Genomic DNA, 144179 nt, shown 5'->3' on the forward strand with positions numbered 1-144179 from the left:
ATGAGAGCCATTATCTCCAAATGGGAGAAACTTAGCACAGTAGTGAACCTTCCCAGAAGCGGTCAACCTTGCAAAATCCCACCAAGAGCAAAATGATGTCATCCAGGAATCACAAGAGAGCCAAGGACAACATCGAAGGAACTACAGGCCTCTCACACATCAATAGAGGTCACTGTTCATGACTTCACTATCAGAAAGACACTGGGCAAAAATGGCATCCATGGAAGAGTGACAGTGAAAACCACTGCTAACCCAGAACAACAAAGCTCATCTGAATTTTGCAAAATCACACCTTGATGATCCTCAAACCTTTTGGGAAAGTCTTCTGTGGACTGAAGAGTCAAAAGTGGAACTGTTTGGAAGACAGGGGTCTCATTACATCTGGCATAAACCAAAAACTGAATTTCACAGAAAATATCATAACTATGGTCAAGCATGGTGGTGGCAATGTGATGGTGTGGGGATTCTTTGCTGCTTCAGGGCCTGTGCAACTTCCAACAATTGAGGGAAATATGAATTCTGCTCTCTATCAGCAAATCTTCAAGGAGAAGGTCTGGTCTTCAGTCTGTAAATTGAAACTCAAGGGCAACTGGATCACACAGCAAGACAGTGATCCAAAGCATAGGAGTAAGTCCACCTTTGACTAAAGTAAAACTAAAGTTTTGGAGTAGTCTAATCAAAAGTTCTGACTTAAACCCAATTGACATGCTGTGGCAGGACCTTAAATGGGCAGTTCATGCTAGAAAACCAGTGTAGCTGAACTAAAGCAATTCTGCAAAAAAGTGGACCAAAATTCAACCACAGCACTGTGAGATTCATCTCCAATTATCGGAAGCATTTGGTTTGAGTTATTGCTGCTAAAGGTGGCACAACCAGATTTTAAATTTAAGGGGGGCAATTAGTTTTCCACATGGGTGATAGGTGTTGGATAACTTCTTACTTCAATAAAATTCAGGAGTGTATTCTGTGCTTACTCACATTGCCTTTGCTTTGTTGTATTTTGTCTGAAGATCTTAAACTATCTAGTATGAGCTATACACAACAAAAGAAATAAGACAAGGGGGCAAATACTTTCACAGCACTACTATCAATAACTACTTATCCTAAAGCACAGGGGAGCCCTGTTTAAGATAAGTCCTTCATTTCCATTACAATCATTCCCTAATTTTAGATTTTATGCATTATTGAAGACAAGAGGTTAAGGAATATTTTCAGGAACCTTATTACCGCACACGCACATTTTCTGAACCGCTTGTCCCACACGGGGTTGCGGGGAACCGGTGCCTACCTGGCAACACAGGGCGTAGGGCCGGAGGGGGAGGGGACACACCCAGGACGGGACGCCAGTCCGTCACAAGGCACCCCAAGCGGGACTCGAACCCCAGACCCACTGGAGAGCAGGACTGTGGTCCAACCCACCGCACCTTATTACCAGTTCCTTCTAAAGTCAAATAAGTACCCACAAATCCCATATTGAGACATTCAGAATACACAAGAGAAGATGTTTTAATGGCTTTACACAAAGACCCAGTCCAACCAGCCACAGAGAAAAGACATCCAACATATACCTCCATGACTCAGGACCAAGCAGCTTAACTCCCTTTCTCAACCACCACAACTGCGAAGGATAACACAGGTATTTCACTGAGGTTGTCAAGTAGGCACCTCCCTTCATCAGTGTTTCATTAAATTAGGCCTACAACACCTCAGGAAGGCTCAATAGCAAAGTCTGACATCCTTCTCACACATTAGAAGCACTTCATCCTCAACAAATACCGCAACACCACAAACTCAACTACCCCCAGTTAATCCACACCCCCATGAATACCTTCAAATGCACCACCTTCACAAACTCTACCTCTCCCTGATTACTCCATACATGCTAACAAAATGTGCAAGGGTACCACTCCACAAACTTAATCCAATCTAATTAACAAGGCCACACCTCCTTACTTACCACCAGCTGCCTCCCATTACTAGCCACCTGCCACAAATTTTACCAGCCACGACACACCTCCCTCCAAGCTGTAACCCCAACTACCCTGCTCTCTTCCCAACCATACCTCCTGACTCCTCTTGTCAGCAATCACAGACAGGTCCTTCACTGCCGCCTCTAATGAATGGTCTCTACCATCAAATTCCCTCAACAGCAATGTAACTGATTTAGCCACAGACTCGCTAACACCTACCTCTACTAGTCTCACATGAGCCCTCCACCCATGGTCTCTTGCCTCTGCCACCAGATCTGCATACTTAATTTACACTCGTATGCCTCCCCAGTAGCATCCTTGATCAGCATTGTTAACTCTACAAAGTACACAATCCACTCACACTCCGAATATAACATTGTGTCTGGACCCAGTGAAGTAACTATAATGACCTGTGGCTCCTGGAGCTGTTTGCCCACATCAACCAGCAGCTTCCAGTCCTGTGCATTACCCCACCTACCAAGACACATCTGTTCTTGCAGTGTTGTGCTCTCCCGCCCGCAAAAATCAAATTGAGAATAACAACAAAATAAAATCTGTTATAGGTTGCAGCACAGCAAGTTTGGCCAGTGCCTGCTGTGTGGCGGGTATGGGGTTTGAGCACTGCTTGGGGTGCCTTGCAGCAGGCTGGCATCCTGTCCTGGGTGTGTCTCCTCCCCCTTCAGCCTTGCACCCTGTGTTGCCGGGTTTACGTTTCATTCATTTATTTATTTAGCAGACGCTTTTCTCCAAAGCAACCTCCAATGAACTCTATGTAGTGTTATCAGCCTACACACCTTATTCACCAAGGTAGCTTACACTGCTAGATACACTACTTGCAATGGGTCCATTCATACATCAGTGGAACACACTCTCTCTGTCACTCACACCTGAACCTGAAGCTGAACAGCATGTCTTTGGACTGAGGAAACCGGAGCACCTGGAGGAAACCCACGTAGACACGGGGAGAACATGCAAACTCCACACAGACTGAGCGGGGATCTGTTTCTGTTTTCAAACCCCGACTAAAGGCTTACACGTTCACTCAGGCATTCCACCTCGAAATCTAATTCCACCTGCCTTGGTTGTTTTTTATAATCACCTTTATAAAAATGCATATTAAATTTACTTAAGTAAAAAATTACTAACTCGGTTCTAGCTTCTTGTTGAGCACTACCTCGCTACATAAGACCTGAGGAGGCCAGCCAGTGGTGACAGACGAATCCCTTGCTGACAAAGGATGATGTCCAGTTATACTTGCATTAACATTTATTGATTTAGCAGACGCTTTTGTCCAAAGCGACGTACATCTCAGCAAAAGTACAATTTATGCATTACATTGAGAGAAGGAGACATAACTGCAGGCATGAAAGTCTCAAGCAAACCTAGTTTATTACCTACCACTTGCTACACCGAGGTTCATCGTTCAAGTAGGTGCATAAGACATAGACAAATCCTGATACCCACACCAATTTTTTTTTTTTTTATCAAATATTATAAGAAACACAATTGAGCAGTACAATACCAGAGTAATGGCTGAATAAAGGTTGTATCTGGGGATGCTTCTGGAGTTACGATGAGTGAACGGTTACACCATGATGATCTGAAGAGATCTTGGGCAAAGTGGATCTGGAAAAGGTGGGTTTTCAGACCCTTCTTGAAAACAGACAGAGTTTCCGCAGTTCACAGTGACAGGGGAAGGTCATTCCACCACAACGGACCCAGAACCGAGAACCTCCAAGCTTTGCCTTTTGTGCGCGGGACCACCAAGCGAGCAGAAGTAGACGAGCAGGGGTGTAGCGGTTGATCAAGACCTGTAAATAGCTGGGAGCAGTTCTATTGATGCATTTGTAGACAATAACCAGGGTCTTGAATTTGATTCGGGCAGCTATAGGAAGCCAGTGAAGAGAAGTGAATAGAGGAGATACATGAGAATGCTTTGGCAAATCAAACACAACTTATGCAGCAGCATTCTGTATAAGCTGCAGAGGTTTGATGGCATTAGCAGGAAGGCCACACAGGAGAGAGTTGCAGTAGTCCAGATGGGAAGTCACCATGGCCTGGACAAGTAGTTGGGCGGAGTCAGTAGTAAGTTAGGGACAGATCCTATAAATATTATGCAGGATGTATCTGCAGGACCGGGTTGTGGCTTCAATATGTTGAGAGAATGACAGACTCGCATCAATCGTAACTCCCAGACTCTTAGCAAAGGAGCTAGGCGAAATAAGTGAGTTGTCCAGTTTGATCGAGAGGTCGTGACAGGAGGACAGGCCATGACGATCGAGATGTTCCATGACGAGCTGGGGATCCAAGATGCCATTTACCAACATTATCATTATTACTTGTTACACACTGGCTTACAAATTGTTACTTTCTAGAATGCCCAGGAGGGGTGGGCAACCACTGGCCCGTGGACCCCCGGAGGCTTTTTCGCCCTCAACCTTCAGTTGGGAGTTTTTGTTCCTTTCCCCGGTGACCAGTAGGTATACTTATAGCTCTATAATAAGTTCTTCATTATGGTAGCCATTAGTCGACTGTCTTCTTTGTTTGTATCTGTTTTTCTTGCCTTATGCCTGTGTTAAAGCGCTCTGTGTCACTGCGTGAGAAGAACAAAAATAAATTGAATTGAATCGAACCCATGTCCTCTCGCACCAGCTAGGCGCAGTGAGACAGAAGCGCTACTCGCTATGCCAACGTGCCACACATGTCGTGTCAGGTGACTGCCACATATTCAAATTTTAGTCTTACACAATTTTTGCATGTCTAAAATTTTATGTACACAGAAACACGATACTTATGCAATATGACTTCTGCATTCAATTGTCCTGTCTATATGAATACTGCACTGAACAGCGGAGTACTGTATCTGGGAGGAGCACAGTGCAGCAGCAGCAGCTGCGCAAAGCCTGAGGTGAGGAACACTACCACAAATAGCAGCGCAGTTGAGACTGTGCAGCGGAGCTGGCTGCTCCCTCTATAGCTAAGGACCTCCAGTAAGTAAGTGTGCTTGAAAATTGTTGTCCTTTTCAATTTAAAGCTAAGACAATTCTATCGCATTTCGAAACAGCTATAATGAGTTTTGTGTTTCGCGATACTATGTGTGTAACAGACCTGGTTGTTGTCTCCAGTCCAGATATCCAACTTGACTGAAAAACTAGGTTAGGCTATGCGCTATGGTAAACTGACCTCAGTCTGAGTATGGTTATATATTTAATTTAGTTACTAAAGTATAGCTTCTCCTATGTGTATGTACGTACATCATATTTATGTCACACAACGGTTCTGGAATTTTCGCTAGATCGTTTTGACGCTTTTCTTCTGTGTGTTGGTTTGCAGAGTATACTCCGCCCGGAGCCCGCTTTGCTTATGTGGGGTTTTAACCACCACAGTTCTGCTGCAAGATGGTTTAAATGGAGGATATTTCCTTTAAATATCAATCTCGGAACGACTTAATTTTACTGTTTTTTTTTTTTTTTTTTTTTTAGAAAATTGTCTTCGAAAACTGCGCCTGCGCACAGCACTGGGCGTGGCGCGTGACTTAAGCAGCAGAAATGTGCGTGGGTGCCTGACGCAGCGAGCAAAGCGGAGAGTCGCGCGTTGAACAGAACTGGATTTGCGCGAAAACGTTATCAACATATTTATTTATGAGAAGCTACATTTATTAAAATAAAAATTGATCAAATGCATTAGCATAGAAAAACTTTAAAGTGATCCAAAAAAAAGTTACACACTCTCAAGGGGAGAATACATGGAAGTTGGCACCAGTTGGGTGTATTTTTTGATGCCCTGAGTCATCAGGAAAGGGTGGGTCTTGGTTCAGTAAATTAGCAAAGGTGGTATGATGTGTGGTAAGAGTCAGTATTAACATGCAGGAAAACATTTTTCACATTTCCCCAAATCCCCCCCCCCCCACCCCACATTTTAAGCACTGAGCCAACTTAACTTCACTTTAGATCCAACCCAAATAGAAGCCTTGTATAGTCCATCTGCAGAATGGACAACAGCTGGAAAAAAAAATGCAGAGCAAGCATGAACAATAAACATATATAATACTAAAGAATTATACGACACCTGTATGGATAGCAAAGATTGGTCTTAACCTCACTCTTATCATATGAACCTTTTTCATCTCAGCAAGGACTTAATGATTAATTCATTAATCAGAGGCTTAAGATTGTTCAGTGTATCATTCCATTAGCCATCCTAGCGGTAGATCCTCCATAGTACTTTTAAGATAAAATAACTTAAACTTCACTTTCTAATTCTGTCTCCCTTGTAGATTCCTTCATCGTCTTTTCAACACCTCTCAACATGCTTCTGGCCAAGAAACTAATTGGTGGCCTCATAGATGTCGTAAGGTAGGTATGTGGGAGATGCATACCACACATCAGATTTCAATGCAGATTTGTACCTTATTTAGCTTTGGTTGTTGTACAGAATAACTGTTTACCTATTTACATGGTAGGTTATTCTTACTGGAGCAATGAAGGGTGAGTACTTTGCTCAGGGTAACTGTAGAAGTTATAATGAAGGACTTTAAGGTTACAAAACAATGCCTCTAACATGTGCTGCCTGGTACCCCAGAAGATTCCTAATACCTTTAAGATATCACTGCCTGTTTCTGTCAGTCACTGTTTTGAGAAATGCATTTTAATGCATTGGTAGGAGTATATTTATAAAGAGCTGTAAAGCAAATGTGAAATTCATTGTCAGATCTGACCAGAGGGTTTAGCCTTAACTATACGGAGTGAACGCATCCATGCATTTAACAGTGCAGTGCAGTGCAGTGCAGTACAGTACAGGATCACTGACATTTCAGCAAGACTTCTGATCACCTGGGGCAGCCAAGTAGCACAGCAGTTAGGAAAAAGGAATGGAATCTTAGAGCCCACTAATCTGAGTTCCATTCCTCCCACTGCAATAGTACTTTTTGAGCAATTTACTTAATCTGAGTAGCTCCAGTATAATACCATTCTGTAAGTATTGGCATAATCTGTAAATTGATTTAGACAAATGTGCTAGTTCAGCAAAAGTAATTTCAGTATTTTCCTTTAATATCTATTAATTATTAATGTAAATTTTTTGTAATGAGATTTTTCTACTGAACTGCAGAACATTTGAAATTGGACTGAATAATCTTTTACCTTTTTTCTTTTTTAAAGCTCAAGTGTCCATATATATTTTCTCCATATTTGTGTGTGCATATTTATTCATATGTCTAGAAATGATTTTAGCTGAATTTAAATTCAGCTAGTTTAAGTTGCACTTCCAAATGTAGTTTTTGTTCAGAGCTGGACATGTTTCTGTTTAAATCGGGATAGTTTTTGCGAACACTTTGCTGAACTGGACAATATTCTGCTGTAGTTAAATGGTTTAGTTATGTGTACATATCTCTGCATGTGACTTTATCTCCATCTCATTTTCACAGCACGATTGACATCAATCAGTTTGTGCCTTCAGACCCTGTGAGCTTTTCCTTTTTTTTTTTTTTATTTTTTTTTTAATAATGTGTTTTGTCTATGGCAGAGGATTTTTTTTTTTTTGATTAATGCAAGTTCAAATTAGGGTAGCAGATATTGCCTTCTGCTCATAGTGTATGGATTAATGTAACTTAACCATTTTAATAATCACTTTGTGTTGTTGTCTTTCTGTTTCCCAGATGATTATTTTCCTTATAATAGTTTTATGAAAATGTGAAGTTATGCTCTTTTATTATGAAAAAGGACAGTCCTGAAGATTTACTTTTTGAGAGCAAGTGTTAACACTTGTACCAAGTTCTTCAAGTCAAAAAATCTTTGGATTGTATTTACTTAGAACTTTTTCCGTAATAGACCAGGAGAAGTTGCCACTGAAGTGTTCTTGATTGCATAGGGGTGAAAAAAAGGAAATAGAATATTTTAGATTTTCATCCTTATTCAGAAGTCATAGCTATATATAAAATTTTGGAATCATTCATGAATTTAGTTGTATATTTTCTTTAATTTTTAACACAGTTGATTATTGACATATAATGTAATATAAGCTGGTCTGTGTGGCACAGCCTCCACCTCGTAGGCCACTGGCGTATGCAGAGCAGAATGAGACTGAAGAGGAAAGGCAGTTCCGAAGAGTCTTCCAACAGCTTGCTGGTGATGTAAGTATCTCCATCCTTTCATTGCACCACTGATGAATAATTTATCCATACCTTCATTGCCTCTATTATTGTCATGTTGTAATTGGTACAGAACTTTACAAATATTATAATTGCATCCTTCAAGATGACAAACTGCTGATTGAAATTCCAAGTTTATAAACTACTAGCTGAAAAATATTATTGCAGCATTCATGCTGACTGCAGAAATGCGTATTGATGCCAGGGTAAATGAGAAAGAAGTGCAGTTTATTTACATGGTTCTCTGGTGCTCAGTGAAAGAGGTGGGATCAGGAAGGTTCTGGTGTGCAGGGTCAATGTGCTAACGCAATCTTCTGTGAAGCTTAGGTGTTAGTTTTGTTTTTCCCTGTCTTTGGTTGCATTCTTGTTTTGTATTTCTTTTTCTCTCTCTCTTGCTCTTCCTCATCATTGTTACCTATTAAGCTTAAATGGGATAGGTTATTGAGTACAGGTTTGCCCATCCTCCTTCCTCACTTCCCCGTGCTTTACTGATTGGGCCTGCCACAATTATCCTTCATAGTTTCCCTGTCAATAGAGGTAATATATCAGTGATCTTGTTAACAGCAATTTATATGGAATTAAAACTCCATGCAACTTTTTGTTACTCTACTTGATAAGTGCAAATTTTATATTTTCTTAAGATGCTATGAAAGCTATGTAATCATACAGTAAACAGTAGGTCCATGAATTACGAGCATTTTAGTAATAAGATGTTTGCCATTACAAACTTTTGTTAATAGTATGTAGCTTGTAAATTGAAATCATCCGCCACAGCTTCACTCAATGTGTTAAGTTTTTCAAAATAGCGGAGAAGGTCTAAATAAAGCCAACAGAAGGGGATCAAGCTGTAGGTGACTCTATATCTACCAGTTTTACTGTCTGTGAAGCGCAGCTGCTTCTTCATCCTCCACCTCCCCATAATACTACCAGCTCTGAGTTGATGCACAGTTGTTTTCTGCACTTCAAAGTAAATGACATACAACTCAGTTTTTAAAATTTCTCAGAATTATTTTTTTTCACATTATTGTACTTCTGTTGGTTATTTGAGAATTCTGTATGATGTGAAGGATGTAAAAAGGAATCGTGAAGCTGCAGATGAGCCAAAACTCTAGCTCTGGGCACAGTTCTATATTCAGCTTTTTTTTTTTTTTTTTTACATTGTGTCATTAATACCTGTGCCTAGGGAGTCTACGCTCCATCTGTTTTCACCTAGTGGGACTTGATTCTCCTGATACTAGTATAAATACCTGTTATCTTGACTTTTCGGTCCGTAAGTTCACCAAACTCTGGGTGAAACGTGCAACCATACCAAATGATTGAGTACCCTACTGAAATAGGTTGACAATTTTTGCATGAAACCCTGTGTTGTGCTGCTGTACACATGCATATTTTCAGTCTTGAGTGCACTGAGTGTAATGAAGTACAATTTGTCATGATGATCTACCATCTGGTGCTGTAGAACCCATTTTACTGCATCACAGAATTTCCATAGTTCACTTTCAGGTTCCATATAAATGACATACACTACACACACATATAATTAAAAAAAACCTCGACATGCATACATCTCTTCCAGTGGTGAGAGATAAGGAGGCAGGGACTAAAATTTTGGTTTTTTTGGTGGATTTCCACTTTTTCCTCTGCCACTTGGGTTGTTTTTGAGATCAACTTACATCCGTGAAAATAATTTAGGGGCTTGTGTGTGTATATAATATATATTTACGTGGATAGTCAGAACTGGCTAAAAGCATGTGAAAACATCTAAGCTGCCTGCGTTTGACAACCGAGTAACACATGGATAAACGCATCACTTTTACAGAGATCAGTGTGTGTGTGTGATGTCATGAGATCCAAGACAGCCAAATGCTTGAATATTCCACGTTCTGTAACTGATTAGTCTGACAAGCATGGTAGTGACCCGGACTTTAAACGGCAGCCATAAGCCAGTTCGTGCTTGCCATTCTCTTTCCTCCAAAAATGGCTGCAGGAATTTTCGATTGCAAAGATGATGTGTAAGTGGAAGAAATCGATTAAACGGTAAAAAGCTTATTCTGTTGGGATTGGTTCGCTCGAGTAGTACCAAACAAAATAGGAGATGACAGTAGAAGTGTGGACTGCATCCTGGGAGAGTGCGTTCCCAGGATTGACGTGCCGATGAAAGTCCTTTGTAACTTTTGCAAAAACACAGTTGGGCTTCTTGTAGCGTGAAGGCATTGGGCAGTCACGTGGCCAACAGTAAACACTGTAAGACATCAAAAGCAAAATGACAAACTACACTTTGCCTGGTGCAACAGCAAGTCAGTCTATGAATGGAATCCAGACTGGCGATAACTAAACAAATTCTCAGTGGACAACACTTAAGTTGCCAGAAATAGCCCCAGATTGCATCTCAGGGCTTCTGAGATTCAAAATGTTCTTTGGGGACCATGCCCTCAGGTCTCTTTAGCACTGCTGCAACTTTTAGCTTTTTTCATTTGTTTGCACTTTTATCCCTGGGAAGGGAACTGAATGGGAATACTTCGGCAGGTCAAAGACAAGTCAGCTACTAGAGAGGCTTGATAGAGGAGGCTGAAAGACCACACAGGAAAGAGTTACAGTAATAGAAGCAAGATATCACTAAGACCGGAAGGTGTGTAGAGTTTGTTGTGAGATAGGATAGTAAGAATAAGATAACATGGATGAGTTTTATTGTGTATTTCTTAATGATGCTGGATTTATTTTGTTTGCTAAAGGACATGGAAGTGAGCCCCTGTGAGCTGCAGAAGATTCTGAACTCAATCCTCAAAAAACGTGAGATTTTTTTTTTTAAATTGTTCTTTTTATGAAATCAGTTTTTAGAATTTACAGTGTAAATCTCAGTATCACATAGGTTTAAAGACTTTAAAAAAGTGTTCCAAGTACCATTACACAAAAAACTTACTGTAACGCAGTAAGATAAGTAATTTGAATATTGCTGACAGTAATTTTAGAACAATGCAATTATTTAGATTTTTCAAGAATGAGACACCAGAAGATGGTTGGTTTATTAACAGTATGTTAATAGGAGCAACAATTAAATGTAAACGGTTGGTACAGTGGCTATCCTTTTGTTTTATTCCAGATGCTGATTTGAAGACAGATGGCTTCAGCACTGAGTCCTGCAGGAGCATGGTGGCAGTCATGGATGTATCCTTTGCAGATACCTAGTAGGGTGCTGAGGTTCAGGAAGGGGTGGACTGTAGGGTGGAGGGGTGAACAACATTATGGGTTTTTAATCTGACCAAAAAAAAAAAATTCCATGATATTTTTTTTTTCCCCCCTTAACCACAATTTTTAGTCTGACAGCACAGGTAAACTAGGCTTCCATGAATTCAAACATCTATGGAACAACATCAAGAAATGGCAGGTAAGATGGAAATAGTAATGTCACAAATTACTAATGTCTGTATTTACCAGTCAGATAATTTACATATGATGTAATTCCTTCACCATCTAGGTAATAATGAACATAAAGGAAGAAATTTTGAATTATTATGTGATTTGGAGAAGGAAAAAATCTGAAATGCAAATGCAAAATGGAAAAGAATATTATTTGAATGTATCCTTTTCCCAGGGGATATACAAGCATTATGATCAAGACAGATCTGGAGTTATAGGTGCAGATGAGCTGCCTGCTGCCTTCAGAGCTGCAGGTTAGAACAAGAGCTTTGTTTTATAACTTTGTTGTGAAGGTCCTTGTGAACATACTGAACTTCCCATAGCAAAGAGATCATTTTTGACTTCATTATAAAAGTTACAGGTTGTTATTCTCCATATTTATATATTCTTCCAATAGAAATTATACACTGCCTGCCCAAAAAAAAAGTCACCACCTGGATTTAACTAAGCGAATAGGTAAGAGCCTTCCATTGGATTATTACTGCAGTGATTAATATGTTTCAGCTGGCAACAAGTTAATTATTGGCCTGCATCAAGCAAAGAAAACAATTAAGGAGATTGCTGAAACTATGAAAATTGGGTTAAGATCTGTCCAACGTATTATTAAAACCTGGAAGGATAGTGGTGAACCATCATCTTCGAGAAAGAAATGTGGTTGGGGAAAAAAAATCTTGAACGATAGTGATCAGAGATCACTTAAATGTTTGGTGAAATCAAATCGTAAAAAAACAGAACTCACGGCTATGTTTAATAGTTAAAGTAAGAGCATTTCCACACACACAATGCGAAGAGAACTCGAGGGATTGGGACTAAATAGCTGTGTAGCCTTAAGAAACCACTTATCTGTGAGGCTAATCGGGGAAAAAAAGAAAGGCTTCAATTTGCTAGGGAGCATAAAGATTGGACTCTGGAGCAATGGAGGAAGGTCATGTGGTCCCTTGAGTCCAGATTTACTCTGTTCCAGAGTGATGAGGGCATCAGGGTAAGAAGAGAGGAGGATGAAGTGATGTACCCATCATGCCTAGTGCCTACCATACAAGCCTCTGGGGGCAGTGTTATGATCTGGGGTTGCTTCAGTTGGTCAGGTGTAGGTTCAGCAATGTTATGTGCCCAAAAAATGGGGTCAGCTGACTACCTGAATATACTGAATGACCAGGTTTTTTGGTCAATGGATTTTTTTCTTCCCTTATGGCACGGGCATATTTCAAGATGACAATGCCAGGATTCGTTGGGCTCAAATTGTGAAAGAGTGCTTCAGGGAGCATGAGACATCATTTTCACACATGGATTGGCCACCACAGAGTCTAGACCTTAACCCCATTGAGAATCATTGGGATGTGCTGGAGAAGACTTCACGCAGCGATCCGACTCTCCCGTCATCAATACAAGATTTTGGCGAGAAATTAACGCAGCTCTGGACGGAAATAAATGTTGTGACTTTTTGCATAAGCTTATCGAAATGATGCCACAGCAAATGCTGTAATCAAAGTAAAAGGCGGTCCAACAAAATATTAGTGTGTGACTTTTTTTTTTTTTTTTGGCCGGGTGGTGTATGTTGCATGTTTCAGTGAAATATGTGATTTTAAATTAAATCCAAAAACACTGATACTTAAACTTTTTGCATCAGGATAATTAGCAGCTACATATAAAAAGATTTGTGTACAAAATTTAAAGAAGTCTTAAAAAGCCATGGAAACTGCCAAAAAGTTAAAAACATGGTAAATTTCACTTTAAATTACCTGGGTCATTGTTTTCATGATGTTATAAGAAACATATTTTTATGAATCTGTTCAGTTAAACATTTCCTGAGAAAATGACCTCTGGTCGGATTCTCAAATCTAACATGTTCTTAATTCTCTGTGTAGGTTTCCCTTTGAATGATGAGCTGTTCCGGATGCTAATTCGTAGATACAGTGATGAAAATGGTAACATGGATTTTGACAACTATGTTGGCTGCCTCGTGAGGCTGGATGCCATGTGTCGTGAGTCCTTCCTCTTTTTCAGTTTAAAAAATCTCAGATTGTGTGTATTCTTGAGTTAAGGTCAATATGTACAATTTGTCTTCAACCCAGGTGCCTTCAAAACTCTTGACAAGGACAACAATGGAACTATTAAGGTCAACATTCAAGAGGTAAAAAAAAAAAAAGGGTTGCATATAGTTGAATATGCTTGAATGTGATTTTAGGGCAATACACTTTGTAGGGATAGTTTTGGTTTTAATCTTGTCTTTCAGACATCACATTACTTGTTATGGTATTTTTAAGTGTTAGACTCCTGAAGATAGAGGATCACACCTATGTTTCTACACATTATACATTCATAAAATTATCTTGTGCGTAAACATGTTTATTATAGAAAAGTTTTTAAAATAGTTGAACGAAAGATAAGCTTAGCTACATACTATTCCAGTATGGCCATATTTCATACTATTTAATTTTAATGCCCTTTAAATTGGTCATATGTCAGGACCTTTGTGGTTTTTTTTTTTTTTTTTTTTTTTTTGATGGCCATAGATTGTAATCCATAACAGTAAAAAATCTTTATTAGTGTCTGTAGAGAGGAGATTGGCATGTGTATGTAACAGTAATTTTATGAGTAATAACAAGTTAACATTTTCTTTACAGTGGCTGCAATTGACCATGTATTCCTAAGGAGAAATGTAAGAAGGTGATATACCTGGAGGATGCCCTAGTGAAACATTTCATCATCTTGTCATAGTTATATACTCTTTAGTATATTTGCTTTGTTCCATAGTCTCCTGCATTTGTTTTGTAATGAAGGACACAAGATGCAGACCTTGTTTTATGCAGTATTTCTTAAAATATCTATGTCACAAAAGTCTGAAGTCTTTTTTTTAAAAAATGTTTAGTACTTAGAGTGGAATCATTATTTATAGAACTAACATGGCAACTGTTTCAAATACCTTCTAACTTTTCATATAGTTTTCCTCCTTATGAAACAGTTTTTAACTAATTTAACTTTCTGTTGAAATATCTCTGCTATATGATACTTTGGAGGGCTGCACTGTATGCATCTCTTCAACAAAGGAAAATGGTCAAATAATGCTTTACAGTTTAATTTCTATTTAATAAAACTATGCATTCATCTCTAATGAATAAGGTGGATGATACATACACCCTGCGGTCCACAAATTCTTGGAAAACAAGAATTGCAAAGTATTTGATCATATGAAACATAGAAGCTGTATCAAGCTAATTAGAGGGGAGCATGCATCAAATATGCAAAAATGGGCTTGCTTATTTTTCAGTGACTGGTGTACATTGCAGTAAAAATATTTTTTGATTTTGCACGCTTGTCACAAGTATTCCTCCAATAAAAAAGAGCCTTGTTTTAAGCATTTCTCTTGATTGTTATTTGTAAAGGAAAAAGCCAAATTATATCTCTGTAGATCAAAATATACACACACACACACACACACACACACACACACACACACACACACACACACACACACACACATTTTCTGAACCGCTAGTCCCATACGGGGTCGCAGGGAACCGGAGCCTACCCGGCAACTCAGGGCGTAAGGCCGGAGGGGGAGGGGACACACCCAGGACGGGATGCCAGTCTGCCGTGAGGCACCCCAAGCGGGACTCGAGCCCCAGGCCCACCGGAGAGCAGGACCTGGTCCAACCCACTGCGCCACCGCGCCCTCCGATCAAAATATATTTATATTTTTAAAAAAAAAAAAAAAAAAATCTCACTCCCACATGAGGTGCTGTGTGTGTCTTCCTCAAGCTTGGGTCCTCTACTACAGGCCTTGGAGTTTGAGGGTTCTGTGTAGTATCTTAACTGTTCCTAGGACTGCAGTCTTCTGGACAGAGACTTCAGACATTGTTCCCAGAATCTGCTTGAGCCACTCCCAGTTTGGGGGTCACACAGCCCCAAGTGCTCTTGTTAACACTGGGACCGCTCTGGACTTTACCTTCCCCATCCATTCCAATCCTTCCTTGGTACTTCTCAATCTTCTCGTGCTCCTTCTTTCTCATGTTGCTGTCATCTGGGATTGCCACATCTATCACAATTGCCCTCTTCTCCTTGTCAACCACCACTATGTCTGGTTGGTTGGCCAGCAACTGCTTGTCAGTCTGGAACGTGAAGTCCCACGGGACCTTAGCTCTGCTGTTTCCAACCATTTTGACTTTGGGGACCTCCAGTCCGTATTCTTCACAGATGTTCTTGCGCACTATCCCAGCCACTTGGTTATGCCTCTCAGTGTATGCTGTCCCAGCTTGTGTCTTATACCCTGCTACTATGTGCTGGACTGTTTCAGGGGCATCTTTGCATAGCCTGCACCTTGGGTTCTGTCTGCTGTGGGGACAGCTGGCAGTGTAGTGGTTAGAGCAACTGCCTTTGGACCCAAAGGTTGCAGGTTTGAGCATCACCTCCAGCTGTAGTACCCTTGAGCAAGGTACTTACCCTGAATTGTTCCAGTAAAATTAACCTGGCTGTATAAATGGGTAAATAATTTTAACGTTGTAAGTGGCTTTGGAGAAAAGCATCAGCTAAATGAATAAATGTAAATGTAGACCCTGGCCTCTATGGATCTGGTACTTAGAGCCTGTTCTTGTGCTACCTAGGGATGAGTTCCTTCACCAGAGATTTAGACACTGCCTGAGCATCTGGGTATTGCCCAGGAAATGCCTCCACCTGTTGTGAGAAAAGGTTAACGCTCGCTAAATGTTGTATCCCTTAGGAGGTGTGAATTCAATAAAATCCATTTGCAAATGATCAAAAGGTCCTTGTGGCAATGGCGTCACAGACGAATCCGCGGCTGAACCTTTCCCGACATTGAACTTCAGGCATACCATACATCTGACAGTAAGTCGATGCAGAGGTGGTAATACCCGGTGCAGACCGATACTGTGTCACCACTGCTATCATTCCATCTTTGGAAACGTGGGCCACTCCATGAACCACTTTAGCCACACCTGGAAAAGCACTTTTGAGTAAGAAAGGTTTGTTAGTGGTTTTATCTCAGTACACCTCTTCAGAGTCTATCCATGCAGCTGCTTGCTTCCAGGCAGCTTTTTCTTGGTCATTGGCACCTGTCAAGAGAAGCAAGGTCATACGTTTTCTGCTCATTTTCAGTTAAAAGCATCAAAGGAGTTATGGGCACATTGTCACATAACGGGGCAGTTTTGACTCAAAAGTCAGCCATGGCATTACCGTTGCTCACAAGATCATCTCTCCTTGTATGGGCCTGACCTTTCAGTACTGGGTCATACTTTTCTCCTTCCCCAGCACACAAGCTCTAGTCAGTGCATACAATACAGCAACTAGTGTGGACCAGCCTGAAGGAAGGTGTGCCCCTTCTATCAATCCACCTTCTGCTGGAACAACTGCATTGGAAGTAGACAGGCTACTGTCTTCCTTTCAAAGTAAACAACCATCCACAAACGTTTCCTCAGTCGCACAGTGGCTCATCTGTCAAATCCGCTCTGGGTTTGCTTACCACTTCCATCATTTTCACGCAGCAATGAAGTTCACCATCCGTCTCAGCAGGCAGCAGAGTGGTAGTTAGCTAGTGTAAGGAGCATATCTGTTAATGAATAAATTTAGCAGGAGTTGGTTGTGATATCCTAGCTTGTGTAAGAATCACATGAATTGTATGAGGAGCCCAAATGGTCAGGGGGTGCATTTGGAAAATGTTAGCACTTGACAATACGGCTTCGGTGGTAGCAACTGCAGCCTGGAGAGGCTGTTAGTGCTGCTGCAACAGAATCCAATTTTTTCGAATCCTGGAAGAGGATCACTGAAATGGTCCTCACACGTGCTGTTAATGATGTTCTCATCTCCTATGATGCTAGCCATATCTGTTATGTTACTGGAGTTGAGAGCTGCATTTGATACTGTAGACCATAGTATCCTACTGAGTAGACTTTAAAACCTGGTTGGACTAAGGGGTACTGTTCTGAAGTGGTTTGATGCATATTTAGCTAACTGTAAACAATTTGGGGGGGCGCGGTGGCGCAGTAGGTTGGACCGGGTCCTGCTCTTCAGTGGGTCTGCGGTTCGAGTCCCGCTTGGGGTGCCTTGCGACGGACTGGCGTCCCGTCCTGGGTGTGTCCCCTCCCCCTCCGGCCTTATGCCCTGTGTTACCGGGTAGGCTCCGGTTCCCCGTGACCCCCTATGGGACAAGCGGTTCTGAAAGTGTGTGTGTGTAAACAATTTGTTTTGAAATCTCATGACTGCACCCCCTCCTTCTCAACTACGGTTTGATATGGTGTGCCACAGGGCTCTGTGTTAGGTTCATTATTGTTCTCACTTTATATGTTACCATTGGGTGATATTATTTGCAAACATAATGTAATGTAAGGTACCACTCATATGCCGATGACACAGCTATATGAGTTGTTTAAACCTAATGACCCATCACATGTGGTGTCTTTAGCTAATTGTGGGTGGTATGGTGGCACAGTGAGTAGTGCTGCTGTCTCACAGTACCTGGGTGGCACAAGAGAATGTGGGTTCAATCCCTGCTCACTCTGTGTAGAGTTTGCATGTTCTCCTTGTGTCTGTGTGGGTTTCCTCCCACAGTCCAAAGACATGCTGTTCAGGTTCACCCATAGTGTATGAATGTCACAAAGAGAGTGTGTTTCACTGATGTATGGATGAGTGACCCATTGTAAGTAGTGTATCTAGCAGTGTAAGTCACCTTGGTAAATAAGGTGTGTGTGCTAGTAACACTACAAAGTATCCATTGTAAGTTGCTTTGGTGAATAAGTGTAGTTGTTTTATGAATATAAAGCTATGAATGAGTTTTTTTTCTCTTAATGCCAGTGAAATGGAGGTATTTGTGGTAGGTGGTGATACCAAAATTCTTGACACAGTCATACCAATCTTCACCATAAATTGTATAAGCTTCAAGCGTACAGATTGTGTGAAGGATTTGGGTGTCTTATTGGATGGAAATGTATGTCTCATATCAATGTATTGACTAGGTTGTTCTTCCTTCAGTTGAGAAACAGCTAAATTAAGGCAATTCCTATGTAGACAAGATGCTGAGAAACTGGTTCATGCTTTGGTTTCAAGTAGGCTGGAGTACTTTATTGCTCATTATTGGGTTGTCCATACCAGACTGTATCCAGGCTACAGTTGGTACAAAATGCTGCTGCGAGAATTGTCACTAAAACTAGGAAGTATGACCATACAGTATTACACAGGTACTGAAATTGCTGCATTGGCTCCCGGTTACACTTAGACTTGATTTTAAAATCCTACTTCTGACCTATAAGGCATGCTATTGCTCCAGCTTACCTTTGTGCGACTGATTCTTACATTCCAAGATGATATCTTTGTTCATTGGATGCGGGTTACCTTAAAGTTCCCGTGATCAATAAGACCTCAGTAGAAGGTTGCACCTTTAGTTATAGAGCACTTAAACTGTGGAATAGTCTACCAGTTACTGTCAGAAATGCCCCATCTGTCTCAGTCTTTAAATGCAGACTAAAGACTTTCATGTTCACTCGGGCATATCACTAACAAATGTAATTCCACTTGGCAGTGTTTCTGTTTTTTCCACCTCTGTATTAAAATGTATTAAACTGTCTAATTTCTTTAAGTTATAAATTACTAACAATTTCTTGTTGAGCATTGCTTCCCTGCACTAAAACCTGAGGGGGCCAGCTGGCCGTCACACCCCATGCTGACTACAGATGATGACCAACCACCATGATGGATGAGACTTACCTTGGTGAACTGGGAAATCAAGTTATCATACAGCAACAATGCTAGTATATATTAGTTGTAAACTGACTTAGAAGTCTTATTTAATCTAGAATGCCCAAGAGAGGTTCGCAGGCGCTAACACTTGGATCCCCAGAGGTTTTTTTTGTTTGTTTGTTCCTTTCCTCCGTGGCCAATAGACATACTTATAACCTTAAAAAATGCATTGATAATGTATTATATGCTAGTCTGTAGTCAACTGTCTTTTTTTCTTTGCCTTTTTTCAAGTGCCCTGTGTCACTGCGTGAGAAAAGCACTCTATAAAAATAAATTGAATTGAATTGAATAAGCTGTGGAAGGGCAAGCTTGTCTACAATGTTCTACCAAGCCCACCCAACTTTTCCCGCTGATGAAGGTAGAGACACCAGCATATCCTCTTTGCCAAGAGAAAGGCACACTGGAGCATATTGTAATGACCCACGTTACTGTGTTTAGGTGGGAAACCTGTTCAATGTAAAAAGTTGCCTTGTGGGGAAAAATGTGGAATGTAAGTGTGCAACTACTGGGGGCACTTCTGGGGAAAATGATGGGGTGATTGTCTACCAGTGTGTTGGGAGAGACCCTGGGGGTGCTAAGCAGGCTGGAAAGGCTGGCTTGAGGCGCAGGTCCTGGAGGAAACGGGGTCCTCAGACCGAGAGTATTATTTCCCTGTGTGCTGGTGTTCTAATAAAACATCTGAGATGAACGCTGCCTCTGCGTCCTTCTTTGCCCCATCCAAACCCACAGCGCTGCGAGGCACAATACCTTGAGCGGCTGCAAGAAGACCCTGAGCAAGGGATGCTACTGTTGGAAGCACAACTAAGTGCTGAGAGCAATAGCAGACGACATCTGCAGGGGAATGAACCAAAGCAAGTGCCTCTGCCCAACAAAAACTAAACTAGGTACCTTCATAAGAGCTGGAGAGAAACCACCAGGAGCCAAATCCCCCTACACAGGCCTGTTAGCCGCAGTACATGATTGGGAACTTAAGGTTGACCTGGACAGGCTCAAGTTCCCACAAGATATTGCAGTGAAAATGCTAAGACCAGATCTGATTTTGCTCTCCCAATCCTCCGAACAGATCATCCTCCTGGAACTGACTATACCCTGAGAAGATATCGGAAGCCAACAAGAGGAAGAGATCAAAGTACACAGAGCTTGTGGAGCAGTGATTAAACATTACATTTATTTAGCAGATGCTTTTCTCCAAAGTGACTTACAATGGATACTATATAGTATTACCAGCCCACACACTTCATTCACCAAGGTGACTTACACTGCTAGATACACTACATACAATGGGTTACTCATCCAGACATCAGTGGAACACACTCTCTGTCACTCACACACTATCAGTAAACCTGAACAGCATGTCTGTGGGAGGAAACCAGAGCACCCAGAGAAAGCCCATGCAGACACAGGGAGAACATGCAAACTCCACACAGACTGAGCAGGGATTGAACCCACATTCTCTCACACCTCTCAGGCGCCATGAGACAGCAGCGCTACGTGCTGTGCCACCGTGCCGCGAAAATGGCTGGAGGGCAAAGTGCAAATCCATTGAAGCTGGCTACAGAGGGTTTGCAGGTAAGTCCTCCGCAGGATGTTTACCTCTCTGGGCATCAGTGGTATAGATCAACCCCGTCTGGGTTGCCTGAGAAAGGGTGTCTGATGTTGAAAGACCCGAAACACTTGAAGACCCCAGGTTACGTCACTGATGACATGTCCAGGTGCATCGCAAGATGTGTCAAAAGAATAGATAGTACACTGACAACTGACTTGTGGTAAGTTTGTGAAACTTATGGAAGTTCATACAAAGCCATAGCACATGTCAAGTCACCAAGACTGAATGAAGAGACAGAAATCTGATATAATTATGATCTGAATTTTTAGAGTATGGTTTTTGGGTGAGGGGTGGGGGGTGTGGTGGCGCAGCAGGTTTGGCTGGGTCCTGCTCTGTGGTGGCTCTGGGGTTTGAGTCCTACTGGGGGTGCCTTACAATGGACTGGCGTCCCATCCGGAGCGCGTCCCTTGTGCCCTGAGTTGCCGGGTCAGGCTCTAGTTCGCCACAACCCCACTCAAGACAAGCGGTTGTGGACGTAGACATTGTGTGGTTTCTTGTGTGCATGTCAGATACATTATATTGATAGAAATGGAGAGCTAGGAATTAAGTGCTGCTGTTCTCTATGTTTCTTTAGCTGCTTCTTAGTGTTCTCTCCTCTCAGTATCCAATAAAATAGGCTCATTATGGAGCGCACAGGGCTGTACGTGAAACTTTTTAAATGACTAATTAAGCAGGTCAAACAGACTTTTGACAACTTTTGTTCAGTTGCAACTAGTTTAGATGATTTAAAAAATGCCTTGTGTAAGTGCCTTACACAAACATGTCTCCTAAAGAAAATATGAATTGGCATGTTATAATGCTAAATGATTTAAGACAACCTGAACAACTCACTCATTTCGCCTAGCTCCTTCACTAAGGGTCTGCGAGTTACGATTGATGCGAGTCTGTCATTCTCTCAACATATTGAAGCCACAACCCGGTCCTGCAGATACATCCTGCATAATATTCGTAGGATCCGTCCCTACCTCACAACTGACTCCGCCCAACTACTTGTCCAGGCCATGGTGACTTCCCGTCTGGACTACTGCAACTCTCTCCTGTGTGGCCCTCCTGCTAATGCCATCAAACCTCTGCAGCTTCAACAGAATGCTGCTGCACGGGTTGTGTTTGATTTACCAAAGCATTCCCACGTATCTCCTCTTCTCATTTCTAGCACTAGCTTCCTATGGCTGCCCGAATCAAATTCAAGACCCTGGTTATTGTCTAAAAATGCATCAATAGAACTGCTCCCAGCTATTTACAGGTCTTGATCAACCGCTACACCCCTGCTCGTCTACTTCTGCTCGCTTGGTGGTCCCGCGCATAAAAAGGTAAAACACGGAGGTTCTCGGTTCTGGCTCTATTGTAGTGGAACGACCTTCCCCTCTCACTCAGCACTGCGGAAACCCTGTCTGCATTCAAGAAGGGTCTGAAAACCCACCTTTTCCAGATCCACTTCACCCAAGATCTCTCCAGCTCATTTACGGTGTAACTGTTCACGCATTGTAACTCCATAAGCATGCCCAGATACAACCTTTATTCAGCCACTACTCTGGCATTGTACTTGCTTATTTGTGTATCTTATAATATTTAAAAAAAAAAATGGTGGGAGGGTATCGAGATTTGTCTATCTTGTGTTTTATGCACCTACTCGAATGATAAACCTCGGTGCAGCAAATGGTAGGTAATAAATTAGGTTTGCTTGAGACTTTCATGCCTGCAGCTGTGTCTCCTTCTCTTAATGTAATGGATAAATTGTACTTTTGCTGAGATGTATGTCGCTTTGGACAAAAGCATCTGCTAAATGAATAAATGTAAATGTAAATGTAAATGTAAGAGGGGTGCGGTGGCACAGTGGGTTGGACCGGGTCCTCCTCTCTGGTGGGTCTGCGGTTTGAGTCCCGCTTGGGGTGCCTTGAGACGGACTGGCGTCCTGTTCTGGGTGTGTCCCCTCGCCCTCCGGCCTTACACCCTGTGTTGCCGGGTAGGCTCCAGTTCCCCGTGACCCCATGTGGGACAAGTGGTCCAGAATGTGTGTGTGTGTGTGTGTGTATGTATATAAATATAAGATTTTCTTATAATTTGGGAAATTAATTCTTGCAGGAAGGGAACTTACTTGAACAGGAGTAGTCTTTAGGCCCATGACTTTTTCCAGAAAATTGTACAGTAATCAATTGTGAAAGGACTTTTCAGGAGTGCACTGAGGATAGATACTTACTAACATTAGCATTAGTACTGCAACATGATGTAAACATTTGTAGCAGTGTTATACAGCATATAAAATACCAACTTGCTGTATGATGGCAGCCTGTTGACCAATAACACAGCATTACCCATTTAAATATTAAACTGTCAAAATACAGGATATTACTCCAAAAATTTCAACTTTTTTGTAATGTGTATAAGTAACTTTTATATACAAATAGAGACAGTATAATAAGTATATGGATAAATATTTAGGTATTTATCATAGATGCAAATACACACAGTGTCTGAAACTACTTGTCACAAGCAGGTTTGTGGCAAACCGGAGCCTAACCCAGCAACACAGGGTACAGAGCTGGAGGGGACACACCCAGGACAGGACGCCAGTCTGTTGCAAAGCACCTCAAGTAGGACTTGAACCCCAGCCCCACTGGAGAGCATGACCTTACCAAACCTGCTGCACCTCTGCACTGCCACAGCCTGCCTTTAGATGCAAATAAAGGTGTGCAAATATGCACATATTTACTATGTACACAAGTGTGCATGTGCCTTACATTTACATTTGTTCATTTAACCAACGCTTTCCTTTAAAACGACATAAATCTCACAGAAAATACAATTTGTGCATTACATTAGGAGGAATGTGCATATGGTGCAAGAAACTAACTGTTGTTTTTCATTTATTGTTTATATTGTTACAGGGCAGCTGGCAGCGTAGCGGTTAGGAATCATTTGGCATAACTCCTGCCACTGCTGTATTGCCTTAGAGCAATGTGTTTACACTGAACGTTTCCAGTATATAGAGTTTATAAATTCTAAACAGCTGTAAAATTTCTAGGATAAAAGTGCCAGGTAAAAAGAAAATGAATCGTAACCTTTTTTTGGGTTACTACAGTGGTTACAGCCATTCAATTTCTCCAGCAAATTTTACCCAGCTGTATAAATGGGTAGATAATTGTAAGTAGCTGAGTATACAGACTGGACCACAGTCCTCCTCTCCGGGGGGTCTGGGGTTCGAGTCCCGCTTGGGGTGCCTTGCAACGGACTGGCGTCCCGTCCTGTGTGTGTCCCCTCCCCCTCCGGCCTTACGCCGTGTTACCGGGTTAGGCTCCGGTTCCCCGTGACCCTGTATGGGACAAGCGGTTCTGAAAATGTGTGTGTGTGTGTGTGTGAGTATACAGACCTGGCATTGTAAATTGCCTTGGTGAAATCGGATATATAAACAGCGTTTAATAATAATACTTAGCAACCCTGCAATGGACTGGTGTCCTGTCCAGGTTATACCCCCCTCAGCCTTGTACCCAAATCTTCCAGGATAAGCACCAGTTTACCATGACCCTGGTCAGGACAAATGGTTATTGAAATCACTTACTACAACCACTTGGGATGGGTGAATAATATCTAGCAGAACGTGGACTTTTATTTTACAGACACACACACACTTTCTGAACCGCTTGTCCCATATGGGGTCACAGGGAACCGGAGCCTACCCGGCAACTCAGGGCGTAAGGCCAGAGGGGGAGGGGACACACCCAGGACGGGACACCAGTCCGTCACAAGGCACCCCAAGCAGGACTCGAACCCCAGACCCACCAGAGAGGATGACCCAGTCCAACCCACTGAGCCACCGCACCCCCACTTTTATTTTAATTCATCTTATTTTATGTATGTATGTATGTATGTATGTATGTATGTATGTATGTATGTATGTATGTATGTATGTATGTATGTATGTATGTACAGGCTATACAGAGATACTACTGCCATTAACTGTTATGATAAATAATGGGTAACTGAGTCAAGCTTTCATGTTTTCCCTCTGACAGGCAAAATACATGATGCCTCATTACTGTAAATATTACTGCCCTTTTATTATGTGGAATACAGTACCCCGTATTCTGCTGGTTGCGGTGTGGGGAATCAGAGGATCCCATATTACAGGTAATACACCATCTCATCTTTTTGCTGGCTGTGGTGCACTGTGATGCTATAGCACAAGGAAGAGAGAGGAAATGTAAAGAAGATCTAGAGCCCACTGCAGATGTTTGATCCTTCCTAACCAAAGGTTTAGTTTTTTTTTCAATTTTCTTTACATTACTTCTTGCTACAGGCCTCCAATCTGTGCACAGTGTGCCTGTGTTTGTCAGTGTATGAGATCCCTGGGCCCTCCTTCATGCCATTAGGGAGTCAGTTAGCCCATGCTGAGGAAGAGGAGCCCCGAGCTGGAGATGGAGGACAGAGATGCCCTGCTGGACACAGATGTTGCTGGTGAACAGCTCAGTGTAAACAGCTATGGGACTCTGCGCAATGGAAGGTTCATTCCACCCTCCTGTGTGAGTACCCGGGGTAATCCTCGAACCCCTTTGACTCTGATGATTGCTCCACTGATTGATCAGTTTGTTTGCAAGCCCTTTGTGTATTTCCTCCTCGAACCCTGAACACGGTGTCTCGATTCCAGTACTGTCACATCTACTTTCACATTTGAAAGAGGATGTAGATGGCCATCTGTGGTCCACTGATCCGCTACCTGGATGACTGGTCTTCCTTGATCTATCTGATTGCAGTTTACATTTTCAAAAACTCTTCTAGGACCCACCCTTTTCTTTCACTGATACTTATTTTCAATTGTCTTTACCATGCCCTTTATATTCCTTCTTTGTTCTTTTTGGTTGCCATGGCAAAAGGTAATTTTGAAACCTTTTTAAGGAGAATCAGTGGCACTGAAGAAAATAAAAGCTTTATTAACAGTGTTTGGTAACAATTCTTCAATGTGTTTTCAGTTGACTGCTACCTGTGAAGGTGAAGTTGAGGACCTGGCATATGTCACCTACAACAAGTGCGGTCCCCAACCCCCAGAATCTCAAGGCAACTACTTTCGGGATGGAAAAACCAAAATAGGTGACACCCTTCATTCCAGAAAGAGAAACAGTAATGCAGAATGATCAATTCTATCAAATGTGGTCTCGAGGTAAAGGCAGTGACTCTCATACTGTAAGGGATTCAGAAATGCAATTTTGGTTTTTATGAATTTGCAGGGCTGTATAAGATTGTAATCTTGTTTCGAGAACTGGTGAGCCCACTGTGGCCTGTGTGCTATGGTTCTCACGACAGACTTTGTGTTGGTGTGGGAGGTGCGATCACGGAGGAAGAGAAGGTCTCAAGCCAGGAACCAGGGTGAGAGGGATGGGGATGCCGAGGGCGAGCCTGAGGAGAGCAGCAGATCAGAACGGCGAAGGGCCCAGCTGACCAAATGGAGGGATAAGTTCATACGCAACCTGCAGAATGCCAAGCTTCTCTTGGAAAAGGCCAGCCAATATCCACATCCTGTGGAATGTGTCTACTTTATTTATTCCTTATTCCTAGATGTTTGATCTTTTTTCTTGTCTGCTTACACACAGTACAGACAATATTTTTATTCGAGAGACATTGTCACAAAAAGGTCTCTTCTTGTCTACCACTAGGAAGAGACTGTGAGTGAAAAGAAAACCATCCACTACCTGAAACTTAGCGCTCCTTGGGATCTGCTGGTTTACTATGCTGAAGAACTCTGTCTCAGAGCACCCTTACAGGTCAGGGCGGCTAGCACACTGAGTTAAAAATTACCTATTCAAGGAAAGGTTAATAATCAAATGATCATGCTGTTAATTAGGTGGTGAGCGGTACAGCGAGCAGTACTGCTGTCTCACAGTACCTGGGTGGTAGAAGAGATTTGGGTTCAATCCCCACTCAGTCTGTGTGGAGTTTGCATGTTCTCCCCATGTCTGCATGGGTTTCCTGTGGCAGGTAGTCCAAAGACATGCTTCAGATGGATTAGTGACTAAGTCATCCATAGTGTGAGTGACAGAGAGTGTATGTTTCACTGATGTATGGAAGAGTCGCCCATTGTATGTAGTGTATCTATGAGTGTTAGTCACCTTGGTGGATAAGGTGTGGGCTTTTAACACTACACAGAGCTCATTGGAAGTTGCTTTGAAGAAAGCAACATCTACTTAATATAATAACGTACACATAATTGCTGTATTTATTTCAGCAAAATCCATGTTACTGATGTTTGCTACCGAAAGAAAAAAAAGCGCAAGAACATAAAACGCTTAAATACATTGCCTGTTGTAGCTGAATTTTTAAGTTTTTAGTTCTAGTTGTAAATGTGAAATTTTAGTATGTCTAATACATCTTTCATTCAGGCCCAGCCAAATCCAAATCTTAATACTTCAGACCAGGTCCTCAAAAAATTCTGCCTTCCAAACTTCATGGCAGAGGTGGTACCGAACAAACCTGTGAACTACTACACCTGTGCCTTCCGCAAATCCAAGATGGACAAGTGAGTCAGTCTTTCCCTCTCTGGACTCATACGCCATGGTAAAAATACCAACCAGCCACTCGGAAAATGTTCTGTGTCTACCCAGGTTCCTAGGCTCTGAAAACCGTGAGACCTATTTTAGTAACACACAGCGACACCGTGTTGTGAGTAATGTTTTTTGTGCATCTGTGTTCTGTCCATGCTCCTCTCTGTCCCCACTGTGTGTGTTTCTGTGTTCTGTATTGTATTCTGATGGATTTTCTGTCTTTCATTGGTCTCCAAGTTTGTTATTGCATTTCTGAGCTACTTAATATCGTGCCATCTGGCAGCACAAACATTACTCATCCATTGCAGGTGTACGAGATCCTGTGCAGAACAGCCTATGGTAAGAAGAAGTGGGCAGAAGTGGGAGTGGAACGACTGCTAAATGAAGGGGCATTCACAGCAGCATTCCCTCTTCATGAGGTCAGTGGAGTACCACCTTCTTCTGTATAATAGCCATCCTGTGATGTTTGCAATGAAATCTATTTCAGACTTCTCACTCAGTTCTAACCGTCCTATTTCCAGGGCCCTTTAGAGAGTACAGCGCATGAGGGGCTGCCTGAACAGCTGAATCAGCGGCAGGTTCTCTTCCATTACTGGGCCCGCTGGTCCAGGTGGTACAAGTACCAGCCTCTGGACCACATCCGCGAGTACTTTGGGGAAAAGATTGCCATTTACTTTGCATGGCTGGGTATGTCATAAGTTGCTGTGTATTCACTTTTGTATAGCACAGTTCTGAATAGGTCTGACTTGGAGACATTTGTTTATTTTTATGATATTAAGATATAACATTTACGTTTTACATGTATTCATTTAGCAGATGCTTTTCTCCAAAGTGATGTATTTCTACATCTTTGTTTTTTTCTCTAGAGGTGTAATACATCATTGTCCTTGATGGATAGATCTGCTGTGATGGAAAACAAATTTTTCAGAAATCTCACACACACACACACACACACACACACACACACACACTTTCTGACCCGCTTGTCCCATACGGGGTCGCAGGGAACCGGAGCCTAACCCAGCAACACAGGGCGTAAGGGGACACACCCAGGACGGGACGCTAGTCTGTCGCAAGGCACCCCAAGCGGGACTTGAAACCCAGACCCACCGGAGAGCAGGACCCGGTCCAACCCACTGCGCCACCACGCCCCCCCATTTTCAGAAATCTGTCTAAGTTTAATCATACTGTATTTTGTATATTGTATGTTGAGAGGGAGACTGACTAATTTCTCCTTCCTCTTTATACATCTGCAGGTTTCTACACGGTTTGGCTTCTTCCAGCTGCGGTAGTTGGAACGCTTGTGTTTGTATCAGGAATCATGTCGATGCAGACCAACTCCCCAGCGTGAGTCTTGCTTCCTGTGCAAATCAGTATTTTGAAATGGTGCTTTATATATATGATGCTTCAGTTGTCTGGGGATATTTGTCAGTTTTTGGTATTATAGTTCCACGTGTCTCTGTAAGATGCTGCCTTGTACTGAATGTTTTGCTTCTGTTTCCATGCCAACCGGAAACTGCACCAAGGCATTTCAAAGGTCCATGAAATATAGTGGTGGTGGTGGTAGTGGCACTGGTGGCTGGGGGGTTCACTGAATTCTATAGCACAGTGGAGATGTGCAGAATATAAAGATAGAGGTAGAAAGATAATGAGGAGAAACAATAAATTGTTTATTTGTACTGCCCTTCATAGAGCCATTAAGGCAATTTTCTTTCCTCAGAAGATTTGAGTTATTGATTTTCACATAAAAGCTTAAATGGTTCTGCTCTGTTCTACTGTAAGGTTTATAAAGCTTGAATAGATAGTCATCATCAGAAGTTATGATACTTCTGAATATTTTGAGATAAATCATGTTGTTTCAATGTCTCAATTATGTAATACAAGCTTAGGAGAGGAAGCCACATACAATAGCTTAATGAACTCTGCGAATATACAGTATATGATCATTAATACATTTGAGATCATGGGTTCGCCAGGAGTTGCTGATCTCAGATGTCATAAATGTGAAGTCCAACTCGCCTCCCTCACCCATTTTACTTTAATGTTTTTTGAATTAATGAATATTTTTCTCCAAAGGGACTTCAAATATACACTATCAGCCCACACTTTGTTAACCCAAGGTCACTTACACTGCTAGATACACTACTTATGAGTCACTCATCCATACACCAGTGAACCACACTTCCTGTTTATCACTCACACATTACAGGTGATTTTTAGAGTCACCAATCCACATGAACATGCCTGCCCTCAACCACAATTATTGTTTTATTTTGCCCTTTGGACAATGGATGAAAGCTCCCGCATTTGGGTCCAACCTCCTGTTTCCTGCCCTTGTGTCTGCGACAAAAATACACAAAATTCTAAAAGTTGGTATTAAATACCAACAAATTATTATAATCAGTGATGTTACAATTATTATAACATCATACTAAAGTCTAAAATTATACTAAAATCAACATTAAAACTTTAGTATGTCCAACAAGCGTATTTGCATTCTGTGGATACATACATTTCAGTCTAAGTGTTCAAATAACCTGTGATGGGAGTCAAAATATCAGGTTTACAAATGAATTCAGCGTTCACAAGGTGCTGTTTAAAAACATATGTATTAGCAGTTGTCTCTTCCTTTAAAAAGGCCTGAATCTCTTCTCTAAGTGTGCAAAAGTGTTTCATAGTCCATGAGAGCCACTTTACCACCATACGCTTGAACACAAATGCAAATTTCCACACAACACTTCAAACTCACCAAAAGAAGCAGTGCATTTTCGGTCTCTGTCAGCTTTATTGCCACCTTGAATGATCTTAACAATTTTTATATAGTTGCAAAATATTCTCTGTGCAATCTGGATATGCAAAATACCAGCCAGTGCAACGTGCATGTCTTTTGTTAACACGCATGTTTACTGGGAAGCACTAGACTATGCCTAATTTATCCATGTACAGATACTCCTGCACTATGGTTCGATTTACAATTTTTGAAGTTACGATGGTATGATAGCGATACACTTTCGGTAGAATCGGTACTTCGAATCTTTGGTTTTGATCTGTTCCCCCGCTTGCGATATGCGGTACGATACTCTCTCTTGATGTTGGTTGATGGCAGCGAGCTGCAGCATCCACTTAACCATGCTCACAGTCTCTCTAGCAATCACGCCAACGAATGTAAACAACTGAAAGTGTAAACAACCAATACTGTGTTGAAAACTTATTTTTATTTTGTGTTTTTGCATCCCATCATGTCTACTAAATGCCCATGTGTGTCTCATGCTTAAATTTGCCCACCTGTAGGATATGGTAAATGTTCTGAGCACATTTAAGGGAGACTAAGCTAGGCTATGATGTTTGGTGGGCGCGGTACTCTATTCTTTTTCAACTTACAATTTTTCCACTTACGATGGGTTTATCGGAACATAACCCCATCGTTAGTCAAGGAGCATTTGTATTTATCTACTAATTTATTCTTTTTCTTCCTTGTCTGTCACACACATGTGTGTTTGCCTTTCCTGTGTAATATGTCATTTCCCTTGAAGGACAGAGCTGCTTTGATGCAAAAAAAAATTTAAGAAGTCTGACGAAGTTCAGTTGTGTTGTAAAGACCCACATTACTGAAGAGTGTCACGTTTGAGCGGTGAAAGATATTTATTGTAAACAGTTGTAATAATAGTAATTTTGAAAAAATGTGAAATAGTTGTTAAACCACTATGGGTGCTGACAAGGATTATAAAGGGGTGAGTGTCTTTTGGGGAGTCTGATTAAGGTAGAACAGGCTGGAAAAGCTGGCTTGAGGTGCAGGTCCTTCAGGAAAAGAGGGCTGCGGACCAGGGGCATTATTTCCATTGATTTGTGCCAATATATCTTGCTATGTGCTGGGGTTCCAATAGGTGTTCGTAATAAACGGTATCCGTACATCCTTCTTTACCCCATCCAGACCCCAACGCGTGATAAAGTATTGTACCCTATAAAATCATATTACATGTATAACTGTGCTCATTATCTCATGAAGCTTTAAATACCAGCAACAGAGAGCTTCCTGGTGTATTGTACTGTGAAAATGGATACTCAGCTCCCTTTGCAGCAAAATAGCTACAAATCCACCTGTCATTTCTTCGGCACTTTCGACAGCAATGCTGGACCATTTTTTAAATCCACTGTATTTTTTTACAGCTGAGTTTAATGTGTTGTAAATGTCCATAGGCTTAGTTCCATAGTCTATATAGCAAAGTGACACCATCTTCGGTAACTCTTCATACACCATAAAAGAGTAATCAATTTTTGTGATGAAACTAAGGAGCTTACTGGAGATGTCTGTGTCCTGATCCAGAGCATACAAAAAATATTGGCAATGATTGAAAAGTTGTCAACTTTGCTTGAATGTGCTCACCCATTTCAGAAATTCTCTTGCCTACCTTCTGACAAGACAATGGAACAGTTTCAGAGCTCTTTTTCATCTTTTCATCACCAAGAGTGTGGACTATTCCTATCATACAGTGCTTAACATTCTCTTCATCCGTTAATGGCTTCTTACTTTTGGCTTGTTACAAGCTGACAACATATGACGGAATCACACTAGGGTTTGTGTGGCCAAAGGTTTGAACAGAGTGTCTTTCTCCTTGAGCTTTCTGCTTCAGTATTATATATTCTCTTTACACTGTTAGTACTTGCAACATACAACACATTGAGACTTATCTTCATTTTTTGTAACAAAATAATTGTCGTCCAACCTTCTTTGGAAAGCCCAGTTCTCCTCATCTATTTTATACTTCCCACTCATTATTATTGCTATGCTATGTACTTGGACTAGTTTAAGCTTACATTTTACAGTTAAGTTTACAACTTAACATCATTGGTTTTTAGCGAAATGGCAAACCACAACGTTATATCATGCAAGATGTAGATTCTAAAAAGTTAGGCTAAAATTTAAATGGACATTAACTAGAAATTTGAACCGGAGCAAGATTCACAATAATTTACAATTACTATGGAAATTTTCATAAAGTTGTCTATGAGGGAATGGTCAGTCAAAAACTGACAGGCAGGATGTGATCCATAGGCAGGCAGGATGTGATCCATAGTTCGCCAGTTGGACATCCCTAATTGAAACCATTTTTTGAATCCACAGGGAGGAGATCTGCAACAGTGGAGGGGAATATCTAATGTGCCCCCTCTGCAACACCTGTAATACATGGAATCTGTCAGATATCTGTCTCATGGCAAAGGTGAGCAAATAATTGCTCTATGCAGTCTGAATCATTCCAATTTAATGTCCCCACTGAGAAGAAGAAAAACGAACTGAAAAAACATATTTGACAGTTTTTCTATACTCCATCAAATAGACAAACGTCTTAAATAGTGTAAAAACAATTTTAGTCCTCATTCTATGTCCAGTACTTCCACTGATGTTAGAGTTTCACACTGTCACCATCTTGTGTAGATGGGCTACCTGTTCGACCACCCTGGCACGGTTTTCTTCAGCGTCTTCATGTCCTTGTGGGCTGTCACCTTTCTGGAATACTGGAAGCGCAAGAATGCCATGCTGGCTTACCACTGGGATTGCAGGGACTTCCATGAGGAGGAGGTGAAGTATTTATGTTTGATTTTCATACAAATGCTTCTCCATTAGTTTTAAGATGTATAATTTTTCCTTTTCTGTATATTTTCATGTAAAGGATCAGCTGTTGGTTCTGTATGCATCTGTATGAAACTTTATGCAAAATCAAAAATTTTTTTTAAGACATGCATGTATTTACATTTGCAATTATTCATTTTGTGAATGGTTTTCTCCAAAGTAATGTACAACTGCAAACAAAAATGAAGAGCAGGAGAAAAGATTTAGATTCACACATCAATCGAAACACAATCTGTTTGTCTGATAGTGGATACTAGGACATTTGATGGCACGCATAATTTCAGTGGGAATCAGATAAAATGATGATGATGATCATCAAAGACTGTGTGACTGAACTTCATGTAACTGTTAGGAGATCACAAGAGAGCTGTGTCCAAAATAATTACATTTTACAATTCTCTTTGAATGCTAGAAGGGTTTCAGCAGTTGTTAGGGAGAGCAAGAGCCCATTCCACTACTGAGCACTTACAGATTTCAGGTTATGGACAAATAGTTGGGGGGGATGAGTTGAATGGGATCATTGAGTGGCCAGAGGTGAAGAAGTGCAGCACTGTAAGGAATGATGAAACACACACATACACACACACACACACACACACACACACACACACACACACACACACACACATTTTTAAAACCACTTGTCCCATACAGGGTCGCAGGGAACCAGAGCCTACCCAGCAACACAGGGTGTAAGGCCAGAGGGGGAGGGGACACACCCAGGACGGGACACCAGTCCGTCGCAAGGCACTCTAAGCGGGACTCAAACCCCAGACCCACCGGAGAGCAGGATCCGGTCCAACCCACTGCACCACTGTACCACTGCACCCCCAGGCATGATAAAGCAGAATATAAGGATTGGTTCTGATCCTTTGGCCATTTTGTAGACCATAACCAGAGTTTTAAACTAGATAAGGGCAGCTACAGAAAGCCAGTGGAGATTGACGTGGAATGGAGATACATGGGAATGGCATGTAAGCAAAACACAACTTGAGTGATGACATTTTGGGTCAGCTGTAGACCCTTCCTGGGAGAGTCCAGAAGACCAGACAGTGGAGAGTTGCAATAAACCATGCAAGATTTCACCATAGTCTGGACCAAGAGTGGGTGGGATGAAAAAAGAGGATACACCAGATTATTGTTGCAGTGGAAGCATTGAAGTTGTCAGTGGTAGCAGTGATGCTTCATTCATCTGAAAATTTTTGGCACATATTGTCATGTCATGTACCATCAACTCGGGTTCGAGTCTTGGTGACTTGATAGACCAATGAATTAAAAAGGGCTCGGTTTTGTGCTAGTCTGATGAGATCCTTGAGCGTCCGCCCTGTCATCATTGTAATCGCATCGATCCATCTCATTGGTGGTCTTCCTCTGCGCCTTGTACCCTCGATCTTTCCAGTCATGACATCCTTCTCCAGTGATCTTTCCCTTCGAACTGTATGACCGAAATATGACAAACACATATTCATCAGTTGCGCTTCAAGTGGCATTTTTGATTTGATTTCCTCCATGATTGACTTGTTGGTTCGTCTCGCTGTCCATGGTACACGCAGAATTCTCCTCCAACACCACATTTCAAATGAATCAATTTTTCTTTGGTCATGTTTATGGATAGTCCATCTTTCACAACCATACTTGACAACTGAGAATACGAGAGTCTGAGCTAGCCTTATCTTTGTCTGCAGTCTGATGTCCTTGTTTTTGAAGATTCTGTCTAGCGACTTCATGGTCGACTTGCCCAATGCCAAAAGACATAATATTTCCTGAGTGCTGGTCGAATCAGTGTTCACAAGTGCTCCCAAAAGATTCATACTAGAAACGATCTCAATTTCTCCTCTATCAAGCTCGAATTTATCAATGTTATCAGTTGACATGATCTTGGTTTTCTTCATGTTCAGTTCTAATCTCATCCTTCGACTTTCTTCTCTGAGTTTCTTCACATATTACAGAATGGAAAACTATTTGGGCAGCAGTACTCATGTAGTAGTGGTGGCCTCTCTTAGTGGATTGCAGACTGATACCCTTGTCTTTGCACTCCAGAACTTCCAACCAAGGCATTGTTTATGTTGTGGAACTCTTATGTAAGGTGCTTACCCTGAATTCCCTCAGTAAAACTGCCCAGTTGTATGAATGCATAAATAATTGTAAGTCGCTTTGGAGAAAAGTGTCCGCTCAACTTATAAATAAAAAAAGGTGGTGGAAAGAAACAAACTAACTGCACTTAAGAATCATGTGTCACCCTTTTATGCGGTCGTCCCCTTATCCGCTGCAGGTGATCCTCGTTGCACCGAGGAGGGCGTGACAGTAACATAATTCTGGTGCAACTGCAGCAGGCCCTCTTGATACAGTAAAATTCATTCTGCTTAAAATAGACAGGAGGCATACATTAACTTTACTTCACCTGCACGTTTCCCTCCGACACACCTTTTCAATATGAGCTCTCAATAAGCAGACACATTGTATTCCCTCTGTCTAAACAGGAGCGCCCTCGGCCGGAGTTTGCAGCTATGGCCCCTACAATGGAGCACAACCCAGTGACAGGCGTGAAGGAACCCTACTTCCCAAAGCGAGCAAGGCTGTCCCGCATGCTGACAGGATCCATGGTCATCGTGGTGATGGTGGGGCTCTGATGTGAGGTGGGGCTTGGAGTTGGGAGAAGAGGTGGTGCAGGAGGCAGTGTCAAGAAGAGGGTAGGGTGTGTAGGCAGTGTGCGGTTTTAAAAAACTGATCAGGTATCAAAATAAGAAGGTAAACATTTTTCACCTCCTTGCAAACCTTTTGTACCTGTGATCCAGAGATCACCAGCGTACATTACTGGCCACCACTTAACTTTCATTATCCCTGGGAACCCTACTCATGATGAGCATAGGGAGCTATACCCCAAGTCCACTCAGCTGGATCAGGATAACTGAACTCAGTTAACAGATTCCCAGCACTATAAAAGGAGTAAAAGACAAAAATATAGTTGCAGATTCTTGATTAGCTCTCTACTGAGTTTGCCTGAGATCCCATAGCAATTCTTGTTCCTTGATTATTCCCCTGGTTTCAAACTGCCATTCATAGTGTGTTTATGTTCCAGTTCTGAGCTCTAGTCCTGTTTGTATCAGTCCTTGTGAGAACATGTAGTTTTTCTCATTGTCCTGTGTTCCTCGTAGCACACAGACACTTCATTCCTTACTTTGCACCATATACTTACACGCTTGAGAATATTACCCTTTTCATCCGTATTGAGATATTACATTAATACATGTCCGTGTTACCATACAAGTCAATAACCTGCTGGCTTCATTGCTTAATCCATCTACTTCTTGTAGGTCTAGATGTTTCTACATTCAGTATTTAGCAGTGGAAAAAGGTTAAGCATTAACAGGCTGAGAGTTAGCAAAATAGTCAGGAGAGTGTAAAACACTCAATAGCTGTAGTAAGAATACCCTACTGTAAAAACCAGATGCTCTCCACTTAACCCACTTTTTCAGCCTGTATTGAGTGGGGTAAATGTGTTATGCAAGCCTTAGTAAGAGTGCCTACAGTGTATAGGTCTCTTATACTTCAAAAAATACTCACAGGAAGGAATTCTAGCCAGAGCCTAACCCAGCAACACAAGGCTTGAGGGACACACCCAGGGGGGGACGCCAGTCCATCGCAGGGCACCCCAAGTGGGACTTGAAGCCATGACCCACCAGAGAGCAGGCACAGGCCAAACCCACTGTGCCACCACACCCTCCAGACTTAAATACACACACACACATTTTCAGAACCGCTTGTCCCATACGGGGTCACGGGGAACCGGAGCCTAACCCGGTAACACAGGGCGTAAGGCCGGAGGGGGAGGGGACACACCCAGGACGGGACGCCAGTCCGTCGCAAGGCACCCCAAGCGGGACTCGAACCCCAGACCCACCAGAGAGCAGGACTGTGATTCAACCCACTGCACCACTGCACCCCCAGACTTAAATATATTTCTGCAAATATTAAAGTACAGTTAAAAACTATTTGCAGACAAGAACAAATGAAAAATATAAAACAATTAATGTCACATGTGCTCCTTGTCAGTCAGCATTTAGTAACACCTCCTTAGGTAAAAATTATAGAAGGATTCAAGATATTATCCAACTTGTTTGGAAGCATTATACTGCATCCATTGGAACAATAACTCATTGGGTAGATTAGATTTACTCTTGCTACTAGTATTCTCGCATTCTTCTTTACTGCCTCCTCCTCTCAGGTGTTCCCCTGCAAGCACCACTACGTACTCAATCACAAGACCCACTGTTATAGCTTGACCAACGTCCAGCTGAACACATGCTTGCAATGTGTAAACACTGCAAGTGTCACTCTTTGTGAAGTGTTGCTATGACCCGTCTCTCTTTTCCGTTTCATCCAGCTTTGTGTGGTGATGATATTCCTGGTGACGGTCATCATGTATCGAATCATAGTCAGCGGGATGATAAACCACAAAGAGGCAGCTGTGCTGCGGACTCAGGTGGGGTGTGTGAGCCATCCTGCAAACTAATATAGGGTGTGTGAGCTGCATCTAACAACCCCCAAATGTCTGGTTCACTTCCTGTTATAACTGCAAAGCTACATCATGGCTGCATAATGTAGCGTAGTTAAAGACATAGACTTAAAACCTGGTTTTGTACCCTGTATTGGGTACTTTAGCCGCTTTAGAAAAGTGTCAACTGAGTTGTAATTGAATAAATGACAACCAGTGATCATTACTAAGTTCCTCAAGTTGAGTCCTCTTTTTTTTTTTTTGTTATTAGCGTGTTCTCTTCCCTGATCTTATTTCATGTGTGTCCTTTTGTGTGTGTGGGCCACTCAGGCAGGCAACATTGCCAACATTTCCAGCAGCATGGTGAACCTGGTTCTAATCCTGTTGATGGGGCAAGTTTACGCTGCCCTGGCAGAACAGCTGACCAAGTGGGGTAAGAAATCCAGCATCAGCAACATTAAGGAACATAGTACTTGTGGCTAAATACTGTGATAAATATACTAGGCTAGGGGGTATATAACCCAAGTAAGATTGGGACCGTCATATACTCATCGTCACAAAATGCAAAGGAGCTTCACAATGGAGCGTCACATCTCCATTATGATATAATATTTTGCCAAATGCATCAAACCTGTAACCAAGCCAAGGAATTAGGAAGTTAATATACTTCATAACATTTCATTACAACAAGGGAAAGAGATTCATACAACAGACACACTGAAGCAACTGACAGTTCATAGAAACTATGTAGTCTTTATTGGAATAATTGCAGGCATTTACAGCAATTCAAACCTACTTCATGTTATATAACGTACAGAATCATCACCGTATGACAGATATGACTAGGTATTCAAACTGAGTTTTTCACAGTGCATGAAATTCTGTTCTGAAGCTCACCTTTAACTTTTTTTTTTTTTAAACTTTACAGAGATGCACAGGACCCAGACACAGTATGAAGATGCCTTCACTTTTAAAGTGTTCGTTTTTCAGTTTGTGAACTTCTACTCCTCTCCTTTCTATGTGGCCTTCTTCAAAGGCAGGTGAGCCAAATGTCATGTGCTGTTTATGGCTTCAAAGGTGTGCATAGTGTGCTGAGTAGTGTAAAGTGTCACAATATTTAGCCACCTGTAAGCTGAATTAGTCCAATATAATGAACCTGTGGTTGCATGGTATTCATGTACAAGCCATAGTGGTCACTCAAGGATAGTCCAACTGAACTTCTATCTAGCAAAAAGTGTCAGTTGACAAGTCAATATTTTGTAGGACTCGTAGCTGAAAAGTAGCTATTTTTATTATTTATTAATTTATTTGGATATGTATCGTGTCTATTTCAGAGTGAAAGCAAATGGAAAATGCTGGAAGTACTCTAATGAGTCTGTGTACTAGTTTATGTATAAATGCTATTTTTTTTAATTTAGTAATTTTTTCTTATTTTAAGATTTGTTGGATATCCAGGACACTACGGCACCTTATTTGGGATGAGAAATGAGGATGTGAGTTCAGCTTTCAGTTCAATTCAATTTATTTTTATAGAGCGCTCTTCTCATGCAGTGACACAGCTTACATACTAAAACAACTGTTGATTGGACAGCTGTTGTACTTTGACTAAACTGTTTGTGGTTTTCAGTGTGGGCCTGGTGGGTGCCTCATTGAACTGGCTCAGCAATTGTTCATCATCATGGTGGGGAAACAGCTCATCAGCAACGCTCAGGAGTTCCTTATCCCGTATGCTGAGCTTCTTCAAAACTTAGCATTTTTGTGAACTAAATATTACAAATAGAAAATGACATACTGATTAACTCTTCAAGTTATAATCTTTCATATTTACATTTATTTAGCAGACACTTTTCTCCAAAGGCAACTTCCAATGAGCTCTGTGTAGTGTTATCAGCCCACACCTTATTCACAGCAGTGACTTACACTGCTAGATACACTACTTACAATGGGTCACTCATCCATACATCAGTGGAACACACTCTCTGTCACTCACACACTCTGGGGGAACCTGAACAACACACCTTTGGACTGCAGAAGGAAACCCACACAGACACAGGGAGAACATGCAAACTCCACACAGGCTGAGCAGGGATCAAACTCTCACACACACACACACTTTCTGAAACACTTGTCCCATACGGGGTCGTGGGGAACCGGAGCCTACCCGGCAACACAGGGCGTAAGGCCGGAGGGGAAGGGGACACACCCAGGACGGGACACCAGTCCGTCGCAAGGCACCCCAAGCGGGACTTAAACCCCTGACCCACCGGAGAGCAGGACTGTGGTCCAACCCATTGCGCCACCGCACCCCTCTATATCTTAGTATCATAAAAATAAACAAATGGTATGTGATGCACTGACAGGCAAAGCAGCATGGGATTGAGCAAAATAGTATGCATGTGTTTAAAGCCCATCTCTACAGAGTGGGTAGCATAGTGGTTAGTGCTAGGTTGTAGGTTCAAATCCCCCTTCCAGCTGTAATGCCCTTAATGAAGGTGCTTATCCTAAAATACTGTGGTAAAAATTACCCAGCTCTATGAATGGATAAACAGTTGTAGGTTGCTTTGGAGAAAAGCAGAAATTAAATGAATAAATATGTAATGTATTTTAAGTGGGGGTGTGGTGGCGCAGTGGGTTGGACCGCAGTCCTGCTCTCCGGTGGGTCTGGGGTTCGAGTCCTGCTTGGGGTGCCTTGCGATGGACTGGCGTCCCGTCCTGGGTGTGTCCCCTTCCCCCTCCGGCCTTATGCCCTGTGGTGCCGGGTAGGCTCCCGTGACCCCGTGAGGGACAAGTGGTTCTGAAAGTGTGTGTGTGTGTGTGTGTGTGTGTGTGTGTGTGTGTGTGTGTGTGTGTATTTTAAGCACTAGGGGATAGAAGGAAATTCTCTGTAATGAAACTCTGACAAATAGTGTGGTAAATCCATGGCTAAAATAGAAAAAAATAATGTAATGTTTACTGTAACTGTTTACTTTGTTGAAAATGACATAATGAAATGTCTGGATACTCCACTATGACATTTTTAAAATATTTAGTATTTTTTAAAAATTTTAGCCACCTATTTCCAGCTCACAACACCAACTTTATTTCCTTTACCCTTCTTAGAAAGATAAAGGCATGGCAACAGAGAAGACAACTGGCAGGGGTGAGAGGCACACAAATATCCCAAGAGCCCCGGCGCTGGGAAGAGGACTATGAGCTGATTAAGTGCGAGGGACTTTTTGACGAATATCTGGAGATGGGTGAGTGAGTGGGTGTAGTGATGGAGACGAGCCTGATACAAAACTGTAGAACAGCAGGCAAGGCTTAATTATTCATACAGTGGTAAAGATCTGAATTAAGAGTTAGGAAGATGTGATTCTGTACATTCCAATACAGCATGTCAGATATTTTAGATAATATGTTAGACAGGATATTAGAGCCACTAAACCAGATGAACCTAGAGTCCTAGAGAAAGGAGTACCAGCAGGATTACAAGCATTCTTGACACTTTTATGACCTTAGACTTAAATGGTTTCAGTCAAAATAAATCAGGGGATTCATTAAGACAAAATAACAAAATCCTTCTGGAGTTACTTCTCCAGGAGTTGAATACTACTATGAGGTGCTGTTATGAGTCTTGTTGAGTTAAATGATCTTATTAAGTAAAATGATGAATTGAAGTGAGTTAAATGATTATAAAACTTGAGTTTTATGCAGCTACTCGTGTGATGGACATTGGTTCATATGGTGGAAAGTAACAAACTACTGCACTTAAGAATCACATGCCTGCATCTATGTCTCTTTTTCTGCTAATGTGATGAACATATTGTATTTTCTATGAGATGTACGTCGCCCTGAAGAAAAGCGTCTGCTGAATGAATACATGTAAATGTAAATGTGCTATGGCTCCTTGTTATTGCCCTAACCTTTTTCAATTATATATGTGTGTGTGTGTTCAGTGCTAGTACTCCCTTTAATGGTACTAGAGTAGGTCCTGAGACCCATAATAAATTCAGGATGGGCACACTTTCCATGCTGATGATTCATGGAATATTTTCTGTTGACAGTACTTCAATTTGGTTTCATCACCATCTTTGTGGCGGCCTTTCCCTTGGCCCCTCTTTTTGCCTTGCTCAACAACTGGGTGGAGGTGCGACTGGATGCCCACAAATTTGTTTGCGAATATCGACGTCCAGTGGCTGAACGTGCACAGAACATTGGCGTCTGGTTCAACATCTTGGAGGGCTTGTCTCATCTGTCTGTTATCGTCAATGTGAGTCCTTGGTGTGCTTCCATCAGCTCATTCTCACCCCCAATGGGTGGTCATCCAGATATTTCCCACAGTAGAGAATGGTACACATGAAACATATGCTGTTGTGGTCACATGACTTGATGAAAATAAATTTTCTGTAAATGAGAAGCATTGCATTTCGGCTTGTCAACTGTTTAGGCCTGTCTGTCATTTTCTCCACCAGGCTTTCCTGATTGCCTTCACCTCTGACTTCCTGCCCCGACTACTCTACCAGTACAAGTATGACAATGAACTTAGAGGTTATGTCAACTTCTCCCTTGCCTATGCACCTCCCAGCTACACTCCTTCAGACTACATGTCTGTGAAGGACGCTCATTCCAGCAACTCCACATGCAGGTCAGTTCAGTGACAATGCTATGGCTCACAGGCCAAGCAGACACTTCACCATGCTTCTAGTGAAGACTTGGCCTTTGTTAGCAGATGAGTTAAAATCTACATTCAACATATTACTCAGCTTTTTTTTACCTAAATTGTGCATTTGTTGCAGGTATAAAGCTTTTAGAGACAGCAATGGAAAATATACATTGTTTTATTGGGAGCTTCTTGCTGTCCGACTGAGCTTCATTATTGCTTTTGAGGTAATTAACATTGTATTTATTCTTTGCTAACCCCCTTTTACAGTTTGTGTTCTAATTTGGAAAGAATTTTAATAGACTTAAGTCCTTTTTTTAGACCCTGTGAAGCAGAACTATTAAATAAATCCTGAAGGTGCTTGTACACAAGAGCACTGTACTACAGAAACATACTTGCATTATTGATTGAACCCATTTAACTAATTTTTTAACTGACCACAACCTTAGCTGAATGATACCATTCCAGACCACACCTGCAGTTCCTGTTTTCCTCTTATCAGCTTTCCACTGTGTTAATTCTTTTATCCCATTTTGGTATCTGTCTCATGGATTGTCAGCACGTGGTGTTTTTTGTCCTGCGTGCCATTGACTGGATGGTCCCAGATGTGCCAGAGTCACTAGAGCTGCAAGTGAAGCGTGAGCACTACTTAGCCAAGCAGGCACTGGCGGATAACCAGGAAGCCCTGTTGGTGAGTTGATAGTCAATAATGACACCATCACTGGCTGCCCATCAAACATGCTAAGCTTCACTCAACTGCCAGCTGGACTCCTGTGGAAATTCTCTCCATCATCATTAACATGATCAAACGTCTGGTTTGATAACCTACAAATCCCTCCTTTTATCATGCTCATGGCATAGTTATTTATTCTGTGGATTCAGGGTCAGTTCAGAATCAGCGCTGATAGTAACTTCAGTACAGAAACTATAAGTAAACACGCTTGATCCTTGAAGTAGAATTTTTATGCTCCCAGCCCATGTTCCTGCAAGACTTCTAGGATACAGTTGTTGCAGGTTTTGGAGTGGATGCGATCACTTGGGCAGAATACCAAAACAAAAATGGGACCGTGGCCTCTTCAGGGAGAAAATTAAAAAAAAAAAAAAAAGAAATAAACACAAACCAGCAAAACAAGGGAATTGCAAATAAGGACCCATAGCCCCCAACTGGAGGCCTTTTCTAGGGACCTCTCCTGCTCCTTTCCCACATCCCCCTGACTCAGTCTTTAGCAGCCTCAATCTTTTCCTTATCCTTGCATATTTACAGTTAGCTTGTCAAGTGCAACAAAGGAGAGATGTGAGTTTTGGATCTATAACATACCGATATACCAATATTGCAAAATTATACAGCTCCATAGTACTCTCCACACTTGGCTGATTCCACTATATCCTGGTGTACCATGTGGCCATGTATAAGCCCATTGTATAACAACAAACAGCGACCATTAGGATAGTGAAGAACTGGACATCAGAGTCTGACATGACTCTGAGAGGCTGTTATGAGGCTGGATTCCCAGACTGGAAATTGCTTTGTGAACCACATGGAGAAGGTATAATGAATTAATTGAATGTGTTAAGAGTTACACATGTTTATTTGTGGACATCATCATACCCACCAAGACTGTCACATGCTTCCCTAGTAACAACCCCTGAGTAACAAGCAACCTGAAGGCTTTTCTTAAACAGAGCAAGAGCCTACAGGGCAGGTGATAGTGAGGAAACCAGTTAAATTGGTTTTTCTACAGGTTTGACAAGAGGCCCTCTGCTCCCCTCCCTACCCCTGCCCCCTCTTCAGTGTTCTGCACCTCAGTACTATAGCCCTCTTAGCTTTCATCTGCCCTTTTCCTTAAAACTACCACTGTGCCACTCAGGATAATTTTCTTTTGCTGACCAAATGAAAAAAGAATTCATGATGATAGAGGATAGCTTTAGAGTGTGAAAAAAGTCTGAAGATTTTGATATTCAGGTGTTCACCAAGCTTGGCATTCACACTACAAACGTTTCATCACCAGTTGAGGTGACATCATCAGTGCTTAATGCTTCTGAGAATTGTTTATGATTTGAATGGAAGCGCAAAGTTTATTCAGCGAAGAGGACCCGATGTACAGTACATTGAGAACAGAAGTGGGTAGTGAGGAGATGAGAACGTTAAGACATTGGGTGGAACTTCGGAGAACCAACCAAAAAGCACAAACAAGGTAGGGGTTGATGTGGTCATGGGTCAGAGGCATGTTTGAGGTCATGAAGCCGAGGTTGTGGTTGAAGAGCAAGATGGGAAAATGCTAGGAGAGGCGCATTGTCGCAATGAGATTCTGCAAGAATTTGTAGTTGGAACTCACTCTTGTAAAGACTGGTTTAATATAACACATGTGTGTTGAATGCAGCTAGGTGTGGCTGGAGTGGTACCCTCTGTGGTCATCCCGAGTAGTACCCCAGGGGTTGTGACAATAATTCAGACATTTACATTATAACTATATGCACTGATTTGGATTAAAATGTCAAACAAATAAAGATAAATTAAAAGTGGGTACTTTAGGAAAGGGGGCGCAGTGGGTTTGGCCTGTGCCTGCTGTGTGGCGGTTCTGGGGTTTGAGTTCTGCTTGGGGTGCCTTTTGATGGACTGGCATCCTGCCCTGGATGTGTCCCCTCCCCCTGCAGCCCTGTGTTGCCGGGTTAGGCTCCAGTTTGCCGCAACCCTGCCCAGGACAAGCGGCTGTAGACATTGTGTGTACTATGTCATCTTTGTGTTACTTGTAGGTATTACAAGTACATCATGGTGCAGATGAATAAAACTCTAAATCTGAAAGTGCAGGTCCTGAAATTCATGTAGAGATCCAAATTTGAAGATTAGCACAATAATTTTTGGATGGCATGCCCCCTCCAGGTAAGGGGAGAGAATTTGCCCCAGGTGCAGGAGTTCAAATATCTTGGGGTCTTGTTCACGAGTGAGGGAAGAAGGGAGCGTGAGATCAGTCGCAGACTGGGAGCAGCGGCAGCAATAATGCGGTCGCTGTACTGGACTGTAGTGGTGAAGGGGGAGCTGAGCCATAAGGCTCAGCTCTCCATTTACCGGTTGATCTACGTCCCTACCCTCACCTATGGTCATGAACTTTGGGTAATGACCGAAAGAATAAGATCGCGGATACAAGCGGCCGAAATGAGTTTTCTCCGCAGGGTGCTGGGACTCACTCTCCGTGACAGGGTGAGGAGTTCGGACATCTGGGAGGAACTCAGAGTAGAGCCGCTACTCCTTCACATTGAGAGGAGCCAGTTGAGGTGGTTCGGGCATCTGATAAGGATGCCCCCTGGGCGCCTCCCTTTGGCGGTATATCGGGCATGGCCAAGTGGGACGAGGCCCCGAGGTCAGCCCAGGACCTGCTGGAGGGATTATATCTCACAGTTGGCCTGGGAACGGCTGGGGATCCCCCAGTCTGAGCTGGAGGAAGTTGCGGGGGACAGGGGCAGCTGGGCCTCTCTGCTCTCTCCGCTGCCACTGCGACCCTATTAGGACAGGCAGGATGGAAGATGGAGCAAAATAATTTTCTTTATAGAAAGAAAGCTAGTGGGATTAATGTGTTGTAATGCATGACTGAAGTAATTCCAGGTTTGATACTAATTTTCCCATTGCTTCATTTGTACCATCTACATATTTTACTATTATATTATTTTCTGTAAAAAATATAACAATAAAATATATAGATGGTACAAATGAAGCAATGGGAAAATTACTATTAAACCTAGATATATTTTACTATTATATTATTTTCTGTGAGAGGGCGTGGTGATGCAGCGGGCTTTGCCGGGTCCTGCTCTCTGGTGAGCCTGGGGCTCGAGTCCTGCTTGGGGTGCCTTGCGTCCCATCCTGGGTGTGTCCCCTCCAGCCTTGCGCCCTGTGTCACTCTAGATACAATCATTAGTGGAGTCAATAAAGTGGAAATTCCAGGAATGACAACATTAAAAGCATTTTTATTTGAATTTATTTAAATGCATTGAAAGGTAATTTTTAACTAATATGGCTGAAAATTTTATCTTCTTTTCTTACAACCTCATTGTGTTCATAAGATTAAAAGGAACATCCTTAGTGATTTCTATATTAATGAACAGACATGCAACACGTTTTATGGTTTCCAGCTAATATTCACCCTGTTTCTTCCTGCCTTTCTTCCTTGCCTTCGCACAAACTCTGTATACCATAAACCTCACCCTTCGACCCGTTTCTAAAGCAAGCGACACGTCTGGTGGCCACATGAACTGTGTCTGGACACCTGACTGGTTCTACTTGGAGGAGATGGACAGACAGGAGGAATCCAGTATTCATCAGTCTGCCTGACTGCATGTGTTTATATCTGAGTATGCATGCCTTCACTTATTATGCAAGATTAGTACAGCCTTCCCTCACTTAACATCATTAATTCTAACGGCTGGAAATCTGAAAATTTAATAAAAAACATTAAGCGGAGAAAAAAAATTTACATAGTTTTCAATGGAAAAAAAAAAAAAAAAAAAATGCACTACCATGACCCCCACCCACTACCAACAATTTTCTACAAGTCTAGTAACACATAGTAAAATGCCTGTTAATGAATTAAAACCATAGTTTTAGGATGTTAAAATGCTTTAGACATTCATTTCTGCTCACCAAAAACAAAAAGAGACGATGCAGCATGAACATTTACTATATGGCATGCGAAAATAAAGAATGAAAAAATGGGAAGGGGAAGGAGAGGAACACGGAAAAGACGTCAAAAATGTTCAATGACCTACAAAAAACTTCCTAACACTAATGGTATTCACCAAACATAGTGAATTCTACAATATTGAAGGAAGAAGACGGGGTGGACAAGGTTGGGAATCAGTCATGTCATTATGAGATGGAGGCGTAAAAGACTCATAGCCCTGTACTTTAGCAGAATTGTGGATAACAGCACACCACAACTTGTCTCTCCATCCACTGAAGCAGGTATTTTTCAAGTGTTTCCATTACATGATACCTTTCCTTGTAACTTTTGCTTGTTTTGCTAGGCTAAATGTGTCACTACGTGAGAAGAGCGCTTTATAAAAAAAAGTTGCTTCCTAACTTCATTCACCAAAATGGTGTGCACTGTTCTTATGGACATGTTCAGCAATGCCACTACATCTTTTGCACATTTCTCTAAACGTTCCATTTGAAACTGAATTTTGGCACCGGATTCCAAGCACCAACTATTCCAGTACCTTTTAGTATTTGATGTATACATTCTATTATGTTTTGGTACTTTCTACAAAGTTATGGTGCCTTCTAGAATCTTTCATTGGCTGTAAAGCACCAAACTAAAACTCACACTCCACAAGAACTAGTGGTATTTTTTGTAACCGGTAATGGAAGTTCTGATTCATTTGTATTTATTTTGTCAAGTTTGCTGTTTAAATTTTAACATTATAATTAATAAATAATTTAACAAATTATAATCAACACAAAAATCAACATAACTAAGAACTTCAAACATTTCTGTTATTTGTTATATGCAGAAATAATTAATTCTGTTTTGTCCTGAACTATAATTGATTTTCTACTTTGCTTTCCTTCCTTCTGAAAGTTTTTGTGGCATTTTCTCTACTTTCTTGGGGCTCGTTTTGCCACAGTACAACAAATACCACCAGAAAACAATGGAAGAAGACAAGAAAACACTTTAGGAGCAGTTGTGTGACACATGAATAGTGTGTAATGGGTAATGTGTACCCAACATGGTGACATAATGGTGCACAATTCACGAGTATAAACAGTGCTTGTTGATGTCACTGTCTTGCTGATGACATTATAGTGACAAAATGGGATGTTATATGAGAAAGTAATATTAAAAACCAAGGCACTGCAATAAATTTTAACTAAACAGATGTTAAGTGAGGGAAAACTGTATATAGATCTTAGATATAAAAATACCAAATATACACTCAGATTCATGAGTATTTTGGTATATAGAAACAAAACTTACTGCCTTACTATATATTTATATGGATATAAGGCAGAAAGTGGTCAAATAAAATCATTCGTAATCACCAGTATATTTATTGCTGTTCTATAGTTATATGTAGTATTTATATAGTGTATATTATAGGTTTGTGTGTATGTTTCAGTTCAATATATATGACATGCAGCTGGTGTTATTATTGCACTTTTGAAATAAAGCTTGTTTGAAGAAACTTTTGGTTCTGTATGTTACTTTTAGTGATTATGGAAATTTCCATACCCTCTCTTGTTCTTCATTGTCCCAAAACCACCCTTTTCACACCAACAGCGCCGTTTCCACTTTCAGTGACATGAATTTTCTTTAGTTATGAGTAAGTACATTAATGGGATACAGGAAATGGTATGGTCACATTAGCAACTGCAGTGAAGTTATGAAGGGGTAGGTCTAGTCCCACAACTCCAGTGATCTCCTTATTAACCACACTGAAAGGATGGATGGTTTTGACTGGTGATATGATTCCAGTGATCTCATAACTGCTCTGAAATGCTGTGAAAGAAAGAAGGATTGGAAGATTTCATGACCAAAAACTTAAAGTAGTTTAATAGAAAGGCAGCAGGGCATCACTGAACTATCACAGTACCCAAGGCTGACCAGGCTTGGTCTTCAAGAGCCACAGTGCTGCAAGTTTGAGAATGTGTTTCATTATCTGAATATTAAGGCTAGACCATGGAGAAGAGGTGATCTACACATGAATTGTTTTACTGGCATAAGGATGGTTAGATATTTAAACTTTAATATTGTTATGGGCAAACATTTTGCATTCCTTGAAGACCAAGGCTGGCCAACCACACAAAGGGCTTTGCTGTGGAGCAATTTGCTGTACTGCAAATTTCCATTAGGGTAACTTGGTATACCTGGAGAAAATTTCTACTTTGAATCTGTGCTGGCAGCATTATTCTGTAGAAATGCTTCAAGCTTAAAAAAGTAAAATGTCATAGAGAACAGGGAGGTGGATAGACCCCAGTGCAGGATTGTTTATTCAGTGCTGAAGGTCTAGATCTCATGGTTGGGGACGGGAAAATGGTTGGTTGATCTGCAAACTGGACAGGGGCGAGGATCTGATGTCGTGGTTGAGACAAGGAGACCGGTTGTAACCAAGGAGACATGGCTCAGGACTAGGGGACAATGAGGAACAAAACATTGTATGAGCAGCACGAGGGAAGGTTTGAGAGCACAGAGGGGCCAGCTGTCTCAAGTGAGATTCCGCAGCTGGGAAGTGGTGGACTGGTGCTCTTTATAGCTGAATGCTCCGATTACGTTCAGGTGCTTCTGACTGAGGTGCAAGCATGATTGTGACAAGAAATGCCCCAAACTAACTATAGCCCATAAATCTTGCATCTATAGTGAAAACTATATTTTCTGACAAATATCAATCACAGTGTTCCTTCAAGGAGCCTAAACTAAAGCCAGACTTCAGGCTACCACCTGGAAGAGTATGGTATGCCATACCAAATACCAGTTCAGATCCAGTGCTGAAGCCACTGAAGGTTGTCAGAACCCAGTTCAGATGGAATTATTCATTTTTGAGGCAATTCTTAATTCTGTGAAAACATATGCACATCTCCGCTCTTTATGCTTCAAAATCTGTTAATGTACTTGTACCCAAAACAAGAAGCATCGAAGTACATATATACACATAGTGCATTGAAAAAGTAACCCCTTCACTTAATTTTTTTTTTTTTTTATGCTGCAGTCTTATGCTAAAAAGCATTTAAATTAGTTTTTTCTCTCCCTCATCAATCTACACTTAATACCCCATATTACAAAGTGAAGAGGATTTTAGAAATTTTTACCTAGTACTTAGTTGAAACACTTTTAGAAGCAACTACAACCTCGAGTATGATGCAACAAGCTTTCCATACCAGGGGGCAGCTGGTAGCATAGTGGACCTTGGGTCACTCAAGGACATTCACAGAGTTATGCCTAACTCACTCTTGTTGTCTCCTTGCTTTGTTTTTAGATTCATTGTTCTGTGGGAAGGTCCAAAGCACTCTGGAGAAGGTTTTCATTAAGGATATCCTTGCTTCATTCAGTTTGACCCTGCCACTGAAAAACAACCTCTCAGCATGATACTGCCACTACTCTGCTTTACCATTAGAATGGTATTGCACAGGTGAACTGTTCAATCTTGTTTCCCATTTCAGAGAGGCCATTAGGAGACTGCATTTTTTTGGTGTGGAGAGACTTTTGTCTGGTGACTTTGCCATAATGCCCAGATTGGTGGAGTGTTGTAGTGATGGTAATCCTTCTGGAAGATTCATACAGGATCTCTGGAGCTCAGGCAGTGACCATCAGGTTCTAGGTAACCTCTCTTGCTAAGGCCCTTCTCCCCTCATTGCTCAGTTTGGCCAGACAGCCAGCTCTAAGAACAGACATGATTATGCTAAACTTCATCCATTTAAGAATTATGGAGACCACTGTGCTCTTGAGAACCTTCAATGCTGCAGAAATTTTTTTGTAGGCTTGCCTAGACTTGTGCTTCAACAGAATCCTGTCTCTAAGTTCTGCAGGCAATCCTCATGGCTTGGCTATTGTGCTGATACACATTGTCAACTGTAGGACCTTCTATAGACAGGTGTGCCTTTCCAAATAATGTCCAATCAATTTAACCAATGGGAGGTGGACTTCAAACAAGGTGTAGACACAACTCAAAGGTGATCAACAGAAATGGCATGCACCTGAGCAAAATTTCCAGCATCATAGCAAAGGGTTTGAATACTTACGTGTCATCTTTTTCATGTTATGAAGCATGGCAATTGTCTGAATAGCTGCTGTGATGAGCGCTGGGAGCTGAAACTTTGAAAGAGAAGAAGTGAGACTGGGCTCAGGAAAAATCGACCCAGAGAAAGACACTCTGGAGGCAGGCGAGTCCGAGGGGCTTAGGCCGAAGAGTTGTGGTTCACATGTGGAGCTCGTAATCCGAAGAGTTGCTGTCATGGTTTGAAGAGTGAGGATTGTGATCCAAAAGCACAATTAACAAAGCATAAGCTGCAAAGCTGCACATGAGAAAAAGCAAGGTTTCTCAATGAGATTCCACAAACATTGCTGCTAGGTCTCCTTCTTTTAAAGGAGTTTTTAATGTGGTGCAGGTGTGTGTCATGTAGTTGGAATTAACTATGATGACCATCCCTTGTGGTCCTATAGGGTATTTACCTCAGAGACTGTGACATTTTATCAATGTGGCTGTGATGTTGAGGTTTTTAACTAATAAATTTTCAAAAATGTCTAAAATGCTTTTTTCACTTTGTCATTATGAGGTATTGAGTATAGATTGAGGGGGTGCGGTGGTGCAGTGGGTTGGACCACGGTCCTGCTGTCCGGTGGGTCTGGGGTTCGAGTCTCGCTTGGGGTGCCTTGTGACGGACTGGTGTCCCGTCCTGGGTGTGTCCCCTCCCCCTCCGGCCTTACGCCCTGTGTTGCCGGGTAGGCTCCGTGACCCCGTATGGGACGAGCGGTTCTGAAAATGTGTGTGTGTGTGAGTATAGATTGATGAGGGAAAAATTTAAACAATTTTAGCATAAGCTTGGAACATAAATGTGATAAATGTTAAGGGGTTGGAATATTTTGTGAACACACTGTGTGTATACCATTTCATGTGAAAAAGTAAGTACACCCAATAGAAAATTTAGCCTTTTTCAACATATTTGGACATGCAGACATTTTATCTTCATTCAAATAGTTTCTGAAGATAAAGGTGATATATTTCAACAAAAATACAATGAAAAGTCATTTAACAGACTTAAACGGTTTTGAAAAGTCTGAGTTTTCAAAATTCTGTCTACTATCACTCCATGTGAGTGAGTCAGAATTTTGAAAAATAATGTAGCTCTCCACATTACCCGATAGATCATTGGTTCTAGTTTCTTCCTAATGAAAACGGTCATAGTAACGCATGTTGAAGTGAAGGGGCAAAAAAAAGCCTCCATCGAAAGAACAATCGTCCAATTCTCCGTATCGAAAAATAATCAAGGTCAGAATTGTCAGCTGACTGATGTCATGTGACATCAACTGACCAATTGTTTTCCAAAATGGTGGAAGCCAAGAGCACACCAAAGCTCACTGATAAACTGAAAAAGCAGAAATTTAAAGGAAGTCTACAAGAATTTGTAGAAATTCGTAAACCTTCAGAGCATTCGGCTGCCGAAGACTGCAAATGTACAAGATATCAGTGTTTTCCTATGACCTCAGAAGAAGAAAGAGCAGTAGTAGGGAAGCAACTGAACGAGATGAAGACAAAACATGAACAAGACATACTTATTGACATTAAGAACGTAAGCAGACGTTGTCGGTGTCACGACCATGCCCACACCTCAACCTCAGCAGCTGGCTCCAATTAAGCACCTGACTTAAATTGGAACACTTTGCTATAAAAACCACCACTCTAGCACTTCCCAGTTCATAATTTTGCTTGAGACAACTAGCCCCTCTATGCTCACAAAACTGCCTTGCTTATCCCAAGTCTTTTTCCCCATCGTCCGTATGTCTCCGATTACGACAGCTCGTCTTGTCCTTTGACCACGACGTTGGAGCCTCGCTTCTATTCTGTGTGCCGATTGGCTGATCATTCGCCTGTCCCCAGCCACAAGAACAAGTCTGATCCCTTATTACGGAATAAACAATCTTGCACTTGGGTCCAGCCTCCTCCATGTCCTCTGTTCCACATGACGGTTGGAGGGCATCCCAGGTTTAGAGACAGTCCGAGATGTACGTCGCTTTGGAGAAAGGCAGCTGCTAAATGAATAAGTATAAATGTAAACCTGAGGCATCCTGCACCGGCGCTCTGCAGGCCAGTTGCGAAGAATACGCTCACTGTGCGCTTTATTAGGAACACCCGTACACCTGCTTATTCATGCAATTATCTAATCAGTCAATCATGTGGCAGCAGCACAATGCATAAAATCATGCAGATACAGGTCAGGAGTTTAAGTTAGTTCACGACAAACACCAGAAGAGGTAAAAATGTGATATCAGTGATGTTGACTGTCACATGATTGTTGATCCTAGGCGGGCTGATTTCAGTATTTCTGTAACTGCAGACGTTCTGGGGTTTCATGCACAACAGTCTTTAGAGTTTACTGAGAACGGTGTAAAACAAAAAAATTCCGTGAACGGCAGTTCTGCAGACGGAAATGCCTTGTTGATGAGAGAGGTCAGAAGAGAATGGCCAGACTGGTTCAAGCTGACAGAAAGGATCTGAACTGTGGTGAGCAGAAAAATATGTCAGAACACATAACCCATGAAACTTTGAAGCAGATGGGCTACAACAGCAGAAGACTGTGTCATGTTCCACTGGTCAGCCAAGAACAGAAAGCTGAGGTTGCAGTGGGCACAGGCACACCAAAACTGGACAGTTGAAGACTGGAAAAAGTGGTCTGATGAATCTCGATTGCAGCTGAGGCACACAGAGGGTAGGGTCGGAATTTGGCATCAACAACATGAATCCACAGACTCAACCTGCCTTTTGTTGGTGGTAGCTGTGTAATGGTGTTGGGAATGTTTTCTTGGCAGACTTTGGGCCCGTTAATACCAACGCTGGTTGAATGCAATAGCCTATCTGAGTATTGTTGCTGACTCATCTTCTAATGACTACTTCCAGCATAATAATGCACCATGTCACAAAGCAAAAGTCTTCTCAAACTGGTTTCATGAACATGATGATGAGTTCAGTGTTCTTCAGTGGCCTTCCCAGTCACTGGATCTGAATCCAATAGAACACTTTTGGAATGTAGTACAATGGGAGATTCGCAGCATGAACGTACAGCTGATGAATCTGCTAAAATTTCATGACGCAAGCAATCATGTCAACATGGACCAGAATATCAAAGGAATGTTTCCAACATTTTATGGAATCCATGCCACAAAGAACTGTGGCTGTTTTGAAAGCAAAGGGTGGCCCTACCCAGTATTAGTATAGTGTTCCTAATAAAGTGCTAAGTGAGCATATAATGCCCTGCTGGTTCTGTAATGTAGAGACCCTAAGCTTCTTTGATAACCTACTAACTGATGGTGTCATCCCTGATGTCTATCATGAACAAGAATCAGGAAGTGACACCGATTTGACATTTTCCACTCTTCTGAATGTTCAAAGCACAACATTTTCTTTCTCTCAGAATTATTCCTTTTTCAGTTTCCTTGGATTAAAATTTGGCAAATTTAGCAGTTCAAAGAATACAGATAAACATGGGCTTTTTGGTGAAATAATCTCTTCTGTGGACAGTGCATTTTTATATTGATGTATCAATACTGATGATGTAATAATAATGTAAATGTATAACATAATGTAATAATAATGTAATAATAATAATGTAAATGTAACGTATCAATACCGACATGAAATTCTGCCTAAATTTTGCATAAATTAACCATTCTGTCATTTTTCAATGTTCTATTTCATAAAAGGGGCTATTTACTGTTATTTTTTCCAGTGAAACTGCATATAAATAACAAATGGAAAGTTTCGAAGAAGTCAATTTTTAGAAAAAGGGGAAAATGATCATAGTCCAGATTGCATAACACATTTTAAAATCATCGCCAATACCACAGTTATTAACAAAAAATGCACCAAAATGTAATATCCTACTGCCAAATACTTTGTGTTTGTGTTGTCGAATTTTATGGATGTCATTTATATATGTGGAATAAAATACACACACACACACACACACATTTTCAGAACCGCTTGTCCCATTCGGGGTCACGGGGAACCGGAGCCAACCCGGTAACACAGGGCGGAAGGCCAGAGGGGGAAGGGGACACACCCAGGACGGGACGCCAGTCCGCCACAAGGCACCCCAAGCAGGACTTGAACCCCAGACCCACCGGAGAGGAGGACTGTGGTCCAACCCACTGCGCCACCGCACCCCCTGGAATAAAATATTCTTTCGAAATAAAAACTTCGGTTTTCTCCATTTTGTGACCTTGATCGTTTTTCCCATGGACTCTTCACACACACACACACACACACACACACACACACACACACACACACACACACACACATACTGAATAATATAATAAAGAACTGTCATGCCTACCACAAGCACCTGACAAAGGTGAACCCGCCAGACCTGAACAACATGGTTTTTGACCCAGGCTATTCTACAATCACTGTTTATTGGACCCAGCACTCCCTGTCCCATGGCCACAACTTTTGTCGGATCCTGGAGAGCTCATTCCTGGTTTTGACCCAGCACGTACCCAGCCATGATCCTGGCTTTGCCCCCAACAACTTCTTTGGTTCTGACCTTCTTTCTGTCCCATGACCACGATTCTCGTCTGCTCCTGTAAAAAAAAAGACTTGGCGATTGGATCCATCCTCGCTCTGCCTCAGTGATTTTTGACAGAAGATTCCACCTTATAACATGGATCCAGTAGAGTTTGAAAAACTCTGAAATGCAGTGGCAGCCCAAGGCAATCTGTTGGGAGGCCATGATCAAACCCTGTGCCAACTGTTGGACTCCGTGGATGAGATCCTTGGACTCCTCCAGCAGGGCACCACTGTGACAGCATTATCAGCAGTCGCCCTGATGGAATGGCAATTCAGTCCAGAGACCCGTGCATGGACTGTTGGTGATAAAACAAAGTCCTCGGACAGTCATGGAGTATGCCTTACAGTTCTGTACAATGTGCAAGTAAGTGAAATGATGCAGTGCTACTGTCTTACTTCCTCAATGGCCGCAACCCCCGCATCAGAACGGAATTCTGCGATCTCATATGCAAATCATCAATTTTAGAAAATTTCTGTTTTTTGTAGTCTTTTTTGTAGCTTGTAGCTTTTTTAGAGGTTTTTTTTTTTGTAGCAACTTGCATTTTCACATCCTTCCATTAGTTAGCAGAAAATACATCCAAACACAATAGGATTGTGGAAGTTATTTGAAAAAAAGTGCAGGGTTGTCAATATTTTTGGTCATAACTGTACAAATGGAAATCTACGCATACAAAAGGTAGCATGTGATGAAGAACTAACATGTTTCAGCACTTACCCAACAAGTCCATTCATTAAAATGTTACACAAACTCCTATAAAATTCAACTCACAATAAATGGGGAAAAAATATTTTTATATTATTACACTTATTTTTACCATATCTTGTTCTCAGTTCTGCCATTGTTTCTGAACATGAATGAACCTGGCATTCAATTAATCCTGAAAAAAATCACCAATAAACTCAGACTGGTCAACAATAAACAATTGTCAATGAAATCCCCATAAGACAGCTGACAATGAGAAGTTTTTACTATTGGGCTCACAATATAATGCACTATTGGTTTTAATGAGAAAAAGTTACAACAGTCAATGAGAAAAATTCTAAAGTAGCAAAAAGAGGGTAGGGTGATGGATATGCAATGGAGTACCAGTACTTTAAATAAATGTATGAGTACCTTGAAAAATTATAATATTTTTAGAAATTTTCTTAAGTATTTACTGAAGAAATTCTATGTAAGTAGACACCACATAGGAGGGCTCACCTGTAATCCCTGCTGTCCATTTCCCTGTTCAGGGGTGGCTTGTTGATCAGGTAGGAGTTCTGAGAACTGTTCTGAAACTGCTCCTCTGCCTGTCTCTGTTCCTCCCAGAAGAGGCAGTTCCCCCAGTTCTTCTTCATGCTGTAGTCACTGACAGCTGTCACTGTATGAACTTCCACTAGTTTAAATGAAAAACCATTAATCATGCTGACCAGAAACTGGAACAATGGCAAACTGACCAAGCTTCCTGACATTCTTTGCAGAAGAAACTTAGCTGTTATCTGTAAAACCAATACCAATGTCTAGAACCGCTTATCCCGAGCAGGGTCACGGAGAGCCTGTGCCTACCAGGCAACACAGGGCACAAGGCCGAGGCGGGAGGAGACACACCTTGGACGGGATGCCAGTCTGCCTCTAGGAACCCCAAACAGGGCTCGAACCCCAGACCCGCCAAACAGCAGGCACTGGCCAAACCCATGTGGCCCCGCTCTGGACAAGAGGTTGGAGATGTTGGTTGATATCTGTAAAACATGAATTGAAATAAAGATGTAAAATCTTTCAGTTGAGTATCTGTAGTGCTACAATTTGAAATAAATTAGTTTTGTGAAAAACCAGGATTGTGGAAGGTTAGTGGATGTTTTCATGCTAAAACAAGTCAGTGATACCTTTAATAACAGTAAATGAGAGTATTCTGGTAAGCCTGACAAGTTCCACAAAAGGGACTTCTGTTGAATACTACATGAACCTATTCCAGTCCCTATAAATTCTCCATCATCTCTCTTTGAATGTAATCTTTCTCGTCATCACAGAATTCCATGGCTTCTTCTTCTTAACTGAAAATAAATGCAACCTCACCAAATACAACATTTGGTGCACCAACGTTTTAAGTACTGAGGGCAGCCTGGTTTAACCTGTTCTCTTGGAATGAAACAACTTGCATTCAAATCCCAACTCCTACTGTACAACCCTTCATCAATGCACTTACCTAAACTGCTCTGTTAAGAAGAAAATACCCAGCTGTGAGGGTAAACTGTAGGTGGTGTAGTAGACATCGTAAGTTGATTTGGGCAAAGATGTCAGCTGCTCCTCATGCGGTATTTACTTCCGACTAAAACCTTAGTCAGGATATATAGAAAAGTCCTTTATTTTCCCAACTTCCCCCTGCCCCCAACTCATCCTTCCCCTCCTCCCTGTGAACCCTCCAGATCAGCCCTGCTACCCATCTGTTCCTTTCCATGTCATACAGCTAATTTTATGAATGAAAACTAATACAAATTCTATAAATGTCAGAAATGCTAATAATTTTACATAATTCTATACTGACACACGCATTGAGATAACTCCTAGGACTCAATGTCCATACATTATTTGCTCCTAGGGCTTAATTATGATGTAGAAGGCTTTTTCTAGAGCTTCATTAAGAGCCTTTTGCTGATGCTAGTCTCCTAGTAGTTAACAGACCTCACCCAGCACTTTTTATGCAGCAGTGCCCCTACAAGCCCATTTCCCAGTGTTCTCCTGCCTGTTGTTCTTAATACCACTCATCAAAAAGGAATACATGTACATGAAAATTCAATACGTCTTTCAGAAGTAATATCAAAATGGAACTCTGTGACGCAGAAAAAGTGCAAAAGCTCAGTGGGGAAGCAGGAATCATCAGTAGAGGGAGGGGTTGATATGGGACTGATCCTTTCTGTCTGTCCTGATACTGGTTGCTTTGCAGTGCAGAAGTTCATTGTTCTTGTTCAGGGTATTGCAGGTTTCAACATTCTTCCTATTGATCCAGGTCTTGGGCTGAGCCTTGTAGATGCGATCCCCTAGGATCCACTTGTGACACATTGCCTCATCTGGTGTCATGCGCTTGCTGGGATCCCACCTGAACACAACAAACCTTCAGATTCAAACTTGTGTGCAGCAGAGGACCACACAGATCAGTGATTTTACTGTGAAGTGGTTAGTTTCAATACCGCACATACATCAGGCAGCGTTTTATAAAGTCGAGAAACAGGGGGTCACTGGTGTCCAGCACGCTGGTCAGGTTTTTAGAGTTAGGCTGTCTCCTCTGCCCCTTGCTGTTTGTGACATGTCTAGGGTAGCCCTTCAAATCTGTACCGATTATAGATTAACAACTCAGTTATTGTGAAGGATAAAAACACCACTACCAACAACCAAGCAAAGTATTAAAAAATTCTTAAAGACCTACCGAAAAAAAACTTCCTTCTAGGTGCTGTCTTGATGAAATCCTCTGGGGGCACTCCAAATATCTGGAACACAAGCCAAATGACAATAAATACTTTCTTTAAGTTGTCCGATGACATAAAAACTCCTCTTTCTTAAAATTTCTTGTCTATTCTAGCCCCTTGCTTGAGGATATGGTCAACCTCCATGATGCAGGCCAACTGCTCCTCCTCATTCTCCCCTGGGAAGAGTGGATAGCCGGTGTAGAGCTCGGCCAAGATGCAGCCCAAGCTCCACATGTCAATAGCCATGTTGTACGAATGGCCAAGGATCACCTCTGGGGAGCGGTAGAAGCGGCTCTGTATGTAAGTGTACACTGCAGGCAATGCAATACAGAGAGAGAGGGACAACACTTAGCAACTAAAGGCACGTGTAAAACTGGAGAAGCAAATTTTCTCATCTGTGCTGAACCACTCCAAACATACATATACACACAGGCACACACATTATGCACATAAAAATGAAGAGACCCACCTACCTTTCTGTTGCTCATAGCAGCTACAACCAAAATCGATGACTTTGATGTTCCCTAGTCCTCTTTGTGACAGTACAATGTTCTCCTTCAGACAAAGTGCAGATATTAATTAACTCTTAGTTACATTAATTAAGTTTTTTTAAGTTAATTAACACCTTTCCTTGGCAGCACCATAACCCATTCATAAAAGATATCAAACAAAATACTTGTATTCTGATGAAGAGCTAGAAAACTTGTACAGAGCTGTTGTGCTAAACAGCAGAATGGGGAAACCTCACCGGTTTTAGGTCACAGTGGATGATCTTTTCTTTGTGCAGCATCTGCAGACATCTGAGGAGTGAAAAAGCATAGTGCCGGACCCTGGCCATGCTGAAGCCACGGAAATTGTTCTTCAGGATCACTTCATAAAGGTTCATTCTTCACAGGGAGAAAAAAAAGGATATATTCAGACTTCTGAGCAAGTATAATGAATTATAGCTACTTTGCCACCAAAGTCATAATCATTAATATTGTTTTATGGGCATTTAACCCTAATGCATTTCACCTCAATAGCACTAATAAAGTGCATGATTAAAATAAACAATGTCAAACATGAGTGACAACAAAAAAACAAACAGGTTTACAAGTCTCAGGAAAAAAAAAAAAAGCACTTTAGGAATACATAAGAAATGAACACTTTCTTTATATAGATGTTCTTAGGTTTGGAAAAAATACCTTTATGTGCTCCCAACAAAATTCTTGACATGCATTAATTGTTGCGGTCAGGAAATTGACACCTGGTAAAACGGTAACCTTAGCTCAACAGTTTTTTTCTTAAGAATACTATAAATGACAAAGAAGTTTGGAAGTAAGTAAAATAATCTCATTTGATCAGATTCCATCATCAAGTTATTCTCCAGGTTCACAGTTATCCTCAAATGATGCGGTGTGCGTATTACTTACCCAAGAAGTTCAAATGAGATGCACAGGAGACTGCGGAAATAGAAATAGTCCTTCATATGTATGACATTATAGGAGTTGTCTCGGTCCTTCCTGCGCACCACATCCAAAATTTTAACCTCAACCAGAGCCTGGTAGTGGAACCTGCACTCACAAGATACCAGAGAAAGAAGGCACAGTGTGAGTTTTCATATCTAACCACATCAAGGACTTAATCCATTCAACAATTTATAGACTAACACAATGCATCATTTTCATGACTAAATATTCACGTAGACGTATTCTTTCCAGCTGTAATCGCACAGTTTCTTACCACAAAATAAATATGGAAAAGTTAATGATTTTTCAAGTCCACAGACATCTGCTCTCCTCAGACTGTGCCTATGGTAATTTCTAAATGGCTCTATAAAGAAACACTCATCACCTTTTCTTCCGAATAACTTTGATAGCCACCAGTTCGTTGTTCTTGTGATCGAGACATTTGAACACTTGTCCAAATGATCCTTTGCCTAACACCTCCAGGACCTCATAACGATAGCTAATGTGGTCATGTAAAACCTGGAAAATCAAAGTTTCCAAGACAGTCACAAAATGAGTAGTGTTTCAAGGAGGAATATTCCTCAGTCTTTCTGTGAGTGATTACCCAGTTTCCTTCACACCTAGACAGATAACATTGCTTAAACTAGTACACCTACTATAATGCACTTCTGCTTTTATGCCAGGAAACTACTACTCTTGCTACTTACTGTGGAAAAGGGCTATTGTGTTATTCCTCAGAAAACACATCGGTCATAGCCAAACCATCACAAGATTATTACAGCCTGCAATTACCTTGATGTAACTGTCATCCTCTTCATCATTCCTGGAGCTCTCGGTTATACTGCGGGAGGGCTCAGATTTCTTTGCATACACACGAAGATACCAGATCTCAGAGTAGTCCAAGATCTCCTCCTGCTCGAATTCTGTCAGCCGGTCCTTGAAGTATTTCAGTGCCTCTGGGTTGGATTGAGAAGGTTGTTAGGAGGAATTATGGCTTTTAGAAGATGTTTGTGAACTCTCTGGAACAATCTGGACTTATGCATGAATAGCTTAACAAACATGGACTTTCACACACACACATACACTTTCTGAACCACTTGTCCCATACGGGGTCGCGGGGAACTGGAGCCTAACCCGGCAACACAGGGCACAAGGCTGGAGGGGGAGGGGACACACCCAGGACGGGACGCCAATCCGTCACAAGGCACCCCAAGCAGGATTCGAACCCCAGACCCACTGGAAAGCAGGACCTGGCCAAACCCGCTGCACCACTGTGCCCCCCAATTAACGGATTACCATTGCTTTAAAAAAATTGTACCTGTCTTAAGTTTGTTAAAAAACACCTGACTGTTACACAGCACAACTTGTGTAAGCACAACAATGTTCTGTGGAGAGATGAGACAAAAATCTAAATTTTTGTTTAATGTATAAAATGTTATGTTTGGAGAAGAGCCTGGATGGCTGACCTTCATTAAGGGACCAATGAATTTAGAGTTGTACTGGGAATTTCTACAGCACAGTGTCAGGATATCTGTCTGTGATTTAAAACTCAAAAGAAATTGAGTCACACAATGTAACATGACACAATACAAAACACAGGAGAAAATCAACAACAAAATGACTCAAACAAAATCCCGTGTTTAAGAATGGCCAAGTCAGATAACTGACGTCATTCCCATTGAAATTCCATGCTGTGATCTGAAGCAAGACATCTAAAAAATATACATGAACTGAAAGTTTCAGAGTTCTTTTAGAGTTAGAGTTGTGGGCCAAAATACCTCTTAACTGCTGCTCAGTTCTGATCAGTAACTACAGAGTACCAAGTTGGTGTTATTGCCAATAAATGAGATTCCACTACTTAAAAAATATAAAGGTTCACATATTTTTTCCATCGATAACCTTGATGATTTAAAGCATTTTTTCAATAAAGATATGAAAATGTGAAATGTGTGCTGGTTTTTTTTTTTTTAATAAGACTGTTTTTATTTATTGACTTAGAGGAAGATCAAATCACATTTGAGGAAATAATCATGCTGAAAGCCAGATAATTCCAAAGAGTTCAAGAACTTTTCTCTGCAACTGTAGACAATCACTGATATGTAAAATGATATAACACCCGCATGTCTCACATCCCTTCACTATAAGTCCCACACTCACTCCACTGGCACTGAACCAAATTCATGGGCAGGGTCACACAATCACTCTGCCATACTTCCTAACATTTTATTCCAACATCCCATTTGAAACTTAGTGAGTTTTCCCCCTGGGATCAGGTTCCAAAGTCCTAGACCTGAATAATTGCTCAAACCACACCTATTGGCAACAAGGGCAGCCTCAGTCCCTCATAGAATCTCTCCTTGTTGATCAGGTTCTTGGACCTGAAGGACTCAGGCAACTGCTTCACTGAAGAGATGAACTTTGTGGAGAATTGGTGCCCTCTTTGCCTCTCCTCCTGTTAGTCAAGAGAGGTTAAAGTGTTCAGCCATCACAATTTCCTGCAGTCACTAGAGTGATAAATGCATGTGGCAAAACCTCTTCACAGAAGGCAGAAATCAAACTGAATATAAAAAAGTGCATTGAAAGCATTCAGCCTTAAACAATCTCAAGGCTATACAAAGAATTAGTTTCTTGAAAAATATGGGTAGGTATGCTGAGCAGGAAGAATAAAAGAGATGACAATGTAAAAAGTGTAATTTAGTACGATGATGAAGTGTTATGAGCACATGAACATCACCTTGTGCTGGAGGGTGCTTATAGCCACGTTGGTAACGTTGGGCAAACTGCTATCCGACTGGTACTGGGGCTTTACATTGCTCAATACTACCTTCTTCGCAGGTTTCTCCAGCTGTGGGAGGGTGCCCACAGTGGTGCTCAACTTCTACCAGAAGGGAGGAAGGAAAAGAAAAAGGAGAGATAAGACAACAGATGTGCAACAGGGAAAATTTTGCTGCCCCCCTCCCCCACACACAACACACATCTTCCCAGGCAAACAAACTAATTATCTTACAGGATCTGAGCAGCAAGTGCTCCTCTGATCAAGACTGAATAAACCCAACAAGAGGATGAAGAGTGGCACAGACACACACCTGGAGGTCCTGGGCTTAAAAGAGATCATCATGCCAGCCACAACAGGACTGAATATGAAAAGCTGTCCCCTCTCCCTTGACTAGTTGCAGTCGGTACCTTACACACCAACCAGGGCCAGATTAGAGCTGTACTGTACACAGGGTCACACTGCAAGTATGGGTTCACCTCCAGTGTATCTAATGGTTCTAGTGCATAAAGTGGTGCTTCATGGATACAGACTGTGCTTTAGAAGAACAAGGTCTTATAGTGTAGTAAAGGGTTTACCTTCTGGTCTACTCCAACTTTAGGGGAGGAATTGTGGTGTTTTATCTGTGGATAGAGTCTGCTGGGCCCCTGGTGGATGTTGTCAGTGTGGAGTCTGTGTGTCTGAAAGATGGCATCAGGTCCTGCTGCCTGTATGGAGAGATTTTATTTTTAAAAATCCATGTTGTGTAGACCCACAGGCCAGCATTTGAGCTGCTAGTTTAGGACAAAGGGAACAATTTAAACATTGTCACTTCAAAATACATTAGGATGTATTCTCGTCTCCAATCCCAATATTTTGGGATTATAACTCAAATCCAGTACCTGCAATCTGATACAGGTGGTCCTCATTTTACAATGGGATTCTATTCTGACAGCTCTGTCATAAATCCACTTTGTAATAAGTTAAAAATTCTCCTTATATTTTATGAGCCGTTTAGATCAATAAGGATGAATGCTATTTTGTATAATAAAGTTTTGTATATTTTTTCCAGGGGGTGCGGTAGCGCAGTGGGTTCGGCTGGGTCCTGCTCTCTGGTGTGTCTGGAGTTTGTGTCCTTCTTGGAGCGCCTTGCGACAGATTGGTGTCCCGTCCTGGGTGTGTCTAACCCCCCGCCCCAGCCCTGTGCACCGTGCTACCGGGCTAGGCTCTGGTTTGCTGCAACCCCGCTTGGGACAAGCAGCTTCAGAAAGTGTGCGTATATTTTTTCCACTAAAGTAAGACATTAATGTTAAAATAATATTAATATAAATACAAGAGAGTACTCACACATACAATGTCCTCAACCGCTTGTCCCTAGTGGGGTCGTGGCGAACCAAAGCCTAACCCGGCAACACAGGGCTCAAGGCTGGAGGGGGAGGGGAGACACCCCGGACAGGACACCAGTCTGCCACAAGCCAGGCACCCCAAGCAGGACTCAAACCCCAGACCCACCACAGAGCAGGCCCTGGCCAAACCCAATGCACCACCACATCCTCCTAAAATACAATATTATATTTTCATGCTGCACTATTAGTTTCACTTTCATTTCTATGTAAATCTATTTCCTTCCATTTTTTATTTTTACCACAACCAGGAGACTCACTTTTTCACCTGCTAGTCAGTTTAAATGAAAAAAGAATCACAAATGAAAGGTTTTGAGAACCAATGACATGTGACTGTTAGGACTGCTGCCTTTGGACTTGTAGGTTGTAGCTTCAAATCCCACCTCTAGCTTTTGTATCTTTAAGCAAGGTACTGACCCTAAATTGCTCCAATAAAATCACTCAGCTCTATAAATAGGTAAATAATTGTAAATTGCATAACATGGTTTGTTGCTCTGGAGAAAAGCATCAGCCAGATAAACAAATGTAAATGTGGTCCTACCTTCCACTGAAGTGGAGGACTTTGACCCTTCATCACTGTCTCTAGCCCAAACTGTGCAGTTCTCCTATTAGAAACGGGCAAATTTTAACTACAATACGTACAAATAAAATAAAATAAAATAAAAGATTTCAGAAAATAAAAGGATGTCCCATCTGACATAAGGTTAGCTTTATTAAAATAAATGTTCTAATACATACCACAGACACGTTATTTAGGAATGTGAATTAGATCCAAGTAAATCGAATTTTTCAACTGATTACACCCGGGCCATGGCATCGCCTTATTTTAATAGGTAGCTGGAACATATCTGACGGATGGAGTTTCAGGAAAAAAAAAATAAAAAATCAGAAGGTGGTGGGGGCGGTTTGAAACTTTGAGGCACTTACTTTCGCTTAACAAGTTGAGAGGTAGCCCCAGGCGGGTCAGTAATGTCCAAGAAACGGAATGCAGGAAGTGAAAAGTAGAGAACGGTATTTAAAAAAATAAAGTATTTTTTTGGTGGCCAGTTTCCATGGAAACCGTCCCGATTACAGGCGCGGTCATAGTAGCCATAGTAGTGACGTCATACAATTATATTTTTCACATATTTATACATACATGCCAAAAAACACTATACTTTTATGCAACGCTTGTAATTTAAAAGCCCTGTAAAGAGCATTTCGTTTTAACGTATTTGAAATGTAAAGGTATTGTAATATCTTGCGGTATTATTTGTAATAAGTTGTATCTGTTTTATTCTGTGTTTTTAACTTAGGGCGTGGTTGAGAATGCCTGTGACGTAAGAGGTGTGGGAGTACGCATGTGTGAGATCGAGTGAGGCGACAGAAAGGAGTTGTGTGAGTTGGCATTGCGAACGTGTCAGTTATAGTTGTTCTGAAAGCGTTTGTGGCGTCGGTTGTGGACGAGGTATTAGCCCGTCTTATTCATTAGCATCTTAATAAACTCCAGTCCTTTTAGAATTATCCCTTGTACAGTTCTGTGCTCATTCAGCTTATTACATATTAATACAACTTTCTTATTAGCTGAGAACTTGAGGTGCTGCTTGGAACAGCACACGTGACCTGTCTCTTCAATTTTTCTGCTCTTTCACTGACTCGCTCGTGAGATGTGTAGGCATTCAGGTCATCTGTAAATGTGGGACGTACGACACTTCAAATTTAAAATGGGTTCAGGGACAATCTTTATGTAGTAACGATGGCCACAGCTTCCTTTTTTATTGAAATTGAAAGAATGAGCCACACGCTGGGCTGAAATTCAACAAAACTCAAGTGAATCCAGGTTTAAGCATTTTAATGTTTTTTAGTGCTTGGAACCTTTAAAATAAGTACTAAGATTAAAGGAACAGAACATATGGATTATAAATAGATGGACTGCTTGGAAGTTGTGAATTACTTGTGAGAACACATTTTGTTAATTTTCAATACAACTACAGTACTAAGTTTTGTTTAACCTGCTTTAGAGCTGCTGACATTATTTTATTATTTTACTGACATTGTTATTCTCTGCAAATAAACGTGTCTTTTTTATTTTAAGACACCAGGTCTTATTTTTTCTAGACAAGATAGTTCAGATCTGTCAGTAAATAAAAGTATCAGCTTATGTTTATTGCTCTTGTCCCTGTGAGCACCATGCTTTAAACAGAAGAAAAAGATGGAGTCTGGGCGATTCTCACATACAATGCACAAACACAGAAAGCAATGTGTGAATTATTGACATGGTTTTTCTTTTTTTTTTAGTTTGCTCTAAATATGTAGTTAACGGACAGCTGGTAGCGTAGTGGTTAGAGCTACTGCATTTGAACCTAAAGGCTGCAACTTTTGATTTTGATTGAAAACTCTTTGATTCCTATCTTCAGCTGTAGTACCCTTGAGCAGGGTATTTACTCTAAATTGCTCCAATTAAAAAAAAAAAAAAAATACCCAGATGGGGAAACAGTTGTAAGTAGCTTAACACTGTAAGTTGCTTTTGAAAACTACATGAATAAATGCAAATATATAACTTGAAATGGTCACGCCCATGACTTTGCCCTAATAAACCGCACCTTCCCCAGAATAGAGCAGCAGGGTATAAAGAAGCTGTTCTGTTCGTGCTCCCCTGAGTGCGGAATCTTATCTGGGAAACATACATCTCCTGCACTCTACAAGAAACAGTCTACTAACTTGTCCTTTCCCAACCCTCATTTTCCTCCATCCCTTGTCCCCCGTTTTTGAAATCCACTTCTCCCAAATCCGGCATCTCCCCGAGAACTACGTCTGGACATGGACTGACCCATGCCCGTCCCTGACTACGACTCTTGCCTCTTCTCTCTGTATCAGTAATAAAAATCCCACACTTGGGTCCACACAGTCTCCTCGGTCTCCTGCCCTTATCATTGACAGAAATATTCATATTGAACTCAGTGATTCGGAATAGGCTCCAGGCCTCTGTGACCCTGACCAGGACAAGTGGTTATTGAAAATGAATGGAAATATTCATATTATCTGTAGGTTAAGGCATATATAGGCTTCAGGTATTAACCATGTGGGTGCACTCATAGATTCCACAGGTGGATCCTAGACATTTATTTGCGCCATTAGTTAGAGAGCAAATGTGTTTTTTATCATTTCTCTTTTGGCTTCTTTTCCTGGATTTTAAAAGGACTAGGGGATTATGATTATGTGGGAGCATAACAATTTATAAGGTATTGGTCAAGAAAAAAACAATCATTTATGAAGTTGTGAGGATGTCACCTTGATTTGGGGAAAAATGATCACATAAAAATGCCAAAGTTTAGTGTTCATCTAGTAATCAGATCCTGTCTCTGATAACTCAACTTATTACAGTGCCAGCATTCAGATGCCTGCCTTTCAACCTACTGCAAGACTTTTTGACATGGGTAAAGAGGGTGTCATGCTGAGGACAGGCAGGCTGGAGTAGTGGACCCAACTGCGGGTTGGTTTTAATCTTTTGCCGAGGTTCGTAGGATAGGACACAGTCAAGGTCAGGGACAGGTGAAGGTCTTTCCAGGTGTGAACGTCACAGCACAGACAATCCAATGTCCGCCGGCCGAGGCTGAGGAGGACGCCCCATAGGCTGAGGTGCCAGGCGATCCGGGTGGTCCCTGTGGAAGGAGGCAATCAGGTCCGGATCCAGGATATCCTTTGCTGGTACCCAGCTGCGCTCCTCCGGACCTTATTCTTCCCAATTGACCAGATAGTGGAGCCGGCCACGATTCCTTCAGGAATCCAGGAGCTCCTTAACCAAATGCATCAGAGTTCCATCCACCTGTGCTGGCAGGGGCGGCTCTGAAGCCCACGGGACCTGGAGGTGCGACACTCGATACGGCTTCAGAAGGGAGACATGGAACGACGGATGGACCCGGAGAGATGGGGGCAGACGCAAGCGGAAAGTGACTGGGGTGACCTGGTGGATAATCTGGTATGGGCCTATAAAGCGGGGGCTAAGTTTTCGGGATGGGAGATGCATTTTCAGGTCCCTGGTGGACAACCAGACCCACTGGCCGGGACGAAAGGAGACGGGCCGCCGGTGGCGATCTGCCTGGCGCTTGCATTGTTGCATGCTGTGGCGTAGCCGGGCTGTGACTGTTCTCCAGGTCTCCTAAATATTCCTGTACCAGGTGTTGACGGCAGGGACCTCTGTGTGTTCCGGATGCCAGGGACACAGAGGAGGCTGGTACCCTAGAACACACTGGAAAGGCGTTAGTTCGGTGAAGGTATGGGGCAGGGAGGTGTGGGCATACTCAGCCCAGGGCAGATATCGGGCCCATTTCTACTGCCTCCTTCTGCAGTAAGACCTCAAGAACCGTCCCAGGTCCTGATGGAGTCTCTCAACCTGTTCATTAGTCTGTGGATGATACCCAGATGTCAAGCTTATTGTGACTTCCAGCTTCTGCCGGAAGGCCTTCCAGAGCTATGAGGTGAACTGTGGGCCTCAGTCGGAGACAATGTCTTTCAGAAGGCCATACAGGCGAAAGACCTGGTGAAATAGGGCTTCCGCGGTTTCCAAAGCTGATGGGAGCTGCAGCAAGGGTATCAAGCGGCAGGACTTTAAGAACCAGTTGAGGACAGTGAGAATGATGGTGTTACCTTCGGACGGCGGGAGGTCCACCAAGAAATCTGTGGACACGTGCGACCAGGGCCGAGCTGAGACAGGGAGAGGCTCTAGCAGACCTGCAGGCTTTTGGGTGGGGGTCCGGGCTTGGGCACACGTCTCACAGGCCTCTATGTACTCCTGCACATCCTCCCTCATGGACGGCCACCAATAACGTCTTGGAGTAGGAACAGGATCCATCGGAGGCCCGGGTGTCAAGCCGCCAGGGAGTCGTAAGCCCACTGCAGGAGGGAAGGTCGGAGTCTGACTGGCACATATTCCTTACCTTCCAGGTGGTCCAGAGGACAGGAATCCTCTTCCTGGACTGCCTGGAGCTCCTGCTGGAAGCGGCACCTGACTGGAGCCACTACCCATTGTTCCAGCGAGATTGGGGCGGGCTCCACCGGGTCCAGTTCCCTGCCATACATCCTCGGCCTTGATGTTCTTTGGCCCTGGCCGGTAGGTCACGGTGAATCTGAACCTGGTAAAAAAAGAAGGCCCAGCGCGCCTGCCAAGGGTTCAGACGCTGCACTTTCTGCGGATATTCTAGATTCTAGATTTTGATGGTCAGTTAGAACCGGGTGCGCAGCCCCCTCCAGCCAATGTCACTGTTCCTCTAATGTTAGTTTTATTGCCAGAAGTTCTTGATTCCCAATGTAGTAATTCCGCTCAGCAGGTGTTAGCTTTTGTGAAAAGTACGCACAAGGGTGGCGCTTCGGGGGAGTCTGTCTCTGGAACAGGACTGCACCGATCCTGACCTCTGAGACATCCACCTCTACCACGAACGGTAACGAGGGGTTGGGATGTCTCAAGGTCTAGGCCCTGATGAACCTGTCCTTAAGGGACTGAAACGCTGTCTGGGTCTCCTCAGTCCACTCCAACTTCTTCCCCTCACCCCGCAAGAGGGCTGTAAGCAGAGCCGCCACCAAGCTGAAAACTCTTATGAATCTCTGGTAAAAGTTAGCAAAACCCAGAAACCTCTGCAGGGCCTTGACTGATGTGGGCCAGGGCCAGTCTAATACTGCCTGCACCTTCTTCGGGTCCATGGCCACCCCGTCAGCGCTCAGGATGAAGCCAAGGAAGGAGACCTGCGTCTGGTGGAATAAGCATTTCTCCTCCTTGGTATACAGTTAGTTCTCCAGCAGGCACCCCAAAACCTGCCGTACCAGGCTGACATGTTGATGCATCGTGTGGGAATAGATCAGGATATCGTCGAGATAAGCGATGACTCTCTTGGTCACCAGATCTCCCAATACATGGTTTACAAAGACCTGAAACACGGACGGGGCATTTGCCAGGCCAAACGGCATGACTATGTATTTGTAATGGCCCAAAGAGGTGCTAAACGCGGTCTTCCACTCATCCCCTTCCCGGATCTGAATGAGATTGTACACACTGCGCAGGCCCAGTTTTGTAAACACGCGAGCCCCATGGACCTGCTTCAGCGCTGAGGTGATGAGTGGCAAGGGATGGGGGTATTTTACTGTGACCGCATTTAGCCCTCGATAGTCGATAATGGGAGGGAGCCCCCCCATCTTTCTTTGCGATGAAGAAGAACCCGGCGGACACTGGGTAAGTGGACGGCCGAATTATCCCGGAGGCTGAGGCCTCTTTGATGTATTCTTGGAGCGCCTCTTGTTCGGGTCGGGATAGTGGGTATGTCCGACCCGGAGGCAGAGGTGCGCCCGGCAGTAGGTCTGTTGCGCAATCCCAGGGCCTATGTGGAGGCAGGTAGGCTGCCTTATTCTTACTGAACACCTCTGCCAGGTCCTGATACTCTCTGGGGACGATGAAGGCCTTGGGCGCGTCCGGGCTCTCTACCGAGGTGGCTTGACAAGGTAAGGCCAAACATGTGATGACGCACTGCAACCCCCACGCCACTAATTCCCCTTTGCTCCATGAGAACACGGGATCATGCTTAGTCAACCATGTGTACCCCAATATCACCAGCGTCTCCGGGGACCGGATGGTATAGAATGCGAGGTTCTCTGTGTAGCATGCCCTGACCTGGACCCGCAACAGCAATGTCTGTTTCTCTATTACTCCCGTGCCCAGCAGCTGCCCATCCAGGGCCTTAATCTGGCGGATGACCCTGTATTCGTGTATCGGGACGTCGTGTTGCTGCACGAAGGACATGTCCATAAAACAACTTGCAGCCCCTGAATCAACCACCGCTCGAGTCTGAACTCGGGAGGACCCCCAGCCCGCCTCCAGTGGTATCATCAACTGTGACTCTGTGCGGAGGGCGGCACTCACCTCGTTTCTTTGTTGGGTCTTGCTGAGTGATTTCCCTGGGCAGTTGACTCGGTAATGCCCCGACCCGCCACAATAAAGGCATAGCTGGCTCCGGAGCCGCTGCTGTCGCTCCTTAGGAGAGAGGCGCCCCTGTCCCAGCTGCATCGGTTTTGGGGTCTCCGACGGTGTCACCGTCTCCGGCAGGGGCAGCCATATGAACGGGGTAGATGCTCCCGAGCGAGCTTATCTACTACTATGGCGCTTTCTACGAAGTGGTCCAGGGTCCAGCTCTCCCCGTGGTGCGCCAACTTGGCCTTAATACGAGGGTGCAGTCCGCGGCAGAAGGAGATCAAGAGAGCCGCCTGGTTCCAGCCACTTGTCTCGGCCAGGGTCCAGAACTTGAGGGAGTAGGCGGCTATGGTCTGGTTCCCCTGCTGGATAACCATTAAGCAGTTGCTGGCCACGCATCGACAGTGGGTGGTCAAACACAGCCCGAAACTGCTTGAGGAAGCACGCGTATGTGGTGGTGTATCCCTCTCATACCACACTGCTGTAGCCCAATCTACCACGGGTCCCATCAGCTGGGAAGTCATATGAAAGATTCGGTTTATGTCTGACTGACATGTCTGAGGCTGGCTCGTGAACACTAGCTAGCACGGCAAAATAAACCACCGGCATTTTTCGGGTTACCCATCATACCTTTTGGGCGTGGCCAGTTGGGGGTCCGTTGCAGGTAGGAGTGGGGCAACTGTTGATGACGCAGGCGGTGTGGCGGAAGTGACCTAAGGCAGGCCGGTTCCAGCATCATGGCGGGTACGGAGATTGACGGTCTCTGCATCACTTTTCGGAGCTCTTCTAAAATCTGCTGCAGGAACAGCTTGTTCGCGTTCAACAGGGCTTCTTGTGCGGAGACCACTTCCTGTAGGGGCTTCAACTCCGCTGGGTCCAGGGTAAAGGCGGATTCTTCTGTCATGCTGAGGACAGGCAGGCTGTTGACAGGTAAGTAGTGGACCCAATTGTGGATTAGTTTTAATCTTTTACCAAGGTTTGTAGGACAGGACACAATCGAGGCCTGGAACAGGCAAAGGTCTTTCCAGGCGTGAACGTCACAACACAGGTAATCCAAAGTCAGTAGTCAAGGAGAACAGGTGAGGGTCAAAAACCAGGAACGAGAGAACAAGACACATAACAAGAAGAAGCTGCTGAGACTGCAAAACCTCGAGGGTGTTTGCAAAAATCCGCGTCGACGGGTGGACATGGAGCTGTTTTTATTCGTATCCTGTTAATTGAGCGTAGGTGTTGCCGCTCTGCTTGTTTCCAGGGGCTTGACAGAGGGCTAGAGGAAAGGGGGTTTATGAGAGCGAGATACTTCTTTTTAGAAGATGAGGGTCCTGGGGGACATATGATTGGGGTGGGAGATGGAGGAGATGAGGGTCTTCGAGAAAGCAATAGAGAGAACTTGGGGTTCGTTAGTTGGGTGTGATCCTGAGTTTTATGTAACCACCATGTGATGTTTTGCTAGCTGGACCACATCCTTCAGAGACGCTAGAAGGTTACAGCTAAGCCCATCTATCATCTTTGGGAGTAGGAGAAAAACTACTCTATTGCTAACAGTTTCAAGATCTTGCCCAGGGACTGCATCTCTGCCTTTAAGTGTTGTATACAGGCATCATATTGTTCTTGGGCCAAAGCAAAAAGTCCTGTGACATCTACTACAGTGGCAATTCCCCGATTCTTCTCACAGGATGATACTTACAATCAGGTTTGCTTCATTCAATAGCAAGATTTATGTGCAAGAAAAGCTGTCTGTATAATCCCACCAGCTGTTTATGGGATTATACAGACATACATGTACTCTATGAAACTCAACACAGGTTTCCTTTGTATCGTGAAGGTTTCTTTTATAAGCATTTTGAGTTATGAGAAATGTTAACTTCTATGCTAAAATTCACACAATGAGGTGTCATCTTTAATAAGAAATGTCTTATGAGAATAAGCATTTCAGTTCAAAATGCACACCTTCAAGACATTCATATGTTGTTTTTTTCATGGATTACACAAATACTGTATTATGACCGGATCCATGTGCAGAGTACATACACCAAGTTACAGGTCATGAGCAGATTGGGATGAGAGGTTGTTGGATGGGATCCAGGAGTGTCTGAGGCAGAGGAGGATGAGAAAAAGGTAGGAAATAGATCAAAACCTAAAATGAAGCCATGGTCAGATATGATGCTGGGGTCAGATCTGAGGTCATGGTTATAGATAAAGCCAGATCAAAGCTGAGGCTATGGTCATGGGTGAAGCCTGCGTCAAAGCTAAGGTCGTGGTTGTGGTCAAAGACAAAGCAGGAGGGAAACCTGAGGTCATGATCAAAATTGTAGCCAAAGTCGTCGTGGTTCTCACTGATCATGGTTAACGTCAAGGAGAAGTGCTACAAAGGGATGTTGTCTCTATATGATTATGTATCTTACCTGTAGTGTCGTGGCTTCCGTTGTACCTGCCTCTGGGATTGGAAACAGTTGCAGTGGGTTGAGCTTCATATTGAGTCATCAGCTGACATGACAGTTTGAACCACATCAGATTCATTGTATTAGAAACTGTCTAATCAATGCTTTTGGGAAAAGCTCTGGGGTCTCATAGTTTTCCTGTAGAATTCTATACAGTTTTGCCTCAAAATATGCCCTATACAAATGTGAGCAATTAATACCATGCTTAAAGAGGGTCATGTTGGTAACTCTTAGATTATTGCCTCAACTTACCAAAGCATTCCCATGTTTTTCCTTTACTCATTTCTCTGCACTGGCTTCCTATAGCTGCCCGGATCAAATTCAAGACTCTGGTTATTGCCAACAAATGCATCAATCGAACTGCTCCTAGCTATTTGCAAGACTTGATCAACCGCTACACCCCAACCAGACCCCTTTGCGCATCTACTTCTGCTTGCTTCATGGTCCCGCACACGAAAAGTAAAGCATGGAGGTTCCCGGTTCTGGCTCCGTTGTGGTGGAATGACTTCCCCCTCTCACTCAGAACTGCTGAAACTCTGTCTACATTAAAGAATGGTCTGAAAACTTTACTTTTCCAGACTCACTTCGTCCATGGTCTCTCAAGCTCATGTATGGTGTAAAGGTTCATGCACCGTAACTTTATGATATCCCCAGATAAGCCTTTACACAGCTGCTACTCCTGTATTGTATGTAAATGTTTTTGTACCTAAAAAAATTGTAGGAAGGATATCAGGATTCATCTATCCTGCGTTTTATGTACCTACTCGAGCGATAAACATTGGTGCATCAAGTGGAAAGAAATAAATTAGGTTTACTTAAGAATCGCGTGTCTGCAATTATGTCTCTTTCTCCTAATGTAATGCACAAATTGTATTTTTACTGAGATGTATGTTGCTTTGGAGAAAAGCGTCTGCTAAATGAATTAATGTAAACTAGTATAACTTAAAGAAAGACAAACATCCATTAGAATGCTCCTCCATCTTTCAACCTATAGGCTTGCTGAATGTGGATTTTAAAATTGCTACCAAAACTGATTTGTAGACTGGAGGCTGTCCTTCAAAAAAACAAACATCTTCAGACTGGATTTGTCAAAAACAAAGTTCTGATACAATAACATATTTCATGCTTTAAATTGTATAATAGAAATACATTTTAAGTTTGCTATAAATAATGCAGACTATATTGTCACACCCCGACACAACCAAACCCGAAGGATCCACCCACTGCACCTCAACACAGTCAAAGAAGGAGGAATAAAAGATGCCAAACAACCAGAGGAAGATTGCAGGATCTTGTAGAGACCTCGTGTTTTCCTTGCTCTTTTCTTGTCAATGACGTCTGATTTAACCATGTACCTGACCTTGGCTATAACCCTTGAATTTGATTTGGATTTTGATTTGGACGCCCTGCTCTTTGTTGGACTGCAGAATTAATCATCGCCTTCGGCCCTGACCATGGTTCAGCTTGACTCTAGACCTCAATTCCCTTGATGAACTCGAAACCCACTCGTATTTCACCCCCTGAACTGACACCCGATCTCAACCTCGGACACCAGTTACTCACCACTCTCTACCGCATCACTGCTCCATCCTGCATCAGTTTCCTGGTTCCTGCATCCAGTAAAAACTCTGCTAATTAGTTCTACCCACATCTATCTTGGCATTCTTTGTGACAATTGTTTGGAAGCAGGAACCTGTTTTGGTTATCTCCCAATGCAGGAAAGTCATTTGACAGGGTAGAATGGGGTTTTCATTTGCTGTCTTGGAAATGATTAAAATCTCTCTCTCTCTCTCTCTCTCTCTCTCTCTCACACACACACACACACACACATCCTAATTAAGCTTTTATATTCTAACCCATTGGTATAAGTAAATACAATTGGCTTTGTGTCAGACACATTCCCTGTAAGAAAAAATTGCCTGAAAGGATGTTTACTTTCCCCTTTATTATTTTCACTGATAGTTAAACCTTTGGCAGGGGCTATTAGGAGTAAAGAGAATATATTTGGTGAAAGAATAAGAGAAGAGGACCATCATATATCTTTACATGCTGATGATGTACTATTGTACTTAAGTAATCATGAAATATCTGTCCCAGCAGTTTCACAGGGGTAATCAAATTACAGTAAACTTTGTGGTTATATAATTCTCTCTAACTGTATGGCAATGCAGAGGCAAACTGAATTCTAGATGGTGGTATCCCTGTCAACTGGTAAATTCCAGTTTTCGATACGAGGGAATTTGTCACACTAGAATAGAATATACTACAGTATGGAGAGCGTTAAGTTCAAAAACAGCTCATTGCACCAGGCAGTTGCAGGAGTGTGATTTCTGCATTATACACTACTTTATTAAGTGTTTATTCTTACGATGCCCCAAGGGAGACTTTGGAACACAGCCTTGACTTTGTTTTTTAGAGTTTATGAATAGTTAATAAAATCTTCCCTACCTGCCTCTCTCTCTACATCCAGGAACAAAACTTAAAGCTCATTCACAGAATCCACATTATTCCAGTTTGTCTTCAGAATATCTCCAGAGACATTTCAGTTCTGTAAAATGAAGGCCTTCCCTTGCACTCCAATAAATTTATTCTGGGAATGTAAAGGACTTACGTGAATAATGTTCACTGAACCATTCAAAAAGTCTTTATCAAAAACTTTGACTTGCCTATCTCAATTTTCTTGTTTAACCACAACACAAACTGTTTTTGATGAATGGCAAGGAAACATATTTTATTCTCTACACCTGACATTCCTTCTGCAAATTTCTGGATGATCAAAGTTTTTAAAATAAATTTGTAAAAATAATTTTTAACAGCATATTTAAAATGAATTCTGGAATGTTTGGGGCACCCTTTTCAAAGGTAGTGCTATGCGATAACTGAAATATTGTGATATTTTGCCTTTGTATTATAAATGTGGATGTATCTGCAGTTCGGTGTGTTGCTCTGACCCAGTGTTGTCCTTGTCACGCAGAACCGAGGACGCCAAGGCGGCTGGACCCAAGTGCAGGATCGTTCATCAGGAACCAAGAGGTCAGGTGATTTCTCGCTGTCAGGGATGGGCAGAGAGTTGGTCAATTGGCGGTCAGAGTGAGAGCGAGGATCAATGGACATGGTCAGGGGACGATGCGAAGGGTGGAAAGCCGGAGAACGGATACAGGAAGCAAGGGACGAGGAAGAGCAGGCCATAGCGCAGACAGGATGGTTGTTTCAGCGAGATTCCGCAAGGGAATGGGGGCAGAGGAGGGCCTTTTAAGGGTGCGTGTACTAATTGGTGTCTGGTGCTTGATCTGTCTCAGGTGCTGTCGATTGTGATGTGGCCGTGGATGTGACATGTGGAATATACTTAGAAAAATGTGTATGCCAGAACATATGAGTAAGGACATGAAGAATTTGTGCACTCTGTCTGGAGGGAACAGCTAAAATGAAACATGGGCAAAGAGAAAATTTTTTTCATGACATTTTTTCCCCCAACCTTTTAATCTGAATGGCAGACAAGTATGGATTGTCGATATTCAGATAAATCTTTATTCAGCTACTTGTGTGATGTACATTGGTTCCTATGGTGGAAAGTAGCAGACTAACTGTACTTGAATTACATGACTGTACACTAATGCAGAAGACAGTAAATAACCGTCTAAAACAAATATACTTGTGAAACATCTAACGTGCCTAAGACTTCTGTACAGTACTGTAATGCACACGTTGTATTTTCTATGAGATTTACGTTGCTTTGGAGAAAAGCTTCTCCTAAATCAATGTAAGTGTATGTAAATGTAAACAAATTATTGCGATGGACTGTCATCCCATCCTGGGTGTGTCCCCTCCCCCTCCAGCCTTGCGCCCTGTGTTCTGCGTTAGGCTCCGGTTCGCCGTGACCCCACTTGTGATGAGCAGTTTCAGACAGTGTGTATATGTGTGTGTCTGTAGACAAATTACAAGAAAATCCAGGATATACAGCTTTGAGTATTTGCAAAATAAACTCAGAAAGCAGTAGATATGTCCAGCAAAAGGTAAAGACAGGAATATCTCAAATAACCGTGCAGCATATTGACAAAATTTTCACCTGTGGAACTCTCCAAATTAGTCAGCCCACTATATTCTCAAACCACAACACTGTTATGACTTCTCCGTTTTGTATTTGTTAAACCTCTTGCAAAAGTTCTACAACTGTAGCAAGCTTAAGCTTGTCTCACATGAAGTGACATGACAACAAATCCCACAATTATTTCCTCTTCTTCAAAATGTATGCGGAAGACAAATATGGGTTCAGCATAAGAGGAAGGTAGACAAGTTAGTGTATTCCAATGATGCCACACTAATCTATGAGGAAGACTCTGAAGTTATGTGTAATTAAATACGGGAAAAAACTGTGAGAAAAAATGCTATGAAAACTGAAAATAATGACAGTTGGAACAGCAAACTTCACTGTTTTGGAAAAGTCATAGAACTAACTGACCATTTTTTCCTCACTGGTCCAACCAGTTAGGAAACGAGAAGTAAAAGATTAGAAGACTGAAGCAACCCCAACCAGACTGTTACACTCCTCCTCTCCTGGCTGCTTGGTGGCTCACACACAAGAAGTCCTAAATTAAAAGCACAAAGGTTTTTGGCTTTGGTTCTGATGTGATTGAATTAACCCCCCCTCCCACTCAGAACAGCTGAATCTCTCTTTAAGAAGGGTCTCAAAACTCACCTCTTTTGAACTAACTTCTGCCCGATCTTTTAAGTGTCCAAAAAACATGTATATATTTATTATGTTTAGTAATTTTTAAAAGCATTTGAATAAAAGAAAAAGCAGCTACTTGTGTAATGTATACTAGTTTACATTTACATTTACATGTATACATTTAGCAGACGCTTTTCTCCAAAGTGTTGGACATCTCATAGAAAATACAATGTGTTCATTACATTAGCAGAAAGAGAGACATAGATGCAGACGTGTGATTCTTAAGTGCAATTAGTTGTTTCTTTCCACCATAGGAACCATTGGCCTCCCCAATGACGCCACCAAGTGGTGCTAGAAACACACAACTCAATACCAAGTCTGTTTCACCTCTTGCAAGTTACTCACCTGTTTTAGGCAAAGGATTTTATCCAGAATGACTGAGATGTTTTTTTTCCAAATATGTTAAGTGCTTTTATAAAGGTTTTAGTAGGCTACAAGTAATGTACATATGCTGGTGTAACCTTTCGGTCATGACTTTAGTCCCTGTCGTCGAGATGTATACCTGCTAAAATAGCTCTGTGACAGCTGCTTTAAGATTATGCGTCATTTAGTAAGGTTGTTTATAGTAAAAATTAAAAAGTGTTCAGTCACTCTTGATCCTGTTACACTTAGTTATTCTAATAGACCACCCTGACAGTCAAGGTAAGATATATCATACTGAGTACTCTGTCTGCTTACCCATAACTCATTTCCACTGCCATGTTACAACATTTGTGTGACCGTTCATGTCTTTTGGAGAGGTTTCTTACTTGGTTAGATGTCATATTACCCATGAGACAACTGTCATCTGTGGGTGAATCAGCCTGTAGGGTATACATAGACATGAAAACGCAAGAGGAAGTTGAATGTGGTGAAGATGAAGGCCCAGATAGAAGGTCTCCTCTTGCTCAAGGTTTTTTGCATCTCAGTCTTTGTGAACACAATGGCAATACACAGATACTTGTCATTTTTCTTACAGTCAGGTATTCACTAACACTTGTGATCTTAAGAAACTTCTCATAATAATGCAAAAACTGATAGTAACATCAAAAACTTTCATTTTTGTTGCGCAACACTTTTATTTGAGGCATACATTTGCCTAAAAACTTTGCATGTGTATGCATTCAGAATGTAACTGCAGGCCATATTTGGTTAATTAATGTGCAATATATACAATAATAAATACAAAGTCATGTACAAACTGCAGTTAAATTTATCTAGCAACAAAGTGAAACCTGCCAGAATTATGTTTTCTACATTTGTCAGGGGTACCATATTTTTTGCATGGATCAGATACATTTAAGGGAAAAAAGTTTTATCTTTCTAACAAAAAAGTCACATTTTGTAACATGGTGTGTACATTCAAAACCTGCTGCAAGTTTTGTAAAGTTAAAGCACATGTTTTGAACTTCTGAAGCAATGGTAAGAATGAATATCTGGAAAATCCCCAGTTGCTTATGGTTGAAACACAGGACTAAAGTTTCTTATTCACTTCAAGTGGATCATCCTCTGTGCTTTGCTCTCAAGTGTTCTGGGAGTTCCATCTAGCCTATACAGAATCCTACACAGTTGCTTATAACCGGGCACCTGCTGCCTTTCAAGACTTTCAAGGAAAGCAACTTGTTTTCAGAAAAGCAGCAATGACATATTACTTTCATCCTTTGGCATGCCCTTGTTCTGGGCTCAAGCCATGTTCATGCCAACCTGACCTACATGTAGGTGGGCCTTTCCCTCTGGCTGTGCCTCCTCAGCTCCTGCATTTCTTGGGTGCTAGTGGTGGAGGTTGTTCTGTGATGGACATGTCATTCTGCTCAGGCTTCAAGGAGAAAGACAAGAGGTGTTAGTTTGTCCATATCTAAACGTGTTGGGAATGGGCAATGCATGGAGCAGGAGGCCAAGGATGATGGTGTGGAAGGTCAATCCAGGTTTTGTAAGACAGAAATAAAGAACCAAACCTGTTGCAGCTGGAAGACCCAGTTCTGGTAGTCTTCAGGAGAAGTGCAAGACACTAACAGAGGGTCCATGAGGTCACCTGGAACAAACACAAGATAGGTTGGAGGTTACGGACACTACCAAACACACTCTTGCTGCGTCCTCAGAAGATTTTCTCTACAAAACTTGGTCCATGGTCAAAACCACCACTACAAACCCATCTACAAGTGCAAAGTGCGCTATACTGGAAACACTTAACATAGTGGTTAGGACAGTTTTTTTTTTTTTTGCAGTGTGAAGGTTGTGGGCTCAGTTTGGATTATGCTACAATACATTTGTGCATGGTACTATCTCTGGATTAATTGGGTGAACAGGACCTAAATTAGGCTCGTTCTACCTATTTAACCAGTCAGAAGCCTGCACTAGGGTGGCTCCCTCCAGCTTCCAAAAATAAGGAAGAAGAAATAGCACAAGACAGATTTCTCTAAGTAGAGTTTTTTAAAAATATGTTCTGTCAAAAATGATCAGGTACCATAGAAAGATATCTGGTTTAAAATAATATAAAGTCCAGGAGGCCTAACCAAAATGGTCCCAACTGGGCCCCACAATTCCTAAGGCCGGCCTTGCTAGGGAGCCCTGTAGGGTCCAATTGGTGAACAACTGTAAGCAGCAAGTTGTACAAACCTAACATTGTGTGTGCCCTTGAACAAAGGTCTCAGCCAAAAAAGTGTTGTAACAACAATAGTGCCGAGGGGTGCTCTTTGTGGCCATGTAAATTATAAACAGTACAAGCACTTTTGAGGGAATGCCACCAGAGTGTAGTTAGGTAGTGTAGTGAGTAATGTCAGTCAACATACCTGTGAGCTCAAACTCCAGCCTCCCAGATAAGGCGGACCTCTCCAGAGCTTTGATGCTGTTGCGTGGTAGTCTACCCTACATCAGAAGGAAATACCAGAGGTTCACTTGTACAGCCTCCAAGAAAATAAATAAATAGATAAATAAATAAATCAATAAACCCTAACCTGGAAATAGCACACTATCTGTACAGACACTCCATAGATGACAAATGATATGCTCATATGTAAATGAAAAATATAGGCTTATGGCAGTTGGATGACAGTATCCTGTACTGAAGCCTTTAAAGCCTCTAAGTTAAACCCTTGCAATCAGTTGTCTGTTTTTGTTGTGCCTCCTCTGTGTTTAAACAAGCACATAACCATGGTGAGTTTTTTTAATATATTTTATTACCACATAAGAGATGACATCATAATTTGTTAGTGAGACTTTTTCATCAGCCTCTAATGTCACTTCCTATAGTGTTTTATATATATATTAAGGAAGCAGCCAGCTTCTCTAATCTGCTTCTCCTTCTTTTTGTTCCATTTTTATATATAAAACTGTACACTATATAATATACTGTATATATATCTAGAGAGAGAGAGTTTTATATACATATAATCTTGCCACATAATTAATACTACAGTACCTCCGCATATAAAATCCTACAATTGTTACATTTAATGCTAATACCCCAGCTACTTCTGTACACCTTTTGGTCCACTGTAGATTGGAACATCTGTATGGCAAGGAAGCAGAGCTAAGGGATTGCTTTAATCTGAGAGAATTATTATTACTGTTATTTCCAGGCAGCAGATGACAGAGTCAGTACAGCTGCTACCCTACACTTGCTGCATACAGGTTTGAATCCCACCCCCAGCTGTAGTACTCTTGAACAAGGTTCTTACCCTAAACTGGTAGAATAAAAAATACTTTCCTATATGTATGAGTAACACAATGTAAATAGATTAACACTGTAAGTTGTTTTGGAGAAAATTGTCAGTTGAATGAGTAAATGTATAATTGTTATTGTTAAATAAATGAAGATTGCCGACAACAAGAATCACACTCATTTCAGTTCATATCAAAGGTAATAGATGGCAGTCTAAAATTTACCCTGTAGATTGTTTAAATTATTTACCAGCTGTCTAAATCATTTTGAAACAAAACAGTAATTTAAATACTATATATTTTGTGCATTTGTTTTCGGCCTCTGTTTTAGTCTTTAATCAGACATTGCTCAGGTTTGTAAACACTTGACGTTGTCGCGTAATATAAATTTGTGTCCTGTATCCCTGGCCTTTGGAGGAATATCACACATGCTGACCCTCCCATCTCAGATACTCCCCTTACTTGGGTGTGTCTGCAAGGGGGGCTGTACCTCGTATTTCATCCTGACCCGACGACTGTCAATGGACAGCAGGAGGAGATCTTCAGTGAAAAGCACTAACAAGCGTTCCTGAGGGGTCTGAAGCACACACAAATGCACACAGAATCATTATAGATTGTAGATTTATAGGAAAATTGGCAAATCATTACAAATAAGTTATAGCCTTTGAACAATGACAAACACTAATGCTCTTAATGTTACCTTACATTACATTTACCAACACCACACAAACTCTACATCGATGGTCTATCTAGTGTTTCAGCCACAATTTTTTCTTAGCATGGCAGTTGTAAGGGAAAAGTCTGAATTTTTGTTTGTGGGGGGAAGGGGGCTTAGATAGGCTTCTAGAGGTAGCTGGTAGCATAGTGGTTAGCCCTACTGTTTTAAGTTCTAAAGGTTGTAAGTTCAAATCCTGCCTACTGCTGTAATATCCTTGAGTATGATGCTTACTGTAAATTGCTGTAGTTAAAATTGTCCTGTTATATGAATAATGATAGGCCTTAGAATGTAAGCTGCTTTGGAGAAAACCACTGTTGATTTAATAAATGCAATTTAACTGTGTTTCTGTTAATTATCATATAGGACCATTTTGGGAGAAACTCAGCTGAGAAAAAAAATAACTACCGGACAACTTGGAGAGCTAGGAAGAAAAAGGACGTGATTTCTCGTCAATCTTTCTATTGACTATTTTCCAGCATGAAGGTGACAGAATAAGTGTTATGGCACCTTCATCAGCGGTAGACCGACACCCCCTGTTTATTACACTTGTCTGCTTGAGACCGTACATGGAAATGGTGCAGATTAGATGTGCCTGTCTACACTCACCCCATGTCTCCTTGCCAGTGCTCACCTGTCTCTGTGTGTTGAGGATGTGGGCCACTGATAGGTAGACTATTGGGCCCATGTGTTGTATGGGTGTGCCCTCCCATTGCCAGATAGGGGCACGCAGCAGATACCTTCTCAGCTCCTCCTTCTTCCAGCTCTCATCACATGGCACCTGATTGGTAGAACAGGTTGGCAGCAAGCCTTAGCATCCAACAGAACAGACAAATTACAATAATATACAGCCAATATCCATCTGTACTTTTAACAGGTTTTAATTTAGACTCTTAAATTCATCCAATATCCACCCACTATGTTTTTATTTGAATAATTCATTACTTATTTATTTTCTTAAGATGTTAAGATGTTAAAAATTCTTTTTAATTTATTAATTCCAGGTTTTATACATGGGTTGCATGTCATGCTGTCTTTCTGCTGTTTGGCACACTTTCTCTTCTGTAAACGAGAAAATGAAAATGATGTTTTTTTATGGCAACAGTTACTTCATATTTCAAATTTAATTTGCAATTACAAATAAATTTTCTTCTTCTTAATAATAATAATAATAAAAATAATAATAATAATAATACTTAAAAAAAATTTTAAGTATGAAGTGGGAAAGTTAAAAATATTTAATTAACTAGCTAACCCTAACCCTAATTCACACCATGTTTCAAATGAAATGATAAGACAGTCAACCTTTGTGATAACCTTCTTAGAATGAATCTTAGAAATTTATAATGATCATACAAATGAAATACTTGGAGCAAAGAATGCATTAACTTGCTCTTTATATTGGACTATATACAGGACTTAACCTTAAATAAGTATAAACTCTTCTCTGTTGAATCATCAAGTTGCACATTTTTAATTTTTCGACATTTTAGGTTTTATATTTGGCATGTGAGCTGCTCTTTGAGAAGCACTTAACGAAAAATGAAACAATAACAACAGGAAGCAAAACAATATTAGAGAAGCTTGGTGTTTCATGTCCTTTTGGTGCTGTGTGACAGGAAGTACACAAAAATTTTGCTGGAATAACAAGTTTTATCTTAAATGTTTTCTAAAATGCAATATTCCCGCATACTGTCATACTGCAAACATATAATAGATCTGCAGATCCACTCTGTGAAAGACAGAAGGTCTAATACAATACTTTTAAATTTAATCTTTATTTATTGAACTTAAATTTATAGCATCTGTAGCATTAATGTTATTGTTTTTGCTCAACAGGAAATTATTGTCTGAAAGTTATCAGTGATGCTGTGTCTGATCTGCAGCGTTTCCTGGTCACACCATAATGTTTTTCTCAGTGTATATAATGATTTATTCCAATGTTTATTTACTTAGTAGGCATTTTTACTTAATACATCTGACATAGTACACTATTTCATACAGTATATAGTTGGATATATAACATAAACTATCAAAATTAAGTGTAGTGGTGTAGATGCTGCCTGCAAAATAAACTTGCAATGAACTGATCTCTGCTGAGACCCAGTCCTTTAACCATGGTGGCACTGGTGCTGGTCAGAATTTGTGTAATTCATTGGGATACCATACCAGGTAGGACAGGGCACTATGGGAGGGGCTTAACTGCAGTCTCAGGGCCCGGTCCCTCCTCTCCTCGATGCTGTCCAGCCATGTCACCCTGTCGGTACTGCTTCTGCAGATAAATACCCTGGATTCCACCATGGGTCCTGCAAGGAGTGGGGAGAGATTGGCATTACACTGCAGCTTAAAACCTCTTTCATTAACAATCAAATCAAATCAATGGTCTTAAGAAGAGACCACGTAATGTGCAATGTGTAATGTGCTCTATGATGCAGAAAATGAACCACTTGAATCAAAAGGCTTAACTGAGAAAGGGTGCAGGAGTCAAAGCATGAGGTGAAACAACTATAACACATTACTCACACTTTTTAATGATGGAAAATATTTTGTATCTTACTGTCTTTTTTCATCATTCTTCCAAGAAATACATGCATCTTTTGATTTTTGAACCCTCTCTACCTAAAATTTAAGTCCAGCACCTCTTGGCTTTTGATAGCCATTTTCAATTTCTGGAAGTAAAAATCGGGATGAAGAAATTTCTATATATAAATATATATAAAGAAATGTGAAAGTTGTGTGTCGTATGAGTGAAGTGGAAGGGGAATAATGTACTGCAGCTGGCGCTAGTTTACTTTTTTCCTGTTGGTTTCCTGTCTTATACTGGCTTTGTGCAGTTGGAGTGCAAGAATAACTGCCAAGCCTTCTCCCTCCTCCACCCACCAAAACTCACAATCACTTCACTTGGTGAGAACAGTAACATTTCACAACTCTATATTGCCTTGCTTAGTTTAATTTTTTTGTACAAATTTTACTGAAAGTTTGTTGCTGTCGAATGGATAAGGAAAAAAAAATATTTGTTTTCAAAATGTACTACCTCGAAAAATGCCAGTTAATCACCTCATTAAACATTTAATAATCATGAAATGATTCATGTGTCTACATCTTGCCATTTGTTGGTGTAATGCACGTCTGTATTGGCTTCTGAGATGTGCATTGCTTTGGAAAAAACTGCTAAATAAATACATGCAAATATAATTGTTTTATGTCATACTGAAATCATGGCTTGATAATTATAGAGGTATTATAGTGTTTTTGCAATATTTCGGAAAATTGCTTTCAGGTTTTTTTTTAATGGTCTGGGAACACATTGTAATTTTTCCCATTAAATAGGCTTTCTATATCAGTAATTTTGGTATCTGCACTGTTTTTAGGAACAAATTAATTTTGTAAATCGCTGAATTACTGTTGTTCAGATCAGCCGGGGAATCTTCTCTGACCATTGAATTGCGTGTCATAATCAGAAGAACTGTGCTACTTCACCTGGTATACCAGTTGTGCCAACTGTATTGTGTAAAGAAAATAACTGACCCAGAAAAGTGTGTGTGAAAAGATTACACATCCACCTGTGACGCACCGGGCGCATCTGGTGAGTGTTTGCGAACATCTATGACTCTGAATTTCCAATAACACATTTTGTTCCAGTACTCACCACTTAACTCAAATGCATTGGCCGTGATAGCATCTAGAGAGAGGGCTTGTGCTGATGTTCCAGAGAGGGGGAGGATGCCCTGCACAGAAATTCAGGCAGAGAACGCCGATCAACCTACCAATTATTTTCGACCATTTGAATTACTGGAACTCCAAGTCTGCCACCACAATGGGACATGTTGGATGCATACCTCATAGATGAATTCCTGTCTGGTATTGTCTAAGGCCAAGATTAGCAAGTGGAAAGAAAAAAGGACTAAGTATCGCTCACTTCTTTCCTGGGGAAACAGAAGCACAAAGTGGTAAGAAAGAATCTTCAGTGCAAAGCATATTCAGTACTTTATTAATCTACAAGTTTGTAATAATGTTTGTGTATACAGCTAGAATGCATGTTCAGTAGTTTACTACTGGTAAACTTTACTGGTAATAGTAAAATTCCTGGTTTACCAGTAAAGCTGGTAAAGTTTCCTACTAATTACTCCTCCTTTACCTACATCTAGTACATAGTCTATGATTTTGTATACTCTTGTATACTTTTGTGTACCTGGGTGTACTGATTGTGGAGGAAGACGAGGGATGACCAAACAATCTCTCCATAAAAAGGTGCTGGGTGTCCCTCCCAGGCCCTGATGGACCTGGAGTAGATCCAGTGATGGAGTTCCTGCCTGCTCCTACCCCAGAGAATAGCCTGGAGGAGCACACATAGAAAAACATACAGACAAAAGACATGTTTAAGTAAACTGGTGTCATTATTATGACTGCCTGTTGCTGTGATGGACTGGCATCCCATCCAGGCTCATACTTCTGGGAAAGTCTGTGCTCCATTGCAATCACGCATTAAACAAGTGGTTATGAATGATGAATGGCTTGCTTTTTTCTTTTGATTGTTTCCTCTCTTTTCTTTTTTGTTATTTTTGAAAAAGCCACTTTTTTTTTAAAATTACTTTAGAGTTGCATCCCTTATAGTTTCTTCCATCTACATTTTAAAGCTCTTTGAGGAGCAGCTGCTAAATTCTCTATTTGAAAGTTATCATTATTTTAAAACTGCCTAACTGTATCATTCTCATAATGTAATTATTGTAATCACTTGTAACATTGGTAATGACTCTCTGCTGAGCTATTCACAAATCACTTGCAATAAATTATCAGCCACATTGATAATAAATCAAATCAAGCAAATTCATTCGTAATGATATTGCTTTACAAGAGAATTCATTCATTTTATCCAGTCAACTTCAAAACCCATACATAAGACTTTCATTTGCTTTTTCAGCTTTTTCCTCTTTCCTTAAAACTTTTTGCATTAAGGCTTGTTATTATTATAGATTAAAAAGAGATATGTTTGCCAGGAGGCTTGTTGATCAACATCACAAAGCTTTGAATTCTGAATGTAAGACGTTTCTCATAAGTCTGAGGTTATAGTTAATTACAGAAATTTCATGATGCAAATTACATTGTCTCATAAGTCAAAATTCTCATAAAAGGACACTTGTCATGAGGGAAACACATGCAATTCACTAGCACACAAACACAGAGACACCTCTATACAGGCACATACATACACTGAAAAAAAACACACGCTTAAGTTCCCTCACAAGACACAATTTTCTATTATGTTGTTACCCTCTTCTTTGTACACAATAACTTTTCCATAGACAAAGTTTTTGAAAAAAATACCTGTAACTGAGGACTTTCCGGGCATTTCAAAGGGGAAACAGGATCTGCACTCTGTAATCAGGACATAAGGAGAACTTTTTTTTACAAAACAACTTTACCAATTACCATCATTCTGTGCTCTTGCATTATTGTAGCCATATTAACTATATATTTGCTCATTAACACATGCTGATTCCAGCCGAAGTAAGTTATTCACATCATGCTCCTCGATAAACATGGTGGTATGTACTCCGCAAGCGAAAGTCTCTTTTATTTCATTGAGCAGGTCTCTCATATCTGTTTCTGTTGCACAATGCTTTAAAAGCTAACCAGCTTGGCTATAGTGCAAAAACATTCTCACTTATATTCTCAGTATAATCTTATATTCTCAGTATAACTGTATAACTCAAGTGTAATTGTTTGTACATTATTAGTTTAAGCTAAGGCACATATCACATTTCATGAGTATTTAATGTAGAAATCCAGGTAATTCCAAAAGGTTCACAAAGTTTTTCTTGCAGATGTATGTCTCATCATCACCCATAACTTTAAGCCATGTAATTATATTTGCATGCAGAAATAAAAGTAATTCAATGAATTTATTTAAAAAATTACTGAAATGACAGCACATTTTCAAGTCTCAAGCATTTTTCTGAAAAACTAACAGGATAGTCACTTGTTAAAGATAGATAGATAGATAGATAGATAGATAGATAACTTTACTGATCCCCAGGTGGAAGTTCAGCAATTTATAAATAACATCCTTCTAGGCTGTTATGAATATGGCATCATTCTACTGAGTTGTTGCTGTAACCAGCAGGAACTGGAAATTTGTTGCAGTATGACTATCCAGAGGTTCCGAGACGTGCTATGTGGTGTGAGTGGACAAGATACGAGAAGTTTTTAAGACTTTTAAAAATTACCAGACATAACCTGTGTCATGGCTTTCATGTCCAGTGTATACTTCCTGTGCCTGAGATTATCATATTCAATAGTGTTATGTCTAAACCCTGTGGTTATTACTATCCTGTGTTGTTAACCCACATTGTGTTCATGTCAGATGTTAGCAGATCAGCCTGTATTGTTCTCATGTGTCAAGTATATATGGGTGGTTTTAGGGGCACTGAAATTTGACATTACCCCTTCTTCAAGATATGCTTGTACACACACACACACACACACACACACACACACACACACACACACACACACACACACACATTTTCAGAACCGCTTGTCCCTCACAGGGTCACAGGAAACCGGAGCCTACCCAGCAACACAGGGCGTAAGGCCGGAGGGGGAGGGGGACACACCCAGGACGGGACGCCAGTCCATCACAAGGCACCCCAAGCGGGACTCGAACCCCAGACCCACTGGAGAGCAGGACTGCGGTCCAAGCCACTGCGCCACCGCACCCCCTGTATCTATATCTAAAATACAAATATTTTTGTCTTATATATGGATGTGTATCTTATTTTTTAGAGACAGAAGTTTAAGGGGTTCCAAAAAACCTGAGTGCTGGCTCTTATTGTATGCTGGCTTGTGTATGCTAAGCATGCTCACTGACCCCCTGTTTGAGCTGCCGCATGGATGGGCAGCGAAGGGGCATCTCTCCTGATCCATTCTTCACACTGATTTGCAGCTTGGACTCTCCCAGGCTCCACACTCTGGAACAATAGAAGAGTACATACATCTGTGTCTCAGTCGAACTTAGCTGTGAAAGGCTAAGCATAGCATTTAACAAAGTGAAACATTTTCAAACACTGAGAACAAGTTTCTTCCTTTGTTCAACTGAGACACAGACTGTGAGTAACAGCGCAATAAATATTTGGCTTCTGTATGACAATCTTGTAAACCTGGGGTGTTCAGCATGTGGCCAGCAAGAACATTTGTGAAATTATTAATATATTTCATACCTCCTATAAATTCTATCAAATCACACACACACACACAGCACCAAAATAAAATACGACATGTATTATTTTCCCAAAATAGGCATTTAAGTGCAAGTATGTAACTTACTGTGATTTATTTTTTACCTATGTGACTTTCTAACATGTTCATGATTTAGATTGTGGGCCAGAAATGATTGGACACCCCTGCTGTGTACAATGCTGCCTTTCAGTGTATTTTCACTGTTTGTCTTGGAAAATCCAGAATGATTGTATATTCTCAGTTAATTTGGTCAAATCTGCTTCATATATTTTTTATACTCTATTAAGCAAACCAGGTTCCCCCAGCACCTAACAGGAGCCATCAGACATAAGTAGATTATTTTAAGCAATCCTTGGGTAGCAGACACTGACCATGTGACATGAAAAAAACATTATCCAGTGGCTACCCTGTCCTTTACTTTAATACATACTAATGCGACCAAATTTTCCCTTACATGAAGCATGTCATTTCATGTGCCAGGTTCACACTCACACACACAGCTTGTGAAGGTTCATATGTAGTGATAACACTACAGAGTTCATTGGAAGTCTCTTTGGAGAGAAGCGTCTGCTAAATAAATAAATATAAATGTAAATGTGCATGCCATGGAAATAATTCAAATACGCAAAGTGCATTGATAATTTAAATTTGTATATAGGCTGTATGTGAATCTGTGTGACGGGCTGCCTTTGCAGTGTGTCTGAAGACAGATGTTAGTGTAAGATTGTATGTGAAAAGCATGCAGTTGTGCTTCTATGTGAATTGCATGTGACTGTCAGTTTATATAAGAACTGCAACCAAGTGGGAATTTTTTTTTATGAATGGCGTGGGGTCTGACCCTGCCACCTGGCTGCCCCGCCAACTCTGTCACAACCAGCCAATGAGCCCCTCCCTGATTAGCTGCACCCCCAGTAATCCTCTTTGTCTCCTAAAGAAGGGATTGCATCAGAGAACCCCCTGTAATGGATCAGACAAAGGGATATCTGAAGGGCTTCATCTCTTTAATTACCTCTTGGTCTATTTGTGAAGTGTGTTTTGATTGAGAATTATCCCCTGCTCTTAATGAGACACAACCTATGTTTACAATCAGAGAGCTTCTTCAGAGTCCGCAAGCATTCAAAGCTGCTGATATATATAAATAAAAGATAAAATATGACATGAGAAGACATTATCAGGCACTTAATATGATATACAACATTCAGAAAGGTCTTTATGGTGATATGGCTGGTATATAACCACCTGATGTTGGTTTGTCACTGAGAACTGAAATCCCAGTTCCCACACAGGCAAGAGCAAAAATGAAACTCACTGGTTGGTTTCATTCTTCTTTTCTGCACAAACTGAAACAGACCCATGCATGTTCTCTCTCTAGATTTGGGTTTTCCTTTGTTGAAAAGACTGTATGAAACAAAGCTGTGAGAGCTGCAAAACGATCGTAGTGTCTGCTCTTGGAAATTTTGAATTCATTTGTTATGCTGTGACCCAGAAGAAAACTGCTTGAAGCATACCATGTCCTCATAATGGGACTGTCTGCAGTCTCTCCACCCAGAAGCACCTGCTCTTCATGAGCTTCTCTACACATTTAAGAGAATTCAACTGCAGCAACAATACAAAAGCTCTGTTTAAAAAGGGTTTCTCTATATGTAATACCTCCACCCATAATAAAAACTGTTCAGTGCATTAACATCATCATTTTGGAATTGTGGTTTTCTCAGTGCACTGCTCTCACCCAGAACAGAACTGCTCAAAATGTAATACATCCTGTCAGGTTTGTGGGTTTCTTTGTACAACAGCATCCTATAACAGCACCAAATAAAACAAAGCGCAGTGCACATCCTGTTAGCGTTTTTGATTTCTCTGTGCAAAACTTTCACTCTGAACTTCTAAAATACTAGTGTACGTGCACTCATGGTAGATGTCTTTGTGCAGAATCAACAGCCACGATGGAACCGTTCGGCTTCCAATGTGGACTTGAGAATGTCTTAACCTGCATATTCTCACTGATGACAAAAGTGCCTAAACCTCCTATGACCCAGCATTTTCACCCAGCAATCCTAAAAACCCAAATTCTGGATCCCTCCATTGCTGACTTTATATCCATTGCCAAGATCCTTACCCCATGCCATCAATCTCGAGCAACTCGATCTCATCCGGCCCCACTTCATCGGTCCCGCCATGCCGCTGTGTCACGCTGCAGCAGCCCATGGCCTGTCCCCTCAGGGTCCACTCTGTAGACTGATGACCATCTGCCCTGCTGCTTATCTCCACAGAACCCAATAAAGACTGAGGGAGTAAAGTGAGAGAGCAAGCAGGAGAGGTAGGAAGAGGGAGGAGAGAGGGTGAGGCCAACAGATGAAACGGGAAGATCTTCAAGGATATGGCACAATTTAGAGTTCCAGGTCCCTGCTACTGCTGTGATCCAAGCAATTTCGAATATCAAGCCTTTGAGAAGAGGGTTGGTGTCCCCTGTGAACGTAAGGGGCTTTCCAGAGCCAGTGTGTGGTGCTCCTACTCAGAGGTTGGGCGCATGGTCGAGACGTGCTTCCGAGAGACAGCATTGCTCTCTTCCTTCCTGCAAGTCTCAGGGCTGACGCAGCTGCGACAACCTCCACTTCCTTCACTGCTCTCAGACTCGAGACCAGTCCGCAGCGATAAGCTACATGCACAGAAAACACACTCGTACTTTATCTCACGTGTTAGAGCAACTGTGTTTTAACCCTGGTTGTGTTTCAGTCAAATCTGATCCATTTGCAATTTTTATCTATAATAATCAGTTTCTTGCATCTGATTAACATAAAGCTTTATGACATCCTCCAACTCTGACATCTGAACACATGCAATTAATGATCGCTAGTCTTGTTGAATTTTCCATGTTTTATTCACATTTTGTGCATTTCTGGCATGTGCTGTCAGACCTGAGCGAAGCAAATGAGGTGAGACTATAATATAGAGCAGAGAGGATCAAATGACTCATTTTGGAGAACACCCCCCCCAACACACACACACACATACAAAACGATATCATTTCAAGTAAATAAGGTCTATCGAGCATAAATGGGAAAAAAGATGAACAGAAATTGTAATAATGAGTAGGACTGAAGTTGGTTGAAAGGTGTAACACAATTCGTTCATAATGTATGAAATAATAATTTCTATAAGCAATTTTAATGGGGCTCTTAATTTTGGATAAGAATATCAAAACATCAAAAATAAAGAGCTGTCTCGAACATGACCCAAGATATAAACAGGTATTGCACACTGGGAATCCTACCCGATCTTCTCTGAGTAATTACAGAGCTGTGGTTCTGAAATGGCAGCTCAGTGTTGACCGCGTCCCAAAAGCAGTATTTACCCAAGCCTTGCTTAAGCAGTGTTTGTCTTGTGTGTATAAGTACAGATTGGTCTGAAAATTGTGTTTGTAGCTCTCAGACAAACTCTTAGTCACAGTGAGAAAAGACAGGTGAGAAAGGCAGGTGTCAATAGGTGGCATTGTGGTTAGAGCTGTTACTTCCCGACTCAAAATATCCAAGTGTAAATGTCAGCTCCTCCTGTAGAACACTACAGCAAGGTAGTTACACTAAACTACTCCAGTAAAATTACCCATCTGTCTAAATGGGTAACTAATTGTAGGTAGCTTAACATTTTAATTCACTTTGGAGAGAAGCATTAGCTAAATGAAAAAATGTAAATGGAGAAGTGTATGGGTGTCTGTGTCACCATTCTGGAACCAGTGGATGAGGTTGATGACCATATAGTTATGATGAGCTAGCTTCATATTCACTATGCGTCATTGCCGCCATGTATGTGACACTCACTTGCATGGTGCTTGGCATTTGTTTTCCTGCCAGGTGGAACTACTCTGAAACCAAAGCTCTGAAATCTGTGAAATATTTCAATGACTGTTCTTAGCCATGAAGTCACGCTGCTGGCACAACATGGAAAATGTTGCAGAAATCGCTCCTAATGGCAAAAAAAATACCATTTAAAAACACATTCAGATTATTTAACATACAGAATGTATTGTTCAATCATTCGTTCATATACACATTATGTATAGTACATGCTATATATTGATAATATATGCAACAATACTACTTCTGAATCATTTTGCAGTATAGAAAACAATTACAGACAGACCTGGGGTGAACTACTGTAGGGCACCACACACACATTTTCTGAACCGCTTGTCCCATACGGGGTCGTGGGGAACCGGAGCCTACCCGGCAACACAGGGTGTAAGGCCGGGGACACACCCAGGATGGGACGCCAGTCCGCTGCAAGGCACCCCAAGCGGGACTCGAACCCCAGACCCACTAGAGAGCAGGACCTAGTCAACCCACTGCGCCACAGGGCACCAAAGAGGAAAAAAAGTCAATCTCTATACTGTTTACTTCAAAATAATAATTCCACCACTCAGTGCCCAAGATAAATGTTATCTTCAAGTATAAGATTTATGATGACAGCCCATTGCTTAGGTTTCCTAGTTAAAAACAATAAAAGACATTAAGGTTGAACACAAGTTTAAACTCTGTTGAGTTTGCATGTTATCGTTGGACTCTTGAATTTGTTTGCATCAGGTTTAGATCTGTAAGTTTATTTGCATCACCATCAGACTCGGGTTTATCTATGCTGAGGTTAGACTCGGATTTATGTGTCCAGGTTAGGCTCCCAGATTTGGCCAATGTTATAGTCAGTAGCCTTTTCAAAGTTTAGACTTCAGGCTCCCAAGTGGCGCTCATGCAGGACTTCAGTGTTGCCCATTGCTGGGGGTTGGTTGTGACCTGTTTGAGTTTTGGGGTATGTTTACCAGTTCAGCGGGGTTTAGTCCTTTGGTGACTGCCAGTAATCCAGGGCACCTTGGAGAGTACTGGGGTGGACAGTGACACAACATTGCTCCCTACTTGCAGCAGTCTGGAAGGCTGGCGCTGTACCAGGGCGGGAAAACTCTGCTGCCAGGTACCCTCCTTAGGGGGATCGATGCGCTGGGGGATGAGCTTATGGGGGGGTGGAGTAGTTGCAATGAGCTCAATATGTTTCATAGGCACACTCAGCCCTCTTATGGAGGGGTGGTCGAGGCAAGCCTGGACAGAGGAGGCATCAAGGAATGTGCCACTGTCCACAGCCTGGTGAGAGGCCTTCTGGGTAGACACCCCCTTAGGGCATGGCATCTTTCTTCTTGCTACCTTGCTGGCCCTGCTCCACTCAGGGACATTGTTCTCAGCATAAAGCAGCACAAATTCTCTCTGGCTAACCAGGGGAAGTAGCGGGAGGCCACAGCGACGCTTGTTGAAGATCTCCAGGGTCAGGTCTGAAGGGAGAGAAGAAGCAGACCTATCAGACCCTGTAAAACCAAACACCAGTATTAGACCTTCCTGCACACCCGGGGTATTTCCAGCTTACCATCAAAACAGGAAACCGTTGACAATACAAGACAGCGGTTCACCTAAGAGCCATAAGTTTAGAACAACAGACTATTCACTGTTGCTGGAAAATGTACGATGACAGCAGAGGTACAAAAATATGTAAATGTGTTTGCATAGAGGTAGTTCTCAACCTAACCTAACCCTAACCTATGACAGGGGTCTATTCCAGAGACCTTGTTGAAAGTCAATTTTGTTACTGGAAAATCAACTTATGCTGTATTACTACACACGAACCATAAGGATATATAAACACTTAACATGTATGAATTCTGTGATGTATAATAGGGCTGTTACATTTTTTATGAATTTCACACACTAGTCATGTCAAAATAATACTAAGATTGAATAATATAAATACAGTACAGTATTGTATTTTCGTGTTACAGTATTATTTGCACCATCATTTCTGAATCTGTTTTCCTTTGCTTTTTTGCAACACCAGAAAATAACTTTAATGGAATCACAAAATAATCATTCTGTAAATAAAACATTTTTATAAATAAAACACAATTACTGACTGAATCAATAAATTTTGGCAGCATGCACAGTGTAGCAGCGCCATTAGATGCTACAACCAAATGTCGGGACTCAAAATTTATATAATAAGGTTTCTGGGATGGGTGTTAGTAAGTCTGGGCTGTAATGAGTTGCATATGATGTAAGTTGACCTACCTGATTAGTTATATTAAATGATATGTGAATGGTTAAAATTATAATATGTGCTGCATTATTTTTTTCTTCCATTAACTATAAAGCAGTTCATTCATATTTGTTTACTTTTACACTGAACACTATTAAATAAATTCCTCCATACAGTGAGAGGATGTGTGTGTTTGACAACTGTCAGAGGCACAGATACAGGTGACCAAACATAAGAACCTAGTTTGCTGTGCACTGTACCTGTTATACTGCTGTTCACAAAGGCCTCCAGCGACAATGACTGACACTGTGTGACTGACACTATGTGACAGCACTCACCCAGAGTCTCGCAAACCACTGCAGGGACTACGTCCTTCAGCACCTGGCAGTTGACGTGAAGCGCAGGGTTGCAGTTCATCTCCAGCAGCCACACCTGGAAACATATTCCACATTTTTTCTGCAATGCCATATCTCTCTGGTCAAATAAAAGTTTCTGCTACATGAAAAAAATTCTAATGACAGGCAAATAAATGAGTTCAATTTGGGAAAAAATTATGAAGAGTAGTATTTTTCGACTAATTGACTTGATAATAATTCATAACCACATAAACGGCACTAATTACTAGTTAATAAAAGAAACATGTCATGCATTCGTATTGCATGCATTCTAACTGAATTTCTAATAAAGGGTTTTCAAAATTCGTAACTCAATAAGTTTAATATATGTAAAATGGAATTAAATGTATGCCTTCAGATGATTAAAAAACCAATATGCTTTTGGGCAGCAGCAGTCAGAAGTGTATTTATTTCTACTTATTCTGTAAATAAAATAAAACAGGCTAAATTAATTCATTAATGACAGTGCTCCCAGGAACTGAATGAAACATGCACAATATACATGCAATAGAATTTCCATGGCAAAAGTCCCAAAATTGTACTCGTTCAGATATCTACTGGCAGTTGTCTGAGTGGAAATGAAGAGGGTGGTTCCATGAGATGCTTTTAAGCGTTTGTCTCGTTATCATGACATGCGGAAAGTGGCAAAAGCGAAAGGTCCACTGTGAAGAGGGAGCAAAAAAGCAATATATTCAATAGATGCTGTTCAGTCTCCACTAGAGGACGCCTTCACCTCACAGAAGCGGAAGGAAAAACAGATGGACAGTGACTGGAAACAGATAGATATTATTCGTATGTTATTCTTGCTATAAGTTACTTGGGCAAATTAAAATAAATATGAATATACTTATTCCTGAGTGTACAATAAATTTCCATTAACTCATTAATTTTGTTGTTTTCATTGTTATTCTTTACTCTTATTTAGCTTATTTATTTGAAATCATGAAGCAGCTTGACGCAAAAACAGACACATGGTCATAGGTCTTCATTTGTGAGATTCCTAGACACCTCTTATTAGTAAAGAAATCCCCCAAAGCAAAACACCAGGTTCTGAGCTCTTTGTGCCTGCATCTCCTCTTAGTGGATCCTTCAGCAGACACCTGTCACCAAATTGCCCCCCAAGAGTGTTCACCCTCCCCTTCATACTGATGATCCCTTTTTTCTGGTGTGGGGGGTGGGCACCCTTCAGTTTCAGGACACAGTGCAGATTGTTCGCATTCCAACATGGATTATCTGTTAAATTACTGCAGTTCGTTACACAAATCCTTCCTTTTTAACAATAAATGTATTTTGACTTTCTTTGTGACACACATAAACAAACATAGGCCTTGAATTGCACTGAAAACAGCAAAACCAAGATACATTTTTTGATGCAAAGAATTTGGTTTCTCCATCCCTCAAATTCAAGTCTAGGTAAAAAAAAAAAACTCATACTATTGCCAAAATTGTGACAATAGCCTTATTAAAAACATGCTATACTAAAGGATTGCTTTATAGCCCACATAACCCTGTTACGTCAGTTATATAGAAAAGAGGTAGATTAGCACTCTGACATTGTGCTCATGGTTTCTGCTGGACCTGTGGTTCTGACTCTTGTTCTGTTCTCTTGATTTAAGAGTCAAACAAAAACTGCCGTTATGTTGTTCATCACTGAAGGCCTATCTTAAAGAAACTGTTTCTGCTTTTTGCTACTGTTTTGGGTGACGTCTCAGCACCAGCTGTATGCCCATATGAACACTGAGATAAACAGTGTAGAGTACTTCGTTTTAAGCCTCAGAACCGTCACAGCCATGTGACAATTTTAGTTTCGCATCATGTAACCTGGGAAGTAATTTGTCATGGTCCCTGTTTACAAGTGTCTCTCATACCCTAGCAACAGCTTTTCTCCAGAGGTATCCTGGGCTTCACCAACAAAAAACAACCCAAGATGTTCCACTGCTCTCCCTATATTTATCCTTGGCAGTATAAAACAGACAAAGAAGTACATTGTGTACAGGACATTGTCTTGAAAATCTAGATTGCGTTAAAATAATCTGGTGGCTAAATTGCTGGCTCAGCCTATAAGAGCATTAAATGGACCAATTTAGGCAGAACCCAGAAATTAAGCAGATTACATTTTTAGATAATTAAAGGTTTTAAATATGGATCTCCTCATCTAGCAAATAACCTGCCGCAAGAAGAAAATCCCAGTTAAATCCCACCTCCCCACCTCAGTCTCCCCTTACCCCCGAATCTCCTCGGACTCCACTCCATTTATAAGACAAAACACATTCATCACCTTGAAGTCCTCGTCAATCATGAAATCGCATCCGATGAGGTCAAAGTAGCCCAGCTTCCTTTCTAGCTTGGACTTCACTGCCTGGAAGCACTGCAGAACCACATGCTGCATGCGCCGCTGTGTGCCAAAGTTCAGTTAACATGTTTTAGTCTCAATGGTACTGACATATAGCATTTTGCATCAAGGCTGTCATATAGCATGGTTGGTGTTGTGTATTTTGAATCAAATGTCTGTGACATGGGTTTCAGTTACCATCCACACCTTTGCTTCCAGTTGTGTATAAAAAAAAAAACACTTCTGCTGGGCAAAGCAGGCTACCAAAATAGTGGATTATCCAACTCATTGACTAGAATACATGACTCAATTAAATATTCAAATATTTCTTCCATTAATGACCTTGATTCCTTCAACTATTTCTTCAATATAGATATGGGAATGTAAAGTGTTTTTGTATTTATTACTATGAGTTAGAATACACACACACATTTTCAGAACCGCTTGTCCCATACGGGGTCACGGGGAACCGGAGCCAACCCGGCAACACAGGGCGTAAGGCCGGAGGGGGAGGGGACACACCCAGGACGGGACGCCAGTCCGCCACAAGGCACCCCAAGCGGGACTCGAACCCCAGACCCACTGGAGAGCAGGACTGTGGTCCAACCCACTGCGCCACCGCACCCCCCTCTGAGTTAGAATATCAGATCACATTTTAGGAGCCACTCATGCAGAAATCCAGGTTATTCCAACGAGTTCAAAAGCTTTTTTCTCAAAATGGTTTACTACTGGCTACTTTTCCACTACTGGGTATGAACTGTTTAAGCTCACTTATGTGGCAGCGTATGTTCCTTTCAGTTGCAAGAATTTGCACTAGTGTTCTGGAGTGAATGGTTATTTCTGTCAGTTTCTCACTGTGTGTGCACCAACATCACACAATGCTATAAGAAGTTAATCCAGGAGGGCCTGACAAGACTGCACTCTTAAGATGTTGTACTGATGTTATGTTGTTGTTTAAATTCCTGTATTACCTGGTGGTCCTACTGCTGTACCACAGTCACGTCACTTTTGGTTGATCTGGTGTCATCCTGTCTACTTCTCTTATAGTGTCCCTAACTAGTTCTCCTAATGACATTGCCTTACCTATGATATCAGCAGCCAGGGGCCTGGATCCTTACCTTAATTTTGCTCATTGTTCTGTTAGCCGGATAAAAGAGCACTGTATAATACTAAATTGAACTGAATTGAATTTTCTACAGTGACATTCCTTGTGATCGCCAAAAAGCTGCAACACTCATGTTTCTCTGCATATTAATTTCTTTTTGTCCTTCACATATTTCAGCCTCTCTAATTATCCATAATATAATTTGTAAACCTAACCTTAACCCTAACCCTAATCCTAATCTTAGCCCTCCACCACAGTAGTCCCTACCTGGTGTAGTACTAACCGTAAATGGCCCAAAGACCCAGTCCAGTGGGAGGCCTTTAGCCCTGCTGAGCTCCTGGTTGAGGTGGGTGTTAAGCCTCTCCATGGACCAGACAGTGTCCTCCTTCACCACACTGTACAGTGGGTTCTTCTTCTGCATGTACTACTCAGGGAATGTAGAATGAGTTGACAAAGAGGGAAGATGAGGCCATGAGGATGAGAAAGCAATGGATTGAACCAGTGAGGAAGATGATACATGAGAGAGTGAGGAGGAAAGCAAACTTTTAAAATGAAATAAACACAGCCACACACTGCAGATTTTCTGTATTATTTTTCAAAATGCCATGACCTCACATGACTTAAACTGCACAAATGTTTTAGGCCAGGCTTTTCCCAATAACAGAAAATGGTGATGTGGCTTTTGACCATGAACACAGAAATTTTAGGGTGCTGTAAAGGGTCTACTGCAGCACTGAGCCTGTGTATTCCTACTTATTAGGGTCCTTTCTGAACAATGTGGCCCATTTTTGTCAAAAACATGCCACTGAAAGAAAGAGACACTGAACTGCAAATGAAAAAGCTTATAGGACTCACAACAGGAGCCTTCCAAATAATCATTTGTTTAGCTGGCGCTTTTCTTAAAAGTGACTTACAGTGTTAAGCTGCCTACAGTAATCTACATTTATACAGCTATGATTTTTACTGGAGCAGTTTAGGCTTGCTCAAGGATACTACCACTAGAGGTGGGACACAAACCTGTGACCAGCATCTAAAGGCAGCAGCTCTAACCTTACACTAATAGCTGCCCTTTAACTGGAAAGTCCACTGATCACATTAGTACACACACACACTTTCAGAACCACTTATCCCATACGGGGTTGCAGGGAACCAGAGCCTACCCGGTAACACAGGGCATAAGGCCGGAGGGGGAGGGGACACACCCAGGACAGGACGCCAGTCTGTCACAAGGCACCCCAACCAGGACTCGAACCCCAGACCCACCGGAAAGCAGGACTGTGGTCCAACCCACTGCACCACCACATCACATTAGTAAACTAATCAAAATATATCAACTCATGATTATATTGCGGGGGAGGTGTGGTGGTGCAGCGAGTTTGACCTGTGCCTGATCTCTGGTGGGTCTGGGGTTTGAGTCCTGCTTGGGGTGCCTTGCGATGAACTGGCATCCCATTCTGGGTGTGTCCCCTCCCCCCTTGGCCTTGTGCCCTGTGTTGCGGGGTTAGGTTCCGGCTTGCTGCGACCCCACTTGGGACAAGAGGTGTGTGTGTTGTGTGTTGTGTGTTGTGTGTTGTGTGTGTGTGTGTGTGTGTGTGTGTGTGTGTGTGTGTGTGTGTGTGTGTGTGTGAGAGAGAGATTATATTGCAGGACATTGCATGCACAGCTTGAGAGTTCATGTATAATCCCAGCAGCAGGTGGCCTCTGGGCATGTATGTGTACCCAAAGGAACTGTGGGTAAATTGTACTATGCTAATGAGCATCTGCTTGTCATGGTCTGCCTCCCTCACTCCCTAAAGACGATGTCTGACAAAGCTCAGTGCGTGACAAGCTCAGACAACAGCAACAGCTCAGTTGATTAAAGTTCTGTTTCCTTGAATGAAGTACCTGATTGGTTAGATGAGCTGCAAGGTTGTTGGACTTGGGGTCGTAGAGGTCACAGGTCAATCTAACATAGCCATGGCGAAAGAATACCATGTAGGGTGTTGTGCAGGCAATAAGAAAAAATGATCGCACATCAAATTTTCTGCCTTTCAGGAGCAAGGGGTTCTGGATGTACCTGGTGAAAAACAGGAAAAATGAGAAGAATCAGGATCAAATTAGTCAAACCTGACCAGAAACATTAGTATTAGATTGTGTTGTTAACCAGCAAGTACATCCCATAACTAATTTTGAGTATTGAATAACATGATTTAGGAAACTTTATATTATGTGCAAACATCTGCCCTTTGAATCAACACATTAAAAAAAAAAAAATCCAACAAGACTTTAAACCATGTGAAGAAAAAATACCTTTGGTTGGGTTGTGGTGTCCCACTACAAGACAGAAGAGCCTGTCACAAATGACCAGTCTTTAACTGTGATCTACACAAGTCAGGCAGAGAACCACACACACGCTTTCTGAACCGCTTGTCCCGTACGGGGTCGCAGGGAACCAGAGCCTAACCCGGCAACTCAGGGCGTAAGGCTGGAAGGGGAGGGGACACACTCAGTATGGGACGCCAGTCCGCCGCAAGGCACCCCAAGCGGGACTCAAACCCCAGACCACTAGAGAGTAGGACCTGGTCCAACCCACTGTGCCACCACAGAGGCACAGAGAATATTAACAGCATCTGGAATTAATGAAGAATTTGCAAGCACAAATAACTGATGATGACTTAACCAAGAAATATAAATATCAGACAACCACACTGGAGCATTACCAGACAAAGAAAAGCAGCAGAATCTATTCCTTTTAATTTCTCTTCCTTAAATCAACAATTTATTTATGAATATTTTCCACATGAAGGGGGTGCGGTGGCGCAGTGGGTTGGGCCGCAGTCCTGCTGTCCGGTGGGTCTGGGGTTCGAGTCCCGCTTGGGGTACCTTGCGACGGACTGGCGTCCTGTCCTGGGTGTGTTCCCTCCCCCTCCGGCCTTACGCTCTGTGTTGCCGGGTAGGCTCCGGTTCCCCGTGACCCCGTATGGGACAAGCGGTTCTGAAAGTGTGTGTGTGTGTGTGTGTGTGTATTTTCCACATTTTTCAGGCCTGTTGTTTCTAAATCTATATTTGATTGTTCAAAGAAACTGTGCACAAATTTGGTTGGCGAATGCTATGATTTAGTGGCATGTTCATAGCAATTTGGCAGCAAGAACCTGAATACATGTCTGCACTACACCATACATTAGGGACATGACAGTGACAGACTCGCTTTGCATCCAAATCTCCTGGGACAATGATAACTATCTGGACATTGCTGAAAACAAACAGTTTCGAAATGACAGAATGTCAAGTCTTATTTCACTGCCATGACTCAGAATAAAGGAGCTGGAGTTTCTCTTTGTGAATCGATCACAATGTAATGGTTCGTCATGTTGCAAACATATTTTAAGGCACAAACATTCACTCATTTTCAATAACCGATTGTCCTGAGCAGGGTTGCAGTGACATAGAGTCTGTCCTGGAAACACTGGATGGGATGCCAGTCCATTGCAGGGTAGCCACACACAGTTGTTCACCCATTTACACGCTAATGGCAGTTCTTCAATTCATCTGCATGTCTTTGGACTATGGGAGAAAACTTGAGCACCCAGAGGAAACCCACACAGACTCTATACTGTGAGTGAGGATCAAGCCCATGTACTCTCACACAACCGAGGCACTATGAGGCAGCACCGCTACTTGCTGTGCCACCATGCCACCCACGAAATAAGGGTTTTTCAGGATGTTTTTTTATTTTAAATTGTATTTAATGTCTTTTCAAAAAATTGGTGACTGTTGCCACAATGATCAGCTGTATGTTTGAAAGCAGATGTTTGCTGGCTGCAATCGGCCCTTAGAAAAGAAGCACAGCAAGTGCCATTTCGGTGTTTACAGCTCAAGTCTGGTGTTCCTTAGTGTTCAGAGCTAAGTATGAAAGCTCACTCATGTTTACGGAATTAACAAGTCAGCATTCAATATTCACTTGGAATTTTTAAGCAGTTCATTGTTTATTTTCATTCACTGGACATGCTTATGGGTTGAATTAGTCAGCACGAAGTTTGAATGGGAGGCTGTGAAAATTGTATTTTTATTCTCATCAATTTTAATAGTTTTTGCTTTTCATGATGTTTAAAGTTAACAAAAAGTTAAAAAGTGTGGCACCGGAATGCAGTAGTGTCACACATTTAATACAGCTGTCCACAGAAATCCTGCACTGGACAAGTATTAATAATGGATGGATGGAAGTGTACTTTTCAATTTATTATAGCTTCATCTTTTTTAGAACCTAACCTAGAAAGTGGGCAGATGTATTTTCATTCAGCTTTTAGTGATAAAAGCAAGTTGAGTTATGGACAAACAGAATTAAGAACAGACTTGGTATACATGTTCATGATCTTGCTCGGATCAATCCTTTAGAGAGCCAGTCCTGCAATGTAACATAAATGTTTATATGTATCTCAAAAAGAATCACACATTTGCAGTGATGTCTCTTTCTCCTAATGTAATGCACAAATTGTATTTTCTATGAGATGTATGCCACTTTGAAGAAAAGCGTCTGCTAAATGAATAAATCTCAATGTAAATGTACTTGTGGTCCCAGTTGTGTTCGTAAACTGCGGATGTAATGAATTCTTGCAGTTGAAGTAGTGTAAAATTATTGTATAATTTGAAGAGTAAATGCAGCTGTAATCTTATCAAGATGAAATGAGTATGAATGTAACTTTTCTAAACCTAAGTGCCATAAGTACTGAGATAACAAAAATTTCTGATGTTTTTTTTTTTTTTTTTTAAAAATATCTGGAAATTTTAGGTCAGTTTATTCCAATACAAATCACATGTTAACATGGTGCCAGTACGAGGTGACGTGTTGATTGCTTCCTGCTTGGTACAGGAACAGCTTTTACCCCAGTGCTGTAAGAGTATACAACACTCACCAATGTGCCACCTTTAGTAAATAGAGTTGGACTGTTCCTTCCAAGCACATTGGTAATTTACACTGTCACTTTAAGCATTCACATTCTCATTCTCACGTTCTGAGTTCTCTGGCTGTCTATTGGCATTATTGTTATTACTGTTACCGTTATTTATCGTTATTGCTATTGCTATTGCATTACTCACTGTCATTGTCATTGTTTTGTTTTGTGCAGTATTTTATTGTCTCTGTCTTGTCCATAGTCTGAGAAGCATTCAAGAAGAATTGATACTTGTACATGGTACTTGTTCCTGTGACAATAAACTTGAAACTTGAACTTGAACATTACTCAGAAAATTATATATTAATACAAATTATAAATTTCAATACAAATACAAACTAAAAATTGAAAAAAATTCTCTAAAAATTTTTTATCATGTCACAACTATGTCACACAGCCAAACGATGCCTATAGGAGAACAATGTCACCCATACAAACAATGGAGCAACACTCAAGTGCCAGGCCAACCAGAAGCGAACTTTTGCACAAAAAATACCTATGTAACATAGCCCATTGAATTCCTAATGCTTTTAGAGATGTATGCCATTTTCTTTCAGCGCTGTGGACTGTGGTGACTTACATGGGGAGACTGTAAGCATGATGTCATGCTTGACCGAGCATGCAGTACAGAACTTTGGAAATAAGTCACTCAAAAGGTTCTATTGTGCTTTTCTGTGCGGGCATAAAATTTATTTTTCTTGGCCAGAAAATGTAAGACATGTACACAAATTATAAAGAAAAAGCATAATTTCTATTTATCTGACCAAACTTCGCTGACCTGTGACCTTTATAGGATGCCTCTGTTTACCGATTGTTCAACTCTGAACTCTGCTGCAGTGCTAGTATTTGTAGACTGTCATGGACCTTCACTTCTGCACAATGTGAGTGTTTACTAACTGTGCTGAACTCTAACCCTCATGGTAGAGTTTTTCTCTGGAGACCTCTGACCTCTGTACAATGCGTGCCTGCGGCTGACGGGTGAGCAGCTTCCTTGGACCCTGGTTGTCATTGGTGCTCTCCAGCCGTGCCTGAAAGACTTTTATGTCCTCTTTAGTCCGCAGGAGAAAGATTCCCCGGCCCTGATTGAGGCCTGTGGGCTTGCAGATCCATGGGCTTGGTTCAGCACTACCTAGTCCTGTCAGAGAGGGTGGAGCAGAAGGGACAGTGCCAAGATGTCATGACAGGGACTTGATAGTAACACAAGGATGGCTTGAAGAGGGCAAAAAAAGAAGGAATCCATAAAGGGTCTACAAGATAACCCTAAAAGGAATGGAAACAACACGGGCATGGTACCAAAGCAAGACACTGTACACTTCATGGGACAACAATATGGTGCCTTTTCAAATATATTACTGTAATTAAATGAGTTACGTTGAAAATACCATCCTGAAAACACATGGAATTTTTCATGGGCTATGTCTAAAAGACAATTAGGATTTCATTAATTTCCAAATTTAAATTTATACACTATATATGACATGTGCAAGTGATGGCAAAGTATTTTAGCATTCAACTGAGAAACATTTGAGTGTTCATTTAAATGCGGCTGTGCTATGAGTTTTGCAGCTGAATTCCAGTCATTTTCACCTTCCACATAGGAAAAGAAGGCATCCCGCTCATCTTTGATGTCCATGCGGAAGGTTGTGGGGAAGAAGTCTTCCATTTTCAACCTCCTGCAGTGTTTGAGGGGACACAGCCAGCAGTCATTACATATGTTAGACTCAGTCTCTATACAATTAATTAGCTCTTCCATGCACTTCAAATGTATTTTTTAATGCAGACCATCATAAGGCTTGGCATTTGTTTTTTGTTTTTGTGTTGCGATTAACTGCAAAATCAACTGCTCCAGCACACAGCAACAGCCACGTTGTTACTAGTAAGCTATTGTACTGTTACGCTTTGGAATGTTTTGATTGATGTATACGTATAATGATATAAACTACAATGAAACTATCTGGATCACACCAAAAACATGAAATTTAAATCCTTGAAAAAAGCCACAGAAGAGTAGTAGCATTTCAAGTACAGGTGGTCTGTTCCGTGAAACCAATCATAAATCCAAAATGCACTTCATACACCTAATACACACTTCTTTGTGACAGACTGGCAGATGCCCATCGCCGCCGCTGCCAAGCATCCCAAGAGAGTATCGCACCACATATCCTATGCCCGGGAAAAAAAATCACAATTCAGAATCTGAAGTACGGTTTCTACAGAATGTCCATCGCCAGCTCATCATTGTAAAGTAAAAAAATCGCAAGTTGAACTGTCACGACCCCCAGGGGTAATACTTCTGCAGGCCTGAGGAGGCGCCACTCCGTGTTGCTGACCCAGAACCAAGCACCTGTTCACAATCTGGTAATTGCTGAGATATAAACGGAGCAAGCAGCGGAGGACAGATTGCGGCTTCTTGATCAACATTTTCGTTGTGCTCTCCTTGCGATTGGTAGTCTTCTGTTTCCTCAGTTTGTTCCATAGGTGTTTATGTTCCTGTTAACTCCTGCCTCTTGTTCTCCAGTCCTGGTCCAGTGTTCCAGTCCGGTATTTTGTCACGTCTCTGGGTTCAAGTCATACTCACAGATTTGCGTTTCACTGTTCACTTGTTTCTTTGTCCCACGTTTCTTGTTTCACCTCCACTGAGTACTTTGCAGTTTGCACAGTGCACTTCTAATATCACTTTGCATGTGGGGTCATTTTACTTTTCATCCGTATTCAGACATAACAGTAATGCGAGTCTGTGTCAAACTCCTGTCCGGATGCTATAGTAGAATCCGCCTGCCAACATGACCTCAGCAGTATTGCATGAACTTGCGGAGCAGATAAAGGCGAACCTAGAATGGCTCGTGGTTCGTCAAAACGCCCTTCTCTACATTAAGGAGTGCCTGGAGGTATTGAAAAAACGCACCAGACTCCGTGTTTTCTACGTTAGTCTGGTCCATTCACAATCGTTCAGGCAGACACCTCTGAAACACGAGGCGTTTCAGTGCTGAGCATGGGGCTGCCCCGTATGACAGAGAGCCGGCAGAAGCACGCAGCAATCTGAACTGCGTGATGTTAGACGAACCATGCGTGAAACAGGGAGCAGTTCGGCTGTGAAAAGGATGTCTGACAGAGGAGAGGAGGCACTGTTTCTTGCAGCATCTGTGTTTTTACTGTGGAGCTGCAGACCACCTTCAGGTCTTTTGTCCGTTGTGGCTATCCGGTGGACCCCGATGACCCAGTCTCCTGGTGAGTGGTGTCTCTCACAGTGCCTCCCAGTTGTTATTGCCGGTTATGTTATCCTGGGGTTTGCAGATGCATGAAGTGAAAGCTCTGGTGGACAGTGATGTTGCAGAGAACTTTATAAATTGTGCCATTGCTGCGTCCTGGGGGGTCCCCTGTAACCCATGCTCAAAACCGCTGGCTATTAGCACCATTGATGGAGGACCAATTGGGTCTGGGTGGGTGGAACAGCATACAGAACCTCTGCAGGTGGGGCCACTCCATAGGGAACAGATATGGCTTTATTTGGTCAAGTCCCCCTTTAACCCCATTATACTAGGATATCCCTGGTTGACCTCCCATGACCCAATGTTCTCTTGGAGTACCAGTGAGCTGCTGTCTTGGAGAAAGCAGTGCGCAGAACACCTCCAGGATATGCCTTGTTGTGCCACATCCATAGAGAGCCCTAACGCAGACATGCCCCTGCAGGTCCCTGGGGAATATTCAGACCTAGCAGAGGTGCTTAGCAAATACAAAGCTGCTGCACTAACCCCTCATAGGCCTTGGGATTGTGCCGTACACCTCCTGCCTGGCATGATGTCCCCTAGAGGACGGGTTTATTCCCTTTCCCAACCAGAACATAAGGCTATGGAGGCTTAGTCCTTGTATTGATTATCGGGGGCTAAATGCTATTACTGTGAAGTATCCTCATCCCTTACCTCTTATCACCTCAGCCATGGAACAGGTCTCAGGAGCCAAGATCTTTACAAAACTGGACCTTAGGAGTGCATACAACCCAATTCATTTCCAGGAGGGAGACGAGTTGAAGACTGCCTTTAGTACCACCCTAGGAAATTATGAATATCTGGTCATGCCTTTCGGCCTGGCCAATGCGCTATCAGTATTCCAGGCACTTCTGAATGAGGCACTCAGAGACATAATAAATTGACGGTTCTCCTGCCTACCCTGTTAGGGCCCATAGGGGCACATTGTGCTACCTAGTTGACTGGGAGGGGTATGGTCCAGAGGAGCAATCTTGGGTTTCTAGCACATGACATACTGGACCCAATGCTCATTGCGGACTTCCATAGGTGCCATCCGGACCAGCCTGCTGCGCGATGGAGGGGGGCAGCCTCCTGCCCATCGACCTCAAGCAGCTGGAACCACTGCTTGTGGGGGGGTACTGTCACGACCCCCAGGGGTAATACCCCTACAGGCCAGAGGAGGTGCCACTCCCTGCCTCTGACCCAGAATTGAGCACCTGTTCACAATCTTGTAGTTGCTGAGGTATAAAAGGAGCAAGTGGTGGAGGACAGATTGTGGATTCTTGATCAGTGTTTTCTTTGTGCTCTCCTTGCGATTAGTAGTCTCCTATTTCCTCAGTTTGTTCCATAGGTGTTTATGTTCCAGTCTGGAGTGCCTGTCCTGTCAACTCCTGCCTCTTGTTCTCCAGTCCTGGTCCAGTGTTCCAGTCTGGTATTTCGTCACGCCTCTGGGTTCAAGTCGTATTCAAAGATTCGCGTTTCACTGTTCACCTTTGTGTGAACACTGTGTGTTTCTTTGTCCCACGTTTCTTGTTTCACCTCCACCGAGTGCTTTACAGTTTGCACAGTGCACTTCTAATATCACTCTGCATGTGATGTCATTTTACTTTTTGTCTGTGTTTGGACGTAACAGCAACGTACATCCATGTCGAGCTCCTGTCTGGACGCTACACGGACCATTGTAAGTTGTTTCTCTGTTTCATTATTTCAGTTTTTCATGGTGATATTTGTAAATTTGGAGTTTGTTAAAACTAAATTTTGGGAGAAAAGAATTAGACCAAACCCTTTCCATACCCAAATGTTAATTTACGCACAATGCATATACGTACATGCCCACTAACCTCCACACCCTATGTGTGGGGTCTTCCTCAAATCCACCACATCTGTTTTTGTACAATGGATCCCAAATGGGGAGCTCAACAATCTTGCTCAGTGACATGTGTGAGACCTCCACTGGACTCTAAACTCCAATGGGAAGTACACCTAGCATCTGATGAAATGCACAACCAGTCGAATATGTCTAACTCTTGAATACTAACTTGTGCAACTGTACCACAGTTAATACTAGTACCAGGGATTAAAATAAATGTACTTTCAAACAATGCATTCTCCAGCATTTCAGCCTCACTTCACCAGACCACTACTTTTCTGTTAGTATAAGTGTAACTTGATCAAAAGAACAGCATGGATTTCCCACCTGCACCTGTGACCTGGATGTGCTGTTCTGGAGGCCTTTTCATAGTCTCGCAGACTGTTCAGGAGCCCAATCTTGGTGGTTAGCACTTTGTTGTTAGGGATTTGGTAGAGCAGCTGCTCTCCTGAAAGCAGACAAATGCAAGAATCAAAGCAGTGGCACCAGAGTCTAAACTATTCTCCCAGCGTCTAATTTTGTTGATATTGTTTTGACTGGCTAAAAGTCTCACATAAGCTAAACACACTTTCATTTTAGGCACCTTCTCTGAAATTGTAATAGGTGAGAACCGATTTGGTCTCACACCACTTGAGTGTGTAGTCCTCTCTTGTCTTGTCGTAAATACGATGCCATCCTTTGCTTTCACAGTACGCGGTCACTCTGAATTAAAACAGAAAAAACAAAAGAGAATTTTACACACTCTTGCTAACTTGAAAACTTTCAGTTGCATCGACAGGAAGACTGTTTACTGGAAATGTAGGAACCTGTACATTCTGAACATGAACAGGACAACTTTTGTTCATGTGATCTACAGGGTATACAGGCTATAGCTATTGCTCTCATCAAGAGACCAACATGCACTGACACAACCTAAAGTATTTTAATGCAGGGCAATTTCAGTGAAAGAGATTAAAAATTCAAGTGTGTCTGTACCTCTTTGTCATACAGTTACTAATTAATATGGTTTTTATGTTGATGGAGAAAAATATGCTACAGCATTGTCTCCAGAAACAATAAATTCTGTATAGGAAACTTCCTATTTATGTAAATCAGATGCAGGTGTGCTGATCTGGAGCATGCCATATTGGAGAATAAAAGCTGTATGTAGATATCCAATGTGAAGCTGTAGCCATTCTCTGCAGTCCTTTTGGGGAAAGCTAAATTACCTTATTCAGAGATCGCAAACAATCACAGTTTTAATTGAAATAGTCTCACTCCGTTCATGACAGTTGACAGGACTAGAATAATGATGAGCAAATGATAATATGGGTTGCAGGCTCCCTTAGTCCCAGGCTTGTTTTGACATTAATAGTAAAAGTTATTTGAAAGTATTAACAAACCTTTGATTATTGCTATTCAGGTAAATCAGTGTACTAGTTTTGATGCTGAATACACACTGGCTTATGTTATAAATGTTCAAGCTACAAATATTTGAGGACAAAAAATTGGTAGTTTATTTTTACTTGCATTTTCTTCCCCATTCTGTTTTCCAAAATGTGTTGAGGCAAAAACCTCCATTTACAAAACTAACCTGTTATTTGGCAGTAAAACACATCCAAACAGAAAAGCAGTGAAGAACTGACCTGATGCAACTTGCTTCCAGTTTTTACAATGGTGCTTGAAAGTTTGTGAACCCTTTGCTCAACAGGCTGGAAAAGGCTACAGAACCATTTTAAAAGAATCTGGGCTCCACCAGTCCACTGTCAGGCAGATCGTGTACAAATGGAGGAAATTCAATACCATTGTTATCCTCTCCAGGAATGGTCAACCAACAAAGATCACACCAAAAGCAAGGCATATAAGAGTCTGGAAGGTCAAAGAAACCCAGGGTAACATCTAAGGAAGTAAAGGCCTCTCTTGCATTGGCTAATGTCAGTGTTCATGAGTCCACCCTCAGAGGAACACTGAACAACAACGGTGTGCATGGCAGAGTTGCAAGAAGAAAGCCACTATTCTCCAAAAAGAACATTGCTGCTCGTCTACAGTTTACTAAAGACTACATGGATAAGCCAGAAGGCTATTGGAGAATGTTATGTGGGTGGATGAGACCAAAATAAAACTTTTTGGCATGAATGAGAAACGTTATGTTCAGTGAAATGCAAACACTGCATTCCAACATAAGAACCTTTTCCCATCTATGAAACATGGTGGCGGCAGTATCATGTTTTGTGCCTGCTTTGCTGCTTCTGGACCATGATGGATTTTCATCATTGGTGAAACTATGAATTCTAAATTGTACCAACAAATTATACAGAAAAAAACGTCAGGGTATCCGTCCATGAACTAAAACTCAAGAGAAAGTGTGTCACGCAACAAGACAACAACTCTAAACGCACAAGTCGTTTTGTTTAATTTGGTTCTGTCTAGTTTTAGGACTTGCATGAAAATCTGATCATGTTTATACAGAAATGAAGAAAATTCTAAACATTTCACAAACTTGAAAGCACAACTGTACAGACTGTGTCTGGTCTTTGCCCTGGTTCAAGTGCTGGTGAGCAAAAAAAAGATGACAAATGGTGTACATATTTATAGGATTGATTGGTCAACGAATTGGAGTGTATGGAGAGACAATGTTATGATTTTAACGTGGCTCAGAATTAAAATGAAGAATGAATGAACATTATTCATTATAGCTTCATCCAAGCCTTTTTCTAAACTCAGACCATAAATAAAATGAGATATCCTTTTTTTTTGCTTATGTAAATATATACACACACACTCTTCCAGAACCGCTTGTCCCATACGGGGTCACGGAGCCTACCCGGCAACACAGGAGGGGGAGGGGACACACCCAGGACGGGACGCCAGTCCGTCGCAAGGCACCCCAAGCAGGACTCGAACCCCAGACTCACTGGAGAGCAGGACTGTGGTCCAACCCACTGTGCCACCACACCCCCTTTATGTAAATAATACAGCTGAAAGTGGCCAGAAGCTGGCAACTACTGGATATGCTTATAGGATGAATTCAATTATCCGGATTGGATAGAATGTGGGGGTGCAGTGGCACAGTGGGTTAGACTACAGTCCTGCTCTCTGGTGGGTCTGGGGTTCGAGTCCCGCTTGGGGTACCTTGCGACAGACTGGCGTCCCGTCCCATCCTGGGTGTGTCCCCTCCAGCCTTGGGCCCTGTGTTACCGGGTTGGCTCCGGTTCCCCGTGACCCTATATGGGACAAGCGGTTCTGAAAGTGTGTGTGTGTGTGTGTGTGTGAATAGAATGTTGTAGAGAAAACATCTTTCATTAGTTTTAAGATTATGTTCATTTTTATGTAGTTTGTAGATAATCAAAAATAAGTTTTACAGGTGACCAAGAACCAGATGATCACTCTAACTGAGCTCCAGAGGTCTTTTGAGTATATGGGAGAAACTTACAGAAGAACAATCATCACTGCAATACTCGATTACCTATCTGGGCTTTACAACAGAGTGGTGAGATGAAAGTCTCTCTTAAGTAAGACACATGAAAAGCTGCTTGAACTCAGACTGTGGGGAAGATTCTCTGGTCTGATGAAACCAGTTCTAAGTGTTATGTCTGAAGGAAACTAGGGACCACTCATCTCCTGCATAATACCATCCCATTGGTGAAGCATGGTGGTGGCTGCATTATGCTGCAGGGTTGGTTAGTCAGGGTCAAGGGAAAGCTAAATGGAGCAAAGTATATTCTTAACAAAAACCTGTTCCAGAGCATTCTGGACCTCAGACTGAGCTGAAGGTTCACCTTCCAAAAGGATAATGACCTTAAGGACAAAGCAAAGACAACACAGGAGTGGCTTAGGGACTACTCTGTGAATGCCCTTGAGTGGCCCGTCCATGGACTTGAAACCAATCGAATATCTCTGGAAAGACCTGAAAACAGCTGTACACGGACATTCCCAATCCAACCTGACATAGCCGAAGAGGATCTGCAGAGAATAACAGCAGAAAATCTCCAAAATGAGGTAAGCAAAGGTTGTCGTATAATACCCAAGAAGACCCAAGGCTGTACTCGGTGCCAAAGAAGCTTCAACTAAGTACTAAGTAAAGGGTCTGAATACTCATATCTATATATTTCTTAAAATTCTTTTTAATAAATTTGCAAATTTTGTTAAAATCCTGTTTTGCTTTGTCATTATGGCATAGAGTGTCGATTGATACGGGGGAAAAACCAATTTTAACACAAGGCTGCAACATAAAAAAAAATGTGAATTAAGGGGTGTGAATACTTTCTGAATTCACTATCGGTACAGGTAATGGAGTAAATGTAATCCATTACTACCCACTTCTGATATACAGTATAGTAAATGTACTGTACTAGTCAATTAGGGAGGATCTCATGGTGGTTTGAAGCACTCACATCTTTTCACCATTCTTTCCTCCCACAAAGAAGAAAGGCCCAGGTCCTCTGGGATTCTCCCACTTTCTGTTCTGCTGGTTCTGGAGTGTCTGAACCCCCACTTGCAGAGGGCCCAAGAAGCTTACCCTCCTGTTTCTCTCATCAGAACCTGAACTCAGATACACACAAACACAAAAATGTGTCATAGAGACACACCCAAGACGATGGAGTCCAATTCTTTGTTATTCTGTCATGTTGGATGTTTGTTTCTTTTGAACCACATACTCCCCTTGCTTTTGTCAAATATCCGATACAAGCACATTAGAAGGCAATAATAGCTCTTCTACAGGAACTTGTGCTACTTTTTCTACATTATGCTTTACAAAGCTGATTTATATTGGGGAAGATATTTCTCAGCATTATATTTTGGGGGGTGCAGTGCGGTGGTGCAGTGGTGCGGCGGGTTTGGCCTGTGCCTGCTCTCTGGTGGGTCTGGGGTTCAAGTCCTTCTTGTGGTAGACTGGTGTCCTGTCCTGGGTGTGTCCCCTCCAGCCCCATGCCCTGTGTTGCTGGGTTGGGCTCTGGCTTGCCATGACCCTGCTTGGGGTGTGTGTGTGTGTGTTTATGTTTCAATTCAGTTTCATTTCAAATGTATAAATAAGTTAAAAAATTAATACACCTTGTGTCATTTAGGGAAGGATGATACCTGGCTCCGTGCCTGCATTTTATATCACATCCAGAAGTGTTGTTATTTCAGAATCAAGATTTTCCTTTTCTAGTCAAGCTGCTGAGAAATCAGTTGAAAGAGACTAGTCGCTAGGGCTTTGATGCGTCCAGTGAATGCTGTTCTGCAAACCATAAAACTGTCTTGGCATCCAAGAACTTCCAGAGGGGCAGAACTTTATTATGCTTCCCCACACAATATTTATTTTTATACAACCATTTTTATAATCTACTGACACTGAAAGCAAGAAAGGCATGGGAACGTTTTGTTTTTGGATGGTTAATATGTAATACGGTCCAGTTTTGAGCCTGCAAAGGTAGCAATATTAAGTTAAATTATTGAAGGTATTAAATGGATTTTCAGGGGGGCATGGTGATGCAGCGGGTTTGGCTGGCGCCTGCTATGTGGTGAGTCTGGGGCGAGCCCTGCTTGGTGTGCCTTGCGAAGGACTGGTGTGTTGCTTTTGTCAAATATCCAATACAAGCACATTAGAAGGCAATAATAGCTCTCTTACAGGAACTAGTGCTACTTTTTTTACATTATGCTTTACAAAGCTGATTTATATTGGGGAGAATATTTCTCATCATTATTTATGTTTTGGGGGGGGCGCGGTGGTGCAGCAAGTTTGACCTGTGCCTGCTTTCTGGTGGGTCTGGGGTTCAAGTCCTGCTTGCGGCAGACTGGCGTCCCATCCTGGGTGTGTTCCCCCCGCCTCAGCCTTGCGCCCTGTGTTGCCGGGTAAGGCTCCAGCTTGCCCCGACCCCACTTGGGACAAGCAGTTGTTGACGTTGGTTGGATGGTTGATTAAATGGATTTTTAGGGACAGAAGACCTGCAGCCATGATTACTGAGTTTCTGTGGAATGGAATATTTCAAGTTTCCTGAAATAGTGCTGAACATCGAAGAATGATATGAGCTGCCCTGTCATCTTAAATTAATTTAATCTGAGGTATTTTACAATGTTTTATTTCTGCTTTGAGTATACTTCCTTGTTATGAAGGGAACACTCACCTCTTCCTACCTGAATCAGCTGCATCCCCTGCTGCTGCTTCCTTGGAGAGGACTTTTGGTTCCTCATCTCCACCTCCTGCTGATAATATGTGTAGCAAGAGGGGTTCTCCTCCATCCCAGTGAGATCCTTCTGGCCCTTCTCCTCTCCCTCCATCAATCCGTATCTGGCCTTCCCTGCCTCACCATGGCATGCACAGCTCTCCAAAGATATCACTTTGGCAGCAATTACAGCTTTAATATTTGGAAGTTTTGTCCATTCCTCTATGCAGTTTTGCTCTGCCTGTTCAATGTCTGGGTTATTCCAGGATGTTGACCTAGAAACTATGCCATTACTTTGTCATCTTTGACATGTTTAGAAATTAGAGTCCTTGTCCTTTTTCAACTTGAATCTTCAGCCAGTTGCAGATCTCTTACTGAATTATTCTCTTGCAGCATTGCTTGTATTTTGCTCTGTCCATCTAGCTCTTTACAGCAGCTTATTTCCCACACCCTCCTGCAAACTCAATAACAAAGCTGCTGCTGCCATGAAGCCTGATGGTAAGCATGGTGTCAGCTTAGATAATTTTTCTGGGTTATGCTATATTCAATTTTGCTACAACGGAATGCTTTTAAGTGTTAAAACTTCATTTTTAACTTTCTCGGTTAGCTCCTTGGCCTTCAGAAAAGTATAACTGATAATTTCACTTGTGAGACTTCACACATTATAGCATTTTTTGCCACGTATACAAGTGACCGATACCAAATCAATACAGATAAACCCGGCACTTTATAATGCAATATCTCAGTTTAAAGGAAAAATTAATGCCCCATTTAAGTTATCACTGGAATGGGGTTAATAATTAATTATTTGTTTTCATTACAATATGGTTAAGTTTAATTTTCAAATTATTCTGGAATTCTTATTTTTCAGCTATAAAAAACTGAATTTTACATATATTATAATTTGACCTTGCAACCAAAAAAAATCTTTGGTTACCAAATACTATATGATTCTGAAAAATGTAAAAGTTTTTTCTACTGATAACTGAATGGTGTACTGGAACAAAGTAAAAGTAAACTAAATTATATTTACCTGAATCACTACAGTCCACAGACCATCCATATTAATTTGTTATATTGTTTGGATTTAAAAAACCTTCTCTTAAAAAGAAACTTCATTTTCTTTGGAATTTACAGCAGATTTGTTGGCTTTTCTTTTCTTTTCTTTTCTTTTCTTTTCTTTTCTTTTCAAGAAACTTCAGCTTCTCTGATTATATTTTCCAAAATAGTTTTTGAAAAATTCATTGCATATTTTATAATTTCTTACATGTAGTGCCACAGACTGATGGTACTCAAGTAACCCAAACAATCTGGGACACATTAACTGGGAGAGTGTAAACAAACTGATGGCTGTCTTAGATACTGTTGTTTAGGCAACAGTTGCTAATTGTGCATTGATTGCCAGGCTGCAACTACTGTAACCCAGATCTTTTTTGTGGAAGTTTATCCCTCTGCATTGCCTTCAAGGGAAGCTTGCTGTTTTGAGTTGTGTGACAACATAAAAAATAGGAAAGCTGCTTCATTTCATTGGGCACGGTACAATAAAAAATGTTCTGGTACAAAGAAGACCACGTTAGTCTTCTAAATGTGATTGCAGATTCTTTGTAAAGGATATCAGATTCTTCTTCTGCTGTTTGAGGGTGTTAAGCATGTGCTATCAGGTTCAACAACCCATCCCAAAGCTTGGCAGTGTAACATCTGCTATGAGTGAGAGCTGACACTTGAACAGAGTTCCAACATTTTTGAATAATCAACTATTCTCCCTGTGAACTTCTAGCTTACTTACTTTTTTAAGTAATTATTTGGCTCTGGTTCATTGTTGTATTTATACATGTATTACATTTTGTTTATTTAGCAGACACTTTTCTCCAAAGCACCTTCCAGTGAACTCTATGTAGTGTTATCAGCCTACACACCTTATTCACCAAGGTGACTTACACTGCTAGATACGCTACTTACAATGGGTCACTCATCCATACATCAGTGGAACACACCCTCTCTGTCACTTACACACTATGGGTGAACCTGAACAGAATGTCTTTGGACTGTGGGAGGAAACCCACACAGACACAGGGAGAATATGCAAACAGCACACAGAATGAGCAGGAATTGAACCCACAGCCTCTCGCACCATTCAGGTGCTGTGAAACAGCAGCACTACTTGCTGTGCCACCATATGCATGTACATTTGTTAAATGTGTTGTTGAAATTGATATTTATAGTAATTTCCCCAGCAGGCAAAGGATAAGGAAGCCACCCAGTGAGCTTTAATAGAGTAAAAATAAAATATATGAAATAAAGTGGAGGGAAAAGCAGTTTCAGCCAGTGTGTGTGTGTGTGTGTGTGTGTGTGTGTGTGTGTGTGTGTGTGTGTGTGTGTGTGTGTGTGTAAAGAGGAGGTAATTAAAAATAAATAATACTGAGTAAATATTAATGAAAGAAATAAACACTAACTGTCAATGTTGCATACTGTATGCTTCTGCAGCTGAGTATAATTTCCCTCTGACATTAATAAAGATTTGCTTTTCCAACATCCATTCATTCCAGTTTTGGAGTTATAAATATTCCCATAATGTATTCATGGATTGTTTCACTCGTTTATCCTGCCTCCCATTTTACAGATCTTATATAAAAAGTGAGTGAATGGTCAGTGAATGGTCACACACAAATTATTTGGACAAACCTTACATTGCAACTTCTTTCTACCTTTCTCAGCACTTTGTTCTGTTTCCCACCATTTATTTTAGTGAACCTTCCAGGATTTTACAGTGCAATCATAATCCTCACTGGAAGCCACAAAACTGTTCTCTGACAGCTGGTTGTGTAGTGGTCAGAGCTGCTCTCTTTGGATCCAAAGGTTGCAGGTTTGATCCCCACCTCTAACTCTGGCTGTAGTCCCCTTGAGCAAGTTACTTACCCTAAATTGCTCCATTAAAATTACCCAGCTGTATAAATAGGTAAGTAATTGTAACATTAACGCTGTAAGTTGCTTTAGAGAAAAGCGTCAGCTAAATGAGTAAATGTTCTGATGTGGCACTTACAAACGTAACTGCAATTTTAATTTCGACCAGGAGTCTGTTCACAATTTCACATGTGAATCCAACCACTACATCGTGATGAATAAAAGTTTAATCAATTAAATCTCTTGATTTATTCATGAGCCACTTTCCGTACAAAACCTCATATAAAGCTACAAATGGAATACATTTGCCATAAGACTTTTTATTTACTCAGTTATTATCATGTTATTCAGTTTTCAAAGCACCTATCCTAATTTTCAGGCATTGTGCAAAGAATACAATCCCTGTGGATGCCAGTGCATTACAGAACTTATCTCTTATTAACCATTAACGATTTGTGCAACTTTTGTCAGCATTTTGCCACTTTTAGTTTACTTTATTATATATATATACCTGTATATATTTATACACACTAAATAGAAATAGACCTTCTTGAATATAGCTACGGTATATTAAATTGAAAACGTAAGATTTAACAACTTCAGTCTAGATTAAAATGAAAACTAATTTAAAATTATTGAAAATGGAAATGTCACATTCACAAGTTCCTGACTTATTTGTTCCATAAACATTTGCAGTGTTCCTCATCTTCTTATTGATGACTAACACTGAGAATCAGAAAGACCAGATAAGAGCTGTAAACACTGTGGAGGCACGTTGAACGAAGGTGGTTCTGCACTCAGACTCTGTTTGGATGGTATTTACTAGTAACTGTTGTTGGGACGGGATGCATTTTTTACTTTTCGTAAAGAGACTAGTAAAAAAAATAGAATAAAAAGAAAATAAACATTGCATATCCTTTACTGTGTAGGCACACATACTCTGACAAAACTTTTGTTAAAACAACGCTGCTTGATGTGTACAATGTGAACCCTTTGTGTCACTTAGTTTAACCACAGCATTGAATTATTCTTAAATTTTATGGTTATTTAATGAGAAACAGTCTTTCTCATCTGACATAATAGGTGTGTAATTACCAATTCCATAGGCTGCTTTAGAGGAAATCATGCGTATAGTAGAAAAAAAAATAGAAAAAATAAATTAGAATTACATATTAATATTTTAATTTATAAATTAAAATATTATATCAATGAATGTAACATCAAAGTGAGATTTAAACAAACAGAACCGTTCCTTCTGAGGAAACTGACTCGTTTAGTTGCTGTCTCCCATATGTACTTCTATGTACAGTATACATTTTAATTTATTTGTCTGGAAAAATGAAGATTCTAACATGGATGAGTTAGGCCTTAGTTCAGAGTTGTCCAGATACTGAAAACATATGTAATTTTCATTTGACATTAAAATACGAAAATGAAAGATCATTTATGTGACCAGTTCCTGTATGGCCATAAAGCAATGATCATGTTGTATCTCATGACAAACAGGAGAAATATATATGGTGCAGTCATAAGGCCTAGTCTCAGATGAGTGTGACTGCCTCGATTCTGTTTACCAAAGGCGAGGCCTTGATAGTATGAGCAAATCACTTGTGTTTGTATAGGTTACTGTGCCCTGAAAAAGTTCCCGCAGCAATAGAGTTCTGTCCTGTAAACTCTTCGATGTGAATTTAACCCTCTCATGACTGATCTCATACTACCAGTTTTAATGTGAGTATGAACATACTATAACAAATATTTAGGGTAGTGGTGATTTCTTCTAATACCACTTCTTTCAGGACTGTGCAAAAGTAAATCATACTCTCTAAGCGTTGTATAGTTCTTTTGTATATTGATTATTGGATTTTATAACTGAAGTATATTTTATGGGCTTTGGATGTATTTTATACTTTTGCATGTTTGTCTCTTTGTATTTATTTATTTCCTTAATACATACAGATATGGTCAAGTGAAAATGTAGAGGTTTTTTCACTGTACTAACTAGGTACTTATAGGAAGAGGGCGTATAAATAGTATAATTTAATGCACATCACAAAGGACGAAGGCTGTGTAACGTTACATATTGCAGTATCTGATTAGCAAGAAATCAGTATTGTTCAGTATTGCACAAATTATCTTCCTTACAAAGTTTGCCCAGGTGGCATAAACATTTTCAGTACGGGTTATAGAAAGTGAAAGTGTTTCCGTTTCTTACCAGAAACTGTTGTGGGCAACAAATTCCCAATAATGACCTAAAACTACATTGGATAATGGAGTCCAGGGCATATTTAAAAAGGCTGCAGTGAAAATTATGTCTTCTCAAACTATACAAGAAACTTGATCAGAAGCTAAAAATGGGCAGATGGGTAATTCTATTCTATTCTATTCTATTCTATTCTATTCTATTCTATTCCAGACTGTGCTCTGGATTTTCTCACATTAGAGTAATTTTTATTTTATATTTTTTTATGTATACTGTACATTGTATAGTATTTTTATTCCATATCTATATTTATTCCTCAGTGCACAGTGACTCCATGTCACCTGGAGACCAGCTATCCACAATCCTCTGGGCAAATCAAAGCGTTTGACATGAGTAAGAGTTGACAGATGTGATGTGTGTGCTGAAGAGCAGTAGCAGCTTTTGTGGCTATAAAATCTGCTTTACAGATCCATAGAATGTAAATATACACAGTATATGCCACAGCTTTCCCTTAAGCGGCATTCTACTCTTGCATGACTGGGTTCAGAATAGAACTGATACATTTTCCATTCAGAACAGCTTTTAGGAGTTAGTTACTTTCTCTGTTCTTACCCATTTTGATGAATATGCATTAATGATAGGGGGCACAGTGGTGCTGCGGGCTTGGCTGGGGCCTGCCATGGGGTGAGTCTGGGGCTGAAGTCCTGCTCGGGATGCCCTGCGGTGGACTGGTGTCCCGTCCCAACCTGGGTGTGCCCCCTCCCCCTCCAGCCCCGCACCCTGTGCTGCTGGGCCAGCTCGCCGCAACCCCACTTGGGACTAGCAGTTCGCACACTATGTGTACACATTAATGTGCATGCATTAATGACACATATGCTTGACAACTTAATGCTGTGGTTTTACATAGATGGACTGACAGGAATGAGAAAATATTTTATCTATCAAGAGTAGTTTTCACTTTAAAATGTGATTATGTATAATATCTCTCAAGCTCCCTGGACGTCAGGCAGCCAGGTGAATGGTCATGCAGCCTTCTGAAAGACAGGGGGTGTAGGCACTGCAACACTGCAACAGAGGAGGTCTTTTCTGCACCTCAGGCACAACATCACATCATTTTTATACAGAATGTAGATGTAGATTTTTAGTTATATAGAATGTAGATGTTTAGTTTGATGCAGAACTCGATTCAGAATTTACAAGTCAAGTCAAATCAAGTCAAGTGGCTTTATTGCCATTTCCACCAAATACAGCTGGTATATTGTAGCCCACATGTAGTCTGTGAGTCGCCTGCCAAGCACGTTTTATAAATAGGCTCAATTTTAATAATTGCTTTTATTTTTTTTATTATACTTACAAGAAATGAAAAAGTGTTATGTTAACATTTCATATAACATTAAAACATCAAATAAAATCACCACTTAAAAAATTTAAATATTTAGAAGTTTACACGTTATTGTTAACGTACGTTTCTCGTAGGCTATTCTGTGAGTTGAGGCGGTAGTTAGCTGATGGCATAAACAAGGTGAAATCACACACACACACACACACACACACACCATCTGAAACTGCTTGTCCCATACGGGGTAGCAGGGAGCCGGAGCCTAACCCGGCAACACAGGGCGAAGGGCCGGAGGGGTAGGGGACACACGCAGGACGGGACACCAGTCCATTGCAAGGCACCCCAAGCGGGACTCGAACCCCAGACCCACCAGAGAGCAGGACCCGGTCCAACCCACTGCGCCTCCGCACAGTGAAATCAACTATAACAAAGAAACAACAAAGGATTAATTATGGCTGATGGTGCACCAGGTAATGCAAAAAAAAAAAAAAAAGAAAAAGACTTATTACTTTAACGAGGAGTGGGAGACAGAATTTCTCCTCACAAATGTCAAAGGTAAAAGTGTATGCCTCATCTGTGGGGCTAGCATCGCGGTATCCAAGAGGCGCAAAGCAGAGAGACATTTCACCACAGTCCACGAGACCCTCAATAGCAGTTATCCACCAGGTACATCACTTAGAAAAGAAAAAATTAACGAGTTGAAAGCAACATTAAGCACACAGCAATCATTTTTTACCAGACCCGCTAAGAAGTCACAGGCTGCAACCAAAGCATCATTTAGGGTTGCTCATTTTTTGACAAAACACAAAAAATCGTTCTCGGATGGTGAAATTGTCAGGGAGCAATGACTGTGACAGCGAACACACTGTTTAAAGATCACAAGAATGGAGATGAAATCATATCTGTACTCTTCGATGTTCAACTCAGGGCGAGCACAATCGCAAGACGGGTCACGGCTATATCAGTGAACGTAATGAAGCAACTGGAGAAAGACTTAGGTTCGTGCAAATGGTTTTCCATCCAGTGTGATGAGTCTGTAGATTTTAGCAGTACAGCACAGCTGATGGTTTTCATTAGAATTGTTTTCAGTGATCTTTCAGGGAAAGAGGAATTCCTGACATTACTGCCCCTTAAGACAACAATGAAGGGTGTTGATATTTATGATGCGGTTAAAAAGTACTTCGTCGACAAAAACGTGCCATTAGAAAAGCTGGTATCGGTGACAAATGATGGTGCCCCTGTAATGACTGGTCGGCACACTGGATTCGTTGCACTATGCAGAGGGGACCTAGATTTCCCAAAGTTTCTACATTACCACTGCATTATACACTAGCAGGCAATGTGTGCCAAAGTGAATGGATTTGATTACGTAATGACCCCTGCAGTTAAAATAATTAACAGCATCCGGTCAAAAGGGAAACAGCACAGGTCATTCAAGGTACTTCAGAGCTCTCAGTTGAATATGGTGACCTGTTGCTTTACACTGATATTCACTGGCTGAGCAGAGGAAGGATTTTGCAGCATTTTTTTGCACTTTTGAGTGAAATCAAGGTATTCATGGAATCCAGAGGGGAGGACACCTCCATGGTTGAGGACACTGGACCTTGCCTTCCTAAGTGACATCACTGGGAAATTGAATAATTTGAACTGCGAACTGCAAGGCAAAGGTAAGACAATCAGTGACATGATCAGTGCTATAAATGCATTCAAAGCCAAGATCAACTTTTTCCCCACGTATTTAGAGAGGAAGAAATTGCATCACTTCCATCCGTGCAGTCAATGCTAAGCAACAATGCTTCTGCACCTTAGGTCTTTGACAGAGCATTAAATAAGTACTCTGAACTCTTGACAAGGCTTGGACAAGAATTTGAGGACATATTCAATGAATTTGATAAGCTGCAACCATGCGTGTCATTCATTGCAAACCCTTTCATGCAAGTGGACATATTGTACATTTCTGAAATACTAAGTGATGCATTGAACCTGATTTCTAGTGAGGTTGAGATGGAGATTCTCACTCTGCAAAGTGACATTAACCTCACAGCCCCTCAAGGGGCCACAGACTTTTGGAAACTTGTTGACCCAGAGAAATACATAAACATTTCCAAAGCAGCCATGAAAGTTGCTTGTTTTCTTGGTTCAACTTACCTGTGTGAATCTACATTTTCAGATATGAATTTTATTAAGAACAAGCACAGAACATGCCTTACTGATGCACATTTGGAGGATTCAATTAGAGTTGCAGTGTCAGGCTATACTCCTGATTATAGGGCACTTGACATTATGCAATGCCAAGCTTCCCATTAAAAGGCTATTAGATGACCACTGTCCCCCTCCGGCCTTACGCCCTGTGTTGCCGGGTAGGCTCCGGTTCCCCGTGACCCCGTACGGGACAAGCGGTTCTGAAAATGTGTGTGTGTGTGTGTGTGTGTATTTTTCTTTCTTTTGTCTAATAAAGTAGGCTGATTTGGACAGAACAAAACACAGTCATTGTAAAGAAGATTTATTGTCGAAGATTTATTGTTGCAACTGTGACAAATGAGTCTTGAAATTGAATAGCATTAAATTATTTAGGGAAATATGTTCAGTGCAAGAGGGGGTGCGGTGGTGCAGTGGATTGGACCAGATCCTGCTCTTCTGTGGCTCTGGGGTTCAAGTCCCGCTTGGGGTGCCTTGCGACAGACTGGCATCCCGTCCTGGGTGTGTCCCCTCCCCCTCTGGCCTTACGCCCTGTGTTGCCGGGTAGGCTCCGGTTCCCCGCAACCCCGTATGGGACAAGTGGTTCCGAAAATGTGTGTGTGTGTGTTCAGTGCAAGGGGGGCGTGGTGGCGCAGTGGATTGGACCAGATCCTGCTCTCCTGTGGCTCTGGGGTTCAAGTCCTGCTTGGGGTGCCTTGCGACGGACTGGCGTCCCGTCCTGGGTGTGTCCCCTCCCCCTCTGGCCTTACGCCCTGTGTTGCCGGGTAGGCTCCGGTTCCCCGTGACCCTGTATGGGAAAAGTGGTTTGGAATGTGTGTGTGTGTATATGTTCAGTGCAATGCGAAATAAAAAATTATAAATGTACATATTTCAATAAATTATCCCTTCAGGGAGGTCACTCACAAAAAGATTGGAGACCCTTGTGGTACAGTGAAATGAAACAATGTTCCTCCAGGACCATGGGCTACATAAAAACAATACAGAACTACATAAAGTGCACATGTATAATAAATAATATTTAGTCACTTTAGTGTTTAATGAATGAATGAATGAATGAATGAATTAATTAATTTAAAGGCATTTGTCTTCCTAAAGTTGAATGACGGGCCAGACTTTAATTTCTGGTGGCTATACACACACACACACACACACACACACACACACACACACACATTTTCTGACCCGCTTGTCCCATACGGGGTCACGGGGAACCGGAGCCTAACCCGGCAACACAGCGCGTAAGGCTGGAGGGGGAGGGGACACACCCAGGACGGGACGTCTGGTGTCTATAGGCATGCTGAAATTAAACATGACGGTTTTGTTTTAACTCTGTGCTCAAGAATGCAAGGATACTATCACAATCGAAATGCTTTCAGGTTAAAATAGAGCAAGCAATAATGCAGAAATAAATATCTAAAGCGCATTTTACAAATTAGAACCCACGTTGAGAAGAACACTGTTGTGTGATACATGCTCTGGGCTTTGAGCCTCTCAGCTGTAGGTGCCACCTTGTTCAGCACAGAGTGCCCAGCTGTTCTCTCTGCAAGAGGATGATGGAAAGAGCAGGCTCCTTTTTTGGGCTGCTCTCTATCCCGCAATGCTTTGCCAAGGTTCACTCAAGTTCTTGAGGGTTATGAGTTTGGGAGTGGTCCTGTCACCCTCACCACATCCTTCGATTTCCAAAAGACACCTTATCCTAGGGAAGGTCCCAACACCTGGCTCCCAAAAAGCCCCCAGTGTCAGGATGTAAGGGTTATCGTTGGGGTGTGGGCTGGCATTTGGTTACAGAGGAAGGAGACGCTGCTAAACTGGGGTGTTTAATATTCCTAAGCCTTGGTAAAAGAGAGGGTTAATGTGGCACTCCTTTTCTTACAGGATGACAAAGACTGTGGAAAGAATCAAGGTGAAGAAACTTCACTGGCCTTTTCTTTTTATTTTAATTTATGTGAAATTTTTCACACACTCCTTTTTTCTCCGTATATCGTTCACTTTGTGTCTTTCACCATTATAATGCTGCGTATTCACTATGATCCTTTGCACTATACGGGAAACAGTAAATCTTTTCATACTTGCATTTCCCATGGTGTACTCTTGTTTTTGCAGGTCCACATCACAGATAAGCTAGTTTAACCTCCCACATGGATGGTAGCAACGTGGTTGGACCACCGCTGAGCATGTATAGGCCAGTTCTGGAATCCTGTCTGGAATTCCAGAATTCCAACTAAAATTCCACTGTGATGTCATGCACAAAGGCTAGTAGGTCCAGCTTTCTCTTCAGCCATGTTCTCTACACAAAGTGCATTCACTTCTCTGTGTGTAATTTATTATTAGTATGTAATAATGAAAATATGGTATTTTTAACTAAATTGACAGCAGAATAATCCGGAACACAACTTCTTGGAAGAACACAGAAAGAATACAATGAAGATGAAGCTCACTGCAATTAAAAAGAATATTATTTTCATAGCTGCAACTATTGAGAAAATTACATGAGTGCCATGTACATAATGTAAAGTAAACACTGACCTCATACATATTTGTATGTGAAACAAATGAAAACGTCAGTCTGTTTATCTGATGTGTTTTCACTCCACAATTCTTTTGGCTGAGTAACAGTGGAAATAAACAAAACATAATTAAATCCATGACAGACTGACTTACTGTAAAGTAACTATGATTTTTTAAGATGATGCCTTGTCCATGGCACCATTTAGGGTTTTATAATAAGGTACTGCTCTTATCACTGTTTATCAATTTTTACAGCAGGGTCATTTTTACCGTGTCAGTTCAGGGTAAATACCTCAATCAATGGTATGACCACAGCAGCTCTTAACAGCTCTGCTACCCGCTTCCAGTGAATAACAGAACATGTGAATTGCATTTCAGTAAAAACACAATATATATTTACATGTATTCATTTAGCAGACGCTTTTCTTCAAGGCAACGTACTCATAGAAAATACTATGTGTTCATTACATTAGGGGAAAAAGAAACATAGATGCAGATGTGTGATTCTTAAGTACAGTTAGCTTGTTTCTTTCCACCATATGAACCAATGTTCATCACACAAGTAGCTGCATAAAACTTTACCAGAATATCCACGATTCCTGATCGCCTTCTTAGTAATTTGTTTTTTTTTTTGGAGATACATATAAACTTTTATGTTACATTTCAGGAGTAGCTGTGTAAAGGTTTATCTGGGCATGATCTTAAAGTTATGATGCATGAAGATTTACAACTTAAATGAAGTTTAGAGATCATGGGCAGAGTGAGTCTGGAAGAGGTGGGTTTTAAGACCCTTGCTTACATGTGGACAGAGATTCAGCAGCTCTGAGTGAGAGTGGGAGGTCGTTTCAGCACAATGGAGCCAGGACCGAGAACCTTGTGCATTACCTTTCAGGTGTGAGACCACCAAGAGGGCAGATGTGGAAGAGCATAGCATAATATACATAAATAATATATAATATACATAAATTAAATACACTGAACTTAGGAAAATAGGTGAGCGATGAGCTACTACAGAATATGGGGAACCCCCTGCTCATAGCTTGGCTCAAAAAGTGGCCTGCGTTCTCAGCTGTCTAAGGGAGGCAGACCCACAGTGTCATGGTTTGGGCAAAAAGGGCTTCTGTTAGCTGCCATGTGGGGGATGGGCTCTGCAAGGTAATGAAGGAGCACTGTTCACAGGTAACCTGAGAGCAGGCGTCTCAAGCTTCCCGCCGTCGGGCGGCCAGGTGAATGGTCGAGGAGCCTGCTGAAAGAGAGTGGGTGTGGGCACTGCAACACTGCAACAGAGGAGCTCTTTATTGCACCTCAGGCACAACATCACTGAGGTGTAACATTCTGATGTTCATGTACCATGTGTGTTGGAATAGGTGATATTTTGGTTAAGAACCATGTTGACACAGGCACAGTCTCAACTGCTTGTGTTATAATATCCATCATACTTTGCTAAAGCGTAATTCTAAAATGGACAGTAGTTAATTGTCAACTTTTGGCTTAGATGAGTACACCATAGATATTGCATTTCTCAGATGTTTTGTTTTCTAGTGTTATGGTATTTTTTATGTCTGGATTGTGTTATTTTATTTGTTTTTCTGGGTGTAACTACAATCTGGTGATACATGTCATTTTTAAGATGCTGTGTATGTAAATTGAGGGCTACAGTACTAGCAGTGTAAGTCACCTTAGCGAATAAGGTGTGGGCTGATAACACTACACACAGTTCATTGGAATTGCTTTGGAGAAAAGGGTCTGCTAAATAAATAAATGTAAATGTAAATGTAAAGTAAATTCCCCAGTAGAGATTAATTAACACATAAATATTTTTTTGTTGTTGTTGTTGAGGTATAAAACATAGTTTTCAAAACAAGAGAATGAAATCAGGAAAGTAACCTAACTGCAAATTATTGGAACCAGTGCAGCCCCCGGTGTCACAAGTGATATTGGACATAACTGTTAAAATTACTTTGCTGGATAATGGATTGTAAAGAAACATACATTTTTAAGTCTAACTGATACCTATTTTTGTTCCTCTGTGTTATGCGTGCTTGCAGTTCTGCTTCTTCCTTTCAGTGCTAGGCAACACTTTCAAAAGAGCATTATACAAAAATAAACCAGATTTCAACTGCAATCTATCTTCAGAAATCATCTACGTTCATATTTATTAGTTTGGCAGCTTTTCTCCAAAGCGAGGTACATCTTACAGAAAATACAATGTGTGCATTACATCAGCAGAAAAAAAATCACAAAGAAAAATGTATTTTTTCTTTTTTTTTTTATTATTGTTTATGTTAAACATTTGTGGTTAAATGTTTTAAAAATTTTGTTTACAGGTGATACAGAACAAAAAAGATAATAATAATAATAATAATAATAATAATAATAATAATAATAATAATAAGAAGAATATATTTACTCCTGACAAAACCAATTTAAATCCTTTACGGTCTATACGCAGGCATTTATCTTATCATTTGCTGTCCTTAGCAGCAGGGGTGAGGACACAGTTTGGTGGATCCGCTCTACTCCACTTTTACTCTACTGGGTTGGGGGAGGTGGGTGTTCAAGGGCAGGTACAGATGAATTCCCTGCAATGGACGGAATTACCAGACAGTATTAGACGCGGATAGCTAGATCTAAATATGTCTGGTAAGACGCCAATCAGCAGGCTTGCTCACAGGAAAGCAAATGACCAGACCCTGAACCAGAACCTAGATGCACGCATTCTGGGGAGAAAAGCAGAGAGAAGGGGACACTATCAAAACCCACAGACAGACAAGTGGATAAATAGTTTTGACATTGACATACATGTCAAAGAAATTAATTGAATTTGACCTCTGTATGAATATGGTTGTACACTAATTGTGTTACAGTAGGTAGGTTTAATATTAGTAGATTATTTCATTACAGATACATTACTATTTGTCTGAGACTGTCAGACAGGAACTGAAAAAAGAAAAAAGGTGTGACAAGCAGTTCTCTCCGCAAACTTTGTGACACACAAACCCAAACACTGGCTGCCATAAATGCCACAGATGAGAAAGTTCAAGAACTTGTACAGATGAATATGTTAAGGCTTGGTTCAGGTTTTGAAGATTAAGTGAAACCTCCAGCATCAGCTTTTTGTGTTGCAACAGCTTTGCTCTCTGCTACTAGAATTTAGGCAACAGACTTTTATGAAAATGCTACCAATATGTATTAGTTTCTTTACATTTAAATGTACACTTACATTTATTTATTTCACAGATGCTTTTCTTCACAGCGACTTACGGTGTTAATCTATTTATAATTATTTACCCATCTACACAGCTGGGTATTTACACTGGAGCTATTCAGGGTAAGTACCTTGCTCAAGGGTACTACAGCCGGAGGTGAAATTCGAACCTGCGACCTTAAGGTAGAAAGGCAGCAGCTCTAAATTGTTGTTAAAAACAACTAGATATTGAAAAGCAGGTTCAGTGCAGATTTCTGTTCTCATTATGAGTTTCATGCCTGGAACAGCTGAGATGAATCTTTATGTATAAAGGAATTTACATCTTTACAATTTGCAAATTATGGGAAGTGATGTAGGGTACTAGGTTCATTCATCCAGGGGAGCAGAAGCTGCCTCCCATAACTTACCTTTACATTTATTTGTTTACCTGAGACTTCTGTCCAAGGGGCTAACAATGTTAAGCTGCATACAATTATTTATCTATTTGTATGGCTGTGTATTTTTGTCCTGTAATTTAATGCAGGGTAAGTACCTTGAACAAGGATACTACAGGAGAAGGTTGGATTCAAAACTGCAACCTCTGAGTCCTAAGGCAGCTGCTCTAACCACGATACTTAAATCTACTTAAACCAAACATACATTACCACAGAGCAGTATTTACACACTTTTCTGGATTACTTGGATTTTAGACAAATTTTCCAAAATTAGTAGCAAATTTAATGCGGGAAATGCTGTACAACCAAAACTCAACCCATCACACACACATACTGGAGTGGCTGTCAACAGGTGTTTCCTGCCTGGGAAGGGAATGGTGCAAGTTCAATGAAATAGAGAGGAAGTGTGTGAAAAGGAGGGAAGCAAATCATCCACACACACATGACTGAAACCACTCGTCCCGAGCCCCAGCCTAATCCGGCAACACACGGCCCAAAGCTGGAGGGGGAGGGGACACACCCAAGACAGGACGCCAGTCTGTCGCAGGGCACCCCAAGCGGGACTTGAGCCCCAGACCCACCAGAGAGCAGGCACATGGCAAATGCACTGCACCACCGTACGGCCCTGCAAATCATCCTGCCCTGTTTTCTGCTTAGGCTTTACTCAGCCATTTATCCTTCCATCATACAACTTAGTTGTTTCCAATTTCCTCACATATTATTTTTAGACCATCATATTTGTCTTGAATATAAGCCTGAAATCGAATAAACAAGCACTGACCTGCCACTTCTACAGCTCTGTGTAATTGTTAAACTTATTTCTGTAGTGTGTAATGCGTAATTTATCAACTGTAACTGCCAGTGTTGTGCAAAATTAAGAAGCTGCATTCAGTTTTCAGCAAAACATAGAGGTGGACCTCTCACAAATAAGCAAACTCCAGCCTCCCGACCCCAGCTGGCCCACCACACACCAGACAAGGCAAGTCACCTGACTGTAGTGAATCTAGAGCATTACAGTAAGTTCACAGTGACGAGGAGCCTCTCGTTGCCCATGGCCTGCCCAGCAAACATCGTTACCAGACAGTGTTAGAATACACGTGTACAGTCCAGCACTGCCAGGTAAGATGATCGCTAAGAGCCACTATAATGGAGACCAGGTGGTGGTCACACAGATGATAGTACAGTTGCTGTAATCCAGATACTGGGCCATTACAGGTAAAAATATTCCAAAAACAACAGAGGGGCACATCTTTACATAAAAACAGAAACAAAGATGTTGCAGTAAGATATATCTCTTTCTTGCAGAAGTGAGAATTTCTGCTGGAGTCTATAAACATTTTCAGTGTCCTTCTCGAAGCTAGTGGAGGGTTACTATCATCATTACCAGGCAGTATTAGAGGGAGTCATGACATCCAATGCTGCCAGGTAAGATGAAGATCACCATCCAGGAATATTTTACATGGAATCCAAAACGGCTGAAGAGTACAGTTACTAAAATATTATATTTGGCAAGGAAAGTAAAGATAAACAGAATGAAAGCATGAATGTTACATTAAGTAATGCTTACTGTAATCAGTTCTTTATCTTTAAATGTCAAACCTTTATTGGCAGTACTCAGGCAGCCTTTCTCAATTTGGTATCATTCAAAAGTAATCTGGGTTTTTACTCATACACTGATGACACTCGAGTCATGTTATATGTTTTTTTTTTAAGCCTGTAGGCCTGTTACATGTGGTTTCTTTAGCAAATTGCTAAGGTTTTTCGTGGGTGGTGGTGCAGCAACCCTTGACCTAATCACATCAGTCTTTACCACTGTCACATGCATCCAGCCAGCACCTGCCTCTCATCAAGGTGGCAGGGGTTGAAAGGACCAGAAGTCCACGCCTGATTGCAGAATCTCTCATGAGCAACCTCAACTTCAGTCTCTCCAGCGATTCCTGTCTGGTCTACATCCTGCTCTCCTGGCTTCTGACCTTGCTTCGTTTCATCGACTACGCTCCTTGTCTGTCCCCGAAACCCCGAACGCACATTGCCCGACCTACGCCTGTCCCCGATTGCTGCTCTTGTCTCATGCTTTGGATTTCTTGCTCATTAAACATAACCAGCAACTGGACCCCACTCACCTTCTCTCTGGCTTCCCTTGTTCTAGCATGACAACCATTCACATGTGGAGTTTCAAGTGTACAGAATGTGTTAACGATTTAGGTGTTTTACTGGATGTAAACCTGTAACTTGTGTCTCATGTTGCTTTATTGACTAGGTTGTGATTCCTTCAGGTGACAAATATAGCTAAACTAAGGTGATTTTCATGTAGCCAGGAGAAACTGGTTCATGCTTTTGTTTAAAGCTGAATTGAATATTGTAATGCTCTTCTATCAGGCTTTCTTTGCCAATTGTGACTGTGTCCTAGTTACAGTTGATACAGAATGCAGCTGAATAGAATTGTAACGAGAGCTAGGAAGTGTGAACATATAACAGCAGTTCTTAAACTGCTGCATTTCTTCCAGTTAAGTTTAGCGTAGATTATAAATCTTTCTCTTGATGTATAAGGCAGTAAATGGTATTGGTTCCATCTTACCTTAGTGAAATTGTGTTCATTCATCAGATGTGGGATACCTTAAAGAACCTGTGATTAATAAGGTTCAGTAGGTGGGCATTCCTTTAGAGAGCCAGAACTTTGAAATACTATGACAAAATGTTGTCAGGAACGCCCATCTGTTTCAGCCTTTAAATCCAGGCTTAAGACCCATCCGTTCTCCATGGTGTATCCAACACGACTGATGTGATTCCTGTTTTGCTGTATCTCTATGTGTTGTCTTTTAGTGTAAAACTCTGCAGTCTAGTTTTGTCATCAGTTACTAACCCTTGAGTTGTTGCTGAGCATTGTTTCCTCTCTGATGAGATCTGATGAGACTGAGCTGATCACTCCATGTTGATGGCAGCTGATGACTGCATTCCATGGTGAGCAAAATCGGTATGTCTGCACCTGGACATCAGCTCACCAACTTATTAGCCTCTAGTGACTGTGCTAATGTTATAAAGAGCTGGATACATTTGCTTAAAAGGCCTTTTCTACCTAGAATGCACAGGACGGGTGGCCAGGCACTAGCACTTAGATCCCTACAGTTTTTTTTTTTTTTTTAATCCTTGCCTTTTGGTTGGGAGTTTTGTCTTCTTTTCCTCCATGACCAGTTGACTTACTTTACAGCTTTAGTACCTAGTGTAGTCCTTTTACTAATGTCATATAATTTAACATAACGGTAATCTTTTGATTATGTTATTGTCATACCTCTTGATCCTTTCTTCAACGTTCTGTGTCACTGTATGAGAAGTTCTATAAAAATAATTTGAATTGAATTGAACTGAATTGAATTTGGCAATTCAGGACAGCTTTCAAAATGCAAAAGCAACAGTCAGTTTATGAAAGAATTATTAACTTTCCCTTGGTTTTCCTGTTTTTTTTCCCTTCTGTCTTTGGAAAAAAAAGGAAAAATGGAATACTAAGTTCAGAATAAAAACTGACTGTGACAGTTCTCACACTCAGCATCTGCCCTTCCTTTATGGCCTATCTTTGGATACTTTGGAGTCCCAGCCTATACCATAAACATCTGGAATAAACTCATCAAAATGAATATGACATGACAGAAGGCATATGACATGAAAAAACCTCTTTGCATCTCCTGATGGTTCTGTTGCTGATGTGGGTACTTCTCAATTTTGGTTGTGCTGAAGCCTGGCTCAACATTCACTCAGCTGGTACAGTACTGAGGGCTACATGAGCTCTTGGTTAATGATTGCCCAAACCTGTTCTGACTGGCCTGTCTTTAATACATGTAAAGTCTGTAGCAGAGACTGCTCTCACAGCAGCATGATGGACACTAGCTCCTCAGTGTATTGGTCTGGTCCTTCAAAAACCACACCCTGAAGGGCTCACAGTTTTCTCTGGTGTCTATAAACATGCCCAGCAATGCAACAAATTAATGGAAAAGGAAATATAAATTTGTTTAAGAGGCAGTGCAGTGCCCTGATGGAATATGTTAGCACGTCAAGTGGATTTTGACACATTTTAAAGTATCCAAGAGAAACTATACATACTGACAAGAGCAGGCACAACCAAAAGACCGCATAAAGCTCAGGCACAATGTGGTATAACTAGGAACTGTGAAAACACATTAAATATCAGTTCCTTTTTGTCAAATGAGCATATTCAGAGGCTAATTTCATAATGATAAAGACGGACATCCTATCAAGTTTACTCTGATTCTTAGTGACCACTTGAAAGGCAAGAGAGGAACGGAAGTGCTTAATTTAATAGTAGTGCACCAAAATAAACCTCACAGTGTAAATTTATGGTCAAATTCATTCATTTGCAATTTTTTTTTCATAAATTTTGCAATTAAATCCATACTTTGAATGCTGACTTTGAATTCTAATTTCAATAAAATAAATGGAACTTCTGAATCAAAGTGAGAGCATGAGACACATATCTAAAAGTGTAAAAGTGGCAAAAACATTTTAGATGACATGTCTTCATCAAATGTGGAGGAGGCAGCATGAAGAATTGGGCCACGGTGTGAATGAGAGGGAAAATTGGTGGGTGGTGGGGGGGGGGGTGAATTGCGAGAGAACCCGTAACCTTACCGTTGTGAAAAGGACTCAAGTAAAGAATGCAACCAAAAAAGCGAGCAGTTGGGGGAGGTGGAGAAAGAAAGAGGCAAATGTCAGATTCCCTCCACCACAAGCATTCTGGTGAGGCCTTGACTTCCTCTGTGTCCCGCCAGTGCTCCTCCAATCTGCAGCTTCAGCTGTGTTCACCAGGAACATTAGAAAGCAGCACTGCAGGCCTTCATGGAAAGAAAAAAGAAAGAAAGAAAGAAAGAAAGAAAGAAAGAGAGAGAGAGAAGGCAGGAGGCTGAACACAAAAGGTTGCAGAAACAGGCAGAGTAGAAAAAAAGAATTTTTAAAAAAGCATTAGGACCATCACCTGTGCCCCTCCCTTAACTGAATGTGATGTTGCCTACAGGTACAGCTATAGCTGTTCTTTTCCTGTACAACCCATTGTGCACTTGATCTTCTTTTACTCTGAAAGCCTGGCTAGTTTTTCCTGGTTAGGACTCGTCTCAGGAGAGGTGAGGGTTTAACCACCCAGGGAATGTTTGTACCTCTCTTGACCTCTCTTACTATGTACCAGCCTTCCCTGAGTGCTTGGGCCAGCACAGCACAGATGAGCCCAAGTCATCTTGGAAATATTTGTCCAGTGTAAGGGGAACAAACTGCTGAATAGACAATTTTAACTGAAAAGTTTTAATAAAGAGTGCTCATATATACTACGGTAACTCAAAACCTTAGATAAAGCAGCATCTTATCTTATTTGCCCTAAATGCTGCTTCAGTGGATCTGGCTGAAAGGGATCTTTGTATTACGAGTTTTTCTTTTGTTGTTGTTTGACCTTTCTAATCAGTTCTTTACCATTGTTAGCTTCACAACCCTTCAGCTCAATTCTTTGTTTCATGCTTGTACTATAACTCAGTAAAAAATGTGATTTCCCTTAAGTTTTTCTGCCTTCTGCAGTTTTTTTTTTACAATAATTTGAATATAACGTCAGTATTAGTATAATTTGCATGGGAGGTGTTTCCATGCTCGAGTTAAAACCCTAAACATTTTGTGTTTTCTAATTTCAGAGAACACTTTATTTTGAACTTAGGCTTTTTATTAATATCAAAGGTCTTATTCTTCCTTTTTCAAAAGCATTATTTAACATATTTATCTTTATTTATACATATTAATATTTATGGGATCTACAATTCATACAAGTTTGCAAAAAGCAACATTTTCTTATTGCTGCAGAGTGTGCAGCAATAATGTTAATTCTTAACTAGAAGCTACTCTAGCTAGAAACAGTAATGTCAAGAATTATTCCTTACTCTATTCGAGGCTGACAAAACACAAAATACTTCATTGTCCGTTGGTAATTGTCCACTGATTCAGCATCTTCCCTCAAGGCCAACAAAATGTTTGCTCCTTTCTGAGTATTAGAAATTAATTTTAGGCATTTGTACTAATAATGAATTTATGATACATTTACAAATGTCTCAGAACAGAAAAGATCGGCCATAAATTATTATTCACATTTGATCAGTATGAGAATATGAGTACCTTTACCCAAACAAAACTGTAGTTTATAGATCACATATGTGCATATCCCCCTTCCTGAGCCCTCATCATCAAGCTCTTGGCAAAACTAAAGATCTTTTTTAAGAGATACTTAGAACTACCACATAGAAATTATTTATTTTACTTTTCACTTTGGAAATGAAGGAAAAAAGACAGTAAAACCACAAAACAATATTATTGTCATAAACTAAAAAATTATTATAGGTCAGATATTCACAACAGAAGCAGGAATATTTTGTTAAAAGAGAGATCAACAACCTATTGTGATAGAATTAAACTACATATTCGTTCTTCCTTCTTCCACCAATCAAAAATGTCCACCTCATGCTTAGTTTTTAACAGTCTTTTGAAGACATTTCTACCTGCATTTTACCCCTACATTGCTGAATCACGCATAAAATACTGAAGTTCACAGTCCTGCTTTGATATGATCTGCTAAACTCGATTATCTTTATTAAAAATCGTAGCTCAGAAATTGCTACGAGCAGAAGTGGTCTCTGTAAATCCCACGGAACCTGAAACCAAAATGGATGAGCAGACATTTTATCGCTGGCATGTGGCCACAGCTGAGAGCTGCCTTGTTCTTATATCAAAGTGCAAGGAAAAACAGAGGCTTTTTAGTCTAACAGTTTTATCATCATACCAGAGAAAACAAGTAAGAACAAGTCTGTCTCGAATGCTTTTGTGAAAAATGTCCCTTCCAAGTTAGAAGCTCTCCAGAAAAGTAGCACGATAAAGTTCAACAGGTTCATAAAACAAACAGGTAACATCACCCCGGTTTAAACAATATTTAACAAAGATTATATGTCTAATATATACATATATAAATATTATTTACAGCTATAAAGCGGATTGAAAATTTTAACATTTTTGTAACATTTAGAAACATTACTAACAAAGCAGTTACATGTGTTTATTACCTCACTTGTAAGTGTGTATAAGCTGGATCCTTTCCTAAATTCCAATAATAATGTTAAATTACCACATATTGTAGGTTAAATACCTCTCACAACGATCGCATTTCAGTCAGCGGCATTGAAGAAAAAGGTTCCTCTATCTTTATAGCTTTTGACACAACTGACGCTCTACCTGCCGTAACTGGTCAAGCCGGTCCAGGAATGAACGTTTGCATCCATTGTCGGCCCGTACTCCTCCTTTCTGTTTCAATAGAACGGAATCTGATAGGAACCACGATACGCTTTCGCCATGGAAACTCCCTGTTCCTCTGATACCACAGGAGCTGTAAAACCTCAATGAACTCTCGCCGATGATGGCAGACATTTACGAATCACCAAACACCAGAATGAGCAACACCTGAAGAAGATGGATTTGGCCGAGTAGTGCCTACACAGAAAAGAGGAGGTATTTGAAGTAGCAAAAGAGTTTGTTAGGGTTTAGTAAGATACCCTTTGTCCTACCCTGGAGTACAGAACTGGCCGGTGACCACAGATTAGCAACCTCTTTGTCTGTGTGTCCTCCTCCTCCTCTTCCTCTTCCTCGTCTTCCTCGTCAAGGCCACACCAACTTCCAGATAACACCATTGTGAGGAGAGAACTGCAGGTGTGGTGGGTGGGAAGACCCCCTAGAGCCTGTAGACCAGCAGTTAGTAAAGTGAAGCTTGGAGCCACCAGACAAGCTACCTTGATTAAGCCCTTAATGCAGGGAGCCGGAATTTGTAAAGGGCTGAGTTTCACTCCACGTCCCTCCTACACAGGTGTAATCTTCTGGTTGTGACCAATCATTGGCTTCCTCCAGTAGCAGGTGTGTCCTCTGTAGCCTAATAGGTTGATCCGGAACCTGGGTGCCATCCCTGGCCACCACCCACTCACAGGTTGTTTTGTTTCTCCTTGTAATGTTAGCTTTACCTTCCCAGAGAACAGTCTCCACTCACCTGCACCCTATGGAGTCCCTGCCTCTGTTCACCTGCTCCACTCCCAGTGATCAAAGCACACTCCTTTCCTCTTGAAGAACAGGTTAAACCAAACGTAAATAAGTCAACAAATGGAGCAGAGAAGGCAGGAAACAAGCAGCACAGATGACTGCAGTGGCGGCCTAGGGCTGACCTATGAGTAGATGTTCTTTGCCCCTTGGTCTTAGCCAGCTGGATGCTTGGACCATGACCACCCGGTACCTGCTTTATGAACACCAAAGTGAGATAACGTAGATGGCCCTCCAGTCTAAGGTTAAACACTGCAGTGCAGCATATGTCAAATAGCTGTCTGGGCTCACGGTGACTTCACTGCACCACTGGTAGATTGATAAAAACCATAGAGAAGAACTGTGGTCTGAAAATATACTGAGGGTGAGGACAGGGTGCCATCATTTCACAGGAACACTTTATTGAGTCAAATTATGCTCTTACGAAGAACAATAGACAGCAGAATGCCAATGTGGCCAGAACAACAGTAGGGGACACGAACCAAACAGCATTGAGATTAACCACAAGAAATGCCACAGTTGTCATTGCTATCGTCATTTAAAATGTCATATCACCAAACGGGCTCAATGAGGGGATGTCTTTATACTGCTATATGTAATTCAGTTAATATCAATTGTTTTCTGTACTTTAGCCTTCCATCAATAGTTTTTTTTATTGATTTTTGTTTTTTCCAATTATTTTTACAATTAGTATTATTGTATTTATACACATACTGATATTGTTTGCTATGATTTATTTATGAATCATGATTTATTCAGTTACTGGATTTTGTCATCTGTTTATCTAATAGATGTGACACCATAATCTCTCAAATGTAATATACTAGGGGTGTCCATGTTTTTAGGGCCATTATTGTGAACTGGTCCGAATGCCCCTTGCAGAAAAAACTGATACACATAAAATTTTGCATGTCTAAACTGAAAAATTTATTAAATTATAATTTCTTTTAGGTTTGGTGTGTATCTCAATATATTCTAATATTATAAAATAAGAGTTTATAGTATTCATCTTACAAACAGTAAATAATATTGATTTTAAAAATATTCTTTTGGGTCACATTTTGTTAAACAGTGGGGCACATGCAGCCCTCAGTCTGCATCTTAGACACTCTTGTGTTTAGGTAAAGTACAGGCATGCTAATGAAGGCAGAACACATCTGTGTTCTCTGCAAATTAAATTGTTTACTGCTTCAGTATGTTTCAGAATGCTTTCCCATCCTTTTTTCTCACAGATTCCATGCAGCTTTGATTCCAGCACTTAAGCTTGCTTATTAATAGTGTCAGCCAAGTCTTTTTCATACTTTTTACTGCAGATGTCGTGTGGCCTTTTACTCCAGAGTTGAGAGAGTTCACGTCACGGTTCAGCAATGGAGCGCCTGTCTAACCTTTAGCAACCAGACATTGAATGAGTCTGAGAAGCATGTACTGTATTTAAATTTTTTATAGTGGTGTTATTGATTGTGTTTTAAAAATGTCTCTGTATATCATAACATGCATGTTTATTCACTACAAATACCTTGATATTCCACTTGCATTACTGTAATGTTGGTTTGCTGGAAAAAATGGTAGAGGTCTGCTTTTCCACATTTTTTTCACTTTGAGCACAAAATATAGTATGTTTCAAAAGTACTGTTTCAGAAGTAAGAAGCACTGTATGAATATGCTCGTTTATCTTTAATCAAGAACAATGAGACAAAGAGAAATAGTATAATGAGAACAATTTGTTCCAGTCTTTCCCAGGAAACATTTAAAATTCAGCAGTAAGGGAAAGTTCTGGAAATTGGTTGTTTGTGTTATTTACATTTTACATTAATGTGCATGTTTGTTTCAAGCACCAGAGTACTGTTTGTACAAAACCACTTACACTGCTCAACAGGATCAAAATTTCCTGAATACAGAACTGAAATTATAATTTTAAATTCAGTGGGAAAGCAACACTTAAAGGGTGTGTTTATATTAGAAAGCGTAAAAGAGAGGACATGATGCAATAAAACCTAAGATGTGACTCAGTAGAGATACAAAAAGACATGCAGAATTCATCTAGCTCCGGCTTGCAAGCACCGCAATTAACAGTGTACTTCTTGGATGCATGGCTTGTTTATATGTTGTGAAAGAAATCAGTGATACCGTAGCAGTTAAAGTCCATGATCAGGCTTTTTTCAGGCTAAGACCAGATTTAGATTTACATTTACTAATTTAGGAGACGCTGTTCTCCAAAGCGACGTACATCTCATAGAAAATACAATGTGTTCATTACATTAGCAGAAAGAGACACTTAGATGCAGACATGTGATTAAGTGTAGTTAGTTTGTTTCTTTCCACCATGTGAACCAATGTTCATGACACAAGTAGCTGCATAAAACTTTATCAGAATATCCACAATTTCTGATCACCTTACAGTTTTCTTATTTGTATTATTTTTTTTTGTAGCAATACATATACAGTAAATATTTCCATTATATTACAGGAGTAGCTGTGCAAAGGTTTATCCGGGCATTATCTTAAAGTTATAGTGCATTTTTTACACTTTACATGAACTTTAGAGATCATGGGCAGAGTGAGTCTGGAAGAGGTGAGTTTTAAGACCTTTTGTAAATGTGGACAGAAAAAATGCAAATGTAATGTAAAATACTATGAAGTACAGCTTCTGACTGTTTTAAGTTAACAAATTTACAAACAAGTGAAGAAGTTAACAAACATTCATTTGCACCTGCTTGATATGCTCTTGTTGCAAAAAGAAAAAAAAAAAAAGTATTTGTTTAGCTTTCCATGCCACACACCTGGTTTTAAAATGTCTGTAAAATGTTCAATATCTATATGAGATGTCATTTTTTTCCTTTGAATGTCAGCGTTTACTGTTATGTATATTTGCATATATTTTTATACATTCACAAATACTGCCCACCAGACTGGTGAGTCTCACCAAAAACAAGTGGGATAATGTGACTCCTCACAAAAACTCCCTCGCAGAGAATTTGAGTTTGAAATCAGCAACAGATGTCCTATGTTTGTTTGAATACAGGCCCACCCATGGCCACTAGCCCTCTTCTCTGTGTTGCACTGCCCTGAGGTCTGCGATGCCTGTCCCTGGATGTTCCCTCAGGCATCATTAGGGATTTTCTTCATATTCCTTCTATTACAGAAGGGGAATGTGTTACAATGGTAATACTTCCTTTAGTTGTTAAGGACACTTGTTCCTACTTGGGGTCCTGCTTTCTTGGCTTTGTTAAAAAAATTCAGTTGCTAATATAAGCATGTGAACTGTATAAACAGGTAAACCTATTACATTTACATTTACATGTATTTATTTAGCAGATGCTTTTCTCCAGAGCAATGTACATCTCATAGAAAACAGAACGTGTTCATTACATTAGGAGAAAGAGAGACATAGTTGCAGACGTGTGATTCTTACTTGCAATTAGTTTTTTCTTTCCGCCATATGAACAAAAAATATACAGTACAAGAAAGGTGATTTGGAATCGTGGATTTTCAGATTAAGTTTTAAGCAGCTACTTGTGTGATGAACATTGAGATGATGAGATGTACTCTTTAATTCCATAAACTGCATAAAACTTTATCCGAATATCCACAATTTCAAATCACCTTCATAGTAATTTATATATATATATATATATATATATATATATAAATAAAGGGGGTGCGGTGGCGCAGTGGGTTGGACCACAGTCCTGCTCTCCAGGGGGTCTGGGGTTCGAATCCCGCTTGGGGTGCCTTGCGACGGACTGGCGTCCCGTCCTGGGTGTGTCCCCTCCCCCTCTGGCCTTGTGCCCTGTGTTGCCGGGTAGGCTCCAGCTCCCCGTGACCCCATCTGGGACAAGCGGTTCTGAAAATGTGTGTGTGTGTATATATATAAATATAATACATGTATATATTGTTTTGAGATATAATTAAAACTATTAGTCTCCAGAGGAAGAATTTTTTTTTTTATTTTGCTGATGCTTTCCTCTATACCTACTTAAAATAATTTATCCATATCTACAAATGGATCATTTTTATTTGACCCATTAAGGGTGATGACCTTTCTCTTTCTCTACAGCAGGAGGTGAAATTCAAACCTGCGTCATTTGAGTACCTGGTGCTCTGCTGTCTGCTTCCTCAAAACAGCAAACTACATGAAAATAACTTAAAGACCTTCTTAGCTGTAATTCCCAAATAGTGAGGATGATGTTATTCTTGAAATTTGAAGGGGGTAGCAGGTGCTGTGGTTGCTGGAGGTCAGAGCTTTGAATCCCACCCCTGAGAAAGTCTTTATCTCTGAATTGGACAAGTAAAAATGACCCAATTCTATGTATAAATGGAAAAATTATTCTAAGTGACTTGGGAGAAACGGACAAGCTAAAAAAGCAAAGCTGAAATGAAGCATTTCAGGCTGATTTTTGACTTTATGAAAAGTTGTATGACCCAGATGAAACAATAGCAGCTTTACTATTATTGTTGTTGTTGTCTGTTTGTTTAGCTGATGCCTTTGTCCAATGTGACTTACAAGGACACTTTTTTTTCACAAAAAATAAGTTCAGGGTTCACTCAGAGGTGATTTACTTTATTACTGCTAAAAAAAATGCCCCAAAGTCTCCCTGTCCCTTCTTCATGGTATCCGTGAACATTTAGTGTGGCTGTTTCATAGCCAAGAATACGTGGGAGTGAGACTCCAGTTTGCTAAACTAAGGTTCTGGAAGGCACACAGTTGTTAGGTACTCGTGCTGTGTGTTGGTTGACCTCACCTGGAGACACAGCTGGATGCACATGGAGACAGGTTTCCGCTTCAGGTGTTAGTGGAGCGAAGCCCTCGCTTGCTGAACACCAGGAGGTTGTTGTGGATGGGGGCAGGGAAATTGCCTTGTACGAAATGCGCACCCTTTTACGTCCTCCAATTTGCATTCCAAATAAGAGAGAGAGCTCATTTGGGTGCTGATGGCTATCAGACTGTGCTGTCACGCAAGGTGACTAGGTAAAGCCTGAGCTCCAGAGTGAACACCATGCCACTTTCCTTACCATTTC

At 41.3% G+C, this 144179-nt stretch overlaps 5 protein-coding genes across 6 annotated transcripts; 2 read left to right on the top strand and 3 right to left on the bottom strand.

The window, feature by feature from the left end:
- The first annotated feature begins 4862 nt into the window (after nucleotides 1-4862).
- LOC108928032 (calpain small subunit 1-like) lies at nucleotides 4863-14890 on the top strand. 2 transcript variants are annotated; one of them, XM_018741778.1, is made up of 11 exons: nucleotides 4863-4960; nucleotides 6247-6325; nucleotides 7396-7432; nucleotides 8008-8100; nucleotides 10851-10908; nucleotides 11219-11283; nucleotides 11435-11503; nucleotides 11711-11789; nucleotides 13401-13517; nucleotides 13608-13666; nucleotides 14160-14890. In XM_018741778.1, exons 2-11 carry the CDS (start codon nucleotides 6279-6281, stop codon nucleotides 14184-14186), a joined length of 651 nt encoding a protein of 216 aa, XP_018597294.1. In that variant the 5' UTR covers nucleotides 4863-4960; nucleotides 6247-6278; the 3' UTR covers nucleotides 14187-14890. The 2 variants fall into 2 exon arrangements, with proteins under 2 accessions (XP_018597294.1, XP_018597293.1); XM_018741777.1 differs by having other exon boundaries at nucleotides 4868-4964.
- Nucleotides 14891-25041: 10151 nt separating this feature from the next.
- ano11 (anoctamin 11) lies at nucleotides 25042-47564 on the top strand. Its single transcript, XM_018741854.2, has 23 exons — nucleotides 25042-25404; nucleotides 25852-25969; nucleotides 26183-26376; nucleotides 26533-26640; nucleotides 27256-27392; nucleotides 27478-27535; nucleotides 27726-27836; nucleotides 27939-28104; nucleotides 28674-28764; nucleotides 32540-32636; nucleotides 32852-32995; nucleotides 35527-35664; nucleotides 37431-37529; nucleotides 37872-37974; nucleotides 38470-38581; nucleotides 38980-39034; nucleotides 39169-39266; nucleotides 40641-40777; nucleotides 41585-41790; nucleotides 41993-42165; nucleotides 42317-42407; nucleotides 42740-42871; nucleotides 46401-47564. The coding sequence occupies exons 1-23, from the start codon at nucleotides 25270-25272 to the stop codon at nucleotides 46425-46427; spliced, it is 2730 nt and encodes a 909-aa protein (XP_018597370.1). The 5' UTR covers nucleotides 25042-25269; the 3' UTR covers nucleotides 46428-47564.
- A 9991-nt stretch (nucleotides 47565-57555) lies between these two features.
- On the bottom strand, nucleotides 57556-65519 carry LOC108928163 (dual specificity tyrosine-phosphorylation-regulated kinase 4-like). Its single transcript, XM_018741953.2, has 14 exons — nucleotides 65424-65519; nucleotides 65038-65101; nucleotides 63693-63821; nucleotides 63076-63219; nucleotides 62655-62793; nucleotides 61134-61297; nucleotides 60727-60860; nucleotides 60306-60446; nucleotides 59642-59780; nucleotides 59367-59448; nucleotides 59032-59204; nucleotides 58854-58914; nucleotides 58627-58756; nucleotides 57556-58526 (listed from the first exon to the last, which is right to left on the bottom strand). Exons 2-14 carry the CDS (start codon nucleotides 65068-65070, stop codon nucleotides 58307-58309), a joined length of 1689 nt encoding a protein of 562 aa, XP_018597469.2. The 5' UTR covers nucleotides 65071-65101; nucleotides 65424-65519; the 3' UTR covers nucleotides 57556-58306.
- Nucleotides 65520-79649: 14130 nt separating this feature from the next.
- Nucleotides 79650-92738, bottom strand: LOC108928157 (uncharacterized). Its single transcript, XM_018741947.1, has 12 exons — nucleotides 92310-92738; nucleotides 89826-89925; nucleotides 88280-88330; nucleotides 87147-87290; nucleotides 86794-86880; nucleotides 86604-86682; nucleotides 85124-85260; nucleotides 83589-83735; nucleotides 82730-82816; nucleotides 81369-81444; nucleotides 80535-80611; nucleotides 79650-80395 (listed from the first exon to the last, which is right to left on the bottom strand). The coding sequence occupies exons 1-12, from the start codon at nucleotides 92396-92398 to the stop codon at nucleotides 80327-80329; spliced, it is 1143 nt and encodes a 380-aa protein (XP_018597463.1). The 5' UTR covers nucleotides 92399-92738; the 3' UTR covers nucleotides 79650-80326.
- A 2266-nt stretch (nucleotides 92739-95004) lies between these two features.
- On the bottom strand, nucleotides 95005-116374 carry ttll10 (tubulin tyrosine ligase-like family, member 10). Its single transcript, XM_018741896.1, has 11 exons — nucleotides 116221-116374; nucleotides 114508-114655; nucleotides 110718-110836; nucleotides 110462-110582; nucleotides 106607-106692; nucleotides 105968-106154; nucleotides 101973-102144; nucleotides 100372-100512; nucleotides 98930-99046; nucleotides 96595-96688; nucleotides 95005-95501 (listed from the first exon to the last, which is right to left on the bottom strand). The coding sequence occupies exons 1-11, from the start codon at nucleotides 116372-116374 to the stop codon at nucleotides 95005-95007; spliced, it is 1836 nt and encodes a 611-aa protein (XP_018597412.1).
- Between the last annotated feature and the right edge of the window lie 27805 nt (nucleotides 116375-144179).

Source organism: Scleropages formosus, chromosome 25 (genome assembly GCF_900964775.1).
Source record: "Scleropages formosus chromosome 25, fSclFor1.1, whole genome shotgun sequence".
NCBI classification, from domain to species: Eukaryota; Metazoa; Chordata; class Actinopteri; order Osteoglossiformes; family Osteoglossidae; genus Scleropages; species Scleropages formosus.

Bases quoted from the DNA above. Each gene is read 5' to 3' on its own strand.
- LOC108928032 (XM_018741778.1), top strand. From the start codon at position 6,279: ATGCTTCTGGCCAAGAAACTAATTGGTGGCCTCATAGATGTCGTAAG. The intron at 11,284-11,434 runs GTATCCTTTGCA...CACAATTTTTAG, and splicing joins GCATGGTGGCAGTCATGGAT to TCTGACAGCACAGGTAAACT. The intron at 11,504-11,710 runs GTAAGATGGAAA...TCCTTTTCCCAG, and splicing joins ACAACATCAAGAAATGGCAG to GGGATATACAAGCATTATGA.
- ano11 (XM_018741854.2), top strand. From the start codon at position 25,270: ATGCTGAGGAAGAGGAGCCCCGAGCTGGAGATGGAGGACAGAGATGCC. The intron at 27,837-27,938 runs GTCAGTGGAGTA...TCCTATTTCCAG, and splicing joins CAGCATTCCCTCTTCATGAG to GGCCCTTTAGAGAGTACAGC. The intron at 37,530-37,871 runs GTGGGGTGTGTG...TGGGCCACTCAG, and splicing joins CAGCTGTGCTGCGGACTCAG to GCAGGCAACATTGCCAACAT.
- LOC108928163 (XM_018741953.2), bottom strand. From the start codon at position 65,070: ATGAAGGGTCAAAGTCCTCCACTTCAGTGGAAG. The intron at 61,298-62,654 runs GTGTGGTTTGAG...AATCCAACCCAG, and splicing joins GCTGCCCTTGTTGCCAATAG to AGGCACTGAAATACTTCAAG. The intron at 59,449-59,641 runs GTGAGGTTTCCC...CTTTGTCTGAAG, and splicing joins TCCACTGTGACCTAAAACCG to GAGAACATTGTACTGTCACA.
- LOC108928157 (XM_018741947.1), bottom strand. From the start codon at position 92,398: ATGGGCTGCTGCAGCGTGACACAGCGGCATGGCGGGACCGATGAAGTG. The intron at 89,926-92,309 runs GTAAGGATCTTG...CTATTGTTCCAG, and splicing joins CTCGAGATTGATGGCATGGG to AGTGTGGAGCCTGGGAGAGT. The intron at 82,817-83,588 runs GTGAGCACTGGC...TGTGTGCTTCAG, and splicing joins TCCTCAACACACAGAGACAG to ACCCCTCAGGAACGCTTGTT.
- ttll10 (XM_018741896.1), bottom strand. From the start codon at position 116,374: ATGGAGGGAGAGGAGAAGGGCCAGAAGGATCTCACTGGGATGGAGGAG. The intron at 110,583-110,717 runs GTGCCTAAAATG...GTCTGCTTTCAG, and splicing joins CTATTACAATTTCAGAGAAG to GAGAGCAGCTGCTCTACCAA. The intron at 106,693-110,461 runs GTGGGAAATCCA...CAAACACTGCAG, and splicing joins CATCCAGGTCACAGGTGCAG to GAGGTTGAAAATGGAAGACT.